Here is a 144,179-nt window from a genome sequence, read left to right on the forward strand (position 1 = left end):
CAGGCACAGTGCTAGGTGCTCGGGTTCTAAACGTGTGTGTAGGAACAATAATGGTAAGTGGTGGCTTTAGGAATCCAGGCTGTCAGCATAGTATAACTCACACTGAAGGAGAAAGTAGGCTTCACATATTAGAGTTTCTACCAAGGATTACAAATCAAAACTTAGAAACTGGATCTGCAGGTTTGCACTCAGTAGAAAACAGTTGGGTAGGAAACATGAGGAAGAAGCCTTTTAGAGAAGGAAGGCCTTTTGTAGGGGGATGGTGACTGGTCGAGCAAGCACTTTAACGATGATGGGTGGTGTGCTTTGGAATCACTGTCTGGAAGAAGCAGAGAAGCCAGCATCAGTATGTGCCAAAGAAGAAAGATAATTAAAGACCCCGAAGTCCAGTTTAGCGAGGAGAGGGGAACAATTTGTTGACAGTCGCACGGTATGGAATCACTGGCAGAGCTGGATCCAGAGACCTGGCCTCGTGATTGCCAGCATGACCCACTTGGCAAGCAGCAAAGGAGAACCAGGGTAATGAAAAGACTGCTGTGTGCTTAGCATGGTAACGTATTCAGCCAGCTCTCTTCAAAGGATTACATTCTATTTAACCACATTTTGCAGATGAAGAAACGGAACAGTGAGAGATGTGCTTCCAAGACGTCCATACCTGAACACCTAGGCAGGATTGCTATATAATACTAGTGACCCCCACTTCCACCCTGGCAGCACTCTGCTTCAAATCTGGTTGTTTCACGAAGAGGATTAAACCTAAATCACAGATTTCTTCCATTTAGATGGTTATTTTTTTTCCCAATTCGCCTTGTTTCTCTACCCCTTGGTCTAATTTATTCTTTCACGGGGGATGGGAGAACTAAGGAAGTCTTAAACCACAAATGAATCAATAAAAACGCAATTTGAGTAGAAGAGAAGGTATAATGTGGTGATCTCAATTATTTCATAGATTAGGGGATATCTGTAAGCCTTCTCTCCGAGTGCTTAATCAACTGGGGTATAAACCCTCAGTCTACCATGGTGTACCCACAGACAAAGTTGTTCATTCGCAGTACTCTTTCCTTAGCTATAATTGATTATGACAGCAGGCGCCTCTAAGAGCTCAAATGAAGTCTTTAAATTAAGTTGTTATTAAAATAAGATAATACATGCAAAGGGTATAGCCAATTGTTTCTCACATACTCAGAACTCAGTAAATGTTAGCCTTTATTATTATTCAGGGTGCTGATTTCTAATTTAAATATACAGGTTATGGAAAAGAACTCATCAGACTGGTGTATTTGGATTAAAAGAACCAATTGTCTTGGTAGTCCACTTTGTGTTGCTATGACAACATATTTGAGGTTGAGTACTTTGTAAAGAGAGATGTTTATTAAGCTCACAGCTTTGATATCAGGAAATTCAAGATCTGGCAGCTGCATGTGCTATGGGCTTCATGGTAACACTGTAATATTTCAGGTGACATTGAGTGATGGGAGAGCAGATAAGAGGTCACATCATAAAGCACTAGGGAGAGGTGCCAGACTCACTTTATGAGAATGCTCTCCTTTTCTGAAGAACTCATCCATCCCGGTGTGAACACCAAGTCCCTCCAAAACCCATCAATCCTTCCTAAAGGTCCATTCACCTCTTACAAGTTCCACCACAACACTGGTGGTATATCAGTGAGGACGCCTCACCCTGAATTTCGTGATGCACAAGCTCCTTATGAGTAACAGCAGCTTCCTTGCCTTGTTGCTGTGAATGAGGGTCAGTTCACCCCACGGAATTGCTCTCATTGTTGTCCACTTCTGGCGGTTGAAACAGCGAGGACCTGTAAGCTAAGAGGTAGATAATTCAATATCTTGGACACAAAACATACTTGAAGCAGGAGCGCCTCCTGGAAACTGGAAAACCTTGGAATGGGAAGAAGGTGGGAAGAGCAGCACAGGGCTGTTTATCAGATCTCAGTTTGTAGGTTGTGTCTTCCCTGAATGCTTCTACCGCAGCACACAGATCAGATGGGAGATGTTTTGTTTTGTTTTTTAATGAAAGAGAGATTAAACCATATTATCTTCCAGGGCCTAACAATGAATCTGAGATCTTCAGACATATCCCAGAAGCACCTTTTCTCTATGCCTAAAGCAGTTAGGAGCTTCTCTTTCTAACGCTCACACCTGTGTCTTCTCTTGAGCTTCCTAATTTCCCAAGTTGCCTCCACTGTCCTTTAACCCAACTGAGGTATGAATGTTGGCCACGCTAATTTGGTAGCTCTTAAAGATCTACCAGGTGTGCCCCAATTAAGGTTTCTCACAACATTAGGTGTTGGAGCCAGGATAACATCCAGCAGGGCTACCATAAGCAAAATGATTACAGTTAATAATAATAAAAAAATAGTTTGGCCTCATCAGTGCACAGCTATGGTGATTATCTCCAGAGGAGATCCACGGCATTATTTTGACATTTGGTTCAAGCTAAGTGTTTACTAATGATTTTCCTCATCATCTCTCTTGAGCAATTAATGGTTTTGAATGTATATAGTTTTTAAATTAATTTTCTTTTCAGGGTCTCAGTCTGTACACTGGGCTATCTGAATTTACTTCAGTCTTTTTAACTTAGCTTCCTAAATGCTGTGATTACAGTAACAAGCAATTAAGAGCAATTAATTTGAGGTACTGAGGGTATTCCTGACCTGGGATCAACTTGACTGTGTTGTTTCTTATTTCATGAACATTCGTCTGATTCTCTTTGCTGGGCATTTGGCTTCAGGAAGTCCTAGTCAAGCGTGACCTCTTCTCCATACAGATGCCCTTGTTGTGGCTTATTTCCTTTGAAATTCTGTAAGTGCAGAGAAATCAGTAGGTTCAGTGTACTCATCCATCCAGAAACAGAAAGATTAGAATAAGAGTAATACTTTCTCTCAAAGTTAGGAACATGTGTGCAATGAACTCAACCTGGGAGGGTTACCTAAGCTAGCACACAATGGGAAACATTTCAATTGGCTCCTGATGGGAGCATTCATCAAAAGAGCATGGAAAGAGACAATGGAAGAGAGAAGAGGGAATTCCACACAGAAGTCATGGGATTTCCTAAATCCTAGTTCTGTCAGATGATGTGACACGTGTCAGAAGAACTACACGACCTTTATCAGAGCCTGAAGACAGAAGAGCAGGCGATGGGGTGGTAGAGGCAAGGACTGAGGCTTCAGCATTTGTCATCTCGAGTTATCCATGCTTGCTGACTTTACATCATTCACTCATTCTTCTTTATCTACTTTCTCATTGTGGTCCTCAAACTTGCATCCTTACTCTCTGAGTCGAAGTCAACTGGACCCTAACTATCTTTGGTTTACTTGATTTTACCGAGGGTGATACTGATAACTACTCTGTGTCCTCAAAGTACACAAAGTTCTTAGGAGCTTTTAAGTCATTATGACATATTTCCTTTCTGATTGTCCTGTAAGTCTTGTGGATTCTCAGAGATTGTCCTTGGTACTCTTCATTCTGAAGAAATTCATTTTACTTCTATATCTTCACTCCTATGCTCTTGTTCTGTTATCTCTCTCTCTCTCTCCTCTTCATTTTCTTTCTTTTTATAAAAGATTTATTTACTCTTCAGCACATTGGTATTTTGCTTGTATGTATGTCTGTGTGAGGGTGCCAGATCCCCTGGACCTGGAGTTATAGACAGTTGTGAGTTGCTGGGAATTGAACTCAGGTCCTCTGGAAGAGTGGCCAATGCTCTTACTACTGAGCCATCTCTCCAACCCCCCTGTTAAGTCTTATATGAGTGTTTCCATATTGCCAGCCTTCCAGACCACTCTCCACACTGCTGATAGCAGACATGTCTGACCTACAAGCTATGTCATGCACAGCTGGGATACCTGTGAGGTTGGACCAACTCAAACAAATCATAAACATGGTAAAATGTTATAAGATTATTTCATGATTTGGTGGGTGGGTAACAGGATCACCCATTTCTCACACATGAACTCTGTAGATGACAATGTCATATACAATGTCAGAAGCTTCAAAATTCATGATATATAGATCTTAGTGATCTGGCCTTTGCCTTCACTGGATTCATAAATCCAGGTAGGCAGAAGAAACAGTTTGCAACTCTAAAGTCTAATATACACTTATTTGGTTTTATTTTCAGTCAGGGTTTTCTCTGTTAACAGCCCAGGCTGGCCTTGAACTTGCAGAGATCCTCCTGCCTCTGCTTCTTTAGTACTGGATTAAAGGCATGCACTACTACATTCAGCTAAATTCACATATTTTCAACTTTGATTCCTTTTACACATTGTAAGAAAAAAAAGAAAAAAGAAAATGAACCCCCCTGAAAGCCTTCTAGCATGTTCTACCTTGAAATCATTGTTACTTGGACATGTTTGTTTCCTTCCTTCCTTCCTTCCTTCCTTCCTTCCTTCCTTCCTTCCTTCCTTCCTTCCTTCCTTCCTTCCTTTCCCTTTCTTTCTTTCCTTCCTTCCTTCCTTCTTTCTTTCTTTCTTTCTTTCTTTCTTTCTTTCTTTCTTTCTTTCTTTCTTTCTTTCATTCCAAAAACACCCATTCTTGAACAACCTCTAACCCCCTCTTCCTCCTTTCTCCTGCTTCCTCTTTCTTTCCCTTTCCCCTCTTGTGCCCCCTCCCTTCTTGTGGTTGAAAGGAGGAAGTACTGTAATCGCAGAGGGAAGAGATCTCAAACAAGAAGCTAACTTTATAACAGCCAGAAATACCCCTCGCTCCTGCTCTCTTCTTTCCCCATGCTTCCTCTGCCCAGTTGTTCCTGTCTGTGTGAGCTACCTCAACTCGCCCTCCTCTGACTGCTATAATCTTTTTTCACCTGTCTGTCTCTAGGAAGGCAAGATGCAGGTAAATGGACACCTTGTAAAGCATCATGTCAATAACAGCACACCAAATATAATTCCGATGATTATCCAGGCCATGTTGTAAGCACTTCCCTTATGTTACCCATTGTAATTGTCACAAATTGGGAGGTGGACAGTTCTTATTAATGTTGAATCCACTGGACTTGGTGATGGATTGAATGTGGAGGGGTGGCAAATGAGGAGCCTCCATAATTGTACAGGTTTCTGACTGAAGCAAGTGAAAGGACAGTGGATGGAGACGATGCCATCTACTGTGAGATAAGGAGGACCAGATGAGGAAACGGTTTGGTTGGGGTGGGTAACGGAAAGTTTCACCTTGGGAGACTGCATTGTTTCAAAAGCGATGTGTTTTGTTTTTTTTTTTTTTTCCCTAGAAACTCCAGAAACAGTGTAACATAGGATTCCCTCTGCTTGACAGGAACTCAGAAACACCACTGTCCGTCTTCAGAGTGCAGAGTAATTCTCCAGTATTTCATCACTAGCTTGCTGAAAGGCAGCGAGGCTATGTTCCTCGGACCCTGGCCTTTTTCTCGCCTTCTGTCATGGTTTGCCATTTCCAGCAGACTGTCAGGACAGCATGGCCTCCCTTCCTCCAAGTTCCTGAGATATTTGTGCCTCTTGGCCCTTTTGCCTCTCCTTCGGTGGGGGCAAGCACTCCCCTACAAGATCGGGGTCATAGGTCCCTGGACATGTGATCCGTTCTTCTCCAAGGCCCTGCCTGAGGTTGCTGCTGCTTTAGCAATTGAGCGAATCAGCCGGGATAAGTCATTTGACAGGAGTTACTCCTTCGAATACGCGATTCTTAACGAAGACTGCCAGACTTCAAAGGCCCTCGCCAGTTTCATTTCCCACCAGCAGATGGCCTCAGGATTTGTTGGGCCTGCCAACCCTGGCTTCTGCGAGGCAGCCTCACTCCTGGGAACCAACTGGGACAAAGGGATTTTCTCTTGGGCTTGTGTGAATCATGAATTAGATAACAAACATAGCTTCCCAACCTTCTCTCGGACACTCCCGTCTCCGATCCGGGTGCTTGTAACCGTCATGAAGTATTTCCAGTGGGCACATGCTGGGGTCATTTCCTCGGATGAAGACATTTGGATGCATACAGCCAATCGAGTCTCAAGTGCTCTTCGGAGCCAGGGCCTACCTGTAGGGGTCGTCCTGACCTCGGGACGAGACAGCCAAAGCATTCAGAAAGCTCTCCAGCAGATTCGCCAGGCAGACAGAATTCGCAGTGAGTGCTTGCTCCTGGCTAAGATTTAAATGTGGTTTTGGTGAAAAGCATGACAATCCCTAAAAGGTTTTCTGCCTTCATACCTTAGGCTAACACGTCATTCCCTCGTTCTTTATGCACATGCCTTCTGTCATCCCAAATCAGACTCCAAGAATGTGGTTTCAACAGAGCCAAGCTTAAGAACTTAATAGAGTTCAAGAACTCTGTGTCAAATGCCCTTGTGAGTGAGCCCCTGGTATAGAAGAATGACATCGAGAGTCCTGTAGGCACACCCTATTTTTGTCCTGAGGACCTCATCAGTTTCAGACTAACCATAGCAATGCCCTCTGACGGTTTCGTCTCATTTTTGTTTTTGTCTTTGTTTTTGTTTTGTTTTGTTTTGTTTTTTAATCATGGAGTGGAGATGTACTTTTGACTTCCTGCTAGGTAGCTCCGTCATGGGTACCCAGTTAGCATCTTGTCATCACTTTGGTCCTTTTCTCCCCTTCTTAATAAAGCAGATGCTTCTCCCAGCAGCACACAGCTCATTGGTATGGAGGGCATTTAGGTGGCTAATGAAGGCACAGCAAAGCATGCTTTTTGTTAACATGCTTCTTATTACAAGGGAAGCTTTATGCTTGAAATGACTCTCGAAGAGGGGATAGGCAGGCAAAATGGGTCACAGGGGACTTGACTCACCGAAGCTTGAATTACCAACAGGATTTGAATTAATTTGGGGCAAGGAACCTTCTGAGTTCTCTAGAATCAAATTCTTTTTCCTTACATTTCTGACACTTGGTTTTGATTATTTTCTTTTTTATCCTCCCTATTTGAGTTTTGAAAATAAATTTCCTCTATTCCTTCCTGCGGAAGTGGCAGTGATGTACGGGAATGATGCTCATGCCAAACTCCAGCCGCTTCATCACTGTAGGACCTGTAGCTTAGAACCCAGTTGTCCAGCTGATGGCTTCTAGGACTATTCCTGCTCCCAGTCATTTCCTTAACACAACAATGGTCTTGCTAGAAACAGGACCATCTTAGGCCTATTTTACCACCAGAACCCATCTTAAATGTCAAGTGTCTCCACCAGTGTACCTTAATTACAATCACTGTGGGAAGATGAAAGCCAGAGGTTGAAATTCCAGGAGCTACAGTGGTCCTATAGTCTGTAAGCTCCAGTCTGTAAGACCTTCAGTCTTAGGCAAACAGCATGGCTCTGATTATTTCATAACAGAACTTAGCACCTTTTGAGCTGAGCACAGAGGTTCTTTTTTTTTTTTAATATAAAAAATCATTTCCAGAGAGGAGCCATTCTAGAAACAAAACAACAAAGTTAGTGCCAGAACATAAGTTTCAGATCCCACTCATTCTAAATGCTATAGTTTGAGCTGGCATTTTGGTCCCTATCATGAAATATTAAATAAAATCCAGACCCTGGGCTTCTTTTGTCATCTGAGCGAGGGAAATTAGGACCACCAATTTCTTTAAGATAGAGAGGTAGCAACCATGCATTTATTTTCCTATATTTGAAGTCCATCTTTGTTTTTTTCACTGTTCTTGCATTAGCTGACCACTAGAATTACCTGGGCATCTTTTCAAAAATGACTGAAGAGACTTGAATTGGCAAGCGAGGGTCTTCTATTTTTTATTGTCTTTATTTTTTAATTTTTGTGATCAGATTACATTGTATTTTTCCTTTTTAAAAATTAGGCATTTTCTTTATTTACATTTCAAATGTTATCCTCTTTCATAGTTTCCCTTCTGAAAATCCCCTATCCCCTCCCCGCTCCCCCTTCCCCTGCTCCCCAACCCACACACTCCTACTTTTCCCCTATACTGGGGCATAGAACCTTCACAGGACCATGGGGCGAGGGTCTTTTAAGTAGCTTTCCAGGTACTGCTGAAGCACAGAGTTCAGAGCTGCTGCCTTTAAGCTCTTCAGAATGTAAATAAGTGTTCCTCATTTGAAGTGACCTGTCATCTCTGCCTTAATAAGACTTTCTTTGGTCAGTATGTATTTTTTGATGATGATGATATGCATCAGCCCACTAAATGGATGGGACTTTGAGAATGAGGGGCAAACCCAAAAGAGACAGTTTAAGGAGCAATGGAAGGCCCTGTATAAGGATGGCAGAAGCAGGTGGAAGAGGGGGACTCTGAAAGAGACAGTGTTGGCGGTGAACATAAATCTCTACGCTCCAGAATACTATTTCTCTATCAGCAAATTCCAGTGAGTCACAACGTGATGAGGTGTGGAAACAGAGAAATTGGGTTGTAGACTGAGTGTGATGTCATGTATTTCCGTGTAGAGTTAGCAAAGGAGTATGGGGTCCCTTTAAGTGTTCAGATTTCAGTATGTGTCAACCAGTGGGTGACATATGGCAGTAAGAGTTGGAAAAGAGAAGTGAGAGTTGGAGAAAATAGACCTTTGGGTCATTGACCCATGCAAAGAAGTCTTGTTATGCTGTGAAACTAAGAGCCCCCAACACTGTAACCCAGGTTCTTTGCAGGAACTCAGGAGCACGGAATTTTTCCATAGAGAATACTTTGTAGCTCTGAATACAGTAAGAAAGGACCCATTCCTTTAAAGGGATCTGGTAATAGTTGTAAGGTTGTGTCACAGTAACAGCGATGACATTCCTATATGACAGTGGTAGCAGGTGATGAGAACTGGGGGCAGTAGGGATGGAAGGAAGAGAAGAGCAGGCGCTGCTACATATGCCACTTCTGTTTCTAATGAATTAATGTTTTCAGTTAGTCCATATTATTGGCCCTTTATTGAAGTTAGAGGGAGTGTCTTTCTGAGAAACAAATCTGAATCATGTTTGCACAGTAATGGTTATTTAAACAATAGGGTAATAATAATAAAGCTAGATGCTTTTGGGAGGGAAAACAGTAGAGGCTTCATTAGATATTGGGTCACAGAGACAATAAAAGCAACCATAATTTATTCTACCTTACATTTAAGCAGCACTATACAGTTTACAAGGTATGTACACATTGACCAACTCATTTGTCAGTATTTTCTAGGTGGTAGTTGTTTCCATCTTCAAAGTTTACAATATCTGTAAGGCTCACAACAGCAAGTAGATAGGTGTAGGCATTATTAGTATCAAATAATAGGGGCAATGTAGCCTCAGAGGAGGGAGATTCAGCCTTCCCAAGGTTAGTGACCCATTTCTTTTAAATCTTGGAAGTGATTGCCAGTTATCTTTATTTCCAACAAAGTCAAGTGGAGGTGTTGATCAAAGACAAAGACCTCAATTTGCAGTCAGAAATCCTGGGTAGGATTATGTAGGTTTTGCCCTGTGCCTGGGAACCTAACTGAGTGGCTAAGGGGGCCAAAATTCCACCCCCCTCATTGCTCCTCCACCCATGAGCCCTGCTGGAGGTTTTTGTCCCTTGATACAAAGGAGCATTCACTCCCCAAAGCAAAGCACCTGAGGGATTGCATCCACCCAGGAGGGGTTCCTTTTCCCATTCCTACAAAGGCCAGCAGGAGGCCTTACCTCGAGCTCTTCAGAGGTCTTTTCACAGGGCCATTTCAATTCCTCCTGTCTTCTTATTTTGAAATCCTTTCAACTTGAGCTTACCTGGTTGACCATCAATTGGAGTTTCCTTTAAGTCCTTCCAAATTGGAATTGCTTTGTTGTGCCAGTCAAAATGCCCTTCTCTTGTTCTCCCCAAATTAGATACAGTTTTCTTTCTTTATAGCCACATCCTGACTGGCTTCCTTCCATCAATTACATTCCCCCACACGAAAGAATAACTGATAAATACCTAATATTTATTGAGAGTTTATTATATCCTAGGCATTTGGAATGAACTTTTCATTCAGTTCTTTCAATGTCCTTTTAAAATAAGGCCAATTACTCTTTCCCAATTTGATGGGTAAGAGCTCTGAGGCAGCAATGTTAAATAACTTGCCTGACATCATACAGCTAGTGAATGGGAGAGCTAAGAAATGGGCCTTCAGATTTATCTGATGTAGTGGCTCTCAAATCTAAGTGAGCATCAGAATTTCCTGGAGGGTTTCTTCACTTTGCTGAGTTTCGTCTCCAAAGTGTCTGATTCAGAGAGGCTGGGGTGAGGTCCAGCGTATGCATTTCTAGTAAGTTCCTAAGTGATGCTGATCCTGTTCACCCACAGACTATCCCATGATAACTGGTCTATGAAAGGACTTTACTGCTTCATCTCTGCTTGAGATATGCTCCTAAAACACACACACACTGGAGAGTCTGTGTTCTCTGGATAATATATAATTCAGCCCTTCTGATTTTCTTTCTTAATTCAAAGACCCACTGATGAAATGATTTTAAGTGTCCTCAGGTGTGCAAGGTTTAAGCCCTGTTTCCAACACTAATTGGTTATTGTTGGTAATACGGTGGTGAATGGTGTTAGTCCTGATAGGGATTTTGATATCAAATTTGCTATAGATAAATGTAAATATGTACATAAATATAACTGGCAAGAAGACTGCCTGCATTTATGAACACTATATCTATGTCATCTGTATCTCTTTCCTCCTACAGTCTTCCCTCCCTTTAGTCAGTCTTAACAAATCATTAAACTGAAAGAGGCTAAGATGAATGTCCATGGAAGGAAATGGCACAAAAACAGTAAAAAATGCAGGTGGAGGACAAAAGAATAATTTTTTTTTTTTTTAGACAACGTATTCCTGTGTTTTGGGCTGTTCTAGTCCATGCTGGCTATGCACTGTAATAGTTCATCATGGTCATCCTGCCCACTTCTTTCTAGTGCTGGGATTACAGGAATGCAGAACAGTGTCTGACAAGTTTTGTCCTTTGAAGACTATAAATCATCTATGTCAAGGAAATAGTGGGTAGAGAATTTCAATGTAGGAAGAGAAAAGGAAGAGTAGAGGAACCCAGAAACTGGCTTTTTTTTCAGGCATTCATGAACATTCTTTCCTAGTAATACTGATGGTAAGAGAGGATCCTATAGAGCTTATCATGGGACGCCCCACAGTCTGAAGACATGGCTGCTGCTCAGCTCAAGTGGACTGTGCATATACCAGACACAGTGCTTGATTCATCCTTGTAAGATATGACCTCCAAAGGATGTATTTTCTGGTCCTTGTTTTGGCTATAAAATGTCTTGACTGTTAACAATCAAGATGGAAACTTACCAATTAATATTATTTGGTGACCACCTGTTAACCTAAACCTTGTCTAGGACTTAAGTTTCTGTATACTAATCCTTCCCTGACAACAACTTAGAGGTCAAATCCTATTTTAATGAATGTAATTTTGAGATAATAAAAGCTATTTAGTGAAAAACCATCTAGTAGAACAGATGCATCCATAAATCCCTGAGCATGAAGCACTCAGTCTATTAAATTAAGATGCTGTTGTTTGAATTCAGTATTTGTGCTTTCTACTTTAATTGTGTGCAATGGCAAGTTCTTGCCTTGCAAAAACAGAGGCCAGAGATCATCCAGTTTCAACGTTTCCGTTTCTTTTTAATCTCAAAATGAGAAGGAAGGCTTGGACTGGATACTTTTAACTTGTCTTTCCAGTTTTGGAAATTTGGAGCTTTTTAAAAAACAAACAAACAAACAAACAAAAAACAATGTCACTCATATGTGCCCACAAGGAAAAAAAATAGAGATTCAGATTGGTAAGATAATGGCAGTCAGTCAGGCTTGTTAGTATCTACTCACGTAAGAGTGTAGCTTCCAATTGTTCGGCTTTCCTAATAGTGCAAATGTGCCCATTTCTCTTATATACCTCATGGAACATTTAAAAATGCAGGGATGCGGAGTCTTTCTTCCTAGGAATTTGCTAGCATGCAGACATCCATCTAAACAATGTTTAGTGTGTGTGTATGTGTTGTGTGTGTGTGCTCATGTGTATCAAGATAAACAGTAAATAGGACACAGTCTCTGACCCTAAGAAGTCTGCAATTTCATAGAAGATGCTGTCACACACAAATTAGAGCAAGAAATACTGTGGATAACATGGTAGTGGCCAGTTTAGGGTAGAGTTATAATTTCAAACTAGTACTAGATGTAACTTAGAGTGCAGGGATTTTATTGGTGATTGTTTTCAAGTATAACACTCATGAGAGAGAGAAAGCCAGAGAATTAGGCAGCAAGAACACAACAAAAAAGGCCCTGTCCAATCCATAAGGGATACTCTGGTGCTGGGACAACTAGAATTGAGATGAAGAGTCTGCAGCTTTTTATCATTGTGTGTAGACTGCTCATTTTGTAGGCTGACCCAAAGAAAGGGTACAGTGTGCTAATAATTGTTTTAGCAAGCCCCTTCCCGGGAGTGAGAAAACCCTGATTTGTAGTTTGCTGATTCCCATAGAGTAAATCACCATCACCATGACCACTTTCAAGCTAATAACATGTTGTTTACTGGCTTACAGATGTCCTGAAAATGTAACCATAGATTCAGTGTAAATCTACCCCAGCCAGCTTCAGTTCACTGCTAAAGGCACATGACCCGATGAGAGACGGCTCTCTTCAGTTGAGGTTAATTATTGGTGAGGCATTAGCTCTCACATGCTAACATTCTCAGCAGCTAGGGGAAATGAGTGTCAGTCCTGAAGTGTGTGTCTGGATGGCACACCATAATAGCTCCCTCTGCATGCACTGAAATATTTGTATCTTAACAAACACAAAGTCCTTTGTTCTATTTGATGTTTTCCATGCACTGATTTCACTATCCCTTAAGAAAATTAAGTGGAACTATGTTTGGTAACCTTGAACAAGTCAGTTTATCACTGCCTTTGCAGGAGAAATGCCAACTGACTTTCTTGCCAAGAATACTAGACAACTAACTAAAGCACATGGTTTAGTCCATATCTTCCCCATTCCTAACCCTACCCAACAGACCTGTGACTTGAGTGATTAGGTCAAATGAATGTTTGATGGTCAAACAGAGAGGGTGATGCTAGTTTTAACTTCTCTTCCCAAGCTCAACTCTTGAATTGCCAAACATCTCTGGTACCACATTTTCCCTATTTCTACAGGGTGTGATTATCAACAACTGAAGCAGAATTCTTTGTGTGGCTCAAGACATTGCTCCAAAGATATATCTTTAGAGAATTCAAAGAAAGGTTTGAGTATCCAAATACCTGTAGATTCTCTTAAGGTATTTGTTTTGTAGGAACTAGGTCATTTAAGAACTCAAATTTGGCTGGGTTGTATGTGTATTGTGTGTGTGTGTCTTTAAAAATCCATCTTATAAGTTACTGGGTGCATTAAAAATTGAGAGGTAGTGGCTCTAGTTCCAAAGCAAAACTTTCCAGGAGTATTTAAAAACTGTCAAGAAAGCTTTTGAAAACACATGAAGCAATACGGTAATGCCAAAGACGAGTCATTGAATGTAGTTAAGCACACTTAGTTCCTGAGATTAAAGGTTCCATAGAAGCATGTATAATTAATATTTACCAGTGGTGATAGGACTTTTGCTTTTCTTCAAGGAGCTCAGAATGCTTGCCAGGCATTATCTAATTAAACTACTCAATGTACCTGTGAAATGCACTGGAATCTGCATTTTAAAGATGTGGGCACTGAAGCACAAGTGGGCTTAAACTAAACTCATTTAGCATGCCAGGGACAAAATTGGATATAAGACTTTCAGTCTCATGATCTAGCTGCCATTCTTCAACCGTGGCCTACTCTAATCCAGTCTATTCTAGCATAGCCTTGCCAAACAACATAGTTTCATAAGTCTAGGAAGAATTAAATTGAGTGCAAAGTAATTCCAATTACAGAGAAGTAAGACTGAAAAAGTTGAACATATCATCCACAATTTTAGTAGCATTTATAGATGGGTATATGTTAGGGCCATTCATTGTCTATAATGGCTTTGGTAAGAGTGGGGAACATTAGCCAAAACATGCTGGAGTGCACATTTGTAATGAGTGGACAGCAAGAAAGCAATAGTGGCTATGGGCCTCTCTCCCAATCTATCCTTCTTACACCAGAGTAGATACTATCCATCTAGTGCTATGTACTAGGTACATCTTATGAATTTTCTCTTTGAATTGTCACTGCTTCTTCATGAATTATTGACATCTGGAAGCACAGTGAGGACAAGTCATTCACTCAGAAGCACACAGCTAATACCTAGTGCTATCAGGATATAAACTTAATAGACCTTGCAGCCTCATGGCCTTTGTGTTTGCTGTCCCCAGTTTATACTATTATTCCTGTTTAGGATTAGGCTCTGCAGCCTGTAGATATGTCTTTCTTGCCTCTATACACAACTTAGAGAGTCCCCATATATAACTCAGACTTAACTTAGGACCTCGGTATCTTGCCCATCCTGTGGGAATAGGAAAGAAATAATGTCTAAATGTTTGGTTATAACACATTTCTTTTTCTTTCTCCTGTTTGGTTTCTGATTCTGTGTTTTACTACCATAACCCCTTGCCCTCCTCCCCCTCCACCCCGGTTTCAGTAATCATAATGTGTATGCATTCGGCGTTGATTGGGGGAGAGACACAAACACACTTCTTGGAATTGGCTCATGATCTGAAAATGACAGATGGGACTTACGTCTTTGTCCCCTATGATGTACTGCTCTACAGTTTACCTTATAAGCACAGCCCCTACCAGGTCCTGAGGAACAATCCAAAGCTCCGGGAAGCCTATGATGCTGTGTTGACTATTACAGTGGAGTCCCACGAAAAGACCTTCTATGAAGCCTATGCAGAAGCAGCAGCCAGTGGAGAAATTCCTGAGAAGCCTGACTCAAACCAAGTAAGTGCAAACACACAAGCTGTGTCCATAAGCTGAGACCATTAAAAAAAAAGGTAGTGGTGGGGAACAAAATGGCTTGTTACCTTTACCAAATATTCTGAGAATTAATTCCCTGTCAGATGAAAAGCTGCCAACATTTCCCCCAATTCTGCTGGCTTTCTAGTCTCTTTGGTAACCAGAAAGAAGGAAAGGAAAGCATATTTTAGCATATGCTGGGACTGTTCAAGGGGAGCTAATAAAATAGAGGTCTTTCTTGTGACCCAAGTTTGGAACTAATTCACCAACAAGACAAGACAGTGGGCTATAACTGTAGGCAATTGAGGAAAGCTGGGAGCAGGAGAGATGCTCTTCCCCAGTAAGTACAACAATCCATTGTCTAGGGCCAAATGGCCCTCCCTGTAAACATACATACAAACAACACTATACAAACTGAGCAGGATCTATTTAGAACAACCAACTAGACAAGTAAAAGCTCGAAGGGAAGCATGCCATTGGAGAATGTGATAGTTAGGCACAATCTCCCTTCTTCTTTGCTAGCTGAATTTCAGCCTACTTCTGACTCCACTGGCAACTATAAACTAAATCACAGTGGTTCCATTCTTCTCCAGATTACTGATCCAGGCATTGGTAAGAGACACAATGATGCCAAAGAAGGTATGGGGGAAAGTTTCCATGGGTAACTTCTGAGGCGATTTTCCCAATCTTGAACAGAGATACAAGACAGGAACATTCCCATTTTGCATTTCTGAATATCCATACCTAAGTACAATGTCTGGAAATGTGGCAGTCATTTGGGGACCATGAGGAGAGCCGGTTAATGAGTGAAAAAAACTAGCATGACATGACTTAAAAAGTGTAACAGTGAAAACAAGCTGGTTCATGAATGACATTACAGACTTTCCAGGGTGACCACCACCAGAGCTCTCTGTTTGACATTTTGCAAAAATAATAATTATTTAGTACAATGTATGTGGGTCCCTCTGTAATTTATAGTGAGAATCAATAGAACTAGTATTAGCAAATTCTCATACTTTGAAATATATCCACATGCTATTCTAGCTATTTTTAAAAACGCTTACTGTCTGCATATAACTTCTAATCTATAGAAACTACCACATGAGCTAGGAATAGGTACACACAGGCAGGAAGGAGAGTGGGGAGGAGAGAAGAGACACAGGGAATGTGGAATAGAGGGAAGAAGGGAGGAATGGCAGAAAGGAATGAGGAAGGAGGGAGGAAAGGAAGCTCTCCTGTTTATTCATCTAATGTAAGCAGCTTTTTGCCTTCCTGTCTTCCCCTCATTCTTCTATTATTGGTTTCTGTCTTTACTCTCCAACCAGTTCTCTGCTTTCTCCCCCTTCCACTCCTTTTTATTTTCCCAGTCCTTAAGTGACATGAATCTTCACACACACACACACACACACACACACACACACACACACACACACACACACACATCTAACTGAAAACTGTTCAGTGTAGTCAGGAATTACAGGACTATCTCAGATTAATAAGAATTGTTGGTCAGACCAGACATTTTGTGTTATAGTTATTCACAAATGATCAGGTTGTTAATTTTTGTGCCTTTTAAGCCAATGATACAGCATCATATAAATATAATCTGAAAATATCTTTTTCCCTATGATTATTAGATTGAGGGAAGAAGTGTGTGTGTGTGTGTGCGCGCGCGTGCCCCTGCATGTTATACATATGTATGAACACATATATTGATATAAATACTCAGACCTTGCACTCTAGATATTTGATTCAATCCCTTTGAGCTTGTACAAAACATAAGATAATTCAAGCAAAAAAAAAAAAGAGAGAGAGAGAGAGACACCATTAGCTTGGTTGCTAGGCAGCCTGAATTCTGCTTTAGACAAGGAAATAGAGAGCTACAACAAAGAATACAGAGCTTATTTTCAAAAAGGGCTTCTTGGATGCATTTCTACTCCCACTTTTCAGGTACCTAGGCTAAACAATATAACTAAAGAATGTAAAGAATGATAGGAGGTTAGATAATTAGCCCCATGTCTCTTATAAGCAAAACTCCCATTTAAAAAAATAACTCTTCTAAAAAGGTATTTTTGAAGGCAGCTGGTATAGCAGGAAGAGAATCTAATGAGAAGCTAAGCAAACTTCGGTCTAAATCGCAGCTCTCTGGGGAAGGTTGATCAATGAAGATTTAGTTACAGCTAGATAGAAGTAAGAAGTTGCTTAATAGATAAGATATTGTAGCATGTTTTTCAAAAGATAGAAGAAAAGACTTTTAAAAATATTTTCATTATTGAATGGCATCTTATTTGTGTGAGTTATCTGATAAATGTTGCAATGATTAAGACAGTATAGAACTAAACATGTATAAAAACATCACATGGTGTCCCATGTGCATGTATAATTTTGTGTTTTAATGTGTCAGCAAGCAAAACTAAGAACACCAAAGACAGATCTCATCCTTACTAACTCGGGAAAGTTGTTTGGAGTTGATGACTCTCAGTTTCCCCATTGTAAACTGGGGAGGCCTATCTCTTGGGACTCTTTTGATGATTAAACAAAGTAGCATGTAGAAACTTAATAGCTAAATGCTTGGCTCATTCTTAGCTTCTTTCCTAGTTTTCCCCTTTGAGGCCAGCATGACATTGTTGATTGATGGTGACTCAGTACCAACTTACGCTCTGACTTCAGCTATCCATAGTTTCTTTGTTTCAAATTTGAAAATTTTGTACCTTTTTAAAATTTAATGTAAAACATTTGTCTCATCAGGTTGCATACATCCAAGTATATAATTGCTTTGAGCTATCCCCTGTTTTGTTCTTTCTGACCCCTCCCATTCATAGTTTTTTTTAAATTTTTAATATTTTTATTACATATTTTCCTCAATTACATTTCCAATGCTATCCCAAAAGTCCCCCATAGCGCCCCCCACTTCCCTACCCACCCATTCTTTTGGCCCTGGCATTCCCCTATATTGGGGCATATAAAGTTTGCAAGTCCAATGGGCCTCTCTTTCCATTGATGGCCGACTAGGCCATCTTTCGATACATATGCAGCTAGAGACAAGAGCTCCAGGGTTCTGGTTAGTACATCATGTTGTTCCGACAATAGGGTTGCAGATCCCTTTAGCTCCTTGGGTACTTTCTCTAGCTTCTCCATTGGGAGCCCTGTGATACATCCAATAGCTGACTGTGAACATCCCCTCCTGTGTTTGCTGGGCCCCGGCATCGTCTCACAAGAGACAGCTATATTTGGGTCCTTTCAGCAAAATCTTGCTAGTGTATGCAATGGTGTCAGCGTTTAGAAGCTGCTTATGGGAAGGATCCCTGGATACGGCAGTCTCTAAATGGTCCATCCTTTCATCACAGCTACGAACTTTGTCTCTGTAACTCCTTCCATGGGTGTTTTGTTCCCAATTCTAAGAAGGGGCACAGTGTCCACACTTTGGTCTTCATTCTTCTTGAGTTTCATGCGTTTAGCAAATTGTATCTTATATCTTGGGTATCCTAAGTTTTGGGCTAATATCCACTTATCAGTGAATACATATTGTGTGAGTTCTTTTGTGATTGTGTTACTTCACTCAAGATGATGCCCTCCATGTCCATCCATTTGGCTAGGAATTTCATAAATTCATTCTTTTTAATAGCTGAGTAGTACTCCATTGTGTAAATGTACCATAATTTCTGTATCCATTCCTCTGTTGAGGGACATCTGGGTTCTTTCCAGCTTCTGGCTATTATAAATAGGGCTGCTATGAACATAGTGGAGCATGTGTCCTTTTTACCGGTTGGGACATCTTCTGGATATATGCCCAGGAGAGGTATTGCTGGATCCTCCGGTAGTACTATGTCCAATTTTCAATTTTTTTTGATTTTTAATATTTTTATTACATATTTTCCTCAATTACATTTCCAATGCTATCCCAAAAGTCCCCCATAGTGCCCCCCCACTTCCCTACCCACCCATACCCATTCTTTTGGCCCTGGCATTCCCCTATATTGGGGCATATAAAGTTTGCAAGTCCAATGGGCCTCTCTTTCCATTGATGGCCGACTAGGCCATCTTTCGATACATATGCAGCTAGAGACAAGAGCTCCTGGGTTCTGGTTAGTACATCATGTTGTTCCGACAATAGGGTTGCAGATCCCTTTAGCTCCTTGGGTACTTTCTCTAGCTTCTCCATTGGGAGCCCTGTGATACATCCAATAGCTGACTGTGAACATCCACTCCTGTGTTTGCTAGGCCCCAGCATCGTCTCACAAGAGACAGCTATATTTGGGTCCTTTCAGCAAAATCTTGCTAGTGTATGCAATGGTGTCAGCGTTTAGAAGCTGATTATGGGATGGATCCCTGGATATGGCAGTCTCTAAATGGTCCATCCTTTCATCACAGCTACGAACTTTGTCTCTGTAACTCCTTCCCTGGGTGTTTTGTTCCCAATTCTAAGAAGGTGCACAGTGTCCACACTTTGGTCTTCATTCTTCTTGAGTTTCATGCGTTTAGCAAATTGTATCTTATATCTTGGGTATCCTAAGTTTTGGGCTAATATCCACTTATCAGTGAATACATATTGTGTGAGTTCTTTTGTGATTGTGTTATTTCACTCAAGATGATGCCCTCCATGTCCATCCATTTGGCTAGGAATTTCATAAATTCATTCTTTTTAATAGCTGAGTAGTACTCCATTGTGTAAATGTACCATAATTTCTGTATCCATTCCTCTGTTGAGGGACATCTGGGTTCTTTCCAGCTTCTGGCTATTATAAATAGGGCTGCTATGAACATAGTGGAGCATGTGTCCTTTTTACCGGTTGGGACATCTTCTGGATATATGCCCAGGAGAGGTATTGCTGGATCCTCCGGTAGTACTATGTCCAATTTTCTGAGGAACCGCCAGACTGATTTCCAGAGTGGTTGTACAAGCTTGCAATCCCACCAACAATGGAGGAGTGTTCCTCTTTCTCCACATCCTCGCCAGCATCTGCTGTCACCTGAATTTTTGATCTTAGCCATTCTGACTGGTGTGAGGTGGAATCTCAGGGTTGTTTTGATTTGCATTTCCCTGATGATTAAGGATGTTGAACATTTTTTCAGGTGCTTCTCTGCCATTCGGTATTCCTCAGGTGAGAATTCTTTGTTCAGTTCTGAGCCCCATTTTTTAATGGGGTTATTTGACTTTCTGGAGTCCACCTTCTTGAGTTCTTTATATATATTGGATATTAGTCCCTTATCTGATTTAGGATAGGTGAAGATCCTTTCCCAATCTGTTGGTGGTTTTTTTGTCTTATTGATGGTGTCTTTAGCCTTGCAGAAGCTTTGTAGTTTCATGAGGTCCCACTTGTCAATTCTCGATCTTACAGCACAAGCCATTACTGTTCTATTCAGGAATTTTTCCCCTGTGCCCATATCTTCAAGGCTTTTCCCCACTTTCTCCACTATAAGTTTCAGTGTCTCTGGTTTTATGTGAAGTTCCTTGATCCACTTAGACTTGACCTTAGTACAAGGAGATAGGAATGGATCGATTCGCATTCTTCTACATGTTAACAACCAGTTGTGCCAGCACCATTTGTTGAAAATGCTGTCTTTCTTCCACTGGATGTTTTTAGCTCCCTTGTCGAAGATCAAGTGACCATAGGTGTGTGGGTTCATTTCTGGGTCTTCAATTCTATTCCATTGGTCTATTTGTCTGTCACTATACCAGTACCATGCAGTTTTTATCACAATTGCTCTGTAGTAGAGCTTTAGGTCCGGCATGGTGATTCCACCAGAGGTTCTTTTATCCTTGAGAAGAGTTTTTGCTATCCTAGGTTTTTTGTTATTCCAGATGAATTTGCAGATTGCACTTTCTAATTCGTTGAAGAATTGAGTTGGAATTTTGATGGGGATTGCATTGAATCTGTAGATTGCTTTTGGCAAGATAGCCATTTTTACAATGTTGATCCTGCCAATCCATGAGCATGGGAGATCTTTCCATCTTCTGAGATCTTCTATAATTTCTTTCTTCAGAGACTTGAAGTTTTTATTATACAGATCTTTCACTTCCTTAGTTAGAGTCACGCCAAGATATTTTATATTATTTGTGACTATTGAGAAGGGTGTTGTTTCCCTAATTTCTTTCTCAGCCTGTTTATTCTTTGTGTAGAGAAAGGCCATTGATTTGTTTGAGTTAATTTTATATCCAGCTACTTCACCGAAGCTGTTTATCAGGCTTAGGAGTTCTCTGGTGGAATTTTTAGGGTCACTTATATATACTATCATATCATCTGCAAAAAGTGATATTTTGACTTCATCTTTTCCAATTTGTATCCCTTTGATCTCCTTTTGTTGTCGAATTGCTCTGGCTAGGACTTCAAGTACAATGTTGAATAGGTATGGAGAAAGTGGACAGCCTTGTCTAGTCCCTGATTTTAGAGGGATTGCTTCAAGCTTCTGACCATTTACTTTGATGTTGGCTACTGGTTTGCTGTAGATTGCTTTTATCATGTTTAGGTATGGGCCTTGAATTCCTGATCTTTCCAAGACTTTTATCATGAATGGGTGTTGGATCTTGTCAAATGCTTTTTCCGCATCTAACGAGATGACCATGTGGTTTTTGTCTTTGAGTTTGTTTATATACTGGATTACGTTGATGGATTTCCGTATATTGAACCATCCATCCCTGCATCCCTGGGATGAAACCTACTTGGTCAGGATGGATGATTGTTTTGATGTGTTCTTGGATTCGGTTAGCAAGAACTTTATTGAGGATTTTTGCATCAATATTCATAAGGGATATTGGTCTGAAGTTTTCTATCTTTGTTGGGTCTTTTTGTGGTTTAGGTATCAGAGTAATTGTGGCTTCATAGAATGAGTTGGGTAGAGTACCTTCTGTTTCTATTTTGTGGAATAGTTTGTGAAGAACTGGGATTAGATCTTCTTTGAAGGTCTGATAGAACTCTGCACTAAACCCATCTGGTCCTGGGCTTTTTTTGGTTGGGAGACTATTAATGACTGCTTCTATTTCTTTGGGGGATATAGGGCTGTTTAGATCATTAACCTGATCTTGATTCAACTTTGGTACCTGGTATCTGTCTAGGAACTTCTCCATTTCATCCAGGTTCTCCAGTTTTGTTGAGTATAGCCTTTGGTAGAAGGATCTGATGGTGTTTTGGATGTCTTCAAGATCTGTTGTTATGTCTCCTTTTTCATTTCTGATTTTGTTAATTAGGATGCTTTCCCTGTGCCCTCTAGTGAGTCTGGCTAAGGGTTTATCTATCTTGTTGATTTTCTCAAAGAACCAGCTCCTTGATTGGTTGATTCTTTGAATAGTTTTTCTTGTTTCCACTTGGTTGATTTCACCCCTGAGTTTGATTATTTCCTGCCGTCTACTCCTCTTGGGTGAATTTGCTTCCTTTTGTTCTAGTGCTTTTAGGTGTGTTGTCAAGCTGCTAATGTGTGCTCTCTCTAGTTTCCTTTTGGAGGCACTCAGAGCTATGAGTTTTCCTCTTAAAAATGCTTTCATTGCGTCCCATAAGTTTGGGTATGTTGTGGCTTCATTTTCATTGAACTCTAAAAAGTCCTTAATTTCTTTCTTTATTCCTTCCTTGACCAAGGTATCATTGAGAAGAGTGTTGTTCAGTTTCCACGTGAAGGTTGGCTTTCTATTATTTATTTTGTTATTGAAGATCAGCCTTAGTCCATGGTGATCTGATAGGATGCATGGGACAATTTCCATATTTTTATATCTGTTGAGGCCTGTTTTGTGACCAATTATGTGGTCAATTTTGGAGAAGGTACCATGAGGTGCTGAGAAGAAGGTATATCCTTTTGTTTTAGGATAGAATGTTCTGTAGATATCTGCCAGATCCATTTGATTCATAATTTCTCTTAGTTTCACTGTGTCCCTGTTTAGTTTCTGTTTCCATGATCTATCCATTGGTGAAAGTGGTGTGTTGAAGTCTCCCACTATTATTGTATGAGGTGCAATGTGTGCTTTGAGCTTTACTAAAGTTTCTTTAATGAATGTGGCTGCCTTTGTATTTGGAGCATAGATATTCAGGATTGATAGTTCCTCTTGGAGGATTTTACCTTTGATGAGTATGAAGTGTCCCTCCCTGTCTTTTTTAATGACTTTGGGTTGGAAGTCAATCTTATCAGATATTAGAATGGCTACTCCAGCTTGTTTCTTCATGCCATTTGCTTGGAAAATTGTTTTCCAGCCTTTCATTCTGAGGTAGTGTCTATCCTTTTCTCTGAGATGAGTTTCCTGTAAGCAGCAAAATGTTGGGTCTTGTTTGTGTAGCCAGTTTGTTAGTCTATGTCTTTTTATCGGGGAGTTGAGTCCATTGATATTAAGAGATATTAAGGAAAAGTAATTGTTGTTTCCTGTTATTTTTGATGTTAAAGTTGGCATTTTGTTCTTGTGGCTGTCTTCTTTTAGGTTTGTTGAGGGATTACCTTCTTGTTGTTTCTAGGGCGTGGTTCCTGTCCTTGTATTGGTTTTTTTCTGTTATTATCCTTTGAAGGGCTGGATTCGTGGAGAGATAATGTGTGAATTTGGTTTTGTCGTGGAATACTTTGGTTTCTCCATCTATGTTAATTGAGAGTTTGGCTGGGTATAGTAGCCTGGGCTGGAATTTGTGTTCTTTTAGTGTCTGTATAACATCTGTCCAGGATCTTCTGGCTTTCATAGTCTCTGGTGAAAAGTCTGGTGTAATTCTGATAGGCTTGCCTTTATATGTTACTTGGCCTTTTTCTCTTACTGCTTTTAGTATTCTATCTTTATTTAGAGCATTTGTTGCTCTGATTATTATGTGTCGGGAGGTATTTCTTTTCTGGTCCAGCCTATTTGGAGTTCTGTAGGCTTCTTGTATGTTCATGGGCATCTCTTTCTTTAGATTTGGGAAGTTTTCTTCTATAATTTTGTTGAAGATGTTTGCTGGTCCTTTGAGTTGAAAATCTTCATTCTCATCCACTCCTATTATCCGTAGGTTTGGTCTTCTCGTTGCGTCCTGTATTTCTTGGATGTTTTGAGTCAGGATCTTTTTGCATTTTACATTTTCCTTGATTGTTGTGCCGATGTTCTCTATGGAATCTTCTGCACCTGAGATTCTCTCTTCCATCTCTTGTATTCTGTTGCTGATGCTCGTATCTATGGTTCCAGATTTCTTTCCTAGGGTTTCTATCTCCAGTGTTGCCTCATTTTGGGTTTTCTTTATTGTGTCTACTTCCCTTTTTAGGTCTAGTATGGTTTTGTTCATTTCCATCATCTGTTTGGATGTGTTTTCCTGTTTTTCTGTAAGGACTTCTACCTGTTTGATTATGGTATCATGTTTTTCTTTAAGGATTTGTAACTCTTTAGCAGTGTTCTCCTGCAATTCTTTAAGGGATTTTTGTGCTTCCTCTTTATTGTCTTCTGCCTTTTTATCAGTGTTCTCCTGCATTTCTTTAAGTGTGTTATTAAAGTCCTTCTTGAAGTCCTCTATCATCATCAGGAGATATGCTTTTAAATCCGTGTCTAGCTTTTCCGGTGTGTTGGGGTGCCCTGGACTGGGCGAAGTGGGGGTGCTGGGTTCTGATGATGGTGAGTGGTCTTGGTTTCTGTTAGTAAGATTATTACGTTTACCTTTCGCCATCTGGTAATCTCTGGGGTTAGTTGTTATCGTTGTCACTATTTAAAGATTGGAGCAGAAGCTGTGTTCCACTCACCAGCAGTCTCTAAATCCTGAGGCGGGGGTCGTGGGTAGCTGATGGTACCCCGGTGCTGGTCCAGCCAGAAGAGGCCTGTGGTCCTACTCAGGCCGTTTTTCTGCTTCCCTAACTAATGCAGTCTCTGGTCCCGCGTGCAATTGGATTGGAGCAGAAGCTGTGTTCCACTCTCCAGAAGTCTTAAGATCCTGTGGTGGGTGTTGTGGGTAGCTGGTGAGAGTCAGCCGACCCTGCGCCCCAGCTGCCCCGGTGCTTTTCTGACCGGAAGAGGGTTGTGGCCCAATGTAGGCCGGATTTCTCTCTCCCCAACCAGAGCAGTCTCAGGTCCTGCGTGATTGGACTGGAGCAGAAGCTGTGTTCCACTCACCAGCAGTCCCAAAATCCTGTGGCGGGGGTCGTGGGTAGCTGGCGGGTGTCAGGCAACCCTGTGCTCCCGCTACCCCGGCGCTGATCCAGCCGGATGAGGCCTGTGGCCCTACTCAGGCCGGTTTCTGCTTCCCTAACTAATGCAGTCTCAGGTCCCGCGCAATTGGATTGGAGCAGAAGCTGTGTTCCACTCACCAGCAGTCCCAAAATCCTGCGGCGGGGGTCGTGGGTAGCTGGCGGGTGTCAGGCAACCCTGCGCTCCCGCTACCCAGGCGCTGATCCAGCCGGATGAGGCCTGTGGTCCTACTCAGGCCGGTTTCTGCTTCCCTAACTAATGCAGTCTCAGGTCCCGCGCAATTGGATTGGAGCAGAAGCTGTGCTCCACTCACCAGAAGTCTTAAGATCCTGTGGCGGGTGTTGTGGGTAGCTGGCGAGTGTCAGCAGACCCTGCGCCCCAGCTGCCCAGGTGCTTTTCTGACCGGAAGAGGGTTGTGGCCCTATGTAGGCCGGATTTCTCTCTCCCCAACCAGAGCAGTCTCAGGTCCCGCGTGATTGGACTGGAGCAGAAGCTGTGTTCCACTCACCAGCAGTCCCAAAATCCTGCGGCGGAGGTCGTGGGTAGCTGGCGGGTGTCAGGCAACCCTGCGCTCCCGCTACCCTGGCGCTGATCCGGCCGGATGAGGCCTGTGGTCCTACTCAGGCCGGTTTCTGCTTCCCTAACTAATGCAGTCTCAGGTCCCGCGCAATTGGATTGGAGCAGAAGCTGTGTTCCACTCACCAGCAGTCCCAAAATCCTGCGGCGGGGGTCGTGGGTAGCTGGCGGGTGTCAGGCAACCCTGCGCTCCCGCTACCCTGGCGCTGATCCGGCCGGATGAGGCCTGTGGTCCTACTCAGCCTGAGCCCCATTTTTTAATGGGGTTATTTGACTTTCTGGAGTCCACCTTCTTGAGTTCTTTATATATATTGGATATTAGTCCCTTATCTGATTTAGGATAGGTGAAGATCCTTTCCCAATCTGTTGGTGGTTTTTTTGTCTTATTGATGGTGTCTTTAGCCTTGCAGAAGCTTTGTAGTTTCATGAGGTCCCACTTGTCAATTCTCGATCTTACAGCACAAGCCATTACTGTTCTATTCAGGAATTTTTCCCCTGTGCCCATATCTTCAAGGCTTTCCCCCACTTTCTCCTATATAAGTTTCAGTGTCTCTGGTTTTATGTGAAGTTCCTTGATCCACTTAGACTTGACCTTAGTACAAGGAGATAGGAATGGATCGATTCGCATTCTTCTACATGTTAACAACCAGTTGTGCCAGCACCATTTGTTGAAAATGCTGTCTTTCTTCCACTGGATGTTTTTAGCTCCCTTGTCGAAGATCAAGTGACCGTAGGTGTGTGGGTTCATTTCTGGGTCTTCAATTCTATTCCATTGGTCTATTTGTCTGTCACTATACCAGTACCATGCAGTTTTTATCACAATTGCTCTGTAGTAGAGCTTTAGGTCCGGCATGGTGATTCCACCAGAGGTTCTTTTATCCTTGAGAAGAGTTTTTGCTATCCTAGGTTTTTTGTTATTCCAGATGAATTTGCAGATTGCACTTTCTAATTCGTTGAAGAATTGAGTTGGAATTTTGATGGGGATTGCATTGAATCTGTAGATTGCTTTTGGCAAGATAGCCATTTTTACAATGTTGATCCTGCCAATCCATGAGCATGGGAGATCTTTCCATCTTCTGAGATCTTCTATGATTTCTTTCTTCAGAGACTTGAAGTTTTTATTATACAGATCTTTCACTTCCTTAGTTAGAGTCACGCCAAGATATTTTATATTATTGGTGACTATTGAGAAGGGTGTTGTTTCCCTAATTTCTTTCTCAGCCTGTTTATTCTTTGTGTAGAGAAAGGCCATTGATTTGTTTGAGTTAATTTTATATCCAGCTACTTCACCGAAGCTGTTTATCAGGCTTAGGAGTTCTCTGGTGGAATTTTTAGGGTCACTTATATATACTATCATATCATCTGCAAAAAGTGATATTTTGACTTCATCTTTTCCAATTTGTATCCCTTTGATCTCCTTTTGTTGTCGAATTGCTCTGGCTAGGACTTCAAGTACAATGTTGAATAGGTATGGAGAAAGTGGACAGCCTTGTCTAGTCCCTGATTTTAGAGGGATTGCTTCAAGCTTCTGACCATTTACTTTGATGTTGGCTACTGGTTTGCTGTAGATTGCTTTTATCATGTTTAGGTATGGGCCTTGAATTCCTGATCTTTCCAAGACTTTTATCATGAATGGGTGTTGGATCTTGTCAAATGCTTTTTCCGCATCTAACGAGATGACCATGTGGTTTTTGTCTTTGAGTTTGATTATATACTGGATTAAGTTGATGGATTTCCGTATATTGAACCATCCCTGCATCCCTGGGATGAAACCTACTTGGTCAGGATGGATGATTGTTTTGATGTGTTCTTGGATTCGGTTAGCAAGAACTTTATTGAGGATTTTTGCATCAATATTCATAAGGGATATTGGTCTGAAGTTTTCTATCTTTGTTGGGTCTTTTTGTGGTTTAGGTATCAGAGTAATTGTGGCTTCATAGAATGAGTTGGGTAGAGTACCTTCTGTTTCTATTTTGTGGAATAGTTTGTGAAGAACTGGGATTAGATCTTCTTTGAAGGTCTGATAGAACTCTGCACTAAACCCATCTGGTCCTGGGCTTTTTTTAGTTGGGAGACTATTAATGACTGCTTCTATTTCTTTGGGGGATATAGGGCTGTTTAGATCATTAACCTGATCTTGATTCAACTTTGGTACCTGGTATCTGTCTAGGAACTTCTCCATTTCATCCAGGTTCTCCAGTTTTGTTGAGTATAGCCTTTGGTAGAAGGATCTGATGGTGTTTTGGATGTCTTCAGGATCTGTTGTTATGTCTCCTTTTTCATTTCTGATTTTGTTAATTAGGATGCTTTCCCTGTGCCCTCTAGTGAGTCTGGCTAAAGGTTTATCTATCTTGTTGATTTTCTCAAAGAACCAGCTCCTTGATTGGTTGATTCTTTGAATAGTTTTTCTTGTTTCCACTTGGTTGATTTCACCCCTGAGTTTGATTATTTCCTGCCGTCTACTCCTCTTGGGTGAATTTGCTTCCTTTTGTTCTAGTGCTTTTAGGTATGTTGTCAAGCTGCTAATGTGTGCTCTCTCTAGTTTCCTTTTGGAGGCACTCAGAGCTATGAGTTTTCCTCTTAGAAATGCTTTCATTGCGTCCCATAAGTTTGGGTATGTTGTGGCTTCATTTTCATTGAACTCTAAAAAGTCCTTAATTTCTTTCTTTATTCCTTCCTTGACCAAGGTATCATTGAGAAGAGTGTTGTTCAGTTTCCACGTGAAGGTTGGCTTTCTATTATTTATTTTGTTATTGAAGATCAGCCTTAGTCCATGGTGATCTGATAGGATGCATGGGACAATTTCAATATTTTTGTATCTGTTGAGGCCTGTTTTGTGACCAATTATGTGGTCAATTTTGGAGAAGATACCATGAGGTGCTGAGAAGAAGGTATATCCTTTTGTTTTAGGATAGAATGTTCTGTAGATATCTGCCAGATCCATTTGATTCATAACTTCTGTTAGTTTCTCTGTGTCCCTGTTTAGTTTCTGTTTCCACAATCTGTCCATTGGTGAAAGTGGTGTGTTGAAGTCTCCCACTATTATTGTATGAGGTGCAATGTGTGCTTTGAGATTTACTAAAGTTTCTTTAATGAATGTGGCTGCCTTTGTATTTGGAGCATAGATATTCAGGATTGATAGTTCCTCTTGGAGGATTTTACCTTTGATGAGTATGAAGTGTCCCTCCCTGTCTTTTTTAATGACTTTGGGTTGGAAGTCAATCTTATCAGATATTAGAATGGCTACTCCAGCTTGTTTCTTCATGCCATTTGCTTGGAAAATTGTTTTCCAGCCTTTCATTCTGAGGTAGTGTCTATCTTTTTCTCTGAGATGAGTTTCCTGTAAGCAGCAAAATGTTGGGTCTTGTTTGTGTAGCCAGTTTGTTAGTCTATGTCTTTTTATCGGGGAGTTGAGTCCATTGATATTAAGAGATATTAAGGAAAAGTAATTGTTGTTTCCTGTTATTTTTGATGTTAAAGTTGGCATTCTGTTCTTGTGGCTGTCTTCTCTTAGGTTTGTTGAGGGATTACCTTCTTGTTGTTTCTAGGGCGTGGTTCTTGTCCTTGTATTGGTTTTTTTTCTGTTATTATCCTTTGAAGGGCTGGATTCGTGGAGAGATAATGTGTGAATTAGGTTTTGTCGTGGAATACTTTGGTTTCTCCATCTATGTTAATTGAGAGTTTGGCTGGGTATAGTAGCCTGGGCTGGAATTTGTGTTCTTTTAGTGTCTGTATAACATCCATCCAGGATCTTCTGGCTTTCATAGTCTCTGGTGAAAAATCTGGTGTAATTCTGATAGGCTTGCCTTTATATGTTACTTGGCCTTTTTCTCTTACTGCTTTTAGTATTCTATCTTTATTTAGAGCATTTGTTGTTCTGATTATTATGTGTCGGGAGGTATTTCTTTTCTGGTCCAGTCTATTTGGAGTTCTGTAGGCTTCTTGTATGTTCATGGGCATCTCTTTCTTTAGATTTGGGAAGTTTTCTTCTATAATTTTATTGAAGATGTTTGCTGGTCATTTGAGTTGAAAATCTTCATTCTCATCCACTCCTATTATCAGTAGGTTTGGTCTTCTCATTGTGTCCTGTATTTCTTGGATGTTTTGAGTTAGGATCTTTTTGCATTTTACATTTTCCTTGATTGTTGTGCTGATGTTCTCTATGGAGAACATCACCTGAGATTCTCTCTTCCATCTCTTGTATTCTGCACCTGAGATTCTCTCTTCCATCTCTTGTATTCTGTTGCTGATGCTGGTATCTATGGTTCCAGATTTCTTTCCTAGGGTTTCTATCTCCAGTGTTGCCTCATTTTGGGTTTTCTTTATTGTGTCTACTTCCCTTTTTAGGTCTAGTATGGTTTTGTTCATTTCCATCATCTGTTTGGATGTGTTTTCCTGTTTTTCATTAAGGACTTCTACCTGTTTTATTATGTTATCCTGTTTTTCTTTAAGGATTTGTAACTCTTTAGCAGTGTTCTCCTGCAATTCTTTAAGGGATTTTTGTGCTTCCTCTTTAATGTCTTCTACCTGTTTAGCAGTGTTCTCCTGTATTTCTTTAAGTGTGTTATTAAAGTCCTTCTTGAAGTCCTCTACCATCATCAGGAGATATGCTTTTAGATCTGTGTCTAGCTTTTCCGGTGTGTTGGGGTGCCCTGGACTGGGCGAAGTGGGAGTGCTGGGTTCTGATGATGGTGAGTGGTCTTGGTTTCTGTTAGTAAGATTATTACGTTTACCTTTCGCCATCTGGTAATCTCTGGGGTTAGTTGTTGTCGTTGTCACTGTTTAAAGATTAGAGCAGAAGCTGTGTTCCACTCACCAGCAGTCTCAAAATCCTGTGGCGGGGGTGGTGGGTAGCTGGCGGGTCTCAGCCGACCCTGCGCTCTAGCTACCCTGGTGCTGGTCCGGCTGGATAAGGCCTGTGGCCCTACTCAGGCCGGTTTCTGCTTTCCTAACTAATGCAGTCTCAGGTCCCGCGTGATTGGACTGGAGCAGAAGCTGTGTTCCACTCACCAGCAGTCTTAAGATCCTGTGGCGGGTGTTGTGAGTAGCTGGCGAGTGTCAGCCGACCCTGCGCCCTAGCTACCCCGGTGCTTTTCCCATTCATAGTTTTTGCTCCCCTACCCCTAGACAGTTTCATTTCTACTCTCACGAAATCTGTAAATACATGATTTTATATATCAGGTGTCCATCAACAGATGAATGCACAAAGAAATTGTGTTATAGTTGCACAATGAAACCTTTTTAGTCACAAAGAACAATGAGTTTATACAGCTTCTAATTCTCTTGAGATGTTCTGATTCCTGGAAGAAGATCTTTCAATAATTCTTGCCTTTGACATTATTTGGCTTTGGGAATTTTAAGTGATTTTTTTTTTCAGACTAAATCACTGTATTCATTCAATGTTGGTCTATCTCTGTGCTTATGTTTTTAAAAATTATTTTATTTATTTACATTCCAGTTGTTGCCCACCCCTCAGTCCCACCTCCCACAGTTCTTCATCCCATTCCTCCTCCCTCTTGCCTCCAAGAGGGTGCTCCCCCTCCAACAGGCTTCCCCCTTCCCTGGGGCCTCAAAGTCTCTCCAGGATTAAGCATATCTTCTTCCACTGAGGCCAGACCAGGCAGACCTCTGCTATATATGTCCCTGGGGCCTAGGACTGGCCAATGTATGCTCCTGGTTGGTGGCTCAGTCTCTGAGAGCTCTCTGGGGTCTAGTTTACTTGGGACTGCTGGTCTTCCTATGAGGTCACCCTCCTCCTCAGCTTTGTCAATCCTTCCCCTAATTCAACTATAGGGGCCCCTGACTTCAGTTCAATGGTTGTGAATCTACTTCTGTCATAGTCAGCTGCTGTTAGGGACTCTCAGAGGACAGCCATGCCAGGCTCCTGTCTATAAGCACATCATAGTATCAGTAATAGTGCCAGTCCTTGGTGTCCTTCCATGAGATGGTTCTTAGCCATTCGAGATTCTTCTGTTGTGAATTATCTGTTTAGGTCTATACCCCATTTTTAAAATTGGGTTATTTGGTTTTTTTTGGAAGTTAACTTCTTGAGTTGTTTATATATTTTGGATATTAGTCCTCGGTCAGATGTAGGGTTAGTGAAGATTTTTCCACAATTTGTAGGTTGCCAATTTGTCGTGGTTGTGTCTTTTGCCTTACAAAAACTGTTAGCATTCTGTCTAAGCTCCACCCCACACTTACCTGGCAACAGCCAATTAGGCCTGACCCACTATAAAAGGGGCTGCTTGCCCTCTCCCCTCTCTCTTGCTTCTCTCTCTTGCTTTCTTGCCTCTCCCTCTTGCTCCCCCTCTCTCTCCCCATTCCTTTCCCCCTCCTCTCCATGTGGCCATGGCTGGCCTCTACTTCTCTACTCTTTCCCTCTCTCTGCCTCTCTCTACCTCTACTACCCTCTTAACTTCCCTCCCCATGCCCTGAATAAACTCTATTCTATACTATACTGGTTCCTCATGGGGAAGGGATGCCTTGGCAAGGGCCCACTGAGGCAACTCCTTCCCCCAAACCTCACCACACCTCAATAGAACATATTCTCTATGTCTTCATCTTTTTATAAACACATCATCTGATGCTGTGACTCAGATGTTCACTCAGGGCAGCACAGGGGTAGCTCTGAGCTCAAGAACTCTCCCCTGGGACCATGGATGGTTACTCTGACCAGTGGGGTAAAGGAAAAACCCAAGAGGGCAAGAGAAAAACAAGAGGAAAGCAAGAGTAAGAGAGCAAAAGCGAGAGAGGAGGGGGAAAGTAGCCCCTTATATAGTGGGTCAGGCCTACCTGGCTATTGCCAGGTAACTGTGGGGTGGAGTTTAGACAGAATTCTAACAGAAGCCTTTCAGTTTCATGAGGTCCCAATTGTTGATTCTTGATCTTAGAACATAAGCCATTGGTGTTCTGTTCAGGAAAATTTCCCCAGTGCCCATGTGTTTGAGGCTCTTCCCTACTTTCTCTTCTATTAGATTCAGTGTATCTGGTTTCATGTGGAGGTCCTTGATCCACTTGGATTTGACCTTTGTACAAGGAAATAAGAATGGATCGATTTGCATTCTTCTCCATGATAACCACCAGTTGAGCCAGCACCATTTGTTGAAAAGGATGTCTTTTTTCCACGGGATGGTTTTAGCTCCTTTGTCAAATATCAAATGACCATAGGTGTGTGGGTTTATTTCTGGGTCTTCAATTCTGTTCCATTGGTCTTCCTGCCTGTCTATGTACCAGTACCATGCAGTTTTTATCACTATTTCTCTGTAGTATAGATTGAGGTCAGGGATGGTGATTTTACCAGAAGTTCTTTTATTGTTGAGAATTGTCTTGGCTCTCCTGGCCATAGGCTTTTTTGTTTGGGAGGTTTTTGATGACTATTTCCATTTCCTTAGTGGTTATAAGACTGTTGAGATAGTTCAACTGATCTTGATTTAACTTTGGTACATGGTATCTGTCTAGAAAACCATCCATTTCATCTAGATTTTCCAGTTTTGTAGAGTATAGGCTGTTGTAGTAATTTCTGATCATTTTCTGAATTATCTCAGGATTTATTGTTGTTTTCCTTTTCACTTCTGATTTTGTTAATTTGGATACTGACTCTGTGCCCTTTAGTTCGTTTGGCTAAGGATTTATTTATCTTGTTGATTTTCTCAAAGAACCAGCTCTTGGCTTTATTGATTCTTTGTATTGTTCTCTTTGGGCAGGTATCAGTCAGGCTCTGTGCTGTTGGCGTTTATTCCCTTTCAATCAACAGGTAAACTGCTGTTTATCGAGTCACCATGTGCTAAGCACTGTGATTAAGTGCAGAGAGAGGAAACATGGAACAAGACAGGAAAACTTTCTCTCAGTGTTATGGTTGAGCCAGTCACCAAAGCCAAATTGCTGCATCTGCTACCAATTCAATGTTTAGTGACATCATTGTAGTAGCTTGGAATTAGATATGGAAAAACCATTGAAAAAACTGCAGATGAAGCTTTTGTTGTGTCTGTAGAATCAATGTTAAACATTTATTCCTGCCCAAATGAGACTTACATTCTAGGAATAGAGAGAGAAAATAAATGAGTGACCAAGTGATTTCTGGGTTAGCAAATGTATTAGAGATAGATCATACTTAAAATAATGTGATTGATTAAAAAGCAGGGATACAGAGTCTGTAGCCAAGGTTCAGGAGATGAGAGCATTTTCCTTGGCAGCTCACAGCTATCTTTAACTCCAGTTCCATGGAATATTACACCTTCTTTCAGCCTCTGTGGGCTCCTGCACACATGTGACACACACATCTTCCCTTTCAGAAGTATTCACTATTGCGTGGCTTAGGTCTTGATGCTTGTATACCTCTCTCTCTCTCTCTCTCTCTCTCTCTCTCTCTCTCTCTCTCTCTCTCTCTCTCTCTCTCTCTCTTCTCTCTCTCTCTCTCTCTCTCTCTCTCTCTCTCTCTTCTCTCTCTCTCTCTCTCTCTCTCTCTCTCTCTCTCCCCTCTCTCTCTCCTCTCTCTCTCCCTCTCTCTCTTTCTCTCTCTCTGTCTTTATGTGTATATGTGTGTATCTGTTTGTCTGTGTCTGTGTGTTTGTTGGTGTGAACTTGTGAATATAGAGCTCAGAGTTCTGAAGGGGGAGTTGGACCCTCTGGGCAGGAGTTACTGGCTACCTGACATGTGTGCTTGAAACCAAATTCAGGTTGCCATAAACAGCAGTATAATCTCATAACCTCGGAGCTGTCTCCCATGCCCATTTTATTGTACCATACTGGTATTGGTCTATCTTGATTTCTCAGTGTGAGCCACTCCTTGCATTCCTATTAGAATGGAGGAGGACATCTAGCCTTTTTTACACTCTTATTCTTCTTCCAATCCTTAATATGATGCCACATTTTTTTAGTTAAATACAAGTACGTTTTACTCTTAGCCTCTCCCTTTTTGAAGACAGTCTCATAAATTCCAGGCATACCTTATATTTATCTTGTGGCCAAGGAGGATGGCTGTGGACTCTTGATTTACTTAGTTCTATTAGTGGTCACAGCACCCATCAGTGTTTTTTTTTCTTTTGTCATTTTTAAAAATTATTTCTCATATATTACATCAGGATAGCAGTTTCCTCCCCACCCTCTAGTCTTTCCCCTTCATCTTCCCTATCCCCCAGATCCACCCCTCTCCCCCACCCCTCAGAAAAGAGTAGATCTCCTAGAGATATCAACTAACCACAGCACAACAAGGTACAATATGAACAGGCACATACCATGGCATCAAAGGCAAGGCATGGCATCCCAGTAAGAGGAAAAGGTCCCCACAAACAGGCAAAAGAATCGGAGACAGCCCCCACTCCCACTGTTAGGATTCCTACAAGAACACCAAGCTACTCAGCAGTAATACATACACGGGGGACCTAGGTCAGACCTTTAAAAGCTCCCTAATCTCTGCCCAGCACCTGTGAGTCCTGGTTAGTTGATTCTGTGGACCATGTTCTCGTGCTGTCCCTGACCCCTCTGCTCCTCCACAATCCCTCCTGCCTTCCTCTGCAGGACTCCCTGAGATCCACCTAATGTTTGGCTGTGGGACTCTGCATCTGCTCCCATCAGTTGCAGGAGGGAGCCTCTCTGGTCTCTTTGATGACGATTCTGCTAGGCTCTGGTCTCAGCACACAGTGTAGGCTGTATTTTTTAATATGGTATCCATTTCAGTGTCATTCAGTGATGATTGCAAAAAGCAAAAGTTTATGTGGGGCATATGTTACAATACCAGCAAAATTTACCTTGCACACAAAATAAACTTACTTTAATTTGCATTTCTCAGTCATTCCACGCTTTCTGATAAGACTGTAAAATCCTCTCAAACAATTTTATACATGGCAAAGCCCATAAAATCCCTTCTAAACTTTGTTTTTCTTGAGGCTCCTTGCCTTCCTAGTCCGATCTAAGCCTACGCTTTTTTTTTTGACAGTGTCACACACTATGTCATCTGAAATCTCCATTTTTAACATTTAAAAGACTGTCCATTTTGACTCCTCTGTTCTGGATGTACTACATTTCATAACTCTCATGACTCATTTTTCTTGATTTGTTTTCTCATTTATTTGGTCGTGCACATCTTCCAGTAGTAAGCTCTGAAAAAGGCATGTTGGGGAAACACTTAAAGTCTTGTGTGTCCAGAAAGTCTTTAGTCCATCTTCGCTATTATCAATCTTGGTGAAAAGTCATTTCTTTCAGTCCTTTGAAGTTTCCTTGTTTGTTGTTGTTGTTTTTGCTTCTGTTTTGCTGGGATAGGGGTTTACTGGGGATGGAATTTAGGACCTTACCGTTGCCAGGCTACCATTCTACCACAGTGCTACTCTTCAGCTTTGTCTTTGGTTTTGATGCTATGAACCACAATGGTGTATGAGTCTTTAACACATCTCATACTATTCCTTTGGTAGCCCCTTTTGGTCTAGAAACCCATTCTTCCTGGGTGATTTTGTTTTATTATTTATTTGATATTATTTTCAATAATTTTGTCATAGTTATCTTTAGGAAGGCAAGTAGGGAGTTCAGATTGTCTAGATTGATCTGTTATATTAATGATTTTGGAATATTTTATCTAAATACATGATAAGGAACTAGGGAATGTAGTTCAGTTGGTAGAGTCCTTATCCAGTGTACAGAAAGCTCTGGGTTTAACCTACAGCACTGCATTCCACTAATCTCAGCACTCAAGGGAGTAGAAGCAGGAGGATTAGAAGTTTAAAATTATTTGTGGTTACAAAGGGAGTTTGCGATCAGCCTGAGATACATGAGACCCTGTCTGAAACAAACAAAACCACAAAATAACGATGAACAAATAAACAAATAAATAAGATGATCAGCTTTTAGTTCTATTTTATTATAATTCTTACTGCATATTTTGAAAATTAATGTAATTCAAATTAATATTTCTATATGCATGTCCATGATGTGCTCACAGAGTCTATCCAGACTTCTACTCTCTCTCCTCTGAATACAGTTCCTATTATTATTATTATTTCGGTCCGCTCTCCCTTTTATCCTTCCTTTTCTGTAGAGACCCCTGTTCTGTTCTGTACGCTTACAAGTTGATTTACCATTTCTCTTAAATGAGTAAAAACATATGGTATTTGTATTTCTGGCTTGTCTTACCTAAGATAAGATTCTCCATTGCCATCCATATCACCGAAAAAGACAAAATTTTATCTCTAACAGATGAGTGTTCTATATACTTCCTTTTCTTTATCTGTTCATCTGCTGAGATGATGCATCTGGGTTGCTTTGCTATTCTGCCTATTCTGAATAATGCTGCAATAAACATGGAGGTGCAAGTATCTTTTGTGTAAACATTTCATCTGCTTTCTCTATATGCTGGGCTAATCTTTTAATTGTTTTATTGTTGTCTTGTATGTCCTAAACATTTGATTTAGTTTACCTTATTGAATTGTTCCACTTCGTGCTCTTAGCCTTTTACCAATTCTTTTTAAAAATGCATAGTTACAACATTTTTAATTTCTAAGAGTCCATTCTATTTTAGTGGTGTTATGTTTCATCAAGGACAAACTACATTTGTCCTTCAGTATTTATGAAACATTGGTTTCAGAATCTCCTCCAGATATCAAAGTTTATGCTTTCTCAAGTTCTTTACATAAAATGGTATAGCATTTGTATATAGCCTATGCTCATCCTCGCACATGCTTTGAGTCACCTTTAGATCATTTATGATATCTCGTACAAGTGCTATACATGTCTTATACTATATTATATGGAAAATGACAAAAAAGAAAAGCTTTAAATATACACACATTCTTTTCCAGTATATATTCATACAGATATATGCTTACAATTCTGTACGCATGCAAGTATGTGTGTGTATGCTGTAATTTTTGTGATTGGCATTTGGTTGAAGTTGTAGATATGGAACTCATGGACACGAAGAGCTGTTATTTCTTTTAAAACATCATAGTTTCTTTGGAGTTCGCTTCTATTTTTCCCCTAGTTCCTCATTTTTTAATGTTTCTTTGTTCTGATTTACTATTATGTTTCTATTTACTGTTAGAAGCTTTGCTTAGATATACAGCAATGGGAATGGCTGCCTGTAGTTAAGAATGAAGCTCTAAACAGCAAATCTGAAAGCAGGTTTGTTGTTTAGTGGGCTTCTGCAGAGAGCAGTTGGATAACCACCTGTTGTTCACTTTTATTTCATTGGTTTATTTTTGGTTAATATATGTTAAGATTTGACCTTTGGGTCCAAGACAGTCTTCAGAGAAGAGACTTGGGAATCTAAAACTGCCAGAATCTAGGCACAAATTTGGGTGAAAGAAACTGAGATTCTCATGAATATTTAGCTTCATCACTATTTTTTGAGCCCTGTCTCAAGTCCAAGTTTCTTTGTTTCCACCATTTTTGTTCTGGAGCTTCTGTGAACCAATGTGATGGAGTTCTGGGTTTTGTTGTTGTTGTTTCTGTTTCTTTGGTTTTGTTTTTGCACAGTCTATCTGTCTGTTCTCAGTGTGTGTCAGGACAGAGAGATGTCTATGTGTTCCTTCCTCAGATATTTACAGAGCTTTTTGTCTCACTGATGCTCAGCTTCAGCCCTACTAGCATAGTGCTGAATGATGCTCACACTCCTTTCTAGTATTCGAAGGAAACATCGCTGCTTGCTGCTTGTCAATGCTTCTCTCTGAAGATCCCTAAGTGAGATTGGCCTCCATACTGCCAAATCCGTTACTGCCCCTATAGCAGCCTTCTCTCCTCCATGTTGTCTGGCTCAAGTATGCAGGGGTCTTTGTCATTACTAATTATGAAACACTAATGTTCCCGTTTCCCCTCTACCTGTATTAGGAAGTCTATGGACAAATAATGTAGGACAAAAGAAGTTACAAAAGAGCACATGATATTCCTTTTTGTTGTTTGCCACAGCTTTGTAATTCATTCAACAAGTATTTATTAAGCTTAAACATAGCACATTGGGTTTAAGCTGCAAAGAGGCTACGTTAACTCTCTCTCTTCTCTTTATTTTAAATTGCACATAATATTGGTACCCTCTTACAGACTGTGAGAATCAATTGAGGGAAGACATTAATGAATTTGCCTGATACCTAGATACCCTTTAATCAATGTTAGTCATAATTATTAATAAAGTAGCCATTGTTAATATTACTGTGACTCAGGAACTCTGCAAGGGATGTAATGGATAGCAAAATGTAAATAGTTTTCTGTTCCAGTAAAAAGGAATGGTTTTACCATTTGTGGATATTGAGACTATAACTAGTCACAGTTGAAAGACTGGAACAAGGAGCAAAACCACCACATTTCAGGATGATGTTGCCAGTGACAGGAGTTCCTCCTCATAAATGCAGACAGTAGCAGGTATTGTATATTCAGTGTTTTCTCTGAACTAAGTAGTTTACATAAATGATCCCATTGAATCCTCAAGTCAACCCACAAATTACATACTAATATTTATATTTATGAGTAAGGAAATTAAAGCTCAAAGCAGTTTTCTCAAGGTCAAGACAAGTGATAGACTTGGGATTCCACCCAAGACTGCTACCAGAACCTGATCATGGGACCACACATCAGGCTCACGGTGCATTATTATACATAGTGAGTATCCAAAGGTAATTCTTTACTAAAGGAAAATAACAGAACTAAGTGACTGATATTTTGATCTGAACATGTTTCTTGGATTCTTTTCCTTGGCTGTAGGAGGCAGTAAGACTTTACAAGGATCCATGAAAAGAGATCAGTACATCAAAATAGAGGGAAGTAGAGGTAGGACACTACTGACAAACTTTTTCATTTGGTCTCAGGATGATTGAGCAAGAATTATTACTATGTACCTTTATACTTTGGCACAACATAGACTTCTGAAATTAGGTTTTGATGCCTGAATTCTTCCTTTATTTAAAATTGTACTCAGATGTTTGTTTTAAATGAAATTCTGTTGCCTACAAGCTCACATTGCTAGAACACTCATATTGGATATTTTCCTTAAGTGTGGCTTTATAAGGTTTCTTAGGATTCTAGATGTGGGAACTTTATGTTCCTGTCTTAGTCAGAGTTTCTATTCCTGCATAAACATCATGACTAAGAAGCAAGTTGGGGAGGAAAGGGTTTATTAAGCTTACACTTCCATACTGCTGTTCATCACCAAGGAAGTCAGGACTGGAACTCAAGCAGATCAAGAAGCAGGAGCTGATGCAGAGGCCATGGAGGGATGTTCTTTACTGGCTTGCTTCCCCTGGCTTGCTCAGCCTGCTCTCTTATAGAACCAAGACTACCAGCCCAGAGATGGCACCACCCACAAGGGGCCTTTTCCCCATTGATCACTAATTGAGAAAATGCCTTACAGTTGTATCTCATGGAGGCATTTCCTCAACTGAAGCTCCTTTCTCTGTGATAACTCCAGCTGTGTCAAGTTGACACACAAAACTAGCCAGTACAATTGACCCCTTGTCAACTTGACACACAAACACATCACTAGTAAGCCTCAACCCTTACATTCTTATTCATCCCCAAGGTCTAAATAACTTTAAACATCCCACAGTCTTTACATATTCTTAAATTTTCAATCTCTTTAAAATATCCATCTCTTTTAAAATCCAAAGTCTTTTTACAATTAAAAGTCTCTTAACTGTGGGCTCCACTAAAATAGTTTCTTCCTTCAAGAGGGAAAATATCAGGGCACAGTCACAATCAAAAGCAAAAATCAATCTCCAACCATCCAATGTCTGGGATCCAACTCAGGATCTTCTGGGCTCCTCCAAGGGCTTGGTTCACTTCTCCAGCCATGCCCTTTGTAGCACACGTGTCGTCCTCTAGGCTCCAGATGCCTGTACTTCACTGCTGCTGCTCTTGGTGGTCATCTCATGGTACTGGCATCTCCAAAACACTGCATGACCCCTTCAGTCCTGGGCCGTCAATTGCAACTGAGGCTGCACCTTCACCAATGGCCTTCCATGGCCTCTCACAGTGCTGAGCCTCAGCTGCTCTGCGTGACCCCTTCATGCCTTCAAAACCAGTACCACCTGGGTGACTCTTACACATTACCAAGTCCAGCTGCAGTAGGAGTACAACCTTGGCTATCTCTGGAATACAGCTTCTTTGTGCTTTCAGAAAACACTTCCCAGAAGATGTCACTTCAACGATGCTGGTCTCTTCTTAATCACCGCTAATTTCTTAGCTCCAGCTAACCAACATCAATAGTCCCAGTAATGCAAAGTTTTTGCTTTAGTAGTTCTGGTATCTTGTTAATCACAGATTATTCTTCATCCCCAGCTAACCAGAACCACAGAATCTCCACAATCAAAACAGCAATGACCCTGAAAAGAATCTTTAATTTTCCCTCTGAAATTTCACAAGCCAGACTTCCATCTTCTGCACTGTTCTCAACATTATCTTCCAAGCTCCTATACAACATCTGACAGAGCTCTTAACAATGAATGGATCTTCAAACCCAAAACTCCAAAGTCTTTCCACAGTCCTCCCCAAAACATGGTCAGGTTGTCACAGGAATTCCCCACTATGCTGGTACCAATTTGTCTTAGTCAGGGTTTCTATTCCTGCACAAACATCATGACCAAGAAGCAAGTTGGGGAGGAAAGGGTTTATTAAGCTTACACTTCCATACTGCTGTTCATCACCAAGGAAGTCAGGACTGGAACTCAAGCAGGTCAAGAAGCAGGAGCTGATGCAGAGGCCATGGAGGGATGTTCTTTACTGGCTTGCTTCCCCTGGTTTGTTCAGCCTGCTCTCTTATAGAACCAAGACTACCAGCCCAGTTGACACAAAACTAGCCAGTACAGTTCCTAAGGCTACTGTCTTCCTTCCTTCCTTCCTTCCTTCCTTCCTTCCTTCCTTCCTTCCTTCCTTCCTTCTTTCCTTCCTTCCTTCCCTCCCTCCCTCCCTCCCTCCCTCCTTTCTTTCTTTCTTTCTTTCTTTCTTTCTTTCTTTCTTTCTTTCTTTCTTCCTTCCTTCCTTCCTTCCTTCCTTCCTTTCTTTCTTTCTTTCTTTCTTTCTTTCTTTCTTTCTTTCAAAAGAATTACTTATTTAATTTATATGAGTACACAGTTGATGTCTTCAGACACCCCAGAACGGTGCAATGGATTCCATTACATGTGAGCCATCATGTGGTTGCTGGGAATTGAACTCAGGACCTCTGGAAGAGCAGTCAGTGCTCTTATCACTGATCCATCTCTCCAGCCCCACTACTGTCTTTAATTACCCTAAATATGGATTCTTGGCAGGGGTGTGTGTGGGGGATGCTAAGCTGAAGGGCAGGCAGCAGCTTGGACATTTCAGAAAGAAGCCCAGGAGATGTTTTAAAAGTCTGTAAAGAAAGATTTACCAAATTTCAGTGACCACAGTTGTCTATCTACCTTACTATATATAAATTAGATTATTGTGTTCATGACTGTCATGCCAAACATTGTTTTTTTTTCTTCTAGGTTTTGACCAAGTCAAAGGATTCTGATTATGAATTACTTTATAATTTTAACAACAGAAATTCAATTAACTTAAAGTTTTTAAGTCTCTGCATGTGCCTAGCTTGTTTGAAAGTGATGCTGCAATTTTTGTTATTCAAATAATGACTGTTTGAAGTAGGTTTTAGCGTACACTTCTGAGGACCAAGTGATGACAACCAACTTTATACCAGCATAAACTGCTGAGAAAATTCAGATAGTCCTGCTTCTTACTGTGACCTTATTCTTATTTTTAATGGTTCTTAAAAGCTTAGAATAGAGTTATCTAAAGTCATGAAATAAAAAATAGTGACATATTTCAATTACCATTATTCAGGTTCAGATCTACACAGTAGGCAAAAACAATAGCATGGATCATTAATGGTTTTTCTCTTCTGGACTGTGAGGTCAACAAAGTCATCTGTCTGGCAAGTGTTCCTGCCCAGTCTGCTTTGCTTCTTGTCTTAGTCAATTTTCTGTCCCTATGTCAAAACACCATGATAAATGGAGCTTATTGAAGAAAATCTTCAATGCCTCTTACAGTTCATGACGATCATGGCAGGGAGCATGGCAGCAGGCAGGTGGGCATGGTCCTAGAAGAGTAGCTTACATCTGATCCCCAACACGGAGAGACAGATAGATAGATAGATAGCCCATCCCCAGTGAACCATCTTCTCCAACAAGTCCACACCTACTCCAACAAGGTCACACCTCTTAATTCTTCCCAAACACTTCCACCAACTCAGGAACAAATATTTAGCATTTGAGCCTATGGGGGGCATTCTCATTCAAACCACTGAAATTTTTTAAAAAACTGTTTTAGTGAGAAGCCAGGATAGGGACAGCGAGCATGTTCGGGTTATCCATTGTTTCATTTTTTACTTCTAATTCTCATTATTTGCTACAAATACAACCAGAGAAGTTGTGTGATTGATACTAACAGAGCATGCTTCGGACTTTGGACTTATGTGAAGGGGGAAATTTCCATTGCTAAGGAGCTGAATGGGTGAAATAGACCCAAGTTTTCCCATGTATAGTGGGCCCGGGTGACAGCTCCTTCTTTGTAATTGAACAGCAGCTTAGCTGCTGCTAAGCTTTTCTATTAATGTCAAGCCCCTTCTCCATTATACCTTTGTGGCTATGAGGGCACTTACAGCAGCCCCACTCTGTGTGAGTGTGTGTCTGACTGTCTGTCTGTCAAATATGGAAGAGTTGAGAAAATCCTGAAGAAAAAACTTCAAGTTTCAGTAATCACAGGGAGTTGCTGTCCAGCCAGTTCTACCAGGGGGCTACCTGAGAATACAGAGGGCAGGATAGACTAGCCAACAGAAAACACTGTGTAGTGTGTCAACTCAGAGGCAGACATATTTTTTTAATGGTTTCAATGCTTTTTTTTTGTCATAGATAGATAGATAGATAGATAGATAGATAGATAGATAGATGTGGTCTCTTTCCCAGAAGGCTCTGTGCCTTTCAAAACAGAACACTAGTGTTCTTTTCTGCTTTCAGGGGCAGGCTGCCCTGTGGGTGTTTAAAAAACAGTTTTTATTTTACTAGTATTGATTTTGTACTCTGCCTTCTTTCCTTCACCTTTTCTCATAACCTACCAATATCTCTGAAAGTAGATGGGCTCTTGCAGGAATCCTAAAGGCAAGCACTGTCCACAAAAATCAGGACAAGGGATTATTGAAAACTTCCTAAGTGACTTCCGCGTATGGTCGTTCATTAAAGGTGGATACTCTGTTTTGATATATTTCTAATCTGTTTCTGAAGAGTGTGTGTTCCGGTTGGGTAGTGGAGAGAGTTCATTGAAAATAGAATTCAGGAGACTGAGACTCAGTAGTCTAAAAAATGGAAGTATATACTAACTATTTAGAAAAAGGAGGCATATTTATTGTATATGCAATGGGGGGTTGGGGTAGAGATCAATTCAGGGTATGTTAAAATATAATATTCAAGTAATGTTATTGACATAAGCAATTGGCTATTTGAGTCTGGATACACGAGAGATGTCTGAACTGGAATCTTAAGTCTGAGAGTTATGGGGATAGATATGCTATTTCATTTCATAAAATTAGAGTGGTCATCAAAGGAGAGAGTGTAAAGACTTGAGTTTGGGGCTCTCTAATATGGAGAGAAGAGAAAGCTAAACAAGAACCCATATATAGCCCTCCCCCCAAAAAAAAAGTTTGCTTGCTAATTTTAGTCTCTTGACTTGGCCAAAAGTCAGAAACTTTTAGCAGAGATCAGAACCAGAAGGGACTGTAGCCAATGTTTTTTTTTTTTTTTTTTTTTTTTTTCCTAATCGGGAAGACTAATCCAAGATATAGGAGCCCTGTAATGGAGTCCTGATTTATGCTTGAATGAGTAAACTTGTCAGATCACCTAGCTTCCCTGGATCCCCCTTTTCCAACTATAAAAATACCTAATCAAATGATATAAAAAAGGTTAGGGTAATTCTGTATTATCATTTATGTAAGGTAATGTGTGACTCACCTATTCTTTCCTTAAGAATAGTCTATTGCTTTTACAATTCATAGATATATTAGAATCTCTCTGAGGCTTTTCATAACCCCCAAATTAGCATCTAAATTTGTTACTATGAGTTTGGTTTTGATATATCTTGGTGATGCTAATATGAAGTCATGGTTGACCCATCATAGTCTATGTACACAAAGCATGGCACTATCTTGTGAGCTACTGCACCCCTCTGAGTATGGACTTGCATTTCCAATACAAACACAATTCAGTTCATTGTAAGTGAGTTTTTTTTCTCACACTTGAAGCTTGTCACAGGAGGTTAGCTCTGTCGACCTTAGGATAAAACTTGTAAGTAATCAGCTTTTCTCAAAACTTGGTAAAAATGACATGATCCTAAACTTCTGGGGCTGCAGAGTAGGGCGGCTGTTTGATCTTTCTCTTCACCTTTTATAATAAAAAATACAAGAGTTATTCCAGAAATAACTTACAAGGTCAATGAATGGTACATCAGGCATGATATATAAATATCAATGCTGTTGGAACAATTGTGTAGTAGGCGTATTCATGCAATTTTCTTTAGCCTACCTATTGATTTATGGTGGTTTCTCCTCAGCATTTTGCAACTTAGCTAGCCAATTGGATGTAGGATTTGTTGACTTAAACTCAAGTTGTTTAGTGTGTGAATATGCATTTAAAACTGAATCCCAGTGGCTATTTTCTCTGAGGAGTATGTGTCTAATAGACTAGGCATTTTGGACAAAACCAGGAAGACACAAGCATGGATTGTGGTGACCAGTTTTTTGCAATCTTGTCATATATATACTAGGAGTGCAAGGAAGTGATTTTATCATGCACAGCACACCAATAATTTTCCTGGAACTCCCCTTGTATAGTTTCATGCTTGGTTTTTAGTGCTCTTTTTAAGTCCTAAATCACATTTTTAGTTGAGTAGCATAAACATATACTGTGTTTGACTTGCTTTGCTCATAAAATTGTCATATTTGATATATTTAAAGATCTTAAGGCCTAGGGGGGAAAACAGAAAAATTCAGGGGAGAAACCAAGCAAGTCCTCAGAAATATTTTCCCCCTCTGGGTCTTCAGAGCTCTGCTCCATTCAGACGTGTGGCACATAATAATGAAGAGAAGGTTGGAATATACTCTAAAATCGCTCTAGGGTGAGTAGGGCTCAAGATAATTGTAATTTTTAAAACTAGGTTTCACCGTTGTTTGGAACCATCTACAATTCGATTTATTTTATCGCACAAGCCATGAATAATGCTATGAAAGAAAATGGACGGGCTAGTGCTGCCAGCCTGGTTCAGCATTCCAGAAACATGCAGTTCTATGGATTCAACCAGTTGATAAAGACAGACTCAAATGGAAATGGGATTTCTGATTATGTAATCCTGGACACCAATGGGAAAGAATGGGAACTCCGTGGCACCTACACTGTGGACATGGAAACTGAATTGCTAAGGTTCAGAGGGACCCCAATTCATTTTCCTGGTGGCAGGCCTACTAGTGCAGATGCAAAATGCTGGTTTGCAGAAAGGAAGATCTGCCAAGGAGGTAAGTAATGGGAAATCGCTGGTCATCAATTTAGTTCAGTGTGGGCTATAGGAATGCTTCTTTAAGACAAGGTGTATTTTAATATTGAAGCACTCATAAGAGCAGACATTTGTATTTCAGGTTGCACAAACATCTTCTTAACTTCAAAATAATCAGAACCACAAGAGGCACTTTCCAGTCTTAGAGACTCACAGTTTAAAAGCTAACTCATCACTGGTTCTGAAAGAGGTCTCAGTCTTTCTCAAAGACATTACTCTAGTAAAGGGAAAACATTTTCCTCCCCTAACTTTAATTGCCTGTGGCCTGGGGTTGCTTTCCCCTACCAGAAAGATCACCTGCGTATCCTACTCTTACCGGTCAGATCCTATCACAAGATCTTTACACAAGATCTTTACACCATCTCCTCACTGAACTACCATTTCATTAACCATCTCTGCCTTACAACTTACCACAAAATCACCTTTTAGTTGTTGCTCACGTAGTGGTCGCATCTCCTCACTCTCCTAATATACCTCTCCTTGGTGGTAGGCACCACAGCTAGTAATTTTGATGTTCCTCACCAGTCCAGCAGTTTGATTGGCTAGTGGGTCCCTCCTAGCTTTTGGAAGAGAGAAACTTCATCAAATCTCTGACAGCCAGAGCTGTAATATGGAAGAACCCATATTATCCTGACTTAAGTGTCTGTCTACACCTTTCCAAAAACATGTCCACCTATTTGATCTAAGGATTGACTCTGATTTGACTTTAGCATCACACATCCAACTGTCTCTTCATCAAGTATTTTCTCTTGAAAGACTTGTAATCTATTTAAACACTTAGATTCATAGAGAGTAACTTATATGCTTTTGAAAACACTAATTGTCATAAGTTGGCTCTACCTCACCCTCGAAGGACAAATGTTATGTAATTCATGAGGTCAGTGGATGCAGGTGGATTAAGAAGGGCTTTTATTTTAGACAACATAGTACTTACCGTTCACAGGTAAGCTACTGCACTTATTCTCAAGAATGTTATTGCTATCCTACATAAATGAATGCACTCAGAGTTCTCCATTCGTAGACTTTTTTCCTCCAATGAAAACACCCTGATCAGCCTTAATTCATGTGATTCATTATTGTCAGAGTGGTGAGTGGGTTTGCTTCAGAACAGTGAAATTGCTTTCTTGTCCATAAAGTCAACAGGACAGGCTATGCTGTAGAAAAAAAAAAAAAACAGAATTAGGTTAGGTACATCTGGCTTGATTTTTGAGTCACCAGAAAGCACGAGGAGTCACTCTGTGGTGTGCCTTATTTACTGCTTTTTCTGTTTTAATGCTGTTCTTTTTCTTCTCTCTCTCTCTCTCTCTGAGCAGGTATTGACCCTGCCTTGGCCATGATGGTCTGCTTTGCTTTACTTATAGCCTTGCTGTCTATCAATGGATTTGCTTACTTTATAAGGTACATTTTTTTGTTCTTTTTGTATACACAAAATAGAAGTCCACAACAGCCTTGTTAATATTGATTTCCAGGAAGTCATGGCTCAGTACAATTGCCTCATTACATGAACCACTGGTTTTCTTTCCCATAGTGTTTTACCATCCCTACTGGCCCCATTTAAGACTGAAATGTTTTCATGATGCTGAGAAAAACTTCCACAGCTGTATTGTCAGTGGTGATGTTGCCTATGAGTACATCGATATGATGGTGAGATAAGAGAACTAGGATTTTAGGCCTTTTGATTATTGCTTACCTATGCCCTACATTCTCCATGAAATGGTATGGTAGCAGATGGAGTTGGAATATTTTAGGTAGGCTTTATCTAGACTTTAAGCTCTATGCATAGTGGTGCTAAGTCATATGTATAGAATAGCAGGCTCTGCTTGATCATTCAGTGTGTAAAGGCAATTGCTACTGAGTCTAAAGATTTGAGTTTGACCTACAATGGTGAAACAAGAGAATTGACTTCCACAAATTGTCCTCTGGCCAACAAATGCATGCTATGGCACATGTGAGCCCATCTTCTCTCCCTACCATGTGCATGCATAGGATACATACAAATATTTTAGGAGGTGAAGAGTAGCTTAGTGGCTAAGATTGAGCCCTGAGTGGCACTTAGCACCCATGTCAGGTAGCTCACCACTGCCTGGAATTCCAGTTCCAGGGAATCTGATGCCTTCTTCTGGCTTCTGCAGACACTGCACTCATGCAAGTACCCATACACACACACACACACACACACACACACACACACACATGTATAATTAAAAATAAATAAGTAAAAGTGAATAATGCACTTACCTTAGTATGTGATTTATAGTAGTCATTCAATAAATGGATAAACTTGAGCCCTTTGAAGACTTCTGGTAGTTGTTGAGAACCCAGGCTCTTCATTTGGACATCTACGCTTCTTGTCTAGCGTATTACAATCTGGATTGCTACTGTTCTTCCTTGGATAAAAACTACCCTCTTCATTCATCAACATCATAGTTGTTATCAAGTCTGTCTTCCTCCCTCAAATCCCTTAACAGTTGGTCCACTAATTTGATGACCTGTTTTCAAGACTGGTCTGAATGTGACAAGCTGCCAAGTAATTTAATATTCATTCAACATCCTTAGATAATCAGCAAAAATAAATGGCAGATAATACCCACTCCCGGGAGATTTTAGGAGTCACAGGCTCTTGCTACCCAGTATTTAACCATTTCATGTCAAGGTAAAAAATGAACTCACAGTCAGCTGCTTATATTCTTAATCAAATAATAATTCTTGCTTGTCTTTTAAACAGAATGGATTGGTACTCTGGGTTTTGAGTGAGTTCAACCCATTAATCATTGCATTGGGAAGAGAAGGGAAAAAAAAAAGGAAAAAGCAGACCCACAAAGGTGGGGGGATTGTTTGGAGCTTGTGAGCTGAAGGGCAAAGAAGACTGAAGAGGGACATGATTGGAGAGGGACATGATTAGAGAGGAAAATGATTGGAGAGGAAAATGAGTTTGAGACAATTGGTACTTCAAGTGGTCACAGAAAACTCAGAGATGAGAGAGAGGCACATCATTTCCCAGAGTCACTTGGTCCTTGGTTCCTCGGCTAACAAAGCAGAAAAGCTGTGCCCTCTTTGCTGCCTTCCTCCCTCTCTCTGCCCACCACGGCTGCAATCAGAAGAGCCCAGCAACTGATGAGTTTCTGTAATAGATGGTTACTTGCAGCAGAGTCACTCCGTTCCTTCCTTTTTCTGTGTGTTTTGATTGTTTAAGGTTTTTTTTTTCCCCAGAAAGAAAGATGTGCAAAGAACCTAACTACCCCAAAACAAAGGATTCTTTGAACTTCTCTTTTCTCCCTACTCCTCCAACCAGATTACACTGCCTTTCTGTAAAGCTCTCCTGAGCTTTGTGATACTAATGATGATAATGATGATAATGAGCCCTGATACTTCCCTAGTGCTTCCTGCTTTTCAGAGCACTTTCACATACATTAGCTCATTTGATTTTCAAAACAATTCTCTACAGCAGGGACTGTAAGGAGTGTTATTTGGCTAGACAAGGAGACACTGAGGCAGGAAGGGGTTAAATGATTTACCCAAGGTCACCTGCACCTGACTAATTAATGGCAGAGTCAGTATTGCACCCCTCCCTCCCAAACTGGGAGTCCAATTTGCTTTCTACTAGATTGTCTTGTGAAGTACAATTATTTTCACAGGTGTGCCTGCTTTAATGTGTAGACAATTTTCTACACATATGAAACCGATAAGTTTTAGGGAGTGATGTTTTTCTTTGCCAAAAGATTCATGTGCTCTACCCAAGAAGTCACTCCAGGCTCTTTTAATTTTCTCTGCTGGGTAGTAGCTCCCACCGTGATAAGGGACATATTTGTTGGTATAGACAATTAGAAACACATTGTTTGTTTCCAAACCAGTGAAGTCACGGAGAACAATTGACTGGGTTGCTGGTACTTAAAGCTACAGTGATGTTATTATAGAAGGCACCTGAGAGCATGGTGATTCTCTGGGTGTTCCTTTCACCCTGGCTCTTGCAGTGAACATACTGCAGGTTTGAATCATGGAAAAAAGAAAGTCAGAGTGTAGCCTTTGAGCAGACCAAGAAAGAGATGGGGGAGAGGGAGAGGGTGCAAGGGAGAGAGGAGAGAAAGAAACAGAGGGAGGGAGAAAGAGAGAGGGAGAAATAGACAGAAGGAGGGAGGGAGGGAGAGGGGAGAGAGAGAGAGAGAGAGAGATTCCTTCCTGATCTTAAGTTGCCTAAGTTGCCTGGTAGGCTTACCTGCTTGTGTGAGGTGAACATCATATGCTCCTATATCTCCATTGATTTGTATAAAATCAATAGAGAAACAATCGTCTGCAAATTATTAAACATTTTGGAGTGAGTTGTGTTTAAACTGTGTCTGTGTAATGCTCAGACAACAGACTAATTCAGTAAAAAGGAAAAAAAAAAACCAGTCAGCCCACTTGATTGGAATCATGTAGACAAAGCAAACAACTGACTGATTTTTTTCCACTTTTCAACCTGTTGCTTTGGCAACGCATGCATGCAACTTTGTGAGACAAGTGGTCTTATGGGCAGAAATCTAGGCCTACAGCCAGGGACTAAGGATTCCAGTTCAGCTCTGCCTAAGGCTAGGGAATCTCACACAATTTTCATTATTTTGCTTTGTTTCCTATTAAGTGGTTTTGTTTGTAAACTGAGGATCAAATGACTTTTGGCTCTAATTTTATTAGGATGCGTACTTACTGTGAGGAAGAAGTATGCAGAGCACCTTAAAATGATTTGGAGGAGTTCGGAATGTGTGCCTGATGTGAGATCCCCATTTTATTAGTCTGAGATACTATCCCTCTACATTACCCTTGCTTCATTTTTGGACACCTTTTCAATAATATTTTCCTGTTTGTGTTTTTGTCTTTGTAAGTTGTGATAACCAGGTTTATTGTTGCATTTCTTTGCTATAAATGTTATGGTAATGATCCATGTATGTGATGCATATATTTTATTCATAATGTATGCCTATTATATTCATAATATATATCTATTAGAGACAACCATCAGCACCCTCTCCCCGACCATCTTATTTCATATTTGTTTCAGGCGACGTATAAATAAAATCCAGTTGATTAAAGGACCCAACAGAATCCTACTGACTTTGGAAGATGTGACATTTATTAATCCCCACTTTGGCAGTAAGGTAAGTAGCCCCCTTTCTGACTTTCTTGCCTGATATCATAGGGAGAAGCTACAAGTTAGTGTTGAGTGCATGCCATTGATTAGTTTCAATTATGCTATGCTATAAGAGTAAGATACATGAGCCAGAGAGAGTAAAGGCTAGACTAACAACCAAAAATATAAGAGTAAAATACATACTGTATTTAGAACACTTGCCAGATACAGGGAGCCAATCTCACAGCATCCTGCTTACATGCAGAATTAGGAAAATGGACTAACAGTCACCAGAAGGTAGGGAGGGTAGAAGACTGGGAAATAGTAAGATATTAGATAAATGGTATCAAAATACAGTTAGGCAGGAGGAATAAATTCCAGTGTTCTATAGAACACTCGAGTGACTGTAATTTACAACTTCTTGCATAAGTAACAAAAAAAAAGAGAAAGAAAATGAAAAAAAGAGGCTAAAGTTTATTAACATAAAATACAGAGGACTAAAACTATAGCTGAGCAGGTAAAAGCTGCCTTGCTCTTGCAGAGGAGCTTAATTTCTTTCCCAGCCCCAAGTCCAGCAGCTCACCTATAATTCTAGCTCCAGTGGATCCAACACCATCTTTGAGCCTCCTCGGGCACCTACAGGCATGTGGCATGTACACACACACATATACACAGACAAATTCACAAAATAAAAATACATTTTTAAAACTAAATGTTTTAAATATATATATATATAATTTAAGAATATCAAAATATTAATTACTCTTATTTATTCAGGGTGTATTATGTACATATATCAATTATTCAGTTTAATCCCCTGATATATGTATGAATGCTAATTCAAATTACATCTATAGTTCACGCTATATCTCGGTTAGATAATGATGACTTAGAACCATGCTTTGAAAGTGAATACAGTCCACTCTGGGCAATAGTTTAGCTTTGACTTCATATAACCCCTTTTATCTAAACTTTATATTAGCCTCTAACACCCAACATGGTGCTTATAATATAAAATGTACTAATAAAAGTTTGGAGAAAGATGGTTCAACTCGTAAAAGAGGGTTGAGTTTCATGAAAGTCCAGGTTGTATCTGTGTTATAATAGGTGATCTTCTTAAAAACCTGCTACTGTCCCTGGGATGCATTTTGTGAGATTATGCATATTCCTTGCCTCCTAGGGCATTACAGTCAAGTTGAAGACAATGAGATCTTTCAAGGAAACCAATACATGCCAACTTGTACAAATGAACCGGAAATAGAATAGGACTTTAGAGAAGTCAGATCAATAGAAGGAGCCTTTCAGAGACCCAGATCCAAAGCTGAGTCTTAAAAGAAGGGAAGGTAGAATTTGTCTATGTCACAGATTATAGCCTACTTATCAATCACTTTTCTTCGACCCTCCCAGGAGAAATTAGTAGTAAACTTCGGAATTGCAAATAAAAAATCTGGACTTACGAGCTTTTTAAAAAATTGGCTTGTCAGTGTTGCTACTTATTATAGAAAGGTGACACTGTTGTGTCATATACTCCAAAATAATTAGAATAGAGGGTTTTGAATGTTCTTATCAGGAAGAAATGATAAATGTTTGACATGATTAGGTAACTTAAGTACCCTGATTTGAGCTATACACACTGTATGTATCTTAGCATCATTTGTATCCCACATACCTGTATAAATATTATCTTTCAATATATATTTTTTTAAAAGTTGGAATTTGCAAAAATTTTTGGTATTGGTTATTGATAAATGGTTAATAATAATAAAGATGATGATAATGGTGATAATAATAATAGTAATAGACCAACTTTCTGTGGTTTGAAACAGTTTTCATCCTGTTTTGCTACTGTCTTCCCAGCCCTGAGAGATGCTCTAGGTAGAGGAAACAACACAAACAGAAGCTTAGAAAAGAAAGCATGTGGGGGACAGCTTTGTGAAGGGAGCTGGTGTGTTTCCTTATGCTAGTCTATGTGGTTGCAATGACACTGATCTTTGCATACTTTGTAGAGGTGGCAAGATATAGAAAGAAAAAGCATCCTATTGTTTCCATGTGCCATTTACTGTTGTTACTTTACTACACCAGATTTGACTTATTTCCATGTCTCCGTGGCAGACTGGTCAGTTGCTCAAAAATGACACTGAAACTTACACGGAATGAGTTGGCTCTGTGAGGAATGGAATTGTGTGGTAATGTCCTGGGTGGTCAGGCAAATGAACTGATGAGCTATTTAATTCATTTCTCACTTATAATAATCTGGGTTAAATCTTCAGATGATTTTGTAAAGTGGATATCACCTTCCTAGAAATGTACTGATGAAAGACAAAACTATCATTTTTGCTGAACTCTACCCCCACATCCCAGAAATACACTAAACAATTGATTTTTATTTTTGAAACTATCAAGAGGAGACTAACAGTTGTGGTGGGGAGTCTCTCTGGGGTTTTCACTCAGGATTCTTTGTATGAAATTCCCCAACTGAAGCAGACACTGAAACCAAAGCTCTGAGGCAATCCCATTCTATAACTTGAAACCAAGATAAGATAATGGTCAAAAATATTTTATCTAGAAATGTGATCACCGATAAAGTCTCATGAAAATATAGATAATTGTACTAAAGCCTTGATCATAAGATACAAACCTGTTTTCAAACCCCCTATTAATTTGGTATTATCCACATCAACCTGACAGTTCTTGACAGCTGCCTGGACATTGGGCTCTAAAGTAGCAAAAACAGTAACTATACTCAATTTTGGACTAAATTGGTCTTTTCAATGCATAGACCTTCAATGAGTAGGCCTAGTGAAGTCTACTAATGTATAAACTGCACCCATGTTGCAAAATTATGCCAGCACTTGCAAAATGCCACAAAGAGCACACTAGAGCTACTGTCAGACAGCCAGACAGCCTAGGCTTTAAGATGGTGCTCGTGATGATAGATTATTTCATTTATGCGTACCTTTTCATCTGAAGAGAATAAAAACACCATTATAACTCTTTAGTATAAAAGTGAAAAAACATCAAATATCAATAGCCCTTTAGGGGATGTTGATGCTTGTTTACTTGTTTAAGTGTTTTGGTCTAAGTGGAAAAGAATGGTATTACCCAAGTAGAAGAACATAGCTCTCTGTCCCTTTTTGGCATTTGGCTTCTCTCAAAGATTCTGAGTGGAACAGATAGGGGAAGCATATATTTTGCTTAATTGCTGTGCAGTCACAAACTTGCAGCTGGCTGTGTTTAATCAGTCAAGAAACCAAGCCAAGAATTCCATCCAAAAGGAACGTCTGAAAGGGTAAACTCTTTGAGAATACAGAATTAATTCAGTCTAGAAAAATTGGCAGGTCAGGAGAAGCCAAGTCAGAAAAGGAAGATTTTAGAAGGAAGTGAAGCCCAAATCCAAGTGTATGTGGATTTTGGCAGATTTTAGCACTTTCTCCCTTGCCCTTTACAGAGAGGGCTGTGTCTCAATATACAGCTACGTGCTCTTGCTGAGATGTGGAAATAAAGAAGAGAAGAGAAGTAGATGGCTCCCTTGCCTTGCTCTCTTTGAGGGAGTGCAGGTTGATGGAGGGGTTATGTGAGGAGTCAGGTCTTCATGTTGCCTAAGTCTTGAGCTGTTAAAATTTCCGAACATTTTCTTCAGACTTGGTGTTGAAAAGAACTTAACTGAAGACTAAAGCAACCTGTTGATCAGAGACCACTGTTATTGCAGCATCAGAAATTATTTAAGATTAATTCTTGTTGGCAAGCAATTCTGATAAAAAGCATGATGTGGTAAGAAAGAGCACAGGACAGGGATCTAAAGCATCAACATCTTTGCCCAAGCCCTTGTATTCTTTAGCTGTCTGTGTCCTCCTTATAAAAAGGAGAGTATTGGTGGTATGTGATATAACCTTGGTCCTGTGAAGGCAGAGGAAAGAGGACTGTTTTCTTAAGGTCAGTTGGTCATACTTGATAGTGTCTTTGTGAGACTTTGTCTGAAAGTAACAAAAACACTACCATGACTACCATTAATAAAAATAATTAATAATAAGTAAGTGAATGGTGGTATTGGTGTTAGAAGAGGGCCCTTGTCTAGATAAATAACAAGAGTACCTATTTATAGTCATTACAATTCTTTTTAAAGACATTTAAAGAAATATAGAGAAGAATATTGATGTAACTGTTGACTTATTCCATCTTCACATAAAATAACTCTACTGGCTTCCTTGAGGGTATGGGCGCTTTTCTGGCCCACTTCAAGCTCACACTTATCGTGGGCCTATGACCCATTTACTATATTTCTTAAGTGCTCTGTGGGAGGTCTTCTGTCAGAAAGAGCATTGCCATTTGGCAGAGTAGAATCAAAAGGAGCCAGTATTGGGTGTTAGGATCTGAAATTGTTCCCTAGTTCTATTTTTTAAGGTTTTGATTTCTCTACACCCACAGTTTCTTAACTAAATTATTGAGTAGATAATTTTGGGAAATTAATTTCACCTTTTGAGTCTAGATGTCAAGTCTAGAAATTGAGGATTCCATGCTAACAGTTATCATCTTCCTTCCTTCGAATTTTTTCTGAGAACCAGGGATGGTTACTATAACCCCAGCACTTGAGAAGCTGAGGCAGGAAGATTATGAATTCTAAACCAGCTAGGAACACACAGAGAGACACTGTCTCAAAGCAAAACGAACAACAACAAAACAAACAAACAAACAAACAAACAAAACCCAACCAACCAGTCAGTCAATCAACCAATCAAAAGTAACATTCCTGGGACTGGGACTGAGAGAAGGTTGTATTTATACATTGAGGAATATATAGCTGCATGCATATGTGTAATAGCAACTAAAGAAATAGGGGCCAAGAATTTGAAAAGAGCAATTGGGGATGCAAGGAAATGGCTGGAGGGAGAAAAAGGAAGGAGAGAAATGATGGAATTATATTCATTTTCAAATGATAAAGACAATATGCAACTTATCTGGCAGTTAAAAATATGTGGGAATGTTAACCTTTCCTTGATGCTATTTAGGATTTAAGTAAGCTACCAACTACAGCCTTAGAAGAGTTTCTGAATGATTATTATGAATTAGGTTCAAATAATGACAATTTTGTTCAACCTTTCCCCCCTAATCCTTTCACAGAGAGGAAGCCGTGCCAGTGTAAGCTTCCAGATCATCTCAGAAGTTCAAAGTGGGAGGTCCCCAAGGCTGTCCTTTTCTTCAGGGAGTCTAACTCCAGCTACATATGAGAACTCCAACATAGCAATCTATGAGGTAAGACATCTGGAGTTCTTTAATCTGAAGCCTTCCTGGGTTTTAAAAGGAGGCTGTCATTGAAGAGTCTTTGGGTAAAGCTAGTGAGACTTTTTTTCTTTTCAAGTTTTTCTGTCTGTGTCCATATTTTTGGCAGTGATTTTCCTCCAAAAGTCATCTTCTTACTTGAAACTTCATTCATACTTGAACTTGATGCATTTACTAGGTTTGTGGGTATAAGATCTGAAATGCAAATAGCTAAAATGTGCCAGTAATCTCACAACACTATATGTAACAGAAGAAATGACACTCTGAGTTACTGTTTTGCTGTGAGATGTCAAGAGACACAGATACGGTGGGGTAGTGTTTGGAGGTAATTTTCAAAGTCTGGTTGCCTTTTCTATTCTTTTGTCTGGTGACATTGAAACATTAAAAACCCTTTCTTTTTAGTCACCTGTACTATCTTTGGGAGTAACAGGTTACTTTATGCTTTACAAAATAGAAATCCCCTTTGAAGTTTCTGTCTTTCAAGATTGAGGAGGTCACCTCCTCCCCTATTGTTCTTAGAAATTGGAATTTGACAACCAGAACAAATCTTGCATCAGTTGTAAAGATGAGCTGTTTCTTCTCAGCAGGCAAGAGTTAAGCAGGCAGGAAGGAGGAAACTCCACCATCCTCCTGTTCCTCCTACGTGAGGCCTTCCCAGTGTGGTTTCCTTGTGTTTGGAGACACTCCGGAGAAACAACAGATAGTCTCACCATGAATAGGACATGGAAAGAAAATCTAAAACAGGGAAGAATTTAGAGTGTTGACTGCATTGGATTTTTCCAAGGGAATATACTCCTCTATCAAATAAATAATTCACAGGGGGTTTGCTAGGAATTGAACATATTACCCTGCAAACTTCAGGTGTTAAATTTTAATGACCAACATGATGACATTTAGACCAGCTTGAGATTTTCAGTGAAAAAGTGAGACTCAGACAAATATGTGTTTTTCTTTCCTTTATGGATCCTAGATTTTTATAAATATATAAACCATATATAGAGATATTTGACATGAATGTAGAAGAAAGACTCAGGGGAAGGGAGAAGACTACTGAGAGGGATGGGGACATGAATGTGTACAGGATATTCTTGAAAGAACTTGTCTTTATGAAACCCTTCACTGTGCACAATAAATATGGGTCAATAAAGTAAGATGAGTTTCTTTGAAAGGGATTAAATCAGTGTGAGTAGAGCCCTTACAAATGAAACTTCATACAGCTTTTGGCCCATTAGTCCTCCTGCCTCCCACCATATGACAACACAATGCTTTTCCACTTCAAAGGATATGACAATACCATCTTGGACATAGACAACAGTTCTCACTCAACAACCGAATCTACTATTCCTTGATCTTGAACTTTTCACTCTTTAGAACTGTGATAATAAATTCTTGTTGTTTTGTTTTTAATAAATTACCCAGTTTCACAAGTGGACTACCCAGGCCTACACACCAAATTAGCATAGCACACAGTCTTTCAGTATACCTGAGGGTTTTATCTTAATTTGGATCAGGGAATCCCTGGATTTTACCATGATTTAATGAAATGAAAAGGGGGATTTGTTTCCAAAGTGAGCTTGAGTTTCTAACAAATCTTCTCTCGGAAAACTTAATGGTGAAAGCTTTAGAATGTCAAAGGGAATGAATTTAGACCTTTACAGTTGCAATACACCATTACGATTCTGAAATAAATATCAATAACTTTTGTTTTTCATTTACCAAATTAGAAGTTGAAGTGAGTTCTTAATTCTGACGGCTCATTTAAAAGAAAAATTATGTCCTGGCTCTCACTTTTCCAATTGATTCTTGTTGGTATTCAGCTGGTAGGGACCTGCAAGGAGGCATTGATATATTTTTAAGTCCAGTGATGTGCTTTTGATATGTTCACCCAGGTGTGATAATTGCTAGACAGAGATGCCTCTAAGGCCACATCTGGCATGGCTCTGCTATGATTCTCTGACTCAGTGGACAAATTTATGTGTTGAATCATAGTGTGTTTTATTTCGTTGGATTGCAAGGTTACAGTATAGAATTGAGAAAGGTTAAAAAAAAAAGAAAAAAAACTTGTTACTGACCTTGAAGATCTTGTCAGATACTTCCGTGTTTTGGAAGTTGAAAAGGGAGCTGGTTATATTGCTTTTCATGACTGGTTGCTGTTCAGTCAATTCATGAGTCAGAATCCTTAAAAAACATTTTATTTATTTATTTATTTATTTATTTATTTATTTTAATGTGTGTGGGGTGTATACCTGCATGTATATTTGCACCACCAGTGTGCATGTCCTTAGAGTATAGAAGTGAATGTTGGATTCACTGGTGCTGGAGTTACAAATAGTTGTGAGCTGCCATGTGGATGCTGGGATTTGAACCTTGGTCCTCTGGAAGAGTAGCTAGTGCTCTTAACCTCTGAGCTAACTCTCTAGCCCCAGAACGGTGTTAATAACAAAAACACCACATAGTGAAGTCAATATTAGGCTGAGAGTAAGGTGTAAAGGAAGAAAGACAAATCTATAAAACTGCCTGGCTTGGGTTCAAGAGGTTTCTAAGATGGAGTATAAGTCGATTCAATCAGAAGAGGAAGGAGGAGGAGGAAAATGAGGAGGAGCAGGAGGAGGAAAAGGAGAAAGAGGAGGAGGAAGAGAAGGAGGATGAAGAAGAAGAAGAAGAAGAAGAAGAAGAAGAAGAAGAAGAAGAAGAAGAAGAAGAAGAAGAAGTCATGCAACAGCTTTCTCAAATGGTTCTCTATTAGAAGTTGTTTGAGAAAAAGCTAGAGAAAGTACCCAAGGAGCTGAAGGGGTCTGCAACCCTATAGGTGGAACAACAATATGAACGAACCAGTACTCCCCCCCCCCCGAGCTTGTGTCTCTATCTGCATATGTAGCAGAAGATGGCCTAGACGGCAATCATTGGGAAGAGAGGCCCCTTGGTCTCGCAAACTTTATATGCCCCAGTACAGGGGAACACCAGGGCCAAGATGTGGGAGTGGGTGGGTAGGGGAGCAGGGTGAGGGGAGGGTATAGGGGACTTTGGGGATAACATTTGAAATGTAAATGAAGGAAATATCTAATAAAAAAGAAGATAAAAAGAAGTTGTTTGAAGTGTCACCATCAGTAGATTCAGTTTCCCATAAGACTTGATACTATAGACAAGCATGGTGATACATACTTGTAATCCCACCACTTGTGAGACTAGGGCAGGAGGATTGTTACAAGGATAGGCCGAAATACATGCTCATTACTAAACAAGCTAGAGCTGCATGATGATACCCTCTTCCGGGGAGATGGCTCAGTCAGTAAATTGCTTCCCACAAAAGCAACAAGACCTTTGTTTAATTCTCCAGAACCATTAAAAATCAAAGTATAACAGTGTGTATTTATAATCTCAGCACTAAGGAGGTGGAGTCAGGTAGCTATCTCTGGGGCTTTCCTGGCCAGCCAGTTGAGTCTGTAAACTCTAGATTCAGTGAGGGTCCCTGTCACAAAATGTAAAGCAGAGAACAATTGGCAAAGAGATACAACTTCAACTTCTGGCATCTATGTGCACACAAACTTCCCTTTCATAAACACACACACACACACACACACACACACACACACACACACACACACACACTTAAAGCCAAAGAAAGAAAGAATCCCAACGAACCGATCAAATGAGAGAGAGAATTATTCCTGGGAGTCCTGGAATTTCCAGATAATACACGTGTAGATGCTAAATAGCCAAAGAAGGACTTTTCTTGGTGGTTCCACACATTGTACCACACTGACACATATTTATACTCTAATTCTTGTACAGATCTGTAGCCTCCCACAGATACTCTTTGAATATAGACAGGAGAGCCAGGTGAGCAGACCAATGGGAAGAAAGCAGCAACAGTGATGCTCTGCTCTGATAACCATAGTCTGGTTGACTGGCGAGATGAAATAGGGAGTGATGTGACCCTGCCTGAATTCAATCCATCATCTGCTTCATTTTTGACACCTTTCAACTCTCAGCCTCCCCCTCTGTGCTCCTCCTTGGCTCTCCTTTCTCTATGCACCTGTTTATCCTTCTCAGAGCTTTTCCTTTTTCCTCCTTCCTATGACACTTAACCTCTTTCCCTCCCACCAGCCAAGGTCTGTCATCACAGCGGTATAGATCAGTAAAGTTAAAGAGCCTTGATAAACTATCCGGTAAATTTTATTCCAAAGGAAGCTGAAGACAAGGCCGATTAAATGGATATGCTAAGACTACCACTGAGCTTGAAGCAGAGTCATGCCTAAGAACTTGCTCTCATGTTTAAGTTAATTCACAAAGGCCTTACTGAAAGGCAGATAGACTTTAAATTACTTCAGAAAACTTCCCCAAATAGAAGTTGATGTTTCTTTCTCTTAATTAAAAAGTAAATGATAAGTGAAATATTTTATCATTCTTTTTTAAGAGACCACAAGGAAAGCTATTTAGCCTGCGCGTGGTGAAGATAAACCCTGCCCATTTCCTCCTTTCCCCTCATTTTTCATGAATGAGGATGCACGCGGACTCAGTAAAAATCTCCTCATGGAGTGTGTGTGAGAACTAAAATGTGAACAATCAAATCCTCCCAACACAGGAAGCCTGACAGAGAAAAGAGGAATGGAGTGGGCTTGGAAAGATATTGGTGTAATTTTAGCTCTTAGGTTCTTTATGAATGTATCAGAGTGGGTTAGGTGTGCATAGGACCTTTTTCCAGCTCACACACTTAGTAATTTGACAGGAAAAGCTATTGTTAGCTACTATGGCATGAGTAAACCAAATAGAAGGCCAACTTATGCCTCTGATTAAACTCCATTAAGAAGGTATCATGTATATCATATATATCATATATATGTATATATGCACACACACACATATATATATATATATATATATATATATATATATATATATATATACACACACATAGATATAGCAGTCAGAGCTACTAGTAACTGATGTCCAGATGGTACACCATAAGGCAGTCAGAGTTGCTGCTAACTGATGTCCAGACTGTACACCATATGAGGACATCACATCTATAAGGGCTCTATTCACAGTGACAGTATGTTCTAACTTAAGTGTGAGTTGTACAAAAGGAGATGCAGGTATTCTGCTTTCCCAGACTAGTCCTAATGGGTGTGTGTGGGGGTGGGTGTCAAGCCTCACATTTATGTCTATAGCATCTCTACCACAATGACCTATTACTCAGTTATTATTCAATACTCAGCTATTATTTTGACTATACTTCAGAAATTCCTTAAGAATGTGTTTTTCTTGTATTTAGTATTCATGGAACTCAGGGTGTAGTTTCTTCCCTTCCACCCTGATAGCTTCACTCTATCCCTCCTAAAGAAGATTCCTGACCTTGGGCGTGGAGTCGGCAGACACCCCCAAGGTCCCCTAGAGGACTCTCCATGAGATCTTAGGACCACCTGTGAGTGGAACACAACTTCTGTTCCAATCCAATTGTGCAGGACCTGAGACAGCATTAGAAAAGCAGGAGACTCAGACTGACCAGGGTCACAAGTCCTTTCCAGTCAGCACCAGCACTTGGTCACCTGGGTGCAGAGTCGGCGGACATTCCCAAGGTCCCTAGAGAACAGCTTCTGAGACAGACCCTGTTTTGGGCTCCAGACATTGGGGCACCTTCCCTGCCAGAGGAGAGGTGTCCGCCCTCCCCAGGAGGGCTTTGCCGGAGCACCTGTGGGAGCCATCTTGGTTCCCGGATCCCTCTGAGACTAGTCTGTGCAGGTGAGAGTGTGGACTACAGAAGCTAACAGCTTCTGTGACAGGACAACGCAACACAGCTTCTGGGACAGGTCCTGTTTCGGGCCTTCATCTTCTGTGAGGATGGAGGTCCAAACGCCAGATATCTGTGCACCTTTCCTGTAAGAGGAGAGCTTGCCTGCAGAGAGTGCTCTGACCACTGAAATTAAAGAAGATCTTAGAAGATGGAAAGATCTCCCATGCTCATGGATTGGCAAGATCAATATAGTAAAAATTGCTATCTTGCCAAAAGCAATCTACAGATTCAATGCAATCCCCATCAAAATTCCAACTCAATTCTTCAAAGAATTAGAAAGGGCAATCTTCAAATTCATCTGGAATAACAAAAAACCTAGGATAGCAAAAACTCTTCTCAAGGATAAAAGAACCTCTGGTGGAATCACCACGCCTGACCAAAACCTGTACTACAGACCAATTGTGATAAAAACTGCATGGTACTGGTATAGTGACAGACAAGTAGACCAATGGAATAGAATTGAAGACCCAGAAATGAACCCACACACCTATGGTCACTTGATCTTTGACAAGGGAGCTAAAACCATCCAGTGGAAAAAGGACAGCATTTTCAACAAATGGTGCTGGCACAACTGGCGGTTAACATGTAGAAGAATGCGAATTGATCCATTCCTATCTCCTTGTACTAAGGTCAAATCTAAGTGGATCAAGGAATTCCACATAAAACCAGAGAAAGAGAAACTTATAGAGGAGAAAGTGGAGAAAAGCCCCAAAGATATGGGCACAGGGGAAAAATTCCTGAATAGAGCAGCAATGGCTTGTGCTGTCAGATCGAGAATCAACAAATGGGACCTCGGAAAATTGCAAAGCTTTTGTAATCAAAAGACACCTTCAATAAGACAAAAAGGTCACCAACAGATTAGGAAAGGATCTTTACCTATCCTAAATCAGATAGGGGACTAATATCTAATATATATAAAGAACTCAAGAAGGTGGACTCCAAAATTTCAAATAACCCCATTAAAAATAGGGCTCAGAGCTAAAAAACGAATTCTCACCTGAGGAATACTGAATGGCTGAGAAGCACCTGAAAAAATGTTCAGGATCCTTAGTCATCAGGGAAATGCAAATCAAAGGAACCCTGAGATCCCACCTCACACCATTCAGAATGGTTAAGATCAAAAATTCAGGTGACAGCAGATGCTGGCGAGGATGTGGAGAAAGAGGAACACTGCTCCATTGTTGGTGGGATTGCAAGCTTGTCCAATCACTTGGAAATCAGTCTGGCGGTTCCTCAAAAAACTGGACATAGTACTACCAGAGGATCCTGCAATACCTCTCCTGGGCATATATCCAGAAGATGTTCCAACTGGTAAGAAGGACACATGCTCCACTATGTTCATAGCAGCCTTATTTATAATAGCCAGAAGCTGGAAAGAACCCAGATGCCCCTCAACAGATGAATGGATACAGAAAATGTGGTACATTTACACAATGGAGTACTACTCAGCTATTAAAAAGAATGAATATATGTAATTTCTAGGCAAATGGATGGACATGGAGGGCATCATCCTGAGTGAGGTAACCCAATCACAAAAGAACTCACACAATATGTACTCACTGATAAGTGGTTATTAGCCCAGATACTTAGAATACCCAAGATATAAGATACAATTTGCTAAACTCATGAAACTCAAGAAGAACGAAGACCAAAGTGTGGACACTGCGCTCCTTCTTAGAATTGGCAACAAAACACCCATGGAAGGAGTTACAGAGACAAAATTTGGAGCTTAGATGAAAGGACGAACCATCTAGAGGCTGCCATATCCATGGATCCATCCAATAATCTGCTTCCAAATGCTGACACCATTGCATACACTAGCAAGATTTTGCTGAAAGGACCCAGATATAGCTGTCTCTTGTGAGACTATGCCAGGGCCTAGCAAACACAGAAGTGGATGCTCACAGTCAGCTATTGGATGGATTACAGGGCCCCCAATGGAGGAGCTAGAGAAAGTACCCAAGGAGCTAAAGGGCTCTGCAACCCTGTAGGTGGAACAACAGTATGAACTAACCAGTACCCCGGAGCTCGTGTCTCTTGCTGCATATGTATCAAAAGAGGGCCTAGTTGGCCATCATTGGAAAGAGAGGCCAATTGGTCTTGCAAACTTTATACGCCTCAGTATAGGGGAACGCCAGGGCCAAGAAGTGGGAGTAGGTGGGTAAGGGAGTGGGGGGGTATTGGGGACTTTTGGGATAGAATTGGAAATGTAAATGAAGAAAATACGTAATAAAAATAAAAAGAGGATTCCCATGGCAGGGAGAGCCTAGTGATGCGCAGAGTGCTTTCCCTTGTGACCAGTGAGTTGTGTGATTAAATGTGAGCATGGGACATGCATGCTTGCAAAAAGCACATGCATTTAGGCTGCCACCCAAAACCAGAGTGCACAATTATATACTCAAAAAAATTACAACAGTCTTTTTTTCACCCCAGGGAAAACATCATTATCTAATTAGCACTAAGGTGCCATAGCAGCTGGTAGTTGCTAAGGGCCAAGTGACAGTTGCCAAAAAGCTGAGAAAGCTTTGTTTTCTTTCACCCATCAGTGTGCATTATACATTATCTCATTTTGTAGAATTCCAGTTAGATGTTTGTTCTATCAGCTTAAGCCTTAAACTTTGATGGCTGTAAAGGATAAAGTCCTTTGAAAACTAAAACTGTTAAGCTCGTGGCAGGTCCTCTTGACTTCTATGAATGAGTTTTAGATCTCTGCCTGGGAGCAGATTTTGATAAGAGAAGCTTAGTGTGAGGTAAATGGAGCCGCTGTGAATGAAGGGAGCATCTCAGAGATAAGGCGAAGGGGAAAGGCTGGATAGTAGGCTGCAAGCTTGAAAATATAAAGAGGACTTGATAACATCCATACAGCAGGTCCCATTCCTACACCTTCCAATTACTTAGGTCTTCTGTGGAACTCAATTTTTGGTGCCTCTAAACAGTTCCCAGCTGACCCTGATACCAGCTGGTCCAGGGTCACACTCTGACCATTCTGGTGCAGCCAACCACTAATATGGTACCTTGCTGGGCTTCATGGGCAAGAAGTTTGCCTCTCATAGATTTGTCCAGCTCTGCAAGGTCTCCTAGAGTCATTTCCCAGTTGAGAGGCTTTGAACTCCTTGCCTGGGAGAGGCTTTGTAACAGAGTACTGGGGAGTTACTGAGACACCTGCAGCTACCATTAGCCTTTGCTTCTGGCAGCTTTCCGGCTGCTAGAGCTGGGTATATTCCTTAATAAGAGGGTGGTTACACACTCCTATTTTCTTATGATTGCACGGGGCTCTCGGCTCTATTATCTCTACTTTATTGTCTCTACTTGGTGATAAGTAGGTGCAGCCTGAAATGAAATCTCTAGGCTATAGATAATAGACATGCAGGCACTTTGAAGACCAGGGAGCACGATGTAAGACATTATCATTATCACAGGGAAAAAGGAATCTCTATTTATATTGCTTTAAAATTTTTTTGGTTGGACAGAACTAAGTAGGGCTTGATGACTGATGACTCCTTGAGGCTATGCATGTGGCAGAAAAGTATCATGTACCCTAGGTGAAGTGAAGAAAGACAATAAAATAATTGAGTTTGAATTGACAGTGACCGTAGAAATTGTAGTTTTGTGTTTCAAAAGTTAAGAATCAATGCTAATTACTTAGATTTGATCTTTACACATGTATCAAATTATCACACTGTACCTACAAACATTTAAACTCAAAAAGATAAAATGATTATGAATGGAAAAGAGTTGGGAATAGACTTTCTAAAGGATGTACATGACCTCTTACTATGGTGGTACATGTATAAATCAAAACAAAAATTATTTAATCTACATTTAAATGAGTCAGTTCAAAATGAACATATGAGAGAGGCCCCACCTCCACCGCATGGTCTGTCACAGCAAAGCAAAATGAATCAAGGTAAATGCTGCAAGCATTTGTGGCGCTCCATCTCCTGCCTTGCATCTCCCACTACAGGCGCCTCAAGGCAGTGGAAATTGCAATCACAGACTATCGCCATTAATCGAAGCAAGCCCTGTGGTACATCATTTAGCTATGAATAACTGAAATGACCTGACACTTTCTGCAGGTAGTTAAGGAAGACGTTTTGGAGTGGTAGCCATGCATTTCCTGGGATCTGCATTCCTGTGGGTTGTTTCCCTGCCTGCAGTGCTTTGACACTTTTAACTTTAACTTCTTTGTGTGAGTCCATTTTAACCCAGAATACAGTTTCCATGAGGTAGAGGGTGGGGAAGGAGAAAAAAAAAAACATCTGTTCGTATTGTTATTTTTACTCTTAGCCTTTGATGTGGGAGAGACATTGCTCTGGCTGCTGACAACTGTATCTCATCAGCTTTCTTTCCGTTTCCTTTCCAGGGTGACTGGGTATGGCTGAAAAAGTTCCCTCCTGGAGATTTTGGAGACATTAAGTCTATCAAATCGAGTGCAAGTGATGTGTTTGAAATGGTATGAGAAACCCTCATTTATATGCATTCCTATTTGAATACATTCTTTCTTCCAAGTACTGCCAGTAGGTATGAGGCAGTCTTAGAAACCCAGTGCAACTACAAAGTTGTTATTACGAAATTGGTACAATCCTGGGACACAGTGGCAAAGTCATGAAAATGAAAGACACTGAATCTGAATCAAAGAAGGCACTTCATTAACTTGAGCCCTGATCCTTCATGCCCCTGTTTGTGAAATGTCTGTTTACTACCCTCCCTTCTATGTTGGGGAAAGAGTTAAGAGGCAATACATACAACACTTCTTGAATATTCCTGGCTCATAACTTCTCTATAAAATGATGCCCATTAAGATAATTATCAACTAAGCATGCCATAATCATCCACGTGCCCATTTTTCAGACCTTGAAGACTCACCTGCTAATTATTGTTTGGAATATGATTACTTTTCTAACTCCACTAGTTATGTTCAAAGTGCCCTTGGATGGTTTACTTAAAGAAGCAGCCTATAAATAAGTCAGGCATTATCTCCTTTAAGCCATTTAAATTCTTGTCTCCTCCTTGAACTTGGATAGGAGTCCATTAAAGATTTGTGGATATTGTCTTTGCTTCTTTCAAACACTAGTAATAGTACATTTCTCCACATTTGCAAAGCAGGCAAATCATTCCAACAAATCTGAATGAGGACCAGCTACATGCAGACCACAGTGCAACTGAGAACAGAAAGGAAACAAGGAGTATGACCTGTGGGGAACAAGGTGTGCCCTAAGGGTTTGGATGAAATATGATATGGTATTTCCCTGACATAGGATTTTGGTGCCCGGAGCTGAAGGGAAAATAATTGGAAATAAATCCAAGAGGACTAAAGGCAGCTGAAACAGTCCATTTCGCAGTGAATTTTATAACCTGAGAAGCTAACCCCCCTTCAAAAGAACTATATTCAAAATAAAAAAGACAAAATGACTCAAAACTGGGGGGAAGCTGAGAAAATAGAAGTGTGAAAATAAACAGATAAGCCAAAGTAGGGGCTGTGCATTACATCTTTTTCCCAGTGTGTGTGTGTGTGTGTGTGTGTGTGTGTGTGTGTGTTGACTTTTAATCTTGGCATTAATTCAGTTTTATGTAAGAACCCTCAAGAATATTTCAGGGGACTTTTATGTACTCTGCTCAGATTTGGCAATTGCTTACAGTTTGCTCAGTTGTTCACTTGGCCTACAACGATAGATAGAATACCATTATAATGCAATTGTTCTGATGTCTGTTTATACCATACGTTCCCACACCGTAGTTGGCTGTATGTCTCTTTTCGTTCTGTAAATATGACGGCTTCTCAGACTTCTCTTTTTTTTCACCTTAATATTTTTTAAGAATTCTGGTCAATTATTGGTAGATCAAACCTCCACCTGGGTTTGCCTAATATTTTTATCGTTTGTTTTACGCATCTTTAGTCAGATAACTTAGGGATTGATGTGTGTTTTCTTTTCCACACTTTATTCAAAGGCACCCAATGTTGGCCATCCTATTGCTGATGGTGTTAACTTTGAGGACTTTGCTCGGATACATTGTTTCCTCAGCAATGAGATACGTTTTCTCGCAGTAACTAACACATTTTTTTTTACACAGTTTGAATCTAGAAAAATAGTTTGCTCCTTAGTTTTTTTGATAGAGGATATCACTCTGTAACAAAGGTTGGCCTGTAACTCACTTTGTAGTACATGGTAGCCCTCAAATCACAACAATCATTCTGCTTTAGCCTTCAAAGAGCTGAGATTAGGGATATGAGACACCATGAGTGGGGCATTTTGATTTTTTTATAGCCCAGTGTTATTCACCATTTTACTTATCAGTTGATAATTTTATAATACTGAAATTTTCTTGACATTCATTATAAGAAAGATCCTTCCTTTCTCTCCCATTATTTACATTATTTAAATTTTCAATCATCATGTTTGGGACACCAACGGGAATTGTTCAAAATTGGATCATCTAGCTATCCGCTATCTCATCTATTTCTCTGATTTATTTGTTTTGTTTTTTCTTGCCTTTGGACTAAAATTATGTGGAGGGACTTTGGTTTGCTTCTTATATTTGCATCTTAGGTATATTCTACTGGATTTTTAAATTAATTGTTCTAGAAGGTCTTGAACACATTTTTAATTGGTCACAATATACTTACAGTTAATATTATAGTACTTTTCCTAAAATATGGGAAATTTGTGAGCTCATTGCTCTTTTTACCTTGTCTACACTCTTTGCTTTACTGTTTGAATGTATATTAACTTTGTGTATATCATGAACCATATAATACAGTGTCAATTTTTACTTTAAATGCTCATTTGAGAGAAATTATTTCAATTAAATGAAATATATTCTTTTATATTTATCAACACATTTACTATTTGTAATAATTTATGTATTTCCTAATAGTTGATATATTCCTAACACTGTTAGAAAGATGAGGGAACAAAAAGTGGTATAAAAATTTAAAAATCAGGGGTGAGAAGATGACTTGGCAGATCACAGTAATGGCTTTTCTTCAAGAGGACCATAATTCAGTTCCTAGCCCTATATTGGGTGGCTCACAATCCTGTAACTCCAGTTCTGGGAGAATCTGCCACTTTATCATGGCTTTTATGTGAACACACATAAGTCAAACATTATTTTTTTAATTTCATTTTTTATTAAGTATTTTCTTCATTTACATTTCCAATGCTATCCCAAAAGTCCCCCATACCCTTCCCCCAACTCCCCTAACCACCCACTCCCACTTCTTGGCCCTGGCATTCCCCTGTACTGAGACATATAAAGTTTGCAAGACCAATGGGCCTCTCTTTCCAATGATGGCCAACTAGGCCCTCTTCTGATATGTATTCAGCTAGAGACACAAGCTCTGGGGAGTACTGGTTAGTTCATATTGTTGTTCCACCTATAGGGTTGCAGAGCCCTTTAGCTTCTTGGGAACTTTCTCTAGCTCCTCCATTGGGGGCTCTGTGATCCATCCAATAGCTGACTGTGAGCATCCACTTCTGTGTTTGCTAGGCCCTGGCATAGCCTCACAAGAGACAGCTATATCTGGGTCCTTTCAGCAAAATCTTGCTAGTGTATGCAGTAGTGTCAGCTTTTGGTGGCTAATTATAGGATGGATCCCTGGATATGGCAGTCTCTAGATGGTCTGTCCTTTCATCTAAGCTCCAAACTTTGTCTCTGTAACTCCTTCCAAAGGTGTTTTGTTCCCAATTCTAAGAAGAGGCAAAGTGTCCACACTTTGGTCTTCGTTCTTCTTGAGTTTCATGTGTTTTGCAAATTGTATCATATATCTTGGGTATTCTAAGTTTCTGGGCTAATATCCACTTATCAGTGAGTACATATTGTGTGAGTTCTTCTGTGATTGGGTTCCCTCACTCAGGATGATGCCCTCCAGGTCCATCCATTTGTCTAGAAATTTCATAAATTCATTCTTTTTAATAGCTGAGTAGTACTCCATTGTGTAAATGTACCACATTTTCTGTATCTATTCCTCTGTTGAGGGACATCTGGGTTCTTTCCAGCTTCTGGCTATTATAAATAAGGCTGCTATGAACATAGTGGAACATGTGTCCTTCTTACCAGTCGGAACATCTTCTGGATATATGCCCAGGAGAGGTATTGCAGGATCCTCTGGTATTACTATATCCAGTTTTCTGAGGAACCACCAGACTGATTTCCAGAGTGGTTGTACAAGCTTGCAATCCCACCAACAATGGAGGAGTGTTCCTCTTTCTCCACATCCTTGCCAGCATCTGCTGTCACCTGAATTTTTGATCTTAGCCATTCTGACTGGTGTGAGGTGGGATCTCAGGTTTGTTTTGATTTGCATTTCACTGATGATTAAGGATGCTGAACATTTTTTCAGGTGCTTCTCAGCCATTCAGTATTCCTCAGGTGAGAATTCTTTGTTTAGCTCTGAGCCCCATTTTTTAATGGGGTTATTTGATTTTCTGGAGTCCACCTTCTTGAGTTCTTTATATATATTGGATATTAGTCCCCCATCTGATTTAGGATAGGTAAAGATCCTTTCCCAATCTTTTGGTGGCCTTTTTGTCTTATTGACAGTGTCTTTTGCCTTACAGAAGCTTTGCAATTTTATGAGGTCCGATTTGTCAATTTTCAATCTTACAGCACAAGCCATTTCTGTTCTATTCAGGAATTTTTCCCCTGTGCTCATATCTTCGAGGCTTTTCCCCACTTTCTCCTGTATAAGTTTCACTGTCTCTGGTTTTATGTGGAGTTCCTCGATCCACTTAGATTTGACCTTAGTACAAGGAGATAGGAATGGATCAATTTGCATTTTTCTACATGATAACCACCACTTGTCCCAGCACCATTTGTTGAAAATGCTGTCTTTTTTTCTACTGGATGGTTTTACCTCCCTTGTCAATGATCAAGTGACCATAGGTGTGTGGGTTCATTTCTGGGTCTTCGATTCTATTCCATTGGTCAACTTGTCTGTTGCTATACCAGTACCATGCAGGTTTTTTTTTTTGTTTTGTTTTGTTTTTTTTTTTTGTTTTTATCACAATCGCTCTGTAGTACAGGTTTTGGTCAGGCCTGGTGATTCCACCAGAGGTTCTTTTATCCTTGAGAAGAGTTTTTCCTATCCTAGGTTTTTTTTTTCATTCCAGATGAATTTGCAGATTGCCCTTTCTAATTCGTTGAAGAATTGAGTTGGAATTTTGATGGGGATTGCATTGAATCTGTAGATTGCTTTTGGCAAGACAGTCATTTTTACTATATTGCCTGCCAATCCATGAGCATGGGAGATCTTTCCATGTTCTGAGATCTTCTTTAATTTCTTTCTTCAGAGACTTGAAGTTTTTATCATATAGATCTTTCACTCCCTTAGATAGAGTCATGCCAAGGTATTTTATATTATTTGTGACTATTGTGATGGGTGTTGTTTCCCTAATTTCTTTCTCAGCCTGTTTATCCTTTGTGTAGAGAAAGGCCATTGACTTGTTTGAGTTAATTTCATATCCAGCTACTTTACTGAAGCTGTTTATCATGTTTAGGAGTTCTCTGGTGGAATTTTTAGGGTCACTTATATATACTATCATATCATCTGCAAAAAGTGATATTTTGACTTCTTCCTTTCCAATTTGTATCCCTTGATCTCCTTTTGTTGTCGAATTGCTCTAACTAGGACTTCAAATACTATGTTGAATAGGTATGGAGAAAGTGAGCAGCCTTGTCTAGTCCCTGATTTTAGTGGGATTGCTTCCAGATTTTTGCCATTTACATTGATGTTGGCTACTGGTTTGCTGTAGATTGCTTTTATCATGTTCAGGTATGAGCCTTGAATTCCTGATCTTTCCAAGACTCTTATCATGAATGGATGTTAGATTTTGTCAAATGCTTTCTAAGATCTAACGGGATGATATGTGGTTTTTGTCTTTCAGTTTGTTTATATAGTGGACTACGTTAATGGATTTCCGTATATTAAACCATATCTGCATCCCTGGAATGAAACCTACTTGGTCAGGATGGATGGTTATTTTCATGTGTTCTTGGATTCGGTTAGCAAGAACTTTATTGAGGATTTTTACATCAATATTCATAAAGGAAATTGGTCTGAAGTTCTCTATCTTTGTTGGATCTTTCTGTGGTTTAGGTATCAGAGTAATTGTCGTTTCATAGAATGAATTGGGTAGAGTACCTTCTGCTTCTATTTTGTGGAAAAGTTTGTGAAGAACTGGGATTAGATCTTCTTTGAAGGTCTTATAGAACTCTGCACTAAACCCATCTGGTCCTGGACTTTTTTTGGTTGGGAGACTATTAATGACTGCTTCTATTTCTTTAGGGGATATAGGACTGTCTAGATCATTAACCTAATCTTGATTTAACTTTGGTACCTGGTATCTGTCTAGAAACTTGTCCATTTCATCCAGGTTCTCTAGTTTTTTTGAGTATAGCCTTTTGTAGAAGAATCTGATGGTGTTTTGGATTTCTTCAGGATCTGTTGTTATGTCTCCCTTTTAATTTCTGATTTTGTTAATTAGGATGCTTTCCCTGTGCCCTCTAGTGAGTCTGGCTAAGGGTTTATCTATCTTGTTGATTTTCTCAAAGAACCAGTTCCTCCTTTGGCTGATTCTTTGAATAGTTCTTCTTGTTTCCACTTGGTTGATTTTGCCCCTGAGTTTGATTATTTCCTGCTGTCTACTCCTCTTGGGTGAATTCCTTCCTTTTGTTCCAGAGCTTTTAGGTGTGTTGTCAAGCTGCTAGTGTGTGCTCTCTCTAGTTTTTTTTTTTTTTTTTTTTTTTGGATGCACTCAGAGCTATGAGTTTTCCTCTTAGAAATGCTTTCATTGTGTCCCACAAGTTTGGGTATATTGTGCCTTCATTTTCATTAAACTCTAAAAAGTCTTTAATTTCTTTCTTTATTCCTTCCTTGACCAAGGTATCATTGAGTAGAGTGTTGTTCAGTTTTCACCTGAATATTGGCTTTCTATTATTTATGTTGTTATTGAAGATCAGCCTTAGTCTATGATGATCTGATAGGATGCATGGGACAATTTCAATTTTTTTGTATCTGTTGAGGCCTGTTTTGTGACCAATTATATGGTCAATTTTGCAGAAGGTACCATGAGGTGCTGAGAAGAAGGTATATCCTTTTGTTTTAGGATAAAATGTTCTGTAGATATCTGCCAGATCCATTTGTTTCATAACTTCTGTTAGTTTCACTGTGTCCCTGTTTAGTTTCTGTTTCCAGGATCTGTCCATTGGTGAATGTGGTATGTTGAAGTCTCCCACTATTACTGTGTGAGGTGCAATGTGTGCTTTGAGCTTTATTAAAGTGTTTTTAATGAATGTGGCTGCCCTTGTATTTGGAGCATAGATATTCAGAATTGAGAGTTCCTCTTGGAAGATTTTACCTTTGATGAGTATGAGGTGTCCCTCCTTGTCTTTTTTGATAACTTTGGGTTGGAAGTCGATTTTTTTCGATATTAGAATGGCTACTCAAGCTTGTTTCTTCAGACCATTTGCTTGGAAAATTGTTTTCCAGCCTTTCATTCTGAGGTAGTGTCTGTCTTTTCCCCTGAGATGGGTTTCCTGTAAGCAGCAAAATGTTGGGTCCTGTTTGTGTATCCAGTCTGTTATTCTTTGTCTTTTTATTGGGGAATTGAGTCCATTGGTATTAAGAGATATTAAGGAAAAGTAATTGTTGCTTCCTATTATTTTTGTTGTTGGAGTTGGCCTTCTGTTCTTGAGTCAAACATTCTTACACACACACACACACACACACACACACACACACACACACACACTCACACACACTCACACAAAGATATACCTTTTAAAAAGTTCAAAAAGTCCTTTGGTTGGCAATATCACATCATAATATTTTTAGTATGGGGGCTGGGGAGATGGCTAAGAGGTTAAGAGCACATTGTGTTTTTGCAGAGAATCCACATTCAGTTCTTACAACCACCTGAAACTGAAGCTCCATTGGACCTAATGTGTCTGAGGTGACCTGCATTCACATATACATGTGTGTACATGCATGCATGTATGCATGCATGAGCACACACACAAACATGCACACATACAGAGGATTTAAAAGAAATAAAATAAAGGAGAAAATAGTCCTGAAAAATTCAATTTCCTGTACCACTGTATGATTATTCACTCCTGGGTGGTAGGCAGTAGATAGATTGGTATAGTAATATTAGCAATACTTTATACAACTGCCAAAACAAAATGTGCTAGAAACAGATAGACAAGTGTAGTCAATTAGGCAATTGTGGTAGAAAAATCTTCCTGCTGCAATATGTATCAATGGATAATTTAATAATACCTAGTATGGGAAAAGATGTGTGGGATTAATCCTGATGTTGCTATATTTCAGTATGCTTTTTAATTGGCCAAACAAGGATTTAAGGCTATGTAGGTTAGTATTCGACTCAGAAGCAGGAATTTCTGGTAGTTGAATGCTTAAAGTTTTTATGTCAGAGAGGTGAATATCAAATATCCTGATATAACACATTCAACCCTTGAAATTTTGATATTAAAAAGCTAATTAAGCATTGTGGTAGAGGTGAAATATATGTCTACCTAGTAAATATTCTCAGTGTTCCAGACTTTGTCTCCATTTTATTCCTAATCTCTATAAGATATGCCTGCATGTAGGTATTTATAATTTCAAAACAGGAATTCTCTTATGTTTATGGTTGTAAAGTCTGGTCAGAGATGTACATCTGAAGTATGTTGTTATTCTCCCAAATATTTAATGTCATTTGGTCATGGAGATTGAGAATCCAGGCTATCATCATCTTATGACTCTGATATGTCTTATAAATGTGTATATTTAACCACAGAATTGGAAAAATAATATGCAATGGAGTATAATTGCTTCTTAAAAGCCTTAACCTAGAAATGGGACATATCCCTTCTCTTCTATTCCATTGCCTAGACTTCAATCATACTGCTATGCTTCAGTAAAGACAAGAGAATGTGAGTTAAGCTATGTTCCTAATCAGTTTTTATTATTTCTGGAACACAGTTCCAGGGACCAGTAGTTTTGGTTGTTTGGTTTATAAGAGAATGAAATCTTAGAAGAAGTGGCTGCTTAAGTTGTTATAGGTAAGCTGAGATTTCATGTCTTCCTTAACTGGTTTAGGTTGAAGTGGACTAATAATTGTGATGGGAGTCAGGCTTTTATGCTTAGTAGGAAAATGAGATAGCCAGTAGTTCTCACTCCTATAAGCATTAACATAACTTTAGCTTAGAATATTTTGTTGAAGGTCTTATAGTATTATCAATACCAGTAAATGGATTGGCAGTTTCTCCATACTCCATATGATAATCTTTGAATTTTTTATTTTATTTCCCACATTATGACATGTGATTTGTAGCTCCAATATACATCTAAAATCTAACCTGTTTCTAGCACTTCAGTGTTGCTACCATTCTAAGCCTTTGAGCACATGAAAGTGTCATACTCACTATATATGGTCAGAATATTATATTTATTATATCCCAGGAACTGGTTTCAGGAACCCTTCAGATACCAAATTCTACATATACTCATTTTTTTTTAACATAAAATAGAAAAATACTTTGTATTCAACCTGGGTATATCCTACCATATACTTTACATTATGTCTTGTTTATTTTGGATGGCTATTACAATTTAAATTCTGTGTGCATAATTGTATTGTCTTGGGAGTGACAAGAAAAAAAAATCCTCTATAAATGTTCAGTATATGTAGTGGGTTTAATATGCTTGTCCCAGGGAGTGGCATTATTAGGAGATGGGGCCTTGTTTGAGGAAGTATTACTATGGGAGTGGGCTTTGAGAGTCTTCTAGCAGCCTTCAGATGAAGATGTAGAACTCTCAGCTCCTCCTGCACCATGCCTGCCTGGATGCTGCCATGTTCCCACCTTGATGATAATAGACTGAACCTCTGAACCTGTAAGCCAGCTCCAAATAAATGTTGTCCTTTATAAGGGTTGCCTTGGTCATGATTGAAATATTAATAGAGTATAGTTACTTAAATTTCATACCAGGGCTCTCTATGAAATTATGTGACACATATGATAATGAAATTATGATATTCAGTCCATGGCTTTTGGCTCCTGCCTATTTCTATAGCTTGATCTTTTATATTCTCCCCATTGCACTGTAGTCTAGGAAGACTAAACCTGTTTACTTTCCTCAACTCAGAAATATTCCTCTATCAGGTACATTGGTCAGCTCTTTTATATTCTTCCATGTTGTCTAGTTGTCAGTTCTTTGGAAAGTTTCCTTTGATACCCGCCTCCCTTACTGCCTGTCTAGATGAGATATTTAACCTCTGAGCTCACTCAGCATCTCAGTCTCATTTAAAACGCATTTCATGATGAAATATAATTTTCAGATCACTTACCACTTTCCATTGAGTATAAGATCTTCTGAGACAAGTGACTGCATTGTATTTATTTTTTCTCATATATTTTATTTATGATTTTTTTACAGTTTGTGTAAAAAAAGAGTTGTTTTAATCATGACGTTTTGCATATCCTTATTTTTGTACCTTTTGTGTATACAGTAAATGCTGAGCAGCAACTGAAACAAGACAGCTGCCATTGGTCTCTGTTTGTCTTCTTTCCAGATGAAGGACCTGCGGCATGAAAATGTCAACCCTTTATTGGGCTTCTTTTATGATTCGGGGATGTTTGCCATCGTGTCAGAATTTTGTTCTCGAAGGAGCCTAGAAGATATACTTACAAATGATGATGTGAAACTTGATTGGATGTTCAAATCATCACTACTGCTTGACCTCATCAAGGTTAATGGCAAACTTAGAAAAGTCCTGGATTTCCCTTGTAGATTTGAAACTTACAAAGATTTTGGTTGTTGTCTTTATTCTACTGTTTTTGGGGGTTAGGAATTTAAGATATTGAGGTGCTTTTTTCCTGTGAGTTCTTGTGATCATTTCACCTCTCCTCCTTGTCTCCCAAGTCCTGAGTCCCCACTCTTTTGTCCCCATGTGTGTTAGAGTATTGACATAAAAACTATCTGCTGTGTTCCCTCTTAACTTGGGGGGGGCATATTTCCCTCTTGTGTTTAATCACATTCCAGTTCTCTGCTTTGTGGATTTAGGGACGTAATCATTTCTAGAATCTTTTGTACTATGTAAAACCAGGTGCCTGCTTTCATTTTCTAAAAGGTTTCACAGTCTAAAAGTAGACGATGAGACTTTGCATGTCTGTATGGATGTGGAACTCTGCCCCTGGAAAACACAAATGTCCACTGATCATATAAGGTAGTGCCTCCACTGTATGTGCCATGGATGACTTCAATGGGAATTTATGGAAACGTCCATGGACAGGCTTCTGTAGAGCCAATGAACTCTATAAGATGACATAATGCTCTGTGTATGTGTATTTTAATGGAATTGGTCTGAATTATTGATTACTTGTTGAGCTGTGTACACATTAATCACAGCCTTCAGTTTTGAATCGCGACTTAAACATTATCAAGGAGGTATGGAAGGGGAAGACATTATCTCATTCTCACTTTGTAAGATGGCAACGATTAAATACCCAACACACACAGAGGCCCAGAGAGGCTTCCTGAGGCAGTCTTTATCTTACAGCATCTAGCACAGGCCTGTGATGAGTAATAGTTAAGTACTAGCTAACCTGGGAGAAATCCTGCCCATTATAGACTTGGCTTGCAAGTAATGGAGACCATAGCGGTTCTGAGAGCACAAAATGGAAATCATGGGAATACAAAGGAGTATCAGGTTTCTAAGCAGAAATAGCTCACTAAAAGGACACTTGCTATCAACAATTCGGAGATGACTTCACTAAAATACAGATGTGCAGAAGACTCAAACCCATCTGATGGAGAGTTCTTGTACATCACATTTAAATTCATGTAAAGGCTCTTAAGCAACCCTAGAGAGCAGAAATCCCTAGCTTTCTTCTTCATTTATATATTCTTTTATTTAAAAGTAGTATATTGAATTAATATTTAAAATAAAGTGCTATAAATTTATGTGGGAAAATATTGACATTTATCCAACCCTCATCTTTCATCACCTGGACACTAAGTTAAGCTACTGCTAAAAACTTGGAAACTAAACTTGAAATTCATTCCAAACTTATTTACATTATATGATATCAATTTTGTTTGTTTTTAAAATACATGCCATCACATAACTTGAAAACTCACTATTTGGTACTTACTATCTGGTTTGTAGTTATATCAATATCATCACACATGGATTGCCCTTATTCTTTGTAAGTATTGCAGAATATTACCCACAGATAAGAATGTATAATAAATCTATCTACTCCCTTACTGATATTTAGTTTATTTTCAATTGTACACCATATCAAATCAAAGCGTGTTTGCATTCTTCTTGCTCTGTTTGTGTACATTTGTGCATAAGCAAACATGCATGCTTTTTCTGAAGAATTAGAAGCCTTATAGTATACATATTTAAAATTTTTTGCAGCTCCTGTTGAATTGCCAACCTGCAAAGTCACACCAAGTTTCCACTTCTGCTGATAATGGATGAAAGATGCATTATATATGTTCAGGAAAAATAGGAATCTCCCTGTTCCTGGCAATTACATGGGGATATATCCATTTTGTGTTTGAAATGTCAGTAGATCTCCTAGTAGCACATAATTTTCAATAAACACAAGCTATGATTCTTTATCAAAGCCAAACATTTTAGAGCTAGAATGGACCTAAACATTTGTCAAAGGTTTACTTTACCTACAAATAAGAGGAAAAAGCTTGAATTCTGGGTCATAATTGCCAATGCCATTTACAACCTCAGAAATTGGCTCTAAAAGCATCAAATAGTTAAACGAGTGCCTAAATAAGTTTTGTTTTATCATCTGCAGGGGATGAAATATTTACACCACAGAGAATTTATTCACGGGAGGCTAAAGTCTCGAAACTGTGTGGTAGATGGGCGTTTTGTCCTAAAAGTGACAGATTATGGCTTTAATGACATTTTAGAAATGCTGAGACTCTCTGAAGAGGAACCTTCTGAAGAAGGTAAGCAATGAATTGTACCCTTGGATGTACACAAGGTAACTTCAAGGTTCTAATGAAACTATGCATAGAATTAAAGCCTTAGAGTAATTTCAACTCCTCACTTTTGTTGAAAAATCCAGCCTCATTTCCAAGCCAAGGAACTTGAATGAAGTCTGCATGCTGTAACCTCAGCCCAGCCTTTCTTCCCAAACAAAGCCATTGCAATAATGTTCAGTCCCTGCTGAGGCAGGATTAGGCTGTATTGTTTAGACACCCCAGCAGTCCCTGGAGAATCTTGCTGAGTGCTAGGCACACAGTAGGCACTCAATAAATACTTGTCAGATTGAATGGAGAGTAATTTAGAAGCTGGACCCCCATGAAGTATATTCTCCAATGGGATGTCACTAGAGCATATCAGTACCATGTCTTTCAGAGAGAAAGAAGCAAGGTGGCAGCCCCCTGAAAATGATGGGTAGTGTGTATGGCTTCAGAGAGAGCGACAGACTTTAAGTAAGCAGGCATGCTTGTGGCATCCATTTTGTGGTTTTGTCTTCTGTCTAGCACACCAATAGTAGCACTAAGAAATGCCTGGCAGACTCCTAAACTCATCAAAGCTAAAAGCAAAATCTGAGGTGTGGGAGAACAACAGATAACCCCCCAAAGACAGGAGGGTAGAAAATGGTGGCCTTACATGTTTTAAAACTGCCTACTTCCCTACAAGAACAATAAAAGACAGAGAGCCACATGGCCAGATAGAGAGCTGGTCTTTGAGGGCATCATATCTGCACTTCCCCAAATGTGTGCAACACTAAACTGCAGGAGTCCATTTAACTCTCCCATTCACAGATGAGAGAGCAGAGGTTCCTGAGTTACTCAAACCATACAGCAACTTCACAGCAATTCAGTTCAGGTCTTCATCCAGTCAACAAACCCCAATTTTCTCTTTCTCTGTCCATTCATGTTCTGGAGGAGTTGAAAGTCTTGAAAATCATAGTGACAACTGTGATATTTCCCCTCTCCTGCTCCCTCTTCCCCCACCCCATCCCTGACATAGCTGTGTGGTAATTACTTGTCTAATTCTAGTTTGAATGCCTACTTTGCCATTTGCTTTGCTTTACAATAGGGTGTTGGGATAAGAGCTGCAGAAATGACAGGTACTTAGCATTCTATAAAAATTAGACATCTAGAAAAGGTAAAATGTAATGCTTTCCCAGATTTCCATTTCACATTTATTTCACAGACTGGCAAAACTTTCAACCTCAGGGACATCTGATTTTAACCTGGGGAAAGGATATCTTTGTCTGTGTGGCTGTGCCTAGGTTGGTACGTATGCCTCCGTGTATGTGTGTGAGTGGCTGTGTACTGTCTACTGTCTCTGTATCTTGGTTTCTCACTCTTATTTTACTTCACTCTCCAGACTTCAGCCTATTCTTCACATACTGTACCCAGAGCGAACTTTCTAGACTGCAAATCTGATTTTGTTATAGGTGTCCCTCACTGAATGGCTTTTTATTGCCTTTAGGGTAAAGTTCAAATGTAAAGGTACATGACATATGAGTCTTCTTCGGTATGAGCTTAATAGCAACATCCTCTAGCTCTCTGATCCAGCCCTGCTGAACTCCTTCAGGTTGTTTATGTATGTCCAGCTCCCTCTGCCTTCCAGCCCTTTTACATTTGCTGTGCTTTCTGCCTGGGGTACTCATCAGCCTTTCTCTCAGCATAAGCATTTATGTGAACATAGCTAAGTTCTTCTCCTTTAGCGCTGCCGCATCCAGTGGTTTCTTATGACTCCTCATGCTCAGCTAAGCTGTTCTCTTCAAGATCTTTAAGGTCAATAAAATTCACTGTGGATTTGTACTTTGTTTGTAATACTTCATTCAGCTGTCTTTTCCCTACACCCAAACTATAATCTCTGTGGAGGTAAGAAGCAGGTTTGAGTTCATAGATTCTGGTAGAATAAATATTCATGAGGTTAGCAAATGAATGAGATGAAGTAAAATGCTGGGACTGATCTCCTTCCTTAAATGATGAGGCTTATAGGACCTTACAATTGGACAATCTTTGAAGGTCATCTGGCTCAATTTCTGCTTTGAGATTTTGGGAAAATTGAGTAAAGACAACTGACTAGGGTCAAGCTGGGATTTAAAAACCCAGGTCTCTTGACTTCCAGTTCTGTATTTGCTTTAAATGCTATATTATCATGGTTCTTCAAAATTGACTTTACTCATACAATAAAGCTCAGCATTAGTCGTGGTTGCAGCTGACACAAAAGAGACCAAAATAATTTCTTCTAGCCTTGCTGACACCCAATGTCTAATGGTAGCTAGTGGATATTTGAAAGTAAAAACAAAACATAGTCCTTGTTGCTGGCGTGCTCTCCCTGCACATTTCAAAGCATCAGAAAGGGAAACAAACAAACTGTCTGGTAAAAAACTAGGTGATTAAACAGAGTCATTATCAAATAGTACTTTCAGAAAGCACCAGTGCCTATGTCGTCAATGGCTTGTGTCTGTACTACAGTCATACAGTTGAAACTGGACAGTAATACACACACATCCCCATCTTCCAACCCATCCCCCCCTTCCTCATGTCCATTCAGTCTCTCCTTCCTCAACCCCCTCTACTTGAAATCTCACCTTCAGAGAAGGCATTCCTTTGACAAAAGGATCATTCTGTCATTTTTTGTATTTTCGTGAATTTCAGTCTTTCTAGGGAGGGAGGTACAAGAGCAAAACCACTGCCATGATTGTACTGGAGACATTCATAGAAGTACGTATTGGCTGGGAAGTCAGAAGTGTTTACTTGAAAGCCAAAGTGAGATGACAGGTACGACAGGTACAGGCAGACTGAGTCTAGAAGTTCTTGTTCTAGCCTTTTCATCATAGTTGTCCAAAATTAAGGCTGCCTTCTCTTACCTGGATTTTTACTAGCAAAACAAATAATCTCATGTTTTCTATTCACCTTCTTGCTTCATAGGAACCTGTCTTCTAGGCTCCCATCCTCATATCCTTACATTAAACATGATGCAAAGATAGCTGTCACCAGCCCTAATCCTGGCTCTAGCTTCTGTACTCCTTAGCAGCCATTCTCCAGCCTTCCTGGATGAATTCAGCTAGCTCAGATGTTTGTTAGTTTAAATCTGAAGAAATTACCCAGATTCAACTATTCTTCAACTCACAGAAATGGTGATTTTTATACAGCTCAACAACAACAGCAATAGCAACAGCAAAACCCCCAACTACTCTTTTGGCTTTCCTCTTTATATTATCAAGGCATTTACTCCAACTCCATCCTTCACAGATCCTCAGGAAGGAGGTGCCTGACCTTGTCATTTTCATTTCTATTGTAACCCCAACTCCAGTATATCTGTTTTCTGGCTCTGCTGCCATGATATACCCCCAATCAGGTCCCTTTCACATATGTGCAAGCTCTCACTGCACTTCCTAGCTGATAACCCTGACTTCAGCCCTTCTTCTTGCATCCAGCTTGTGCACATTGCCAGATTAATCTTCCCAAACAGAGTTTTCATCAAATCCCTCTTCAGCTCCAGCACCCCTACTGCCTTCTGTATTCACTCCAAAAGCCTTCATTTGGCTCTCAGGGCCTCTCACCCTCTGCCCCCATTCTTCTAGCCACCCTCCCTATCCCCACCTCATCAAGCCTTTCTCCCTTCTCATTATTCCTTACCAGAGCCCTTCTCTTCAGTCCTTCACTAATCTGCTTACCACCTTCTCACCACCCGCAATTTTCTCCTTTCTGCCTCTTGTTCTTCTGCACATACTGTTCGTGCTTCCTGCAAAGCCCTCACCTCTCAGCTCCAGAAGGTGCACCCTTGACCTTCTTAATGAGCACATTTGAGATTTAACTTTTCCAGGAAGCCTTCCTGGATTAATTAAGCTAGTTCAGATGATTGTTAGTGTAAATCTGATGAAACAATCCATATTCAAGCCTTCTTCAACTCACAGAAATTGTGATTTTTATATAGCTCAACAACAACAACAACTCCAGTTCTGCCTTTGATTTTCCCCTTTATATTATAAAAGTTGATTTCTTTATATATTAAGGTGCCTGTGATGAAATGTTCCAATGTTCTGACTGCTAAAATCTATGAAAGGGAAGATATATATATATATATATATATATATATATATTTTTTTTTTACCATGCATAGGGCCTGAAGTCAGCAGAACATAGCCATTATTCAAATTTGGTTTTTAATCAATTCATTTTCTTATACTATACAGTAGTTCTCATCACTCGCTCTCTTGTATTGATTGCAACAAGGGATGTCCATGGCTTTCTTGTCCTCTGGTCTGTGAACTCTTCTTCTGTAGAGGAAAGGTTTGATTCATACTTGGAACCATTTTTCTACATAGGGCAGTGCCTGGTACATATTATACACTCGATACATATTTGCAGAACCAGGTAAGTAGCTGTGGTACCATTTTGCTCTTCAAGGAACACAGAAGGCCTGAGCATGTTCTAATCCTTTCAGAGAAGACCCGAAGAAAGCAAATTGTAAATCCCTGAGCTCTGGCACAATCAAATTACCAGATACATATAGATCTTAGCGAGCAGCAAATCCATGGCAACCCATCTGGCAGTGCCCTGGCCTTTTCATGGAAGCCTGCCAACTGCTACTTGCAGGCTCGAGAGAGCTAGAAAGCGAGTGTCTCTACTTCTGTCGTCCTGACCCTCCCCACACCTTTATACTGTGTCTTGCTTCATGGTTGTGGGAGGTAGAGAGAGTAGTATGTTTCCTCTCTTTGTGTATAATCCCTTAGATTAATAGATTCAGTCCCTGAGGGGCTGCTCGCATGCTAGTCTGTCTAATAAAAATATAAAGCAGTTAATAAAACAGCACCCTTAGAGCCCTCTAGGGTATTGCAGATGTCAGTTAATCCTCCTTCCATTTATTAGACAATTCTTCTTTTTCAGAGCTGCTGTGGACAGCCCCCGAACTGTTAAGAGCCCCTGGGGGCATCAGGTTAGGTTCATTTGCTGGAGACGTCTATAGCTTTGCCATCATCATGCAAGAAGTGATGGTCCGGGGTGCTCCTTTCTGCATGATGGATCTGCCTGCCAAAGGTAAGCAGGAAGTGAGAGAAGGGCACGAAGGGCCCACTGTGTTCCATATCAGGCAGGCCAACCTAGACTGTCATGATTTGCTAGAAGACTGTTAACAGTCTGCTGGTCTGCAAAGAGCGAGTCTGTTTTGTGAACATAGGACTTGGAGCTAGACAGCTTTAGGCATGTGGAAGAAATTCCCTCACCCAGGAAGCTGGTCATTTTGTAAACATGGATATAAATCAGGGGCTTTAGGACCTATGTCATTTTTCTAGTCTGCACTATCCCCACGACACAATACCTCTGCTCCTCTGAGTTACTTCTTAGCACGTACTTTGATACTGATCATGATACTCTGTGATGTCAATCTTTTCCTGTAGCATGTCATAGACGTTTTTGCCTGTCTCCCATTAGAATCTATGAATACTAGGTAATATCTGTCAATGGAGAATAAAATCATTGCATGTAAGTTGTAGCAGGATAGCTGCATATTCTCAAAGTGTGAGCTTACAAGATGCTTAGTAACTACAGATGGAAAAAATACTAAGTTTATAAGGTGAAGCTCCTGGTGACATCGTCTTAACCAGATGATCAAGGTTACCATCACCTTTAACAAGACATATCTATATCATATAGCCCTGATACTATGCACTAAGACAAGTATCCCACCTTTCTACTCTTTTGTACTAAGGAAAGTATATCACTTTTGTTGTGTGCTGTTCTTGACAAAAACAACAACAAAAACCAAAGAAAAATACAACCTTACTCTAATCACTAGAGAACTTTAGGTAAATCCTAGTTGAAGAATTCTACAAAATAACCAACCAGTACCTGGGCATAGTGGCACAATCCTGTAATCCTTGTATTTGAGAGACTGAGGCAGGGGGATGGCAAGTTCCATGCCTGTGTGGACTATACAAATAAATAAATAACTGGTCAGTTCGTATCAAGTGTATCTAAATCATGAAAGACAGGAAAAGAAGACAGTTTGGGAGAGACTAAGACACAACAATTGCCTTCAGAAAAAAAGATGTGGAACAGAAAAAAAATACATTAGAGAGAACACTGATGAAATCCAAGGAAGGGCTGTAGTAATAGTATTATGCAAATGCCAATGTCTCTGGGATGCCTGACTCGCCAGCAAGAAAGACACCACAATAGGATCCTTCTGCACAGGTTTATTGGGAGAGCATTGACTGTGTAGGCGAAAGACCCCGAGCCCTGGGCCTCTCACTCTTATATACTATCAGTTCTCATCCACTCACAGCAGGCCACATCACCTCACCAGGTACGCAGCTTCAGCTAATCAGGGCAGCAGGGGCATATCTCCACCAAAATGGCTTCGCCAGTAACCTGGTACACCTGCGCAGCTCTCACGATGTTTGTGGTTTATATGAGGAAGTCAGGTGCAAGTCATACGACTTAGCTGCAGTCCCTGGCGCCTTTGGAACTGCTGCCACACCCGCTCCCCACAAATCTCTTCAATTCTCATTTGTGTTAACATTACAGTAAGCCCAGTGGGAAGTATGCAGGCAATCACTGATGTACAATGATAACTTTTCTGCAAGCCTAAATTTATCTCAAAGTAAAAGGTTCTTAAGATGTAGGAAATGTTACTAAATTATATAGCTGTGTTTTGCCTCAGACAGCATTCCTTATCACACCTTTGTTTAAAGCCCTCCAACCTTTCTTCACCTCCCTCTAGATGAAGCTCCTCATGTGCCATGATGACCCTTCATATTCCATCTCCTTCCTGCCTCTCTGAGTTTATCTCTTGTCACTTCTAGTATTCTAGTTAGTGCCTTGAGAGTCCATGGTTCCCCCAGCACTGTGCTTTTTCCTGAGCCATTCATAATACCTAGAATTCCCTCATTTCCTCTCCAACTGACCTCGTCAAACTCTTGTCACCAACTCTGGAAATTCTCCTTTGACTTGTTCAGTGTGCATTAGGTATCCCCCATCTGTCATTATCTGTAGCTATTTGTTCCAGCTAAAGCATCTGTAATAGTTTTCCTTGCTTATCTCCTTGGACTGTGAAATCCTCAAGGAAATGTGCCATGCTGGGCCTTAGCAGAGAATGGGCCCAGTCAACTGCATGTGTTCTGACAAAAAGTGGACTTACTGGAAAAGTCTTTTTTCAAGAGGTTCATTGCTACAGAATCTATGGCACTGAAAGCCCCATTATGGGCTTCTCTGATTTAAAGGAACCAAAGCTGTGGTGTACAAGGAGCTGTTAAATGAAAAGACAGAGCAGAATGCCTTCCATCATGTGTTAGGATATGCAGCAGCACTATTGAAGTGGTACAGCCAATGCAGAGGTAGACAGAGCAGTCAAAGTTTGGTTGTCAATGTAGACGTTAAAAGTTGGGGGGACTGTTGAAAAGGAGATCAGGAATGAGCAGTAATTCCGAATGGAGGCCACAATAAATAGCTTGGATTTTATTCTCTTGGCAATAGAAGTCAAGAAGGGATATTGAATAAGAAAGTGACATGGCCAGATACATATTTTTAGAATGATTTGGAGAATCCAGAGTGCCTCCAGCTGATGAAATAGACAAATTAGTTTGAGGCCCAGTATGAGTTGATGGGAACATTGAGAACTAAGGATTTTCTTCTATTTATACAGAGTTTTCTGCTCTTGAAAGAACAAAACAAACAAAACAATTTAGTTTGTATAAACCAAGCCTTTGGCTAATAAAGACTTAGTCTATACAGGGTTCTATAATCTTGCACTTGAGACCTGAAGCATTTGAAAGCAGGGCAGTGGAATTAGTGGAGATTGCTTGAGTTCTGACCTAAACTCTGTTCACTACCCACAGGACTTTTGGTAAGTTCCATACTCTGTGTGTTCCAGTTTTACCATCTACAGAAAGAATCTGAATGTTTACCTCATCCATTTGTGCTGAGCATACAATAAAACAACACATGCCAAGTGCACATTCCATAGCTTGGCATATGATAAGTGGCATTTATTGATCAACACCCATGATTTTTCACTGTTATTCTCAATTCCCTTTGTTTAGTGATTATCCAGCACCCAATGCATAGATCTTGGCTGGATATAGCCTTACAGAGAAGGTTCAATGTCTTTGTTCTGGTAATTGTGAGGTTGAGGTGACTTGGGGACATTGAAGCTGCAGTATTGGAAGTGGCCTCAGATAAACTACATCTATAACTTAGCAGAAGCTGAATAACATGGTAATTCAATTATACTAAGATTCCAATTGATCTGTTTTTCAAGCCTTTCTCAAAAGTTTGACACAGCCTTTTCGGAGATGTAGTCAACATTAAAGCCACCTAAGGAGAAACCAAAGAGAAGGTCTCTTCATATTTTCTCCTGGCAAATCCCTCTCTAGGCCGAAACTCATGGTTCATAAACTTTTCTCTTTTGTGCCTTGTCAGAAATCATAGACAGACTTAAAATGCCTCCCCCTGTGTACAGACCTGTGGTTTCTCCTGAGTATGCCCCTGCAGAATGTCTCCAGCTCATGAAACAGTGCTGGGCTGAGGCGTCAGAACAGCGACCAACTTTTGATGAAATATTTAACCAGGTAAGTCTATTAGCATAATCACTGTTCAGTAGTTGGCCTCTCTGAGACTATACTCACTGAGTCCTTATATTGTGGAAGGGGCTTCCTTCCATAAGGGGTAAAGGACATCCCACTTTCAAAAGCAGCCCAGGACTGGCTTTGAGGTCTTTAAGCCTATAAGATCACCACTACATCCTCTATAAGCCCAATGTTGAGTTCTGGTGCTCTTCTGTGCCCGGCTGACTTTTCTGAGCCATCCAAAACTTGCCGTGATCAGCCTCTCAATGATGTAATCAAAGTGCCAGTCATTTGTAAGGACTAGCATTGGAACTGTTGCCCATGAGTATCATGGGCACATGCTGTTCTCACATAACTATATTTCTATAAAAGTCTTTAGAGAATGCTGATGTGGACACTATTTAAAATCTAAATTTTAGATGATTCCTGCTTGTTTTTGTAGACTCCGAGAAACAGTAGAAGATTTCTTAGGTTCCCTGAGAGCTACTGAAAAAAAAAATGGGTTCATAAAAAGTGATAACTCCTTTCCTTAAGATAGTGCATTTCTAAAGAGTCTGAGCTAGGAAGAGGGTGGAAGGAAAGACAGAGTTTCTCTGTTACTGCATACACTTTAAACTCTGTTCACTTGCCCACTACAGAAATTGTGGGTGTCCCCCATGAGTGCTATGTCAGCTCTGGAAGCCTGGCTAGAGTCCAGCACTGAGCTGTTTTATGACTGGCAGGTATCTGAGGCGGAAAAGAGAAAGACTTTGACTGAAAGCCTGAAAGGGTCCTGCTTTTGAAATCATCCATGTCCTCCAGCTAACAATACTTCCATTAGTCTGGCTGGAGTTCTTGAGGACACTCTAACAGGTGTTCAATGGTATGGAAAAAGCAAAGGACCGTGAAGGTCACATTTCTAAAAACTTATCATGAGGCAGGAGGAAAAACCATTTGTCCTTGTGTTGATGCTGAAGATGTTATTTCAGAAGGCAGCAGAGAAGTAGCTGATAGACAGGAGGAGTGCCCCTCATGCGACTTTCAAACAAAACATTACTGGGGCTCCCTTCACTAAAATGCTTTACTGGAAGTTTATTCTGTCTGATGACAAGAGTAAGCTCCTTCTTATTGCATCTAATATACCTTAATTGCACAGAGATGAATCAACTTCTCTAAGTGCGGCTATAGGGGGAGCTCAGGGGATTCAAACTGGCTGATGGATCTTGGTGGACGGCACAGAGTTCAGAAGGAGCCTCCTACTGTCCACTTTGGGACAAGGAGTTCTATGCAGAGCATTTGTGGCCATGTGGTATGAAGTTTGTTGGGCAGACCCTTTAATGTCTTCTCAATAAAGCCACTGCCAATCTTTACTGGTTATGACCATGATAACTAAAGTACCATGGAGGAAGCTACCCATTCATGAGTCAAATGCTTATGTTAATAAGCTCTTCATAAATGCACAAGGTCCCAAGAGGGTATATTGGACATTCACACCAAGCAGCTACCTATTAGGAATCAGAGAAACTGAATATCTACGTGACTCTGACTGATATGAAAGACAGGTACTAGATGGAACCATTTAGTGTTAGATCCCATGATATGAAGTAGAGGACCATCTCTCTATGTTATATTTTGAACACTCTAAGTAGTCAAGACCCTCTTTGAAGACACTGTATCATTTGAGGATAAGGGTGATTTCATGGGTTGAAAACTTGCATGATTCCCAGCATCCACAATAGAGTCTGGGTTTGGTGACTGTAGATGGGATGGATCCCCAGGTGGGGCAGTCTCTGGATGGCCTTTCCTTCAGTCTCTGCTTCACACTTTGTCTCCATATTTCCTCCTGTGAGTATTTTGTTCTCCCTTCTAAGAAGCACTGAAGCATCCTCTCTTTGGTCTTCCCTCTTCTTGGGCTTCCTATGGTTTGTGAATTGAATCTTGGGTATTCCAAGCGTCTGGGCTAATATCCACTTATCAGTGAGTGCATGCTGTGTGTGTTCTTTTGTGACTGGGTTACCTCAGTCATTTGCCTGCGAATTTCATGAAATTATTGTTTTTAATAGCTGAATAGTATTCCATTGTGTAAATGTACCACATTTTCTGTATTCATTCCTCTGTTGAGGGACTTCTAGGTTGTTTCGAGATTAATATAGCTGTCTCCTGGGAGGCTCTGCCAGAGCCTGACAAATAGAGAGGTAGATGCTCACAGCCAACCATGGACTGAGCATGGAGTCCCTGATGGAAGAGTTGGAGAAAGGACTGAAGGAGCTGAGGGAGTTTGCAGCCCTGTGGGGGGAAGCTTGTGCTGAGACTTGAAAGAACCAGAAAAATTGGGGGAGCTTCTTTGGGGCTAGGGGTGGAAAGTGCTCTGTAATTGCACCAGGGTGACAATAAGACTGGGTGTTGACCTCTCTTATTTATATCTTGGCTCATTTCTCCTGGTGTGACACTTCAGAGGAAAAAGATAGTTACTCTATCATTACTGAGTTTGGATCCCAAGCTCATAGGCTCATAGGCTCTTCTTTCTCCTTTACTTTCAGTTTAAAACTTTCAACAAAGGGAAAAAGACTAATATTATTGATTCTATGCTTCGGATGTTGGAGCAGTATTCTAGCAACTTGGAAGATTTGATCCGGGAACGGACTGAAGAACTGGAAATTGAAAAACAGAAAACGGAAAAGCTTCTAACACAGATGCTACCACTGTATGTGCGAACGCCCGAGGAGTGTGAATGCTTGTCACAGTGTGCTCCATTTTAAAACAGAAGAAAAAGTTACTCACCAACTAACTGCTCCCTCCCCCTGTCCTTCACCCTCTCTATTCCCACTGGCTTTGAGTCACACCTTCAAATCAAAGTAGAATTGGAAAGCCAGGAAGCAGAGCATGCATCCTAATTCCTTTCTTCCTGTGGAACATGATGGTCATTTCAGCTTTGGCATCGGACATGATTTTTCTATATGTCATTTTGTGACATAGCCAAGAAGGTGGCCAATTTAAAACAAAACAAAACAGACAGCTTTTTGAGTTCCTATAGGAAAGAAGCAGGACTGTTTTTTTTCCAGGGGACATTCTCTCTTATCTGTGGCTAGAATTTCCATTTCCTCCCCAAGTAGTAGCATGCTTGTTAATGAGATCATTGTTGAACTAGACTCATGGAAAACTTACCACCTGGGAACATTTCCCAAAGAAAGAGGGCAACATAGAAGTCCCAGGAACTGAAGGAATTCTATGGGGATAGAGACCAAATCATTCTTTTTTAGTACCCAACTCAGCACCTGAAGTGTGTGTGTGTATGTATGTATGTATATATATATATATATATGTGTGTGTGTGTGTGTAATTTGTTGAATAAGTGAGTTTTTTAATGCTCTATCTAGATGAGACTTTCTCCTTATGTAGCTGACAGTGATTTTTAGAGAATTTGTCTTTAGTGTGTGGCACATAAGGAGTCTAATCTCTTCTTAGGAGTACCTATTTCTCCTTTTCAGATCAGTTGCTGAATCCCTCAAGAAGGGCTGTACAGTTGAACCTGAGGGATTTGACTTAGTCACCTTGTACTTCAGTGACATTGTGGGCTTCACCACCATCTCAGCCATGAGTGAGCCCATTGAAGTGGTGGACCTTCTGAATGACCTGTACACACTCTTTGATGCCATCATTGGCAGTCATGATGTCTATAAAGTAGGTTAATTAGCAAACTAGTGCTTTCTAGCATGAAACTTTTTACATGGGATTTATCTATGTGGGTTCTAAAATTGAAGGTTGTGGTTTTATAGAATGTTGTCTTTTAGGAAAGATTTCTCTTGAAATGTTTTCTACAATTATGACTAAGAAGAGGTTAAGATGGGGAGACTTACTGCAGTTCATTGGATAAATCTGAACAACATAGCAAGTATTGTGCTGGTTAATGAAAAGTATAAAAATATTGGCAATTTTCTCATAGTTGATGGTTGCTACAGAGTACATCTTGGTAAAGTTTGTGTTGATATGATACATATTATGAAAATTTTTATCTTCTCCTTAGGTATTGTATTTAGACAAGAAGGAACATAGCATTATATCAGAGTACTCTTACAAATGTGACTTTTGGGAATTGATACAGGGTAACCCAAAGTACACCTATTGATCTGAAGTTTGAGGAAATATCCATTTACCATATCCCTTCCCTCCAGCCTAGTTATATTCTATTTTAAAAAATAACCAAAGTTTGCAGAATATGAGATGACAGCTGACTCCTTTCATCCTTTTTTGGTACTATGATTCTTTACTATTATTCTTTGTACATGGTGTATTTATTATCTCTAGGTACAAAATGACTAAAAATATCACAGTTCTGTAGAGACATTTCCGTGTTGTTAAAAACATGGATACTCATTATGTTGGAAGAAAAAGATGCCTCAGGTATCCCGTTAGATAACTCTTCTGTCCCAGGAACCACAGAAAAGCTTCATTTATTGGATCCTTCGCAGTAGTCTCAAATGGTTCACCTCTCAAATCACATTGGGCAATGTATTTATCTCAGATTAGACAGGTAGAGACACTTACAGCTAAACTATGCAATCTAAATAGGGTTCAGAAATAGACATCATACCTGTCAATCAGCAGGAGCTACAAACTAATCAAGAGTTGCACATGGAAACCACTGTGGAGGAAAAATCTATGGAATCAGGCTACCTGTCTTAACTTGTTGAACTCAAGAAGCCTGAAGAGAAAAACAAATCACTGAAAGCTAATTCAGTTGAAACTAAAATCAAAGATGATTCAGTATGGGCAGTAACACAGCCACTAGTTTAATCAATCCAGCTGATTCTGCTCAGGCAATCATTGGGGGTCCTGGGGATGAAGCCATTAGCTATTTTGGTACTTCTTGGCTGCAATACAGAGTTAGCCGGCTGCTTTTAAGATGGAACAGGGCTGTCTGAATCCAAAAATGGAATCTAAATTTTCATGCTTGTTTATTAACAACAACACAGGGCAAAGGAAATAAAACTTGAACCATCAGTGAGTCACCACACCCGTGTGTATTTTCATCTTTCTTTCCTATAAAATTGGAATCACCTCCCCTGGAACTTGATAATCTAAAATGGATGTGAGAAATCTACTGCAGAAGTCTGTGATTTGCTTGCACATTCGTTCCTTCAACAGCCCCATCTCAAACAGATCCTTTTCTGTGCTTTTGCTTCCCTTGAACCATTTTTTGACTGATGTGTCCCATAATTCCTCATGGCCATGCTCATTTAGGCCAGATTTTGGGTTCTTTGAATGTTCTCAGATCACTAGGGTCTCTGTGGTAAGAACTTATCAAAGCTAATTGATCAGCTACCATGCTCTGATAATGGCCAGCCACTAACATAGCATACCCCCATAGCATTTGCATTGTATCTGTTCCTTTTGTTCAGTCTGTCCGGTCTATTTGACAGCAGGAATCTTCCCTCCAAATCATACCAGAGCTGGGAGACTGAAAGCACACTGAAGTAAAAGTCCTTTGGGGCAAATGCCCCAAATTATTAGTTATTTAGAAAGTCATTATGTGAGCTCTGTTGCTGAATCCAAAACTCCATTTTCAGGAAATGGATAATAATCATAGTCCTAAGATTGGCGCTTCAAGACATACTTTTTGTTGGTGTTGGTGATGGTGATGATGACGGTAGTGATGATGATAATGGTGATGATGATGGTAGTGGTAGATTGATTGCACTTAATATGTGTTATCTCCTCTTGACCAGTTTTAAGTGCTTTGATGTACACTACATTATTTAGTTCTAAAAATCCTATGAGGTTAGGCATTGACATGATCTTATTTTAAAGATGAGCACACTAGATGGAGCAAAGACAAAATAAGTGACCTTTCCCATGATTTTAAGTGGTGAATTTGAGATTCTATCCAGGGTCTGCAGAATTTTATTGATTTTTTTTAGCTGTAACGAAACTCATAGTAAACCAGTCTGATTGGCACACTTCACAGAAGTCCTTTCAGTTTTATTTGAATTTATCTGAAAAGCTTCTATATATGAGCTATCTAGAAGAGTGAGCACACTCTGTGGGGGAAGATGAGGAGCAGGGACCTGTTTCCAGCAGAATAGTCGAAGGCCAGAATTATTGCCTATCTTAGCTAGGGTTTCATTGCTATGAAAAGACACGATGACCGTAGCAACTCTTATAAAGGACAACATTTCATTGGGACTGACTTAGAGTTTTAGAGTTTCAGTTCATCATCATCATGGTAGGAAACATGGCAGCCTGCAGGTAGAGAAGGAGTTGAGCATTCTACATCTTCATCCAAAGGAAGCCAGTAGCAGACTGCCTTCTGCAGGCAGCCAAGAGGAGGCTCTCTTCCTCATGAGGCAGACAGTGAGTGCTAGGAGACCTCAAAGGCCACCTCCACAATGACACACTTCCTCTCAAAAGGCCACATCTATTCCAACAAAACCACACCACCTAATAGTGCCCCTTCCCATGAGCCAATCATATTGAGTCCACTACATTGTTCCTCAAGTATATAGCAGTGGGAAAGGAAGAGGTAATTGGTGGAGAAAGCTCAGTTCTCCTAACTCAAAAGGCTTGTGAAATTGACTGTCATGTTAACTTGACTAATTAGAGGGCCTCGACTCTTCTTGTCCTTCCTTTTCCTTCTCTATACTTCCCCCCACACCAAGGCTGTCCATTTACCTAAAATTAGATGGAGAAAGGCTTTCTCTCTCTCTCTTGGGTAGATTTTCTGTGAATACTTTGCCAGGGGCATCTTAGGGGCAGTGGCACTTACCGTCATACAGGAATTTGTTGAACTTGATATTTTCCTAGAGTCATTCAATAGCCTTTGAAGTAGCTATATTTACTTCAGGAACCCTGGTTGTGAGTTCCATGCATCAGTATTTTAGTAGAGTTCCTGACATGATTCTGATGTACAACCAGGCCAATGAATTATTGACAGACCCACCCAGCTTTCCTCACTTTACATACGTGGCTTCTGTCACACCCCTGAAACCCCAATGGGGTGGGGGACGTAACATGAAGAGGTTGCCTGCTTGTTGATCCGACTTTTTTATAATTCCCAGGTAGAGACCATTGGAGATGCCTACATGGTGGCCTCAGGCCTTCCCAAGAGGAATGGCAGTAGGCATGCAGCTGAGATTGCAAACATGTCCCTGGATATTCTGAGTTCTGTGGGTACCTTTAAGATGCGACACATGCCAGAGGTGCCAGTCCGAATTCGAATAGGCCTGCACTCGGGTAAGAGAAAAAGCTAGTGAAAGCAAGAGAAACCATTTCTATACGCCTCAAGGAAGGCTTAGAAGAGGAAGCAGAAATATGTAGCTGTCCTCTGATAGTGGACAGCTGGATCATTCTGCTGTCCAGAAATGGTTCACTTCTTTCTGCCTAGCCAGATTTCCTTCTTTCCTCTCCCTATACCACTTCACTGGGCACTGCAGATGCTGCAGCCTAACATTCTCATTCGGCACCACTGTTTCTTTAACTATGCTACAAGATCACCAAGTATCTGTGGTGTTTAAGATAATGTAATCAATTAATCAGAAGCATTTTTCTCCTGTACTCATCCCCTCTTGAACAAATGTCTTTAAGTTCCTCCCCCACATCTTTTTTATTTAACTACTATATACCTGCTGGTGACTATAGACAATTTGTTTCTTTATTTTATAAACATATTTTTACAACTTAAAATATAATTATACCACTTTAAAAAAAAAACACTACAGTTCCAGGGTAATTTTCCCCTTAAGTTTCACCTATGTCTGTCAACCTTTCTGATGACGTTTCCACAGGACTGTCTCATTTGGTCCTTAGACTCAACAACTCTAAAACGGAATTATTTTCTTTTCATATCATTGTCCTCTTATGTGTTTTATATTTCACTTAGTGTTACTGCCAATGAGATAATTATCATCTCAGAAGTCATTTTTGATTTCTTCCTTCCTCTCACCTTCAATTCTGAACCAACTACTAGTTCTTTCCTTTTCTTTTCTTTTCTTTTCTTTTCTTTTCTTTTCTTTTCTTTTCTTTTCTTTTCTTTTCTCTTCTATGTGTTTGTGCCACAGTGCTTGTGTCAAGGTCAGAGGACTATTTACAACACTTCTGTCCTTCTGTCATGTCAGGTTGTCAGACTTGGTGGCAAGTGCCTTTCCTTTGGAACTATCTTGCCAACCCCAACCTACTACTTTTTAAAACCTTTTGTCCTTTTAAACAACTCTTGAGACTGTTTTGTGTTACCTTGTCTAAGTCTCCTCAAGTTTAGGCCACCAGCATCTCCTTCCTAGATTGATCATTGTACTAGCATCATTTTGCTTCTACACCTGCCTCTATTTATCCTTTCCATAGCAACCAGCATAGTCCACGTTGTCTTACTTGTACTTCCACTAAATGTTATGCTCTTTGGCACCAGAACCATATCTTATTCCTTTATTTGCATTGAAAAGTTAGCATATAGCAGCTGATAACTCTTTTTCCTAAAAAATAAAAACAAAATAAAACCCCCTTTGTTTGGTATCCTAATTGTTTCAAATATAATATATTTAAATTGTCAAACTCTCTTTTCCAACAAATGAGCATAAACCTAGAGCACAAGGCCAACTTAGTCATGGTAATCAATCAGACTGCCAACAAGTCTGTTCGATCTCTTTTCATAATGTCTGTGTTTTAGGTTCCCACTTTGGCTGGCTATGTTACCCCATCACCTCCTTTTCAAGGCCTTGTGTTTGATTTTATGACAGCAGATGCCTATGACAGCACTCCCTTCAATGCATGCAATACACTGACTCAAGAGGGAAAAAGGCAAAGATATTCTTCATATAACGATTGCTTAAAATTTTCTAGTGGGCCAAGGATCTTATTTTGTAAGACCCATTTAACTCAACCTGTTCTATAGTCTTTTTCCCAGATGCCTGAACTGGTAGAATGTTTTCTCTACGAACTCCCCCAAAGTTTATGTATGCTGAAATTCCAATCACAAACCTTTGATGTATGTCTCTTTCCCCTGTAACTGAATCCTACTCACCTTACAAGAGTTGGGCAAGCTTTGCGTATAGGAAACTTCTTCATTGAGTCAGGTCCTAATAGCCAACTCCACATTTTCTAAAATACTCAAGTTCTTCTGTCTTTAAAATTTGCTTAGCCTCAGCCACATTGTCTTGCACTGTTGCTTACTTGCCTACTGCTTGGCAGTCTCTTCTCTTCATTCAGATGTGAATATCTGAGACCATACATTATTTATTTTTGACTCTCCATAGTGCCTGCCATTGTACCCTAGTAGATGCTACTGAATGAGAAAGACATGAATTAAAGTGAATATATATATATATATATATATATATATATATACACACACACACACGTGTGTGTGTGTGTGTGTGTGTGTGTGTGTGTGTGTGCGTGTGTGGTTTTAGTTTTAATTTGATCTTATTTGTAGTAGGAAAAAATTTGGAAGCAAAACAATGACCTTAATTCAGGAAACAGCATAGATGTAATGATGAAAAATTTAAACATAGAAAAAGCAAAACTCAGAAAGGCCATGATGGGGGACTTTCTGTCAACTGTGGAGTTTATTTTTCTGCCTACCTGCTGAAGTTGTCTCTTTTTTCAGCTATCTTGAACATGTAACACAGCTGTAATTGTGTGAGAACAAAAATTCCTGCAAGGACAAATGGGAAATAATTTTAGATTATCTCTGCACACTGTTCTTCCACACCCCTACCACAGATAATGGAAAGTCAGCTCTGTTTGTTTACACATTTTCTGATTGTCTGAGCAATAATTCTCTTCATTGACACAGTTGGGAGATGGACTTTCTTCTAACAAAGACGCACAAGAAATAGCCACATTTCCCCCTTGCAATAAACCTATTTGGATCCTGAGTCCTTGTTTGTTTTTTCTGGTTTGATTTTGATGTTTCTTTGTCCTGCTGATAGATGTCAACATTTTAAGTAGAACTCTTGCTAGAATAGAGGTGTAAATCAGAAATGTAGTCATGTCTGGAACACAGTAAATTCTCTTTCTTGTAGACCAGTATTCATTATTCAATCATCAGTCTTCCTTCAGATTTCTAGATTAATGGTTTGATTGGAGCTTTGGTTCTTCTCCTAAGCCACCCACAACCATCTTGCATGGCTCTTCTTTTAGCACTGAATATATACACCTGTTGACTCCAGTCCCACTTTTCTGGTGTTCAACAGGGCCTGTTGTTGCTGGAGTGGTGGGCCTCACCATGCCCAGATATTGCTTGTTTGGGGACACTGTGAACACGGCTTCTCGAATGGAATCAACAGGGCTACGTGAGTATTTGTAGATGGCCAAGGTGGGGCCATCTTTCAACTGGGATAGTGATTCTTCAAGAGAGGAGAAAGAAAATTGGGTACTTGGTGCTTTAATGTTCTTTTACGAAAAAGGAAAGATAATTCGAGACAATTAAGATCTATCACACATTTCCCTGGCCTCTAATAGCAAACCAGTAGGGGGTGATGTTGGACTGAACATGTCCCTATCTTGTTCTAGAAATAAAGCCGTAGCTAAGTGCCACTGAAACAACCAGTCAATTTGATCAAAACAACTTCAAAAAGTCTTTTTGGGCAAAAGAAAGAATTGGCCAGTCCAGTAGGTGTGAGGAAGTCATGTAGAGAAGAGAACTAGGTAACAGACTGACATTTTCAGTTTTCAACTAGTTTGTAAAGGCTCATGAGCCAGCTGCTTCCTAGGTGGCTGCTGCTGTTTGCTGCTGGAGTCCAATTTTTGAACTAGTTAGATCTCCAGGAGTTCCTGGCTTTATCAAATAAGCCCCTAAAACTTAGCTAGCAGTAATTCTACAGTCCAAGGAGCTTGGGATTCCAAAATAATTAATTTCAACCTGCCTGTACATAAAATCCTTAGCTTCTATCAAAAATGGTCATAGTAGGAAGGATTCTACTTCCTCTTCCTCCCATATTTGCAAACAAAACTGTACAAATTATTCTGCCACTTGTTTGCTATGGGCAAGATGCTTTATCAACCATTTCTTGACTACTCATTGCCTCTACTGAAATCTAGTCGGTATCACAATATGCCTTTTTATTCATATCATGGCTCAGCAAAGCAAATTCTCCACACTATTATAAGAAAAACAGAGAAAACAGAGTTAAACCCTATGTACAATTTTAATGGAGTTATTTTTAAGTGAATGAAAGAGATCATTTAATCAGCAGCAGCCCTGGCCTTTGCCATGACTAAGGCAAGACAAGCTCCTTCCTCAGCTCCAACTTCAGCAACATACTGACTAGTCCCTGATGGGATGGTGACCTGTAGCACAGCTGGTGGTGCCCTGTATGACCCCACTCTGCATCGTTCATGTACAGAAACAGGTTTATACAATGGGTCTAGTCTTAGCCGAGCTAGCTAGCCTGTGCACCCATGACTATGAGGCAGCACGGAACTTAGCAAATGTTTTCAGAATAAATTTTCTGGCATCTGGGAAAGTCTTTAAACCCCCTCCCCAGATATGGCAAAGGCCATGGAAGTGGTCATCCAGGGACCACTGTGTGTGTACAACTCTGCATATGACTTTACCTTGAAGTACAACCCAAGATATAGAGTGAACATAGTCATGGATCTGCAATGCAGATTTGGCACAGTGCTTAGGACTGATGTAAGCTTTGTAGAAGGCTGAAGTCATATTCTGGTCTGCACTCGGGCAAACTCCACACATTACACTTTGAAAATAGAGAGCTGAGAGCAGAAATTGAATTCTGAGAGTTAGGCAGCATCTTGCCTAGTGGTAAGGCAGGAAGAGAAAATGAATGCACTGAATCACCCACAGTAAGTGCTTAGTAAGCCCAGGCTTTGCAGTGACGCCATTGTGTGAGATACAAAGAAGCATGCTCGTGTGATCTCTGTGCGTCGGAACCTGGTTAGTGTGCTTTTCTAAAGGCTTATTACTTTGAATTAAATATGGCAGTAAGCTCCACCACTAGTGAAGGTCTGATAAGAGGTAGCCTCTGACCTCTTGGATGTTAACACTAGGGCATGTAACATACTTCTTAATTAAAAAAAAAAAAACAATTTTCTCAGTATCTCCCAGTATCTCCTTCATATCCAATTAAATAGACTGGGATTCCTGAATGCAAGTGATCCTCCTTATCATGTCGAATCAACCTTTTTTTTTTTTTTTTTTTTTTTTTTTTAGCTATGTGCTCCACCACATAGGTAGGATCAGCATACTTTGAGACTTCCTGAAGATCTGAGGCTAGTGGAACAACACATGGTGGAATTGATACACTTTTCAGGGATGTAGTTTTAAGGAACAGGACACCTGTTTCTGAGCAGAGGCTTTGGATGAATGTGCATCAATGAAAAAGAGAAGCAGTTGGTACTGAGCTGTTAAGGAAGGGCAAATCCTTGTGAATATACAGGATGAAGGTGTCCTGTTCTTTTCAGCTATGTCTTCCTATTCAAATTGTAACCAGATTCTGGATGGCCACCTTCTGTGAGTACAGATGAGAACAGATCTTGAACTTTTATGTAAGACTTCATCTCAACATGTCAGGTCACACAGTGATGGTTGTCAGGAAGCTCAGGGACCTTGTCTCAGAGAGCAAGTGGTTAGTTTTTCAGCAAAGAATTACAATTCAATCATAAATGAATTTTGAAAGCTCTAGTTACCCAAATGTAAGTCTCCTATCCCATGTTGGAATCCAAGTCTGGACGAAAAATACTCATGCATACTTATGTCTGGAAACACTCACTGCTCATTAAAAAAAAAAAGTTAGCATTGTCCAGTGCTCACAAAATACTGATTGATAGAAAGAAATTGGACTATTCTTCACTGATGTTTGAAATGCGATAATACTAAGAGATGGCTGTAACTGTACCTATTGTGGAAAAGACGCCTTTTTTATGTAAAGTAGGATTTTATAGGTCTGGAGAATTTAGCCTTCATAATAACCCATGTAACAAGCTGCTGAAGCCAAACTTCCCTCAGAAGAAGATACAGTGTAGCTGAGGGCACAGTGGAGGTTGGTGCTTTCTGCCTCTCAAGCTTTGAGTTAAATTAACACCTTACTATTGCATGATCTTTCATCTGAGATGGCGTCTAAGAGGCTGCTAATGCCTTCTTTGGGGCTGATGAGGTCATCACTCCTTCTTGTCCTCCTTTCATTCAACTAGGACTACAGCTCTTGCTACCTGCCCCCAAACTTTTCTGAGAGCTTCGTATGCTCTGAAGCAGGGACATTCATCCCATTGTTCCCATCTTGGAGGTGTTACCAGTGAGAAAGGAGCCAAAGCAATGCTTCCCCTTCTTTTACAGCATACCGAATTCATGTCAGTCTCAGCACAGTAACAATTCTTCGAGCTCTGAGTGAAGGCTATGAAGTAGAGCTTCGTGGAAGAACAGAGCTCAAGGTAAAACACCATTTGTTTGAGGAGCCAAACTTATTGGACACACCTGCATCTTAAGAGGTCATGGTCTGTTAAAAAAGCTCACAGGGAGTCTGAGACTTGGAGCTACATCTTGGAGAAATTGTGGAGTTTCATTTGAGTGAGGTTCCTTCCTTCTTTCCTTCCTTCTCTCCTCCTCCTCTTCCTCCCCCTCCTCTTCCTCCCCCTCCTGCTCTCCTCCACCCCTCCTCCTCCTTCTTCATATTAACCTCAAATCTAATGTAGAAGACTTGAAAAATCTTCTGCCTTTAAAAAAAAAAAGAATGTAAGTTCTATTAAGTTCTATTGTTCTATCCAGAAGAACTGTCCAGAATTTGGTTTAGTAATGCGCTATGCTATTATTTTGGTTGTCTAATTTCCATTTTATTTACTCTTTGGCATTGCTGAACATAGTTACAGTATTGGTAAATTTAGATCTTTCACGTTGCCCACTCAGTGGCTGCCTTTGCTGCACACCATTGGCCTACACACACATACACACACACACACACACACACACACACACATCTTTCTCCAAGACCAAGGGTTCTCAAAAGGTGGAGGATTGGGACAGAGTCTGTTTCTACGAAAGACAAATGTTTAATAAGATCTTTCCTCTCTGCCGAGGCTATTATTTGACCTGGAATTTGGAACAAGGATAATCCAACCTCCCTTTTGTAATTTCCACTGGATTTTCTTCATCTCCTTCTAGCTTTGTGGTCTTAGGTGTAAGAGACTCCAGGGGTCTGGTAATCTAACATGCTCATTTTAAGGAAAGAGTCAAGAACCTGAAAGGCAAGGCCTTTTCACAGGATAACATTGTTATTTGCTAGCAAAATTAGACCAGATCTCAAAAAGCCAGGTTTGCTTCCTTGACACCATTGTATATGAAGATAATTTTTAGTGATTATTCATGGGAAAAGGAAAGAGGAGCAGTTAGGGTGGTGCAGTTTGTTCCAGTCACTGGCATGCTTTCCCCTAATGGTGGTGACTGACATGTAAGTAGATTTTAGGAGTTAAAGATAGGAGGACTTAACTCTAGTCGATCACCTCTTTTTCTACCTCATGTTAGTTCAGCAGTTTGAATAGATTGTTAATATCTCCTGGCAGGTAGGATGATGCACTTAGAGAGGGACAGAGGCTTTCATCACCTCTACAGAGAACTCACACAACGACATGATGGGGTAGGGTTATTACATGGGCAGCAAATTAGATCGCTCAAGGCTTTTGTGATTCTACTGTACAGTCTGTCATTTCCCAGCAGTGAGGCACAAAGGCAGCCTGGTTTCCTGGAGCACTTTTCTCTGTATTGCTGGGTACAGAAATCTCACCTAAAAGCCCAAGAACTGAAGAGCTCTCAGTTTTGAAACTGAAAAAAAAAAGAAAGAAAAAAGAAAAACTGGTCATAGTTCATGATTTTTTTTTTATTTCCCTACAGATTCTAGACAGGAGCAGTCTCATCTTTAGGAGTCTCAAGTACACAAATGAGAAATGAGGCTTAGCTTCAAAAGAGACCTTTGCAACCTGAAGTTTTCCCTATCTCAGGGAATTTTGGAAGATGGTTATAGTAAGTGTGAGGAAGAATTGTTTTTAAATAACACACTGGTACCTGGTTTTTAGGGTGACCTGGTTTTAGGAGCCTCACGAGGAAGATATAGTAAGTGTGAGATGTTGAGAGTGAAGAGGAAAAAAAGACAGCAGAGGAAAGGAAGGTATTTTGAAAGAAAAGAAGAGGAGAAGACTCAAAGAGCAAGCATAGGAAAACCCCCACCCCTTTTGGTTTCTGTTCATTCCACCTTCCCACAAGAGTCAGAAATTACACACTGTATAGCAGGAGTTGGGCAAAGGAGGTTTCTACTGTATTGGAGACAGATAAAGTATACCCGATCTGACTATATCATATAGCCAATCCATATCAGAATGTTTTAACTCAATATTTCAACTCTTCATCCACTCCATTGTTGCTTGCTACATGTGATGACCATCCAGCTGTGATTTCAAAGTTGATGGCTACAAACAAGTTTTCCTTCCAGCTTGAAATCTCTCCAGTAAAGCCTCTTTTCTTGAACTCCACCTTTGGATCCAGTAGCAATGTTCTTTCCTTGCTATATTTCCTCCACTTAAGTAATGAATTTTTTTTCCTATATTGTCTTCCTTCGTGGAATACAGGCAGTGGCTTAGATTGGGCAAGAGAATAGAATATAATAATTACATGGGATACTCATAGCGATTTGGTGACTATAAAAAGAAAGACCAAGATGAGGAAACTAAGGTAGCTAAGACTAGAAGCTTGGCCTCTTTGGATAGCTGTCCCAATACCCACGTAAACTCTTGCTGGCACCATGTTTCCCTAATGCCTAACTAGCCAGTTCTGGTTTTTTCAGTATTCTCTTACTAATGGCTTTATAAAATTTTAGAACATTTTTATTAACCCTTTCCTCAGCTGAGCTTACTTAAGTTACTGTTGTTCTCTTGACAAGTTTGGAGCTTATTGCAGAGATTTTGTACATATTGTAGCATAACAGTTCCACTTCCCAGAGACTTTTTTTTAAAATATAAACTTGCATTAAAAAAGATTTCCCTAAGCTATTGTTCTCAGCAAATGTATGTTTTCATTGCTAGAGGTAGATGCTTTTAGACTTTGTCTCTGGTTTCTGGCATTACGTAGTATTTGGTTCTCTGGTCCATAAATTCTAGTATTGTTTTGTGATTTTTCTTCTTCTCCAATCTCTTTTACTCCTACTCTTAACCCAAACACACACACACACACACACACACACACACACACACACACACACTATCTGAAAAATGAAAAATGAAGAAACAATATTGTTAGGTTCATGAAGAACAAATGGTCTGTTCTCTAATTTTTGAGTAGCATCAGACAAGCAACTTCATTCTCTGCATGTTTCTATTTATCTACACAGGGTATGTTCTTACATAAAATTAACAGATAGCTCAATCGTCTCACAACCTTTAAGATCCTAAGAACTGTCTTTTGGCCTCTAGACATATGTGCTCTGTTACTCTAGTACACTGAAGAAGCCATGTTCCATGGAATGTGGAGGGAAAGGGCACTGATAATTTTCAGGCTGATAGCCTTGGGTTCAATTATGTTATACTTGATTATCAACAAACCATTTAATGCCATAAAATTCAGTGCCCCAAATTGTAGAATAAGACCAATAATAAGAATACCTTCAAGGAGTTCTGTAAAGGATAAATAAGACAGGAGACATCAATTATCTTAAAAGATGCTATTTTGGGGGGTGGAAGGGAGATCCTATGGGCAGAGGGTTTGCTTCTGGCTTTGGTTGTTGCTCTACTTGTTTTGCCTCTCTCCCTGTCTTCAGATTAGTGGAAGTGGGTGTTTAAGCAGGGAGCCAGGATTCCATAAAAATATTCTTGGATAAGCTCCAAAACCTCAGGGTACTCCTGGAGCTTCTTTGCATACTCTTTGATTTGGAAGCTTGCCTGAGCCTATAACACTTCGGTCTTCTTTTGTAAGCATTGGTTTGGGCATTGCAGAGAGACTTCAGATCCACCCAAATCTCTTCATAATCCTGGCATCCACGAAGTTTCTCTGGAAGTTAATGTGCTGTCCTAGTGGCCTGTAGATATCAAGAGAAACACTTAAATGGCTACAAGTTGAGTCCTCAAGTTTGAGTTCTAACAGTATGAACCTTAAGAATTCTAAGTGCGACAAGCCTCTTCCGGTCAGAAAAGCACCTGAGCAGCTGGGGCGCAGGGTCTGCTGACACTCGCCAACTGCCCACAACACCCGCCACAGGATCTTAAGACTTCTGGTGAGGGGAGCACAGCTTCTGCTCCAATCCAATTGCGCGGGACCTGAGACTGCATTAGTTAGGGAAGCAGAAACCGGCCTGAGTAGGACCACAGGCCTCATCCGGCTGGATCAGCGCCTGGGTAGCGGGAGCGCAGGGTTGCCTGACACCCGCCAGCTACACACGACCCCCGCCGCAGGATTTTGGGACTGCTGGTGAGTGGAACACAGCTTCTGCTCCAATCCAATTGCGCGGGACCTGAGACTGCATTAGTTAGGGAAGCAGAAACCGGCCTGAGTAGGGCCACAGGCCTCACCCGGCCGGATCAGCGCCAGGGTAGCGGGAGCGCAGGGTTGCCTGACACCTGCCAGCTACCCACGACCCCCGCCGCAGGATTTTGGGACTGCTGGTGAGTGGAACACAGCTTCTGCTCCAGTCCAATCACGCGGGACCTGAGACTGCTCTGGTTGGGGAGAGAGAAATCCGGCCCACACAGGGCCACAAGCCTCTTCCGGTCAGAAAAGCACCTGAGCAGCTGGGGCGCAGGGTCTGCTGACACTCGCCAACTGCCCACAACACCCGCCACAGGATCTTAAGACTTCTGGTGAGGGGAGCACAGCTTCTGCTCCAATCCAATTGCGCAGGACCTGAGACTGCATTAGTTAGGGAAGCAGAAACCAGCCTGAGTAGGGCCACAGGCCTCATCCGGCCGGATCAGCGCCAGGGTAGCGGGAGCGCAGGGTTGCCTGACACCCGCCAGCTACCCACGACCCCCGCCGCAGGATTTTGGGACTGCTGGTGAGTGGAACACAGCTTCTGCTCCAATCCAATTGCGCGGGACCTGAGACTGCATTAGTTAGGGAAGCAGAAACCGGCCTGAGTAGGGCCACAGGCCTCACCCGGCCGGATCAGCGCCAGGGTAGCGGGAGCGCAGGGTTGCCTGACACCCGCCAGCTACCCACGACCCCCGCCGCAGGATTTTGGGACTGCTGGTGAGTGGAACACAGCTTCTGCTCCAGTCCAATCACGCGGGACCTGAGACTGCTCTGGTTGGGGAGAGAGAAATCCGGCCCACACAGGGCCACAAGCCTCTTCCGGTCAGAAAAGCACCTGAGCAGCTGGGGCGCAGGGTCTGCTGACACTCGCCAACTGCCCACAACACCCGCCACAGGATCTTAAGACTTCTGGTGAGGGGAGCACAGCTTCTGCTCCAATCCAATTGCGCGGGACCTGAGACTGCATTAGTTAGGGAAGCAGAAACCAGCCTGAGTAGGGCCACAGGCCTCACCCGGCCGGATCAGCGCCAGGGTAGCGGGAGCGCAGGGTTGCCTGACACCCGCCAGCTACCCACGACCCCCGCCGCAGGATTTTGGGACTGCTGGTGAGTGGAACACAGCTTCTGCTCCAATCTTTAAATAGTGACAACGATAACAACTAACCCCAGAGATTACCAGATGGCGAAAGGTAAACGTAATAATCTTACTAACAGAAACCAAGACCACTCACCATCATCAGAACCCAGCACCCCCACTTCACCCAGTCCAGGGCACCCCAACACACCGGAAAAGCTAGACACGGATTTAAAAGCATATCTCCTGATGATGATAGAGGACTTCAAGAAGGACGTTAATAACACACTTAAAGAAATGCAGGAGAACACTGCTAAAAAGGAAGAAGACAATAAAGAGGAAGCACAAAAATCCCTTAAAGAATTGCAGGAGAACACTGCTAAAGAGTTACAAATCCTTAAAGAAAAACATGATAACATAATCAAACAGGTAGAAGTCCTTACAGAAAAACAGGAAAACACATCCAAACAGATGATGGAAATGAACAAAACCATACTAGACCTAAAAAGGGAAGTAGACACAATAAAGAAAACCCAAAATGAGGCAACACTGGAGATAGAAACCCTAGGAAAGAAATCTGGAACCATAGATGCAAGCATCAGCAACAGAATACAAGAGATGGAAGAGAGAATCTCAGGTGCAGAAGATTCCATAGAGAACATCGGCACAACAATCAAGGAAAATGTAAAATGCAAAAAGATCCTAACTCAAAACATCCAAGAAATCCAGGACGCAATGAGAAGACCAAACCTACGGATAATAGGAGTGGATGAGAATGAAGATTTTCAACTCAAAGGACCAGCGAACATCTTCAACAAAATTATAGAAGAAAACTTCCCAAATCTAAAGAAAGAGATGCCCATGAACATACAAGAAGCCTACAGAACTCCAAATAGACTGGATCAGAAAAGAAATACCTCCCGACACATAATAATCAGAGCAACAAATGCTCTAAATAAAGATAGAATACTAAAAGCAGTAAGAGAAAAAGGCCAAGTAACATATAAAGGCAAGCCTATCAGAATTACACCAGATTTTTCACCAGAGACTATGAAAGCCAGAAGATCCTGGACAGATGTTATACAGACACTAAAAGAACACAAATTCCAGCCCAGGCTACTATACCCAGCCAAACTCTCAATTAACATAGATGGAGAAACCAAAGTATTCCACGACAAAACCAAATTCACACATTATCTCTCCACGAATCCAGCCCTTCAAAGGATAATAACAGAAAAAAACCAATACAAGGACAGGAACCACGCCCTAGAAACAACAAGAAGGTAATCCCTCAACAAACCTAAAAGAAGACAGCCACAAGAACAAAATGCCAACTTTAACATCAAAAATAACAGGAAACACCAATTTCTTTTCCTTAATATCTCTTAATATCAATGGACTCAACTCCCCGATAAAAAGACATAGACTAACAAACTGGCTACACAAACAAGACCCAACATTTTGCTGCTTACAGGAAACTCATCTCAGAGAAAAGGATAGACACTACCTCAGAATGAAAGGCTGGAAAACAATTCTCCAAGCAAATGGCATGAAGAAACAAGCTGGAGTAGCCATTCTAATATCTGATAAGATTGACTTCCAACCCAAAGTCATTAAAAAAGACAGGGAGGGACACTTCATACTCATCAAAGGTAAAATCCTCCAAGAGGAACTATCAATCCTGAATATCTATGCTCCAAATACAAAGGCAGCCACATTCATTAAAGAAACTTTAGTAAAGCTCAAAGCACACATTGCACCTCATACAATAATAGTGGGAGACTTCAACACACCACTTTCACCAATGGACAGATCATGGAAACAGAAACTAAACAGGGACACAGTGAAACTAAGAGAAATTATGAATCAAATGGATCTGGCAGATATCTACAGAACATTCTATCCTAAAACAAAAGGATATACCTTCTTCTCAGCACCTCATGGTACCTTCTCCAAAATTGACCACATAATTGGTCACAAAACAGGCCTCAACAGATATAAAAATATTGAAATTGTCCCATGCATCCTATCAGATCACCATGGACTAAGGCTGATCTTCAATAACAAAATAAATAATAGAAAGCCCACCTTCACGTGGAAACTGAACAACACTCTTCTCAATGATACCTTGGTCAAGGAAGGAATAAGGAAAGAAATTAAGGACTTTTTAGAGTTCAATGAAAATGAAGCCACAACATACCCAAACTTATGGGACGCAATGAAAGCATTTTTAAGAGGAAAACTCATAGCTCTGAGTGCCTCCAAAAGGAAACTAGAGAGAGCACACATTAGCAGCTTGACAACACACCTAAAAGCACTAGAACAAAAGGAAGCAAATTCACCCAAGAGGAGTAGACGGCAGGAAATAATCAAACTCAGGGGTGAAATCAACCAAGTGGAAACAAGAAAAACTATTCAAAGAATCAACCAATCAAGGAGCTGGTTCTTTGAGAAAATCAACAAGATAGATAAACCCTTAGCCAGACTCACTAGAGGGCACAGGGAAAGCATCCTAATTAACAAAATCAGAAATGAAAAAGGAGACATAACAACAGATCCTGAAGACATCCAAAACACCATCAGATCCTTCTACCAAAGGCTATACTCAACAAAACTGGAGAACCTGGATGAAATGGACAAGTTCCTAGACAGATACCAGGTACCAAAGTTGAATCAAGATCAGGTTAATGATCTAAACAGCCCTATATCCCCCAAAGAAATAGAAGCAGTCATTAATAGTCTCCCAACTAAAAAAAGCCCAGGACCAGATGGGTTTAGTGCAGAGTTCTATCAGACCTTCAAAGAAGATCTAATCCCAGTTCTTCACAAACTATTCCACAAAATAGAAACAGAAGGTACTCTACCCAACTCATTCTATGAAGCCACAATTACTCTGATACCTAAACCACAAAAAGACCCAACAAAGATAGAAAACTTCAGACCAATATCCCTTATGAATATTGATGCAAAAATCCTCAATAAAGTTCTTGCTAACCGAATCCAAGAACACATCAAAACAATCATCCATCCTGACCAAGTAGGTTTCATCCCAGGGATGCAGGGATGGTTCAATATACGGAAATCCATCAACGTAATCCAGTATATAAACAAACTCAAAGATAAAAACCACATGGTCATCTCCTTAGATGCGGAAAAAGCATTTGACAAGATCCAACACCCATTCATGATAAAAGTCTTGGAAAGATCAGGAATTCAAGGCCCATACCTAAACATGATAAAAGCAATCTACAGCAAACCAGTAGCCAACATCAAAGTAAATGGTGAGAAGCTTGAAGCAATCCCTCTAAAATCAGGGACTAGACAAGGCTGTCCACTTTCTCCATACCTATTCAACATTGTACTTGAAGTCCTAGCCAGAGCAATTCGACAACAAAAGGAGATCAAAGGGATACAAATTGGAAAAGAGGAAGTCAAAATTTCACTTTTTGCAGATGATATGATAGTATATATAAGTGACCCTAAAAATTCCACCAGAGAACTCCTAAGCCTGATAAACAGCTTCGGTGAAGTAGCTGGATATAAAATTAACTCAAACAAATCAATGGCCTTTCTCTACACAAAGAATAAACAGGCTGAGAAAGAAATTAGGGAAACAACACCCTTCTCAATAGTCACAAATAATATAAAATATCTTGGTGTGACTCTAACTAAGGAAGTGAAAGATCTGTATAATAAAAACTTCAAGTCTCTGAAGAAAGAAATTATAGAAGATCTCAGAAGATGGAAAGATCTCCCATGCTCATGGATTGGCAGGATCAACATTGTAAAAATGGCTATCTTGCCAAAAGCAATCTACAGATTCAATGCAATCCCCATCAAAATTCCAAATCAATTCTTCAACGAATTAGAAAGTGCAATCTGCAAATTCATCTGGAATAACAAAAAACCTAGGATAGCAAAAACTCTTCTCAAGGATAAAAGAACCTCTGGTGGAATCACCATGCCGGACCTAAAGCTCTACTACAGAGCAATTGTGATAAAAACTGCATGGTACTGGTATAGTGACAGACAAATAGACCAATGGAATAGAATTGAAGACCCAGAAATGAACCCACACACCTATGGTCACTTGATCTTCGACAAGGGAGCTAAAAACATCCAGTGGAAGAAAGACAGCATTTTCAACAAATGGTGCTGGCACAACTGGTTGTTAACATGTAGAAGAATGCGAATAGATCCATTCCTATCTCCTTGTACTAAGGTCAAGTCTAAGTGGATCAAGGAACTTCACATAAAACCAGAGACACTGAAACTTATAGAGGAGAAAGTGGGGAAAAGCCTTGAAGATATGGGCACAGGGGAAAAATTCCTGAATAGAACAGTAATGGCTTGTGCTGTAAGATCGAGAATTGACAAGTGGGACCTCATGAAACTACAAAGCTTCTGCAAGGCTAAAGACACCATCAATAAGACAAAAAAACCACCAACAGATTGGGAAAGGATCTTCACCTATCCTAAATCAGATAAGGGACTAATATCCAATATATATAAAGAACTCAAGAAGGTGGACTCCAGAAAGTCAAATAACCCCATTAAAAAATGGGGCTCAGAACTGAACAAAGAATTCTCACCTGAGGAATACCGAATGGCAGAGAAGCACCTGAAAAAATGTTCAACATCCTTAATCATCAGGGAAATGCAAATCAAAACAACCCTGAGATTCCACCTCACACCAGTCAGAATGGCTAAGATCAAAAATTCAGGTGACAGCAGATGCTGGCGAGGATGTGGAGAAAGAGGAACACTCCTCCATTGTTGGTGGGATTGCAAGCTTGTACAACCACTCTGGAAATCAGTCTGGCGGTTCCTCAGAAAATTGGACATAGTACTACCGGAGGATCCAGCAATACCTCTCCTGGGCATATATCCAGAAGATGTCCCAACCGGTAAAAAGGACACATGCTCCACTATGTTCATAGCAGCCCTATTTATAATAGCCAGAAGCTGGAAAGAACCCAGATGTCCCTCAACAGAGGAATGGATACAGAAATTATGGTACATTTACACAATGGAGTACTACTCAGCTATTAAAAAGAATGAATTTATGAAATTCCTAGCCAAATGGATGGACCTGGAGGGCATCATCCTGAGTGAAGTAACACAATCACAAAAGAACTCACACAATATGTATTCATTGATAAGTGGATATTAGCCCAAAACTTAGGATACCCAAGATATAAGATACAATTTGCTAAACGCATGAAACTCAAGACGAATGAAGACCAAAGTGTGGACACTGTGCACCTTCTTAGAATTGGGAACAAAACACCCAGGGAAGGAGCTACAGAGACAAAGTTCGTAGCTGTGATGAAAGGATGGACCATTTAGAGACTGCTGTATCCAGGGATCCGTCCCATAATCAGCTTCTAAACGCTGACACCATTGCATACACTAGCAAGATCTTGCTGAAAGGACCCAAATATAGCTGTCTCTTGTGAGACGATGCCGGGGCCTAGCAAACACAGGAGTGGATGTTCACAGTCAGCTATTGGATGTATCACAGGGCTCCCAATGGAGAAGCTAGAGAAAGTACCCAAGGAGCTAAAGGGATCTGCAACCCTATTGTTGGAACAACATGATGTACTAACCGGAACCCTGGAGCTCTTGTCTCTAGCTGCATATGTATCGAAAAATGGCCTAGTCGGCCATCAATGGAAAGAGAGGCCCATTGGACTTGCAAACTTTATATGCCCCAATATAGGGGAATGCCAGGGCCAAAAGAATGGGAATGGGTGGGTAGGGAAGTGGGGGGCGCTATGGGGGACTTTTGGGATAGTATTGGAAATGTAATTGAGGAAATTATGTAATAAAAATATTAAAAAAAAAAAGAATAAAAATACATATATAAATTAAAAAAAAAAAAAAAAAAAAAAAAAAAAAAAAAAAAAAGAATTCTAAGTGCTCAAAGGTTGGGAGTTTCTGTTAATGATACCGTTTGATCATTTACTAAGCAACTATTCTACAAGACATTCCACAGCGAGAAGAAGGAACGAAGACAATTAGTGCCTAGTGTTTTAGAAAAGGTGACTTGGTTTTTGTTTTTGTTTAACTATTCTGTGATATACTTAAGGAGAAAACCATCTTTTTATTCAAAAAGGTGGTATAGGAAGGATATAGTAAATAAAAGAATGAGTGATAGGGTTTATTCTTGTCTTTTTTTTTCTCTCTCTCTTCAGAAATCAGAGGACCCACCAATCAGCCTTAGTATGTGAAAGTTTGGGTTAGTTGCTTGTCAATTAATGCAACTTGGGCTTTGCAGTATTTTTTTTTCCTACTCACTTCATTAAGGGTTTGCTTGAACCATATATGTACAACCTGCTTGGAGAATCTTAATTATATGTGCTTATTTTATATGGCATTTTTCATTATTTTTAAGGAATGTATATGATTCTTTGTCTAAATATTTTTTTCTAAATGAATTAGAGGAAATGAGAAGACAGGCCAAAAATTGAAGGGAAGAGAGAAAAACACAATAAAAAAAATAAAAGGTTTACTAGAAAAGTGGGGAGAAAAATAGAGGGAGATACAGAATCAGCAAAGAGATGGCCCTGTGGTGATTAGCATAGAGTTATGATCATTCTCTTCTAAGATTTGTGATCCTTGACAACCTACCAACTTGTCTATAAATGGGGACATCCTTTGGATGGTAGTCTACTTAGAAAAATACCTTGACAGAAAAAAAATTATGCTTCAGAAATATAGACTTCTTATAGCAACTGAGATGCCCCAGGTTTAAAATCAAAGTTGTAAAACTTCTGGGGTTTTTATACTAGTTGTTGGATGTGGAGCACAGGGAGAAGACTGTGAATGCATTTTCACTAGATGGAAAAGACAGTGGCTTGCCTAATGCCAAAAGATCAGGCTCAAAATAGTAACCAGCACCTTCACATGACCATGCAGATGTTTGCCTGCTTTGAAGTAAAAAATCCACATGTTGCCAAAGATGGAGCTGCCTAGTGGTGAGTATACAGAATGCCTGAATGACAGACAGCTCAGTATGCTGTTCACTTTGAATCTGGAGCTTACCTAGGGTCCATATGTAAGGAAGCCATATAGAAAAGTGGGTAAAAAAATGGTGACAATGGTGAGAACCGAGACTATTTCTGAGCTGAAATGACTGCTTATATCCTACTGACCAATGGATGTTTTTAGAAAAAAATGTCTATTATATGGTTAATAATTTTTTATATTTTCAATAAGGGCAAAGGCACAGAGGAGACCTTCTGGCTTGTTGGAAAAAAGGGTTTCACCAAACCTCTTCCTGTACCCCCACCAGTGGGCAAAGATGGGTAAGTGGAATTCATTCTTAATCACTGGATCCCTTTTCCTATGCTCCACTTTGGCATACTCCCTTTACACCTATTTTGGTGTCTCCTGCCCCTGCAGGCAAGTGGGCCATGGCTTGCAACCAGCAGAGATTGCAGCATTCCAAAGGAGAAAAGCAGAGAGGCAGTTGGTGCGAAACAAGCCATAAGGTAATGGCCAGTGGGGAAACAGATTTCCCAAGCTGGGACTCCCTTTGACATGTGTGCCAGTCTTAGACTTTACTTTTTTGGCAGAAGGTAGCATAGCTGATTAACTTCCAAGCTGCGCTGAGTTGGTTAAAAACCTTATTGTGGAGATGCCTGTTGCAGAGTGAATTAGGCTTGAGGAATATTGGCTTCCATGGCCTGAGAGAGCCCTTTGTTTTCTACATTGCTAACATGGTTGAACGCTAATGACTATGGCCCTTTTCATCCAGTTATCAAGCAGGTGCATTTGTCTCTCATTCTTAAGCACCCAGGCTATGTGGTTAGTCAGTGCAGGTCTCTAGAGATTTACATCTATCTAGGCAATACAGCAAATGCCTCCATTTCATGGAGCCATGCATTGCTATGGCTATATTAACTGGGATACTTACGTCATTTCCTCTGGAGGCACTGCTTGATCTTTTCCATGGGTGGAATTGCTAAGCAAAATATGACTATCTTTTCAATGGCTTGAATTCAGATTAAGTCTCATTCCTGCTAGGATGAGATGAGTTTATAGGAGCAACAGCAAAATAATTATGACCACAAAATTATATGTGATGGATCCACTGCTTTCTTATATTCTTTTCAATATGTTTTCTTTTTACTGTTTTTGTGTATGTGTTTATGCACACACATGTATACAGGTACACATACACACATATGCATGTGGAGGCCAGTGATTTATGGTTGATGTTGGCTGTCTTCTTCAGTTGTTCTTCACTTTCTATTTTCTGATAGGGTCTCTCTCTGAACCTCGAGCTTGCCAATTCCGCTAGACTGGCATCAGGAAGCACCAGAAAATTTCCTGTCTCTGTTTTCCTAGCATTGTGTTTAGAGGTGCAAATTACTGCACCCAGCTTCTTACCCAAGTAATGGAGACCTCAGATTCTCCCGCTTGAATGACAAGCACTTTATTGACGAAGCCATCTCCCTCACTCCTTCTTTTCTGTATATTGATTTCTTTTTTTTTTAAATATTTTTATTACATATTTTCCTCAATTACATTTCCAATGCTATCCCAAAAGTCCCCCATAGCGCCCCCCACTTCCCTACCCACCCATTCCCATTCTTTTGGCCCTGGCATTCCCCTATATTGGGGCATATAAAGTTTGCAAGTCCAATGGGCCTCTCTTTCCATTGATGGCCAACTAGGCCATCTTTCGATACATATGCAGCTAGAGACAAGAGCTCCGGGGTTCTGGTTAGAACATCATGTTGTTCCAACAATAGGGTTGCAGATCCCTTTAGCTCCTTGGGTACTTTCTCTAGCTTCTCCATTGGGAGCCCTGTGATACATCCAATAGCTGACTGTGAACATCCACTCCTGTGTTTGCTAGGCCCCAGCATCGTCTCACAAGAGACAGCTATATTTGGGTCCTTTCAGCAAAATCTTGCTAGTGTATGCAATGGTGTCAGCGTTTAGAAGTTGATTATGGGATGGATCCCTGGGTACGGCAGTCTCTAAATGGTCCATCCTTTCATCACCGCTACGAACTTTGTCTCTGTAACTCCTTCCCTGGGTGTTTTGTTCCCAATTCTGAGAAGGTGCACAGTGTCCACACTTTGGTCTTCATTCTTCTTGAGTTTCATGCATTTAGCAAATTGTATCTTAAATCTTGGGTATCCTAAGTTTTGGGCTAATATCCACTTATCAGTGAATACATATTGTGTGAGTTCTTTTGTGATTGTGTTACTTCACTCAAGATGATGCCCTCCAGGTCCATCCATTTGGCTAGGAATTTCATAAATTCATTCTTTTTAATAGCTGAGTAGTACTCCATTGTGTAAATGTACCATAATTTCTGTATCCATTCCTCTGTTGAGGGACATCTGGGTTCTTTCCAGCTTCTGGCTATTATAAATAGGGCTGCTATGAACATAGTGGAACATGTGTCCTTTTTACCGGTTGGGACATCTTCTGGATATATGCCCAGGAGAGGTATTGCTGGATCCTCCGGTAGTACTATGTCCAATTTTCTGAGGAACCGCCAGACTGATTTCCAGAGTGGTTGTACAAGCTTGCAATCCCACCAACAATGGAGGAGTGTTCCTCTTTCTCCACATCCTTGCCAGCAACTGCTGTCACCTGAATTTTTGATCTTAGCCATTCTGACTGGTGTGAGGTGGAATCTCAGGGTTGTTTTGATTTGCATTTCCCTGATGATTAAGGATGTTGAACATTTTTTCAGGTGTTTCTCTGCCATTCGGTATTCCTCAGGCGAGAATTCTTTGTTCAGTTCTGAGCCCCATTTTTTAATGGGGTTATTTGACTTTCTGGAGTCCACCTTCTTGAGTTCTTTATATATATTGGATATTAGTCCCTTATCTGATTTAGGATAGGTGAAGATCCTTTCCCAATCTGTTGGTGGTTTTTTTGTCTTATTGATGGTGTCTTTAGCCTTGCAGAAGCTTTGTAGTTTCATGAGGTCCCACTTGTCAATTCTCGATCTTACAGCACAAGCCATTACTGTTCTATTCAGGAATTTTTCCCCTGTGCCCATATCTTCAAGGCTTTTCCCCACTTTCTCCTCTATAAGTTTGATTTCTTATTCTCTTTATCTTATGGGAAGAAACTTCGCTCCTAAACCCACTGCCTTCTCCACATGTCTTTAGGAAGTCACAAAAATGTAAAGATATCCAAAGATTCTAAGGAAAACATTAGAGTATCTCTGTATGTTCCTGATCTCTTGCTTTCTAGCATGTACTAGAAGAATCACAATTATAGTAAAATCCACAAAAGGCACCCACATAACACCTATTCTCATGCTAGCATCTAGAGTATGTCAACTCTCTGGGTTTCTGTCAAAAGAAAACCACAGTATATCTTCATTTTTGCAACAATCACAAGTACTATGTACTAGTCAAAAGCGTTCTGTTTCACAAGCGTCTGCTCTTGGCCTTTCAGTAGCACCTCCTGATTCTCAACCACCTGGGGTCTGGCTTTGTTCTTTCCTGCTGACCAACATAAGCAGATAAGCAGCTGGGACACACAGTCATCCAACTTCTGTAACATTCTTTCCTATGGGTTGGGAAACAAGGATACCACCAGTCACCGATTTAGGCTCTCTCTTCTCCCTCTCTCTTTTCTGCTCCCTCACCTTCCCCTTTTCCCCCCTCACACTGCAGGAAAGAGTTTGGAAACTCTTGAACGACTTTACCCCTGAAAGAGTGCTGCAGACATTGAAGGCATCATAGAAGAACCTGTCTGTTCTTAAAAATGTGTTGGATTTTGCAGCAGGACATAGTGCAGCTGACACCCCCATTGGCTGTGTGTTAGGTAGTGCTGTCTGGCCTTAGATGTAGTTTAGGCTGTATACAAAGCTTGCTCATCTGGACCCTTGGCAGGTAGCCAGGACTGTGGCTATATGAAACATTGAAACAACAGGCCCAGGAGGGGATCCAGCCTCTAATCCAGGCTTGATTTGCATTTGTGCTTTAACTATAATGTTAATTGAACATTCTGACCTTGGTTGCCTGTGAAATTCACAAAAAGTCTCTAGAAAGGACAGTACCCTTTGACAAATTTTGGAAGGCTTCAAGTATTCCCAGGTATCACATTTATTTCTCATTAAATGCCTTATATTAACACCACCACATGAGATCACTTAGTCCCGGATGTTTGCACATTTCTGTGAATTTACAGGTTGATTCTTATCAAAAGAGACCCAATGTACAAAGGACCCACCATACCTATGAATCTTCTGACCTGCTGCCAACATCATCTGTACTATGGAAGGAAAACAAATTTTTATTAAGCCTTGTGTGATCAGTCACTAAAGAAGGAAAGAAGTTATGAAAGAGGTCACAGCTTTGGGAGACTGGTTCCAGCAGCTGCCTGGCAGGCAGGGCCATATTGTTGATTCAATAGCTTTCATCTTGCAGCCCTAAATAGTCATACCTTCCCAAACCAGCTTCTCATTTCACCTCCTTACTATTTCTGAGTTTCTCCAACTGTGGTGAATTTGAGACCAACAAGCCACTCCTTTTATTCCTGGATATGCCTTTTGCTGAGTAAAGAGAAATTAGTTGCCCATATTTATCATAATAGAGGTGAACTGAAGTCTATATTTAGGAGGACCTGCCAGCTTCATTTCCGTTGGGACAGGGAAATTGAGGAAGTTGGCAATTTTGAAGGACAGAGTCACAGAGGCAGGTTTGGGATAACAGGGCAAACATGAATCTTTGGGAGATGGGAGAAATGAGTATAGGGGTAAGAAAATCACTTTAGACTCCACCTTTTAAACCTTTTCCTTTGCTTTCCTTTCCGTTGGGAGAAAGTCTTCTTATCATTTGCTTTCAGTAGGAGAATTAGATTGGAGCTCCATGTGCATTAAATTAGCCTTTTCAGACTGGCTAGAAAGCTAAGCTGTGTGTGTGTGTGTGCCCGCGCGCGCGCGTGTGCTCATATCACAGTGTCTATAGAGGAAATCATTCAAATGATCCATTAGCAAGTTAAAAAACTACCTGTATATTTGTCTTCTTCCTTTGCCCAATATTTGTGAAAAGTAAATCCTGTATTCATGTAAATCTGACAAATATGATTATGTTTATTCATCCAAGGATTCAGGAAAGTTTAGTAATTGTCTACTTGTTCATAGGACAAAGGGTATGTGATGGATAGAATTGGTCATATTAAAATCCCATGGAAGGGACTAGATAGTATGCTTACTGTTTTCTCTTTCTCCTACCTAGATGGAAAGAACTCCAGCATTTGAATCTCCTCTTGACAAAGCAACATTGAAGCTCCTTACAGAAGCTCATTAAAGATCATGATATTCTTCTGCCTGAGCAAGATACTAGTGAATGTTTATTCCTCTGAGGTGGCCTAATCTCCAGGGAAAAGTCAAGCCCAATCCCAGTGTATGGAGTCTCCGGGGAAGGAACTTTGCCCATAGGTTTTGTTCATTACTAGGCTATCACCAAAACCAAACCAAACAAAAGCATAGGGAAAAATTCCCAAACTATTGGAATGCAAACTGAAATGAATGTAAACACCCAGGAAAGGGATACAACCAACTCTGAGTTTAGTCATTCCAAAGTAGCATGGTCAAATTGGATAAGGAAAAGAGGTCTCTCTTTTCATAAAAAGTAGGCACTACTTTGTTTTCCTTGTAATTTTATTTGAATTTCTAGAAAGATTTTAGTTCACATAACTGATAACTCAGATGCCATGAGATTAGCTGCAGGGAAAGGGACAGCTGACTTCTAGTCTATGTCTATAAAGCTATGACATTAGGTGACTGGAGAACAGAGACAATGGACGGGAGGTAAAGAGCCTAGGTAGCTGTGTTATCTGAATAACTGAAGGCTATGATCTTTCAAAATTGTTATCTTTTTTCTTATCTAAGTACAGACAATCTGGAGAATATAATTGAATTGTCCTTGCTAGGTGAGAATCTTCCTGGGCCTCAGGGACATACACTGAACATGCCAGAATAAATGTAAGAGACACTGTCAGGGTAAAAGACATAGAAGTCACAGAAGCAAGGGAGCAATTTCTTTGAAGTCTTATGTTTCCCCTTCCTTCTGACTGCTCTGCTTTCAGCCTTGTATTCATTTTCTAAGAGAGATTCCTTTCAATATGTATTATGATTTTACAATTTTAGTTTTCAAGGTTGTATTTTCAAGAGGCTATTGGCAGTGGCTTGCCATAGTCACACGGACTAAAGCAGTAAGGCTTAAGGCATAGGCATTTTCAAAATGGTTAAGCAAGCTTTTCTTCCCTTTTATTATAAAAATAATCTCTTTATTAAAACCTAACCCAAACATGTAAGCCAGTAAAGAAGTTAATTCTTTTAGAACAACCCCTTTAAAAGGAAGAAATGCCTAAGGTATAATTTGATACCTTTGTCAACTGTTTAATTTTTCCATAACCAACTTACCCCAAATCTGAGTTTGGAGTCTAGAGCCAACCCCAGCAGTTCTTTTTCTCTCCAGTGCTGAATCAAAGTGCCCTACATTGCTAGCTATCACAGCCTCAGGTGGTTCACTTACTATGCAGGAGGATGTAGAAAGACTGATGTTGACTTCACTTCCTTCTGATGAGTTTTTTGTTCTTTGTCTGGATGTTCTAGAGAAGAAGGAGACAGACATGTCATCACCTCTTTGTGTCAGTCAAGAGCTGAGCTTTAAAAACTTTCCTTCTAGAGTAAGAGATGATGTGAAGCAGTGTTTCTCTTTCAGAAGAGGTAACACAGTTCTTTACTAGGAAAATGGATGGAGCATTGGAGGCAAAGCATGGGCACTAGTGCTAAGTCATCCATAGAATGTTGGGTACAGCATTCTATGGATCAGGATCATCCCAGACATATCCCATTCTGTGCTTCCCCACGTGTAGACCTTCAAGTTAATTGCTGTCTAACAGGTTTTCAACATGTGGATCACAAACTCTTTGGCAGAGCCAGTGAACCTTTCACAGAAGTTGCCTAAGATGATTGGAAAACAGATATTTACATTATGACTGATAACGGTAGCAACATTACAGTTATGAAGTAGCAACAAAACTAGTTTTATGGTTGGAGTCACCACAACATAAGAAACTATATTAAAGGGTTGGAGGATTAAGAAGGTTGAGCATCACTGGTCTGGCCAAAATCTTTCATCAGATAACAAACCCTAATGAGAGTGCTTCCTTTGCTGTCTTCCTGACCTTACTCCCTACTTCCTTTCTTCCCCTTTAGCTGTTCAGTATGTCCACAAAATTTATCTTTCTAGCCTGTTTTCTTTCTCACATCTTGCTTAACTTGATTTAATCAAAAGTGAGTTCCGAGGTAAAGCTGTTATATTCATCTTGGTTTCTTTTGCATAAATGCCTTTACCATTAATCAAAACTAAGCTTTCTTCTATTTGCCTTGGTATTTATTAATTATATAAGAAGAAGGCACACATTCCCAATTCTCATTTGATTGACTTAGTGAGGTAGAGTCTGATTCCTATATACCATTGATTGCTTTCTAGCACAGTGGGTGGAGCTGGTAGGGACCTGAATGATTTCTTTCAAAGCACTGTTGTTATTTGTTTGGTTGGTTGGATTGGTTTGGGTTTTTTTTTTTTTTTTTTTTTTTGGTGGTGGGTTTTTCCTTTTAGATATTTTTCTTTGTATTTATTCCTCTCTCATATATTACACCGTGAGTGCAGTTTTCCCTTCTTCCTCTCCACCCAGTCTCTCCCTCCCCCACCTCTTGTTTCCCCTGGCCCTATCATTCCGACTTTGTCTCCCCTTAGAAAAGTACGGTTCTTCCAGAGACATCAACCAAATACAGCCTAACCATCTACAATAAGACCAGGCATGTATTCTCACACTAAAGCTAGCTGAGTCAACCCAGTAACATGAAAAGGGTCCCAAAAGCCAGCAAAAGAATCAGAGACAGCCCCCAACTCCACTACTAGGAATCCCACAAACTACTGTGCTACACAATCATAACATATATACAGAGGACCTAGGTCAGACTCATACAGGCTCCCTGATCTCTGTGAGCCCACTTGAGTCCCAGTCAGTTACACTGTTTTTTCTTCTTCTTCTTTTTTTAATGGCTTACATTTCCTGTATGAGACAAAATATTCAAAAAACTAAGGATTTCCCAATTGACATTTAAGTTAGTTTTATTCTAACTATTTTATCTCCTTGTTTTCTGGTGATTCATTTCTTTTCAAAATGGATTACTGCAAAAGGAGAGCAAAATGCTAAGGAAGAACAAGTTAACTTTTGTTTAGTTGAAGTTTTACTGTATATTGTAGACCATGGCTTATTGCAATGGTCATCCATTGAGGATTATATAGATTTTTTTCTTCTTTTCCTCTGTAGATCACAATAACAGTATATGGTCCTTGTATAGAATGTAGAAAACATAGAAAGCCACAAGTGAAGTTAGAATCGCTCAACATCGCTTTAGTTATTCTATTTTGTGATTCCCATTTGGGTTGGCATAATAGATTATCACATGTTATAATATCATCTATTCAGCCTAAATCAGCTGATTCTCAAACTCAACTGTTCTGCATTTATTTTCTTGTCCGTAATGTTTCTAATATTTTGATGGTACAAGCCGATTCTTGTATACTGTCAGCCAATTTCAGTGATCTATTTGTTCTTTATCTCACTTGGCATAGCAGAGTAGACTGAGATAACTGATGACTACCTCTTCTAAGCACTATAACTTGACTACACGAAGTTATTCCATCAAGATGTATTAGTCTAAGGACTCCCATAAATGCCTTGTCTTACACTTAGAATTATTATACAAACAACTTGATTAGCGTGAATCTTGTCTCATCACATCAATTGGATTGTCCTCAATCCAAATGGAATCAGCTTGCAAAGAGTAGGAAGTGGCACACAGCCAAGCAGCTAGGTGCTCACATCTATGTGATAATCCAGCAATAGGATATAACTTAAACATGCAGTTGAATCAAGCCAGTATTATTAAGCTGAAAGAGCACAGTGGTTGAACCATTTATGTTCACTTCTTCAGGCAACCATGGGTGGTCTAATCAAGAATATGTCCCACCTGGTTGATTGTTAGATCACTAAAATAATGGATTCTGGCATGGGGTGTAGCTTAGATGATAGAGTGCTCACCTAAGCACCAACACGACCCTAGCAAGGTCCAACCCCCAATATGCCAGTCAGATGTGGTGGTACATGACTGTAATCCTAACCCTAAGGAGGTAGAGGTAAGAATCAGAGGTTCAAGGCCATCATCATCTACTCAGTGAGTTTGAGATCAGCCTGTGTGTACATGAGAGCTTCATTTAAAAAAAAATTAAATGAAATAATAGAGTCTGCACAATAAAATTTGTTGTCTTCCTGTCTCATGTCTTTTTGCCAGGTCAAGATAGTTGATAGATATAGCACAGGCATAGACATAAACTAGCTTTTATAAAACATTTATGTCAGTTAGTTGTACTTTGTTTGGTTTTCTGCTTGAGTGGTTCGTAGAAACCCTGACATCTTCCTTATTTTTCCTTTTGGATTTGCTATAAGCTAAACAATAACGAATTGCATTCAAAAGAAAGACCCAGAGCAGAAGTAACCACTAATCTGTATGCTCACATTGGCTTCCTATAAATTAGACTAGTTAGAAATGTTCCTAAGTATTTTCAAAAGTGTTTAATCCCAATACAATTGCATATCTAAGCAGACTTGGTAGGGCCTTTGGAGGTGTCAAGTCCATCATACTACAGATGAAATCAATGGAGTTTAGGAAAGAGAAGCCGTCTCCCTGAATTCAACCATTTAGTTAGCAGAAAATCAGCCATTTTTACCAAAGCAAAGATATTATCTAGGACAACCATTGATATTCGAGACTACTTGATAGACATCCTAAGGACAGTATTTCTACCTTTATATATAGACATGAGTTTGACATGAGTTAGCCTGGGATGGTGTAACTGTTGACACCATCACAAGTCAGCAAGAAAGAAAAGATAGAGAAGTCCTGGAAAATAAATTGCCTTTTACCACACACATGGAATCCCATGCAGGGCCATACAATTGATAAGTTGATTTGACATAAATTGACACAAAATAAATCTCCAGTTCCACCTCATCCTATTGGTTCACTCACAGGTTATGGTACATGGTTCATGTCTGACCGAGTTAGAGTCTCAGAAATTCCTGAGTAATGGCTGGACATCTGCACATGTCAAGAACAGTTTCAATGTGTCTATTATCCAAAGGGAGGCTACAGTTTTGAATGAGGGAAGACGGAGGAAATCTAAGCCTTCATGCTTTAAAGTAAGATTAAAAACTGAGTGTGATAACTACTTGTAAACAACACTTTTATCCATAAGAGCCATGAAAGGGGCCGAGTTGCAGCTACAGCCGTGTGTTCCCAGTAAGGTCATGTTGCCAATAGAGAGGCTTTGCTCCCGTGCTCACTGACGCCAGCAGCTGCAGAGGTGATTGAGCCCAGAATGAGAACTAGCCTCAGATGAACTCTTCATGACCACGTTTCCCAGGATTATAAATCAAAGGAAAAGCAATTGTTCTAAGTCACATTGGCAATAAAAAGAAACAACTTAGAGCATTGCCTGTTGGAACTTGTTTCTTTATCAGTGACAGTATTTTAATTTAGTCTTTGGTGTGGTTTAGAATCAAGAGCGGCTTGTTCTTTTAGGCATCTCTTGATCTAGGAGCCATCTAGACACGGAGGAAGAATGTTTTCTAATATGTAGGACCTCTTCGATCAGATTTGGATTGGTTTAGTCACTTGTGTCGAGGACAAACATTCCTGTGAATCATCTCCATTTATGCCTATAATTTGAAAGTGCAGCACTACTTTAATGCTTTTTCAGGGATAGTACTCCAAAAGCCTGTTACAAGATGGTTGTGATCCTGCAGGGAATTTCCCTACACTGTGTGTAAATCTTTCTGTATTTCAGTGTATCTGGGAGAAGGGGCTAGAGTACTGATCTTAGAATTCTTCTACTTTAAAAACTTGAGGGTTTGTTTTAGTTGATTCCTTGGCTTTCACTTAGCTTTCCTTACCCTGCCTTCCAAGTTTTTGCTCTAGCCCAGACCTATTGCTTCCTCTAACCTGGTCCTGTATTTGAGTTTACTCCTTTGGTTGTGCTGTTCCTACAAGCCATTCTCTGTCTCCTTGCCTCCACATGTCCAAATTCCACCCATCCTTCAAAGAAAGTCTACTTAAATATCACTTCCTCTAGCAAGCTCTTTTTATTTCTTCTAAATATATATCCTTATTTCTGAACTCTTATAATAATTTTATCTGTAAATCTTTAGTGGTTATGACCTCTTAGCTTCTTGTATAAGTGTTTGGACAATTGCCATCTTGTATTATACTTTGATTTAGAGAAACAAATAAAAGTTACACACTTCTTGAGGGCTAGAACTATGTTTGATTCCCCTTTGCATTTCATACAATGCCTGATATATTTAAGAGGCACTCAGTATGTATTCGACTTATGAAATAAATGGATCCTTCTATGTGTCTCTACATATGTCTATTCTCTGTGAAGTTTTCCCTTTTGACTTAATATTTTCTTGTATTTCCATCCATGTGACTGTATTGCCTTCCTTTTACCATCATTATATTTGCATATAAAACTTCATGCTTATTATTTAAAAGCAAACTCTATTGTGTGTATTGCATTTATTGGAAGTTAAACTTGCAAAGCAGGGTACTGTTTTCATATTCTCCACATAAAATTCAAAGTAGCTAAATTAAGTTACATATTTATTATGTTGTAATTTGGTACCTATTTTTTCCCTGATGACTGCTTGATAGTGAAACATTTGCCATTCATGTCCTGGAAAGACTATGTTCATTGGTTAGCATAACTTTCAGTTTGTTTTGTGTGTTTGCAGAAGAATCTGTGTGAAATTATAAAATCTAGGGTTATAAACATAAGAACTTCCTAGTAGTCAAGAGCTGTCCAAAGCTGAGTGTTCCAGCTTTAGAGATAGAGCTTTCTCTTCTCTACCACGATAACAGAGGATAATCAAGGGGTGAGAAAGAGAATATTTCAGGTATTTTGTGAATATAGCTTTCTACTGAGAAACCTTGAATGTATAATTCCCTTGGATACCTTCCTAGAACACTGTAATCAGTGTTCACATATTAAGATCCCACCAGAACAGCTTAGTTCAGACACATAAACAGAGGAGGAAGCTGGGCGTGGTGGCGCGCACCTTTAATTCCAGCACTCAGGAGGCAGAGGCAGGCGGATTTCTGAGTTCGAGGCCAGCCTGGTCTACAAAGTGAGTTCCAGGACAGCCAGAGCTATACAGAGAAACCCTTTCTCGAAAAACTCAAAAATAAAAAAAAAACTCAAAACAAAAACAAAAACAACAAAAAAAAAAACAGAGGAGGAGGAGGAGAGAGGAAGAGAAGGAGGAGGAGGAGAAAAGACCTTAAGAAATCGTACTAGAAACCTCAAACAGTTCTGGTGACAAAATATTGTATTTGATCATTAAATTTCACCTTGAGTTTCTCATAAGCTAAAGAAATAAGTGAAAAACCAGAACTCCTTCCCCAGTGGGTTGCGTGTCTTCCTACTGAAACTACTGAACCAGAAGAGACCACCTCCAGTAGTTAGACAGGGGCCCTAGTGGAGGGATGGGGACACAAACCCACCTTCAAAATATTTTCACCTAAAATTGCTTATTTAAAAGAAATTCCAGGACAAAAAAATGGAGTAGAGACTGAAGGAATGGCTGGTCAGTGACCATTCATTGGGATCCATCCCATGGGTGGCCATCAGTCCCTGACACTACTACTGATGCAGTGTTGTGCTTGCAGACAGAAGCCTAACATGGCTGTCCTCTGAGAGGCTCTAATAGCAGTTGACTGAGACAAATACAGATACTCATAGCCAAGCATTTTATGGAGGAGAGTTTGGGGACCCCCTATAAAAGAATTAGGGGAAGGATTGAAGGAACTGAAGAGGGGTGCCAACCCTATAGGAAGTGTCAACTAACCTGAACACCTGGGAGCTCCCAGAGACTAAGCCACCAATCAAAGAGCACACATGGGCTGGTCCAAGGCCCTAGGAACATGTAGAAGAGGACTGCCTTGTTTGGTCTCCTGTGAGAGGATATGCTTAACCCTATAGAGACTTGATGCCCTAGGGACAGGGGAAGTACGAAGGGGGGAGCACCCTCTCAGAGGCAAAGGGGGAGGAGGATGGGACAAAGAACTCTGGGAGGGTACACTGGGAGGGATAACATTTGGGATGTAAATAAAGAAAATAAAAGAAGAAAATTATCAAATCAATGCAAACTCAAAATAACGAATAAATAAAATGAGAAGATGCAACTCCTTCCCCAGTGTGTTGCATACTTTCCTACTGAGTAAAATGAGGCATGTGTGCTTCTCTGTGGAGTCAGATCTTTTTCCTGCTGCTTAATTAAATGTGGAATTGGTCATGTGACTCTATATAATTGATATTTTTAATGAAGGTGTAGTTTTACAAAATGCATAGACATAATTATTTTATTCTTCAATCCATTTTTACAGTCCAGTCTTCATTCCCCTCCTGGTCTGCTTTCCCCAACCACTTTACATCCCATAAGCCCTCTCCCCCATTTCTGTCTCCAAGAGGATGCCCCTACCCTCCCACCCACACCCCACTAGACCTCCCCACACCCCCAGGCCTCAAGTTTCTCAAGGGTTAGGTGTATCTTCTCTCACTGAGACCAGACCAGGCAGTTTTCTCCTGTATATGTGTTGGGGGACTCACATCAGCTGGCGTATGCTGCCCGGTATAGAAATCACGTTAAGACAGTGTGAATGTTCTCTTCATCACCCTCCAAGAAAGCAAACATTTTTTTGAGTTTAGATAAGTCACTTCCCATTCATCTATAGTAGTATAATCTTATTTAAGGACATCTAGAATAGCCAGTTAACATGACCTCTATCTACTTGCAAGCATCTTCTGAATCAAGTTATCCTTTAGGTGACAAACTTGTAGTCAAATTCTGTGCAGGTTAATTCAAGGAGCTCTGAGATTAAGAGTCAAGTACTGGACTGGAGAGATGGCTCAGCTGTTAAAGGCTAGGCTCACAACCAAAAATATAAGAGTCAAGTATTTGTGATCTCTGTCAATTATTTGTTGGCAAAAGACAATAAAAATACATATGTTAATTTTACATCATAGGACCATAGAGCAATCCCACAGAGTTTCCACGAGGATGTTCGAAGGGAAAATTGATTCCAAAGCATTATGGGAGAAGTTACAATTTTTAACCAAATGTCAGAGATGAGGAATAGTGTTATTGCCACCAGACTGCTAAGGCCCCAGGGAGGGCTTTGGTGCTTAGCTACTGGGAAAAGCCAATTTGTCAGGTCTGTTATGAAATGTCATTGCATATCTACAGGGCCAAGGCACAAAACCTAAGAGAAAGATGATCTTATGAAATTATTGAAACTTTTATGAGTTGAGGACTTCCATGACTAGTGTAAGAGTGTCTAGTAAGTGAAAATAATTACAAAATAATTTAAAATAATGTATTAATCAAAAGCGACACTGTACTTAAGAATAGCTCACCAGAGCTACAATTCTTTTCATGCTTTGTTTTGTTTTGTTTTGTTTAAGACAGGGTTTCTCTGTGTAATAGCCATGGCTGTCCTGGAACATGTAAACCAGACTGGCCTGGAACTCACAGAAATCTGCTTGCCTCTGCTTCATGAGTGCTGGAATTAAAGTTGTGCTCCACCAATGCCTGGGATTTCTTGCTTTAAAAAAAAAGTCCAATTCCACAGGTTTCAGGTGTCTCTTCCTTTAATATAATAACACTCCATAGTCTATCTTAGATATCCACATAGATAATTCACTCTTCTGAATATTCTCCTTTTCCCGAAAACTTTGTCTTATGTCATTGTCATAGACTGTAATGTAATCCCTTCCTCCTTTCCTCTTCCCTCTCATGTATTCTTGCTGCTTCTTCTGGATTCTGTAGCACCACATACTACTACTACTCAGTATTGATGAAAATTCTGGCTAAGAGACAAACACGTATATTGAAAGCACTGAAAGGATGTGAGGATAACGCCTGCATTTTCTCATTTATGGTTCTAAAATGTGAGCTGTCGAGTAAAAGAAATGCAGCTTCTTTATATCCTAGAAAAGGGAAAGAAGTGTGTCTCCAAATTTGCTGGTGTCTTCACAGACTAACAATCACTTCAGTGCTTACCAGAACTGTATTATTTCATGGGGCACTGAAGCCAGATAAGGTACACTCTGATTCTAGGTATCATGCGTAGTAGTTGGCATAAACACAACAATGAAAACAACTCAGTGACTAATAGCAATATTGGGACAATGTATCAACTGCTTGGCAACGGCTCTGCAAGTATTAAGAAATCAGGTCAAGCACAGTAGCTGATGACAATGATAGACATCATTGTTATGTACCCAAATGCCCACTGACTGGCCTTCAAATATTTTGGTTTTGTTCCTTGTTCCTTTTTAAGGTTTCAATAAATACGTTTGTAAAATTTCAACACAGGGAGGGTCTTACATGTCTATGGCTTCATATTTTTAATTTCATAGACTAGGGAAATGATTATCAAGAAGAAAGTAACTTCTCTGATTTTGCTCAGCTGGTAATTGGCAGGGCTTGGACTGGAATTTCATTTTCTTCTGTTTCAGGTACATACTATCTATTAAATTCAAACTCTGTTAGCAGGGAAGTCACTATTGAAATATATTATGCCCTTAATTCTGTAATGTCTGCAATTTTATTCAATATAGTATAGCCCCTTTCCATTATGAGGCCAATAAATTATTGGTGATTAATTGCATCTTTTGTGTAGCACTGTCTTTTCTTTTTTATTGATTATTTTCTTTATTTACATTTCAAATGTCGTTTCTAACCTCTCCTGTGATGTTGCATATTCTTCTTTTGTCTTTAGTGTCATTTTTTGTACAAACTCAGTTGGCTAGTTATATCACATCAGTAGAAAAGAAGGACCACAAATTTTCATTTAGTCTATGGTTTAAGAATTTCCTTACATATACTTTCTAAATGGACTTAGTCTTTAGACTTTACAGTAATATATCACACTTAAGTGAATAACATATTTATTCATCTTTCTTCTCTTCCATAAGAGAGAATCTTGGAATTACTAATCTATAGATCTCATATTAAACAGATATTTTTTCAGGTACTTTAGTCCAAGTTTTACTGACTATAAAAATTTACAACTATGATGACTATCAATTGAAAAATTACCAGATCATCTATCTTGTCAGATTCATTTCTGACAAGATCAGATGAGATAAGATGTGTTGGGATGGTATAGCTGTAGACTCAGATGAACTTCATAAAATTCTATTTCTTCATATTAAGTAATCAAAATTCCATATGCTATTTATAGTAGTGAATGCTAATTTCACTGAATTGTGGTACTCCTTGCAGCAATGTCCCCTGTCTCTGGAAGAGGAAATTGAATGTATTCCAAGTGAACAATAGGCAATGGAAACACTGTTCAGTGAGTGGATCTGCGGTCCTGAGTGTTCTCAAATCACTCTGCTCAGTTACATAGACATGGGTGATAGGATGATTTGTTTATTTATTGACTTAAAAATTAGAAAATTTACCTTCTCAAAAAAATTAGAGCTTAAAGTTCAAAATCAAGGTGTTGGCTCCTTTAGATGATCCCAGGGAAAGATATTTTCCTATGTCTTAGCTTCCAGAGGGTCATGGAAACCTCTGGTGTTCAAAAGGATTAGTCAATGTATTGAATGCTAATCAGTGGAACAGTCAATCAACAGAAAACCAAAACACCATCCATCTAACTAACTGCAACAAAGTTTCCTCTCCATTCTGCTCAGAGTGTTACTCATCCGAGTACCTCCATTGGTAAGTCCTCCAGCTGGGAAACCAGAAGAGCCTCATGCTGCCTGAAAATCCTTGCTACGGATTTAGGAAAATTTCTAGTGTTTGATTTTAAATCACCATGTCAAAGAGGTAGTAACAAAAGGGCAAGTGTTGGAGCTCTTTTGTGACTCTCACTCTGGTCAATCACAAGAGAAACCAAACCAGATAAACTATTTGCCAAGTGCAGTTTATTTGCTGTAGGGGTGTTGAAATGATCTGGATTGTCTATGGGAAACCAAGCAACTGTGGAATTTCTAAATATTTATTTCGTTTTAGCTCATCATTTCAGGAAAAATATTAACCGTGGCTGTCAATTCCAAGCATCATTAATTTTCAGAAGAGTCAATAAATGTCAGTTTCAAACCAGAAAACTACTAAATCTGCTGCTTTTCACAGAAAATCATCAGCCTCATCACCATCGTTACCATTGTCATCGTGGTCCTCCTCCTTCTTATCATCATGATTGTATGATGCAATATCTAGAAGACAATTTGTTGCAAAATGTGTTCTTGCAGTTAGTTAGAAACTATATATGTGTGATATCTTCTGATTGACACATTGCTACAGGAGGTTGTGATCTCTTATGAATGCCAAATTGCAAACAAAGAAACTGAGGCTCATAGTAGCTAAGCAAATTGTTCAAGGCTATAAAGGTCATGTAGGGCAAGTAAAATCAAAGGCAGATTCATCTTTATCCTGAATCCCATCTCATTCAACTATACTTACATGATGTGACTATTGCCTAGGGGGACTAAAATAACCTGTTCACTGTAGATGCTGTAATGGTATGGGGATATTTATAATTCTGAAATCTAGAAATTTATTGCCCACCTGAGAGAACAGTTTCCTATCTCTGAAGCTTGGTCCAATAGATGCCTGATGACTGTGTCAGCTACTGAAAGAAAGAAAGGCCTGGGACAAGCATTTGCAGCAACCCGACTCAGAACGTGCATTCTCTGTGCTTTGTGTACCTGGTAAGCAGAAATGAGCTTTCTCATATTTTCAAATGAAATAAGTAAAAGGAAACTGCTTTACCTCGTTCATGTTTACCTTATGTTTCAACCTCTTAAAGTAGTTTTGTTTTTAAAATACTTGACAGAAGAAAAACTGTCTACCAAATCAAGGTTCGTTTGTTTTTTGTTTGTTTTTGTTTGTTTGTTTGTTTTTTGTGTTTTGTTTTTTGAGACAGGGTTTCTCTGTGTAGCCCTGGCTGTCCTGGAACTCACTCTGTAGACCAGGCTGGCTTCAAACTCAGAAATCCGCCTGCCTCTGCCTCCATAGTGCTGGGATTAAAGGCGTGTGCCACCACCACCAGGTGTTTGTGTTTTTTGTTTGTTTGTTTGTTTTGTTTTTGTTTTTAAGGTGTCATATTGCTGACACCATCTATGCTTCAAGAAGGGTTTACCTCTGCTTTAGATAGGGCTTCTAATGAACACTGGACACTGGAATTTGACTCAAACCAAACCAGGAACCAAACACTATGGTTTGCCACACTCATTTGCAGAAACTTCAGACCAATTGAAGCAAAATACTCTCACTGAATATTTTGTGAATATTTTTCATTGTGGCCTCAATGAATGTGCGCTGTTGTTGGGATTTCCCCGTAGTACAGCACATTGATTCAAACTGATGCCAGTGCCATCTATTTTTCTGGAGTTAGTGAATCCAAACTAACATAGGGCTTCTCAAAATTATCTCAATATTGAACATGAATTAAATTGAGATGCACGTAGTCTTTTCAAATTCAGTGCTTGACTGATGACTTTGCTGCGGTCACAAACTTAGAGCTTTCCTGTTTGGAAAGCCTGCCTCTGCCTTGGTGCAATGACTCAATCCCTCCCATGCTCTGAAAATCTCTGGATCATTCAAGCCATACGCCCACCTATGTTATGTGAGAGCATGAACATTAAACAAATATGAAATTACTATTTTTTCCTTTAAAATATATAGACTATATGTAGATATAGAAAATGGATTTTGGCTTCACTATTTTTCTCAAATATGTTATACACATCCCTGCCTCTGTATATATATATATATATATATATATATATATATATATATATATATATATATATGCAGTTCCTCTGGCTCCGTATTATTTTATAATTATTTTCTTGCAGGTCTTTGCTCAAATGTCATCTAAATGATGGATACTTTCTTTAATTACTTAGCAAGAAAAGCACTTCCCATGCATTTTGTTTCTTTTTATGGTACCCAAGTGACACTTGAACAATGATATCTTTATGTTTAGTAGTTTATTGATTGTCCCCTCACACCGGAACATAAGCTGTCTGGGAACAAATGTTATATTGCTTACTGTCCTATCTTCAGTTCTTACAATAATCTCTGTTATGTGGGACACACTCAATCAATATTTAGAAAAAAAAAAGACTGGAAACCCTCACATGAAACAAAATAGCATATGGTTGACAGAATGCAGCTTTGGGAGCCAGAGTATCTCAGTTTCACTGTAAGACCTGCCATTAACTTGCTGGGGTTTGGGATAAATTATCTTACTTCTCTGGGGTAAGCTTCTTCACTGGTCAAGTGAGAACATTTGCTCCTTCTTTACCTGACTCTGGGGAACTTTGTAAGGTTCAGAAGAAATAACATATGAGGAAATCTTCGGAAAAGAAGACAGCAGTAGGTTTGTGTTTCCCACCAGCTTGTTGAGATCAGTTGTTCTTCAAGAAACCTTTCTCCCTGGCTTAGACCATTTAAGCATCCTGTCTTCTCATCATCTTAAACTGAGATAAGTCCCAGCAGACTAGTAACAAATGAGCTTCTAGTTAAGACGCCTGGCCAGTCTCAATCTCTTGGTAGAAGGTACCCAAAGCTCAAGAGCAAATGTAGCTAAAGCCAAAATCTTAGCTGATTATTTCTTGCCAAATTTTTCACAATTCTTAAGATTAAACTGCACATTGGAGACAGGAAGGTAGACAAAAGACCCATTCAGATAACTCACAAACTACATTAGAAGCCTCATACCTCTTCAGTATCTCAAGTGACCCTGGATCATTATACCCAAGGAAACAAGGAAGTGACATCTTTCTTGGCATCCTACTGGAGCCTCTATGGGCTTATTACAGATACACATTGAACAAGTCATCAGAAATCATAAGATATTTCATTGTCCTGGCAGATGTCCACAAGCCCCAACCCCAAATTCAATACTGTGGAACAACAAACTATTGATTAGTAACTGAAGGAAATGTATGTGAATAACAGTTTGTACATACAAAAATTCTAATTCAAAGACTATCACTTGGGCATGCCTGTAGTGATTACAGGCTGGCATGGTTACTTTAAAATATATGAAAACCAATCTACTTTACCACTAGATTTCAAACCAATAGATTGCACAGCTAATGCCCCACGTATGACTGTCTACTCCATGCACCACTAGATTTCAAACCAATAGATTGCACAGCTAATGCCCCACGTATGACTGTCTACTCCATGCTGCACAAAGTAAACTGAGATTTAAAGGTGTTGAAGTAGTAGCAGAAGATGTAGCTACCTTGTGAATAAAGAGGAAATGAACCCATGGAATGCTATGTTACTTAGGGCCTATGGACCTAAGATCATTTGAGTAGGTTGTGTGAGTGAAATGGAAGCAAGAAATGGACTTCTTCATTGTCTCTACTCAGAACCCACTCCATTGAAACTGTACTGTAGTCACCCAGTACTTTAATTGGTTGTCACTAGGAGTGGTGTCTGTGAGGCAGTCATGGTAAAAGCAAGCATTTTAGTGACCCTGGAAGTCATCTGTAAATCCTAGCTCCTTTTCCACCTTGAAAACACCTGTTCCAACTTGCATCAGGCTAGTCACACCAGCGTTTAACTCAGGAGTTTAAGCACCTCAGATGCTTTTCTTTGCCTTAGTTCTTGCTCCCACTGCAATCAGTTCAAACAAGCACTAAATCTACATTCAGAAGGGAATTTATCTTAAATATTTGAAGTTATGAAAACCATGCATACTTATTGACAAATTTTAATAAATACATGTATGAACTAAAAAAAATAAATTAAAATAAAAATCTATGATCCCAGTACTGATTCCTGGTGTGCAGTTTGAATGAGGATGGCTATCTAGCCTCATATGTTTGACTACATATTCCCTCTTGATAGACTGTTGGGAGGGAGTAAGAGGTGTAGCCTTGTTGGAAGAGGTATGTAACTATGGGTGGAATTTGAGGTTTCAAAAGACTGGTGTGGTTTTTGTGTGCCCCTTTTCTACTTCCTGACTTTGAATCATGATATGCACTCTAGACTTTCCTTGCCACCATGCCTTTGTTCTTTCATCATAGACTCTAATTCTCTGAAAGGACAAGTCCATTTATATTATTTCATATGTTTCCTTAGTCATGGGGTTTTATTTACAACAATGGAAAGTAAGATACAAGGAATTACAGTGTTTTCTGTAGATTTGGTGTTCATAGTCAGAATTTTCCAGGTATTTCACATTCAGGGAATTAAACTGTATTGTTAAAAATTCCAAGAAATTTAAAGTTGGGAATGTAGCAGAGTTGGTAGAGTCCTTGCCTAGCATCTATGAAACCCTGGTTCCAATTTTATCGCTGCATAAATCACACTTGGGAGGTCAAGGCAGGGAGATTAAGAGTTCAAAAACCATCCTTAACTACATGATGATCTGAAGGCCAGCCTACGGAAGGCCCTGTCTCAAAGAAAAAGTCCAGTAAGGTTAATTTAGAATCCCAAGGATGGCAGATGTTTCAGATGATCAAACATTTACAAAGTATGAAAATCTCAGGTAACATGGCACTTTTTTGATTCATGCTGATGGGGTGCAATGCATTAGTTGATCAAATAGTTGGATGCTAATGAATAGAGTGCTGGGTAAAACATACATGGCACATCTGTACTTCACTTCTGAAGCATCTCTTATGTTAGGATGGACATTTTTGGCTCCACTGTTAATCTCTAGGTTGTGAGTAAAGGTAAAATACATGTTAGATGATATATAAGATGTCCTGTTGAGGGGCTGGAGAGATGGCTCAGTGCTTAAGAGCCCTGGATGATCTTCCAGAGGACCCAGGGACAATTCCCAGGACCTATGTGGTCACTTACTCAGCATAGTCTGTAACTGCAGTTCCAGGGGATCTGATGTCCTCTTCTTGCCTCTGCAGACACCAGGCATGTGTGTGATGCACAGACATTCATGCAGACAAAACACTTAAACACAAAAATAAATAAATGAAAAAAATTTAAAAGGTGTCCTGGTGAAAGTAAATGACCAGTGTCCCTAATTAAGTATTGATGTTTTCCAGACACCTTTCTATATGGCTGCTTGTTTTACTCTGGACTATCTCACTGAAAGAAGAGCCCCAATGTAACATGTCAGCTTAGTCAATAATAGCTCCTTAACAGAAGATCTGCAGATATAGCTAAGAAAGATTACACAAACATGATGGCTTAAAAAGGATAGAGCAAGACCATGTAAGTGAAGATGTAAAGCAAGGATAAATACAACAATTACTATTTTGCACTTACTCCTTCATCAGGCACACCCTCTAGCTTCATATCACTGAGCACTATTCTGGCAATTTCCTCATAGGTGCTCCCAAACTATAGTACTTCCTTAGTCACCAGTGAAGGAGGAACACAAAGATGGAGGCAAGGCTTTCCTATGAAAAGGAAAAGGAAACCCCTAGAAATTTGAGACAGAAAAGCAAAGCCAGTGGAAGCCAGAAATTTCACTTTCAAACATCTATTTCAAAGCACAGAGTGAGGAACATAGAAACAAGTCTGCATACCAGCAGTCAGTTGATTCCAGACAACGGTGCAAAAAGCATACCTTGGCCTAAGGAGAGCCTCTTTAATAATGAGCGGGGCTGGGGAAACTCCACATCCACGTGCAGATGATGAGCGGATTTTCTTTAATATTTCCTATCTTTTTGCTCTTTTTTTTTCAATCAAGAATTCACACATGCATATAATGTGTTTTGAAGAAATTCACCCCCACTTTCCTCCCTCATCCAATTTCTATCTTACCCTCCTACTTTTCCCTCAAAACTTCCTTTTTATTTTGCCCCTACTGCGACTCACTGAGTATATTTACTACTGAACGTGTGCTTAAGGGTACGGAAGCACCTGCTAAAGCATGGGTACCCTTACTGGAGTCATATCCCTGAAGAGAATTTATTTTCCTTCTTTCAGTAGCCATCAGTTGTCAATAGCTTCTTAGGTATGGTTTCTCTTATTTTGTATCCTTTACAGAAAAACAAAGCAAAACCAAACAAAAACCCAAATAAGCCAAAAGCAATTAGAGAAAAAACATAACGGAAACACTTCAAGGCACTGGCACAGGCAATGATTTCTAGACAGAACCCCTAAAGCACAAGGGATAAAAGCAAAAAGTGACAAATGGCATTGCATCAAGCTTAAATCTTCTGCACAACCAAGAAAATAACCAATAGAATGAAAAGGTAGCTCACAGAATGGGAAGAAATTTGCTAGCATTTACCAGACAGAAAGTTAACATCATGAATATGTTAAAACTCAGATAACTTAGCAATAAAACCAATCAAACTAAAAAAATGGCAAGGGATTTTAATAGACATTTCTCAAAAGAAATACAAATGGCTAGTAAATACATGAAAAATTGCTTGACACTGTTAGCCGTGAGGGAAATGCAAACCAGAATTGTAATGCTATATCCTATTGTCCTGGTTAGAATGACATTATTGAAAAACAAAATTATCAAATGTTGTAAGTATATGAAAAAAAGGAACTCTTAGACACTGTTCCTGCGAATGAACACAAGTTTATCCATTACGGATAGCACTGTGAAAATTACTGTAAATAAATGAGTCAATACATAGAACTACTATATATTTCATTATCCTAGCCTTAAGTATACATCCAAAGAAAATGAAGAGTACACAGCACATATACATGTGTGTTCATGCTTATTCTGGCACTACTGAAAATAGTGAAGATATGGAATCAATGTATGTGTCCATTAATAAATGAAAAATTAAAGAAAATAGACTATTATTCAGAGAGAAAGAAGAATGAAATGACCTTTGATTGATTGTACTAAGGTATCATATTCAGCAAAATTAGCCAGACGCTTAGAGACAAGTACTGCATGTTTCCTCTCATTTGTGGAAACTTGAAACAAGTATATTTGAAAGGAAAGTAGATTGGGGGCTGGGAAGGGCACTAGAGAGGTCACTAAAAAGAAAGCTGGTTGGATATGACCAATGAAGGAAGATGAGTCACAAAATCCCATTAATATGTACAAATAAAATACGTTAATGCAATAGTTATTTTACTGATTGTAAAATATTTTCAGGGGCTGGAGAAATGACCTAATGGCTAAGAGTATATTTTGCTCTTGCACTAAACACGAGTTTATTTCCCAGCACCCTTGTTAGGAGGCTTACAACCACTTTTAACTCCAGCTCCAGGAAATCCAAAGACCTATTCTGATCTCCACAGCCATTTTGCAAATTAACATGGAGGTTTCTCAAAATATCAAAATTATAATCTGCCATACCACTTTTGAGCATATAGTCAGAAGCACTAAAAACCGGCTTGCTAAGACATAGATGCAAACTAGGTAACTGTCAACTAAAGGATAAAGAAAATGTGGCATATACACAATGGAGTCTGAGTTGGGTGTATAATTTGCATGGGTATAGATGGAACTGGAAATCATTGTGTTAAGGGAAATGAGTCATATTGGGAGAGTACCATATATCTTCTCTCATATGTGGAATCACAATAAAACAAAGTACATATATGAAAATGTCACAATGAAACCCATTGCTTTGTATAGTCAACACATGTGAATATGAACAAAATAAGATGCCTTGTTCAATGAAGCCTTAGGTTAATCAGAAAACTTCAAGTGAAGTAGTTTAAGTAATGGTTGTATAAAAGATACAGATCCATAGAGTAGCAGAAATGGAAGAGCATAAAAGTCCCATGTTCAACTCCCAATTTTTACTCTAGCTCGTGGCATATACTATTGTCCCTACATCATCAGACCATTGGCATCTTATTGATGACTACTGCAGAGATCAGATGACTCTGTGACACAGGACAGGTCTTTTGTATCTTGCTACCTTCTTGTTTCTAGTTCAGGAGGGACTTCATATACTTTGTCCGAGTACTAGCATGAAAAGGCATTACATATACACAGATCATAACATTGCAGTAGCAATATCATAATGCTCAATAAACCCCAAAGAAACATTGCTTTTGTTAAAGATATTGAAATTGTATATATTTAAGGTACACAGTGTGGTGTTCTGATCTATGTGAACAACTTTATAACACCTTCTTTTACCATTGTCAAATTCCCTTGGAGTGCCCTTAATGGAACAAATTATTTCTTTTAATTTTGCCAATAGATAAGCAGGTGAGTTTGAGGATTGTGTGAGGTTCATAACAGGAGGCAATTCATTTATTAATGATACTAGAGCTACCCACAGTTTCATTAACAAGCAAGCACAATGTGTGTGTCTTACCCTAGGCACCTCATTAAGCACTCGATAGAGCAGTGATTAGCATTTAGCATCACTATTATCTGACACTGCTTCTGAAGATTTACCTTCCATGGCAGGAAACAGTTTGTTTGTTTGTTTGTTTGTTGTAAAGCAAGCAGCAAGTAGAGATAAAGCCAGAAGAGGGGACGATAAATTGTTGGAAACAGGGTAGATAGATGACTGCAGTATCCTTTAGTGTTTAAGGCTGCAGAGAAAAGAAAAGTCATTTAATCTGTGAATGATCTACGATTGTCAGCATCTATTTTATGAAACACTAAAAATCTCTACAAATAAAAATATCCATAATTTTATTTAACGGTTATTAGTTTAGTCCCCCCAGGTAGAAAGAATATATTCAGAGTGAATTTAACTTATTAAATGTTACTTAATTTTCCTAATTAATATACTTTCAACAATATCAGTGTAAACCTGGTTGCAGACAGAAACTGATACGTACATATATTGACTTTTTGAATACTCTGGGTTGCACGTGAGTTGTCATTATCATCGAAACCCTTATGGGCTGGCATAATATAACACTAGTCACTATTTTTTGGAAGAATAGCCCAATATGATGATATGGTATAGGAAGGGGCTGCATTAAAAAGGTAAGAAGATGGAAGGTGTGGACAATATGTTAAAATCTGTAGTGTCCTGTTAATAGGCAGGTATTTTTGTTTTTGTTTTTTAAAAACAAGATTGGCATAGCTTGTAGACAGAACAATGCAGCACTAGAAGACTTTCTATAATCTTGTCTCTGCAAATTTTCACACATTTTTTTTTCCTTTCCTAAGACTGCTCTAATTAAAGACTGATAGAATAAAAGCCTTTTCCTTTGAGTTCAAGTGCCCAAGTCCCAATCTTGGTTCATACTTTGTTACCAATATGGTTTCTTAGAATACCTTACCTATGTCTGAGGCTTGGTATAGATTTGAATATGTGGTAGCTCTATCTCCCCTGCCCCCAAGCTCATGTATTGAATGAAGGTTTGGTTCAAATGCAAGCAAGGATTGGAGATAGTACATTGGGGAAATGGATGGGTTATGGTTCTGAATTCATGAGTGTATTAATCCACTGATGGATGATGATGACCAAGGAAACTCTTATAAAGGAAAACATTTTACTGGGAGCTTGCTTATGGTTTCAGAGGCTTAGTCATTGTCATCATGGCAGGGAACCCAGTGGTACAATGGCAGGCATGGTGTCCTCAGGCATCAGGGAGGGAAAGAAAGACAGAGAGAGCAAGAGAGCAAGAGAGCACAAGCTAGCCTGGAGTGGGCTTTTGAAACCTCAAAACCCCACCAGTAGAGACACATTCTTTCCAACAATGCCACACCTAATCCTTCTCAAATGACTCATCAGTTGGGAACTAAGAATGGAAATATATGAGCCTATGGGGGTTGATTTTTGTTTGTTTGTTTGTTTTTTTTGTTTGTTTGTTTTTAGATATTTTCTTTATATACATTTCAAATGCTATCCTGAAAGTTCCCTATACCCTCCCTCTGCCCTGCTCCCCTACCCACCCACTCCCGCTTCTTGGCTCTGGCATTCTGTACTGGGGCATATAAAGTTTGCAAGTCCAAGGGGCCTCTCTTCCCAGTGATGGCCGACTAGGCCATCTTTCGATACATATGCAGCTAGAGACAAGAGCTCCGGGGTTCTGGTTAGTACATCATGTTGTTCCAACAATAGGGTTGCAGATCCCTTTAGCTCCTTGGGTACTTTCTCTAGCTCCTCCATTGGGGGGCCCTGTGTTCTATCCAATAGCTGACTGTGAGCATCAACTTCTGTGTTTGCCAGGCCCCGGCATAGCCTCACAAGAGACAGCTATAACAGGGTCCCTTCAGCAAAATCTTTCTGGCATATGCAATAGTGTCTGTGTTTGGTGGCTGATTATAGGATGGATCCCTGGGTGGGGTAGTCTCTGGATAGTCCATCCTTTCATCTTAGCTCCAAACTTTGTAACTCCTTTCATGGGTGTTTTGTTCCCTATTCTAAGGAGGAATGAAGCATCCACCCATTGGTTCAGTCGCCACACCTTTGCTTCATTTGAAGCTTCTGTGGTGGCCCATTCCTTGTTTAGTAGCATGTAAGTAGTTTTGCATATCATTTCAAGTCCTTTAAATCTTTCCTAGTAGAAAGGAATCCTGTTTTCTAGACTATGGGGAAATAAAAAGAAGTCTCTTCTAGCTGGGCATCTCTGCTCCACCAAGTTTCCTCTCTTGATCAGAAGTACCAAATGTTACATTGGAACATGATAGTCTTTGTTCTTTGCACAAGATATGGCTCACCTGCTTCCAATTTCCTGCAGATCCACCAAAGAGCAGCCATTCCTTCCTTCCTCTAAATCTTGGGCATTGCCTGCCAGGAAACTCAACTTTCCCTTAGAGTTTGCCCTAAATCCATAATAAGAAGTTCATGCTGTTATCCAGTTGAAATGGGAATGCCTATATACATTCTGGCGAACTGCCTCTGCCCAGTTTTGAGTCTTCTTTAAGCTGCTATGCTAACTGCTTTCCATCATTTAGTAACTATTCCCTTTTTGGAAACATCCTGTGGTGAGGATTCTAGGCCTGACAGTAGCTGTATTCTTTCCAATCTTGAAGGAAGTCATCGAGCATTTTACATCTTCATGATGAAGTCTTAAGAGGAAAATTAATTCTCAGCTAGGTTGGGCTGTCCACAGTCACCCAGGACATTGTACAGTGGGTTGAAGAAAACCTCATTCTGGCTTGTTGCAGCATCTCAGTGTTGCCAAACTAGACAGTGTGATCCACTGTGCTCTGCTGTGAACTGAGCAAGAGCAATGGAGAGCAGAGTAGAATAGCAGCAGGGGTTCCCTGACTTGATGTGTCAGGCCTGGCTGGGCCACAAGGCCAGTAAGCTCATGGTGGAGTCTTTGCAGCCAAGTTAGCATACTTGTCTCCACCCAACCATGCTGAATACAGCACAGATTTCCAGGAACTGTCTTACATGTCTCTCTGATCCTAAGAGGGATGTTGAAAAGAAATAAAGAGAGAAAAGAAGGATGAAAGAAATGCAAAGTGGAAAGGAAGAAAGGGAGGGACAAGAAAGGAAGCCAGAGAAAGAGGATGAGGAGTAAAAGAAGGATCAACTTTTGCCCTGAGTGTTCCTGGGCCATGGAAATAACCTGTGTTGCAATTGCATTTGCGTATGGCTAGACAACCAGAATGTGAGTGCCTGACCGATTCAGGGCATGAAGATGATGCCACAACCTTAAGAACCAGGGGTGCTCCCTGCCTCATGGTGTTATCAAAACTTACTCAAAAGGACTTGAAGAAGGTTCCTAAACAGCACAGCAGAAGTAATCACCACTACACATGGATTTATGAAAATGATTAGGTAATTTCCCTCATGCAACTTAATGTCCCAAAACAAAGACACTGGAGTTCCTAAATCTCACTGTGTTATCTACTGCTGCTATCTAAACCTGCTATCTTACTGAAGCTGACACAGAGCCTGCTGTGGCCTCCCTGTGACAGTGATTTTTGGGCATTCTGGTAATCCATTAGCATTTTAGGTAAGACTACAGACAGCAGTGCCTCCTAAAGTGCATACAAAAGGTATGTATGTTCAGTGGACAGAGAGAAAATAAACAGACTCCGACGATTTCAGGGGACAGTGCCAGAACACCTCCCCCTCTTGATTATTAAGAAATACAAGGTTATTTAATCAGTATTTATTTATTTATTTATTTATCTATCCATCTTTTGTCTGCTGATGTAGCCCGTATTGGTCTCAAACTCACGTTTTTTCAAGCTCCAGCCTCCCAAATTTTGGGATTCCAGACATATACTACTATGCTTGGCTTAATGTGGACTCTTAAAACTACTTTGCTTGGAAAATAATCTTGACTTTTTCCTGTCAATGATAAGGGTAGTTCAATAATTCAGCTTGTTTGTAGAACTAAGTTTGTTTGAGAAGACACTGTAGCTCTTATGTGTGTTTTCTGTTTCTTTCTAAAGGAGAAAAGATAATTACCTGGACATGCTGGGCATACTTATAATCCCATTACTAGGAGGCTAAAACAGAAGATGTTGAGTTTTCAGCCAGGCAAGCTGATTACAGAGGAAGACTGTTTAAGAGAAGAGAAAGGGCTAACTGGAGAAGGGAAAGGAGAGAAAAGAAAAAGGCAGATGTGACACATGGTGGAACATGGACAACGTACCTTATATACTAGTATGAAATTTCCTTATGAAACTCAGTACTATTCAATGAGTATGCGACACTCAAAACCACAACAGTAAAAGAGAAATAAAGAGGGCCCAGGCCCCTGTCATTGGCTTGATGTTAATTTTCTTCTGGGCCATTAAAGGGGAGGACTTTAAAATAGCAAATGCTAGGACATAAAAGGGGACTTTTTTTTTTTTTTTTTTTTTTGCCAGTGAGTCTTGCACTTTATTGTCGTTGTCGTCTCAGGCCTTGACTGCATACATACTTACACAGTGGGTACAGCTTCTCCTTCTGCTGCTTATTGATCTTCAGCTTCTCTTTGTGCTTGGTGTGTTGGCCACACATGGCTCTAGTCTTCTTGGGTCGCAGGTCCAGGGGCTTGCACTTTTTGCTCTTGTAGAATTTTCTGAGGTTTTCCTTTTAGGTCTGGTTAATGACAGTGAGGGCATGGGCAATGGATTTGGGGACTACTTGTATCTTGGAGAGCTTGGATGCGGCACCTATCACTTTGGTGACACTAAACTGGGACAGTTCTACCTTCAGATTGTCCAGTTGTTTCAACAGCTCCTCCTTCTTCTTGCTGAGCAGGTCCCAAGCTTTAATCTTGGCCATTGCTGAGTTCTTTATGGCTGAGGCCACTCAGCCGCCTGGTTAGAGAGAAAGAGGAAAGGGCAAGGCTGACTTCTGCAACTGTACTGTTAGCTGGCATAAACTACCCTAGAGAGATCCCAAAACACTCACATTGGAACAGTTTCTTGAGAAGCACATTGCTTATTATTTGTATATGATGTGTTTATAAAAAGATAAAGAGATATAAGGATATGTTCTATGGAGGTATGGTGAGGTGTGGGGGAAGGGGGTACCTCAGCGGGCCCATGCCAAGGCATCCCCTTCTTTTAAGGGACCAGCCACATATATATTGAGTAGAATAGAGTTTATTCAGGGCATGGGAAGGGAAGTTAAGAGTGTAGTAGAGGTGGAGAAAGGGAGAGAAGAGGGGGAGAGAGAGAGAGAGAGAGAGAGAGAGAGAGAGAGAGAGAGAGAAGAGAAGAGAAGAGAAGAGAAGAGAAGAGAAGAGAAGAGAAGAGAAGAGAAGAGAAGAGAAGAGAAGAGAAGAGAAGAGAGAAGTAGAGGCCTGTCATGGCTAGTAGAGAGAGGCGGGAAGCGAAGGGGGAAGGGAAGAGCCCAAGAGGGCAAGAGAGAAGCAAGAGTAAGAGAGTGGGTAAGCAGTCCCTTTTATAGTGGGCCAGGCCTATCTGGCTGTTGCCAGGCAACTGTGGGGT

The 144,179-nt window shown here is 40.0% G+C and overlaps 1 protein-coding gene and 1 pseudogene across 1 annotated transcript; one reads left to right on the forward strand and one right to left on the reverse strand.

Moving 5' to 3' along the window:
* The first annotated feature begins 5,371 nt into the window (after positions 1–5,371).
* On the forward strand, positions 5,372–113,798 carry Gucy2f (guanylate cyclase 2F, retinal). Its single transcript, XM_021153636.2, has 18 exons — positions 5,372–6,101; positions 14,519–14,820; positions 45,653–46,007; positions 47,359–47,443; positions 51,078–51,174; positions 56,265–56,396; positions 66,581–66,670; positions 76,794–76,970; positions 79,045–79,201; positions 84,119–84,268; positions 87,650–87,798; positions 90,315–90,478; positions 91,263–91,455; positions 94,830–95,004; positions 97,959–98,057; positions 101,060–101,154; positions 113,525–113,613; positions 113,711–113,798. Exons 1-18 carry the CDS (start codon positions 5,372–5,374, stop codon positions 113,796–113,798), a joined length of 3,327 nt encoding a protein of 1,108 aa, XP_021009295.1.
* A 29,323-nt stretch (positions 113,799–143,121) lies between these two features.
* Positions 143,122–143,517, reverse strand: LOC110286406 (large ribosomal subunit protein uL29 pseudogene; annotated as a pseudogene).
* Between the last annotated feature and the right edge of the window lie 662 nt (positions 143,518–144,179).

The sequence above is a fragment of the Mus caroli genome, unplaced genomic scaffold, assembly GCF_978045245.1.
Source record: "Mus caroli unplaced genomic scaffold, Mus_caroli_1 scaffold_5, whole genome shotgun sequence".
Classification (NCBI taxonomy): Eukaryota; Metazoa; Chordata; class Mammalia; order Rodentia; family Muridae; genus Mus; species Mus caroli.

Coding starts and splice junctions, on each gene's coding strand:
- Gucy2f (XM_021153636.2), top strand. CDS start 5,372: ATGTTCCTCGGACCCTGGCCTTTTTCTCGCCTTCTGTCATGGTTTGCC. Junction 14,821..45,652: donor AGAAGCCTGACTCAAACCAA/GTAAGTGCAAAC, acceptor TTTTAAAACTAG/GTTTCACCGTTGTTTGGAAC. Junction 76,971..79,044: donor TACTGCTTGACCTCATCAAG/GTTAATGGCAAA, acceptor TATCATCTGCAG/GGGATGAAATATTTACACCA.